General features: G+C 34.9%; 7 protein-coding genes across 7 annotated transcripts; 5 read left to right on the top strand and 2 right to left on the bottom strand.

Annotated features, from left to right (window-relative positions):
* Positions 1–50,256: 50,256 nt before the first annotated feature.
* On the bottom strand, positions 50,257–65,619 carry LOC136806688 (calcyphosin-2-like). The gene is made up of 15 exons (XM_067063277.1): positions 65,377–65,619; positions 65,103–65,183; positions 64,720–64,772; positions 64,477–64,525; positions 63,910–63,974; positions 63,473–63,533; positions 62,823–62,942; positions 57,868–57,945; positions 57,496–57,665; positions 55,499–55,660; positions 54,558–54,883; positions 52,805–52,959; positions 51,536–51,752; positions 50,916–50,998; positions 50,257–50,553 (listed from the first exon to the last, which is right to left on the bottom strand). The coding sequence occupies exons 1-15, from the start codon at positions 65,554–65,556 to the stop codon at positions 50,464–50,466; spliced, it is 1,890 nt and encodes a 629-aa protein (XP_066919378.1). The 5' UTR covers positions 65,557–65,619; the 3' UTR covers positions 50,257–50,463.
* A 9,250-nt stretch (positions 65,620–74,869) lies between these two features.
* LOC136806687 (flavin reductase (NADPH)-like) lies at positions 74,870–76,054 on the top strand. Its single transcript, XM_067063275.1, has one exon. It carries the CDS (start codon positions 74,882–74,884, stop codon positions 75,485–75,487), a length of 606 nt encoding a protein of 201 aa, XP_066919376.1. The 5' UTR covers positions 74,870–74,881; the 3' UTR covers positions 75,488–76,054.
* An 8,212-nt stretch (positions 76,055–84,266) lies between these two features.
* On the top strand, positions 84,267–90,779 carry LOC136806686 (tetraspanin-33-like). Its single transcript, XM_067063274.1, has 9 exons — positions 84,267–84,427; positions 84,605–84,796; positions 85,364–85,438; positions 86,147–86,242; positions 87,486–87,605; positions 87,891–87,944; positions 88,843–88,968; positions 90,161–90,248; positions 90,604–90,779. The coding sequence occupies exons 1-9, from the start codon at positions 84,317–84,319 to the stop codon at positions 90,621–90,623; spliced, it is 882 nt and encodes a 293-aa protein (XP_066919375.1). The 5' UTR covers positions 84,267–84,316; the 3' UTR covers positions 90,624–90,779.
* A 13,720-nt stretch (positions 90,780–104,499) lies between these two features.
* On the top strand, positions 104,500–133,823 carry LOC136806685 (neuronal PAS domain-containing protein 2-like). Its single transcript, XM_067063273.1, has 15 exons — positions 104,500–104,679; positions 104,961–105,118; positions 105,389–105,480; positions 106,297–106,386; positions 106,611–106,740; positions 107,396–107,521; positions 107,931–108,075; positions 108,448–108,554; positions 112,036–112,186; positions 115,064–115,160; positions 115,895–115,973; positions 129,099–129,151; positions 129,987–131,591; positions 132,473–132,689; positions 133,605–133,823. Exons 1-15 carry the CDS (start codon positions 104,594–104,596, stop codon positions 133,727–133,729), a joined length of 3,261 nt encoding a protein of 1,086 aa, XP_066919374.1. The 5' UTR covers positions 104,500–104,593; the 3' UTR covers positions 133,730–133,823.
* On the top strand, positions 121,416–124,408 carry LOC136806705 (uncharacterized). The gene is made up of 2 exons (XM_067063297.1): positions 121,416–122,933; positions 123,241–124,408. The coding sequence occupies exons 1-2, from the start codon at positions 121,423–121,425 to the stop codon at positions 124,406–124,408; spliced, it is 2,679 nt and encodes an 892-aa protein (XP_066919398.1). The 5' UTR covers positions 121,416–121,422.
* Positions 133,824–137,270: 3,447 nt separating the features above from the next.
* On the top strand, positions 137,271–138,341 carry LOC136806709 (uncharacterized). The gene has a single exon (XM_067063301.1). It carries the CDS (start codon positions 137,271–137,273, stop codon positions 138,339–138,341), a length of 1,071 nt encoding a protein of 356 aa, XP_066919402.1.
* A 565-nt stretch (positions 138,342–138,906) lies between these two features.
* Positions 138,907–140,390, bottom strand: LOC136806717 (ribonuclease Y-like). The gene is made up of 2 exons (XM_067063308.1): positions 140,266–140,390; positions 138,907–139,920 (listed from the first exon to the last, which is right to left on the bottom strand). The coding sequence occupies exons 1-2, from the start codon at positions 140,283–140,285 to the stop codon at positions 139,203–139,205; spliced, it is 738 nt and encodes a 245-aa protein (XP_066919409.1). The 5' UTR covers positions 140,286–140,390; the 3' UTR covers positions 138,907–139,202.
* Between the last annotated feature and the right edge of the window lie 826 nt (positions 140,391–141,216).

The following is a 141,216-nucleotide window of genomic DNA, read 5'->3' as shown; positions in this document are numbered from 1 at the left end:
ATGGTCGTTTTCAGATCGAGTGCCCCCCCCCCCGGCCTCGATTCCAGTCGCAAACTTATTTACTTATTTTACTTGCATAAAAAACTGTTTTTGACCTAAGTCTACTGTTTACGACCAATCTACTAAGTAGAGCCACCTGTTCTTTCCTTACGAATCAAGGGTCATTGAAATCAACTTAAAGTCACCAAGATGACGCATCATATGTCATCAGTCTGACACTCAGCTTACAAGAAATGACAAACTTCAAACCACTATATGTCGTCTTATCGTTACAATGTACTTCAATGGATAATGTTTATGTTGTGGTCAAAAGCTCTTAACTTGACTTTGAATTTGGATCATGCCCAAAATAAATCATTATGGTTAACCATATAGTCAAGTGGAGTTTTAGAATTAAGTCATAAATTTGAAATAAGCTCCATATGTTGAGAGCACTGGAAATTACCGTATGTCTCAGCAAACGATTCGGAAACCAAAATCTTAAGTTTTAAATGTGCTGCAGGCAAAACTTACTACTGATCATTTTAGTTTTCTTTTTCCCATTTCAAACTTTTCAATTTTTTATTAAAGCATTGGAAAAACCTGTGTGAAGGGCAACGTGACTGTCAATAATTCACTACTTAGGAAAACTTCTAATAAATGTCTCTTTTCCTTATAGTCGATGTATATAATAGTAGAAAGTACTTAGTTCAAACCTAATCAATATCAACTAAATTATGCATGCTTATGCATTAACTAACTTGTAAGAAATACTGTTATTTCAAGACCAAATTACCACGTCACTTGTTGTCTCTTTTTGTACCCAAAACTTAAAAGTAAGGTGTTTATCGTGGTTAAGGTATACGTCTTGCGTGTCATCTTCGTATGTCCCAAAGATTGCGTCATATCTCCCTTATAGTTTACACGTCTGGTTGTCAGAAGGTCGAGAGGAGAATCTTGTTAAAGGTCCAGAAATAGGCTGAAGAGGTGTACCCTGATAGAGAGGGGGCTGTTGAAGACGCTGTATTGAATGGCTGAATTTCCAGTGTTCTACTACTCAGCGAAACATTTTTGACCGGTATTTGAGAATTATTTGGCCGGTACGCCAGAGCTTCATGAAAAAACTACCTGTATTCCGGTATCTTGTATCTACTACTTCTAAAGTTTTTCTTCCAGGCTTATCTCTTCATGTTTCCATTTGCTTCGAAAAGCCATCACTAGGGTCCCATTACATACGTATTAAAGTACGACTACTTTGAGGAATTTTCCTAGTTAATCAATATTGTTATTACTGTTTGGCACGAAGTAATCGTTAGATATGTATAAATAGCCAACGATGATTAAGTTAACTGTTTGATGGTGCCTGTTGCTCAATATGCCGCTTTGAAGTCAGAGGTCTGGTCACCAAAACAAATCTCCTTGGTATTCCAGTAGAAATTTTGTTTGTTTCTATTGGTACGATGGACCTGAAAGGTCATGTTTTCAACTAGACACAATGTTTTCACCAAGAAAATAAATTGGTTGAAAACTCTCTAAATTAAAAAAAAAGTCAGTTGAAAACTCTCAAAAACTATGGTGAAAACTCTGTAATTAAAGAAAAGTCGCAGTTGAAAACTCTCAAAAATTATGGTGAATACTCTGTAATTAAAGAAAAGTCGCAGTTGAAAACTCTCAAAAATTATGGTGAAAACTCTCTATACTAAAAATAATTCAGTTGAAAACTCTCAAAACAACATGGTGAAAACTCTCTATACTAAAAATTGTCGAACGTGCTAACCACACTGGCTCAACTTCAGTATCTTTGAAATCATTCGTAGGCCCAAGCGAAAAACTCGTCCCCAGGCCCCAAAAATCAAAATTTTGAAAAAATGAAAAAAACACCCCCAGGGATTTGCCCAAGGATCAAGTGTGCAAAATTTCAGCCAAATCGGACCATTTTTGAAGTCTCCAGCCTGCCCCAAAGTTTTAGCCTCGTTTTGGCGAAAAACTCGTCCCCAGGCCCCAAAAATTAGAATTTTGAAAAAATGAAAAAAACACCCCCAGGGATTTGCCCAAGGATCAAGTGTGCAAAATTTCAGCCCAATCGGACCATTTTTGAAGTCTCCAGCCTGCCCCAAAGTTTTGGTGACAGACAGACACACACACTGACAGACAGACAGACATTCTCAGATTCTAGCTCAACTGAAGTTGAGAATAATTCAGTTGAAAACTCTCAAAACAACATGGTGAAAACTCAACAAAAAGTCAGTTGAAAACTCTCAAAAATCAACCGAAGCGTACAGGGATGTTGTGATTGCGGGGAGGCTAGCGATACACCTACCTCCCATTGCAATTGCTGGTAATTGATTGTAATGAGTATTTCGAAAGACGCACGACAAGAGCGAAATTTGAGACAATACCATCCAGGATGGCCAGCAATTGCAACCATAACTTTTAAGAGTTTTCACCATAACTTTTGATAGTTTTCACCATAACTTTTGAGAGTTTTCAACTGACTTTTTTTTTGATTGAAGAGTTTTCAACCAAGCTTTTTTCTAGGTGAAAACATTTCGTTTAGTTGAAAACATGGCGCTTCAGGTCCATCGTATATTGGTTACATCTTTGTGGTTGTATTCATGAAATTTGCATGCATTTCTTAGCCATTATGATACTGGCCCTCTTCAAGACGGTTATGTTACGTCATAGCCTTTGTAGGCTGGATGTTACTAGCAGGTGCTTAGATACCCATAGAGGTGAATCAAATCTGCCTATCGATCTGCCCCTTCATGGGCTGGATGATACTAGCAGGACCTCGGATTATTAATGGGACTCACTCATTTATCGAGTCAAATCTGGTTATCATTTTTCTAGAATGACCAGGCCTTTCTTACGAATATTTGATTTGATTCACTTTCCAGGAAATATTGAATTGATGAAATACATTGTCTAAGGATGAGGAAACTTCAAAGTAAATCTGATCAGAGATTTGGGAAAAGAGGATAAGAAATGCGCTATTCATCTATTTGAAGCGAGGCTGTAGAATCTTTTGTTTCTATTGAAATGTCTGCGGTCGATCGATTGTTTTCATTCTGAACCAATCAGAGCGCTTGATTCGTTATGCGTACAAGACTAGAAGTACAAACAAAAAATGGCAGCCGTGATTGATATCGAAAGTGAGATAATTTTTTTTTCAAATCAGGGATTTTGATATTTTTTATAAGCACTTTTCACTTTGAACGTAGTGTTTCTCAAGCCTTCGTCGTTGTGCTTGAAGGGGAGAATTTCGCAGCTTCGACCAAAATATTTTCCTTGTAGAATGATCGAATCAATTTACACATACTGTAGCTAAAAGAATTGAAATTTACATTATAAAACCAAAGATGATAAGCTTGTAAAACTAAGATAATTTTTCGTTATTTCTTGGACTAGAGTTTCTAAGAAACAATATCATGGAGGCCTCTTCAGCCGGGTAGCGATGTTGGGTAATAGAACAAATTGGAGGAAAGGAAAAAATAGAGCTCAAAAGAAAAAAGAAGCGATGATAATTCATGATATCAATGCTAGATCACAAATATCATGAAGTCTTTCTTTGAAGAGCTTTATGAACTCGAAAGAATAAAGCATAAAATAATCCAAAAACATTATTGAAAAAAATACAATAGTTATATAAAACAGCTCCATCTAGGGATTTCCCCTGATATAATGATATATCTATCTACTGTATCTAGCAAATAAAACAGTATAATAAAAGTGTATAATTTGAAATTTTTCTAAAAAAGATTAAACCCAAAAGGGTTTTTTTATGATTCACCTTCATTTATAACACCTGGGAAAATAAAGACGTATTGCATGAAAAAAATCTATCAGTATCATTCATGACTTAACTTGAAATAAAATCGAGAAGACTATAAAAAAAGACCAAAACCTTACAACTGATTTTTAATTAGTACTGATTCAGATTGTATAACTTGAAAGCTGGACTAGAAAATTATATTAATGCTCCATAGAGGACTAAATCCAATACATGTGTAACTCATTGCTAAAAAATTAAATACATTTACATATGGAAAAGATATTGGCAAAATAATCATTGTGCTCAGAAAAACTTGTTATATAACAAGTGAAAATATGTGTCCAAGTGCCAAGTAGAATTGTAGAATTTAAATAGAAGCACTTTTGGGGTCTTCTAGTCTGCTAGTTTGTTTACATTTGGTAATTTTGGCCCACGTGTTTCCTGGCTCTGATGACTTGTTTGGACCATATTTCCAGGGACAACATGGATACAAAACAAACATCCAAATAAATGCAGATTCGAAAAATATTCTCCAGACTGATCAAATTTACATAATACGTGTATGGAAATCCACTTTTTCCAGAGAACATTTTCCAAGTATATATCCAATTTCAAAGGATATGTAGGCGGTGCTCAACCAGGTTTAACTGTTCATATCCACGGTTGTCCAGAAAACATTTACAAAATATCAACATCCACTGCATATATTTATTACTCCATTCTATTCTATTTTGGTCAATCTAAATAATGCACGTAATATAGTTTCTGCAGGTTTAATTTCCTCTTTTAGCATACTTTCCCTTATGCCTTAACGTGAAGGTCAAAATGCAAAAATGTTGAGTCATCCTGAGTCAATCTTTGCTTCATTGCACCAGTGCTTGGATCCAATTACTTAACTTTCCGTGGATTGGTTTTTCTGGGAAGTGTTGTTATAAACAGTATTTCATAGAGAAAATGACGATAACTAGCCTGAAAATATATAAAATGAAAATCTACTGTAAAACTAGGGCTTTTTTGTAAGCAATCTGTATGAATTACCCTAACACAGACTGTAAAGTCCACCGATGAAATTATGTTTTGGCTGAAAAATTGTCAAAGCCTTGTGAGTCAATCACTGACCGGTCAAAATCATGGCCCATCAATAGTCAGACTTTATAAATATCACACGTTGAAGTTATTTGAACTTTGCAATGTTTTTGTTGTCGAAACTTGCAAAATTTCCAACCGAAAAGTCAATGCTTTCCCTAGATAAAGCTAAAAGTACCACAGAGGAAATCAAGTATACTTACTGAATCTCAATTCCATTACCATAGAGGAAGTTTTTCTGAGATTACACTATTTTTTTCATCTAAAAGTTGAAAAAAACAACAACATTATCAACCGATATTGCCCATCTTAAATCAAAATGCCGAGAAGTTCTAGAGAGTGTCATGGAAAGCTAAGGCATAGGTGGTCACAATCAACCTTCCTACTACCCATAAAAATTATGTCTGCAACACAAAAAATTCATTCAGAGCAATAAAAGCCAGAAAGAAATTGGTCCCAATTTTTCAAAATTTCAAGCATGCCTCATGTCCGCCATCTTTACTCCCAGAATATAGAATGATTTTCTTCGATTTTCTCAGGGGAAACCCCCAGAAGATCAAAGTTTCACTCCCCAGTCTCTTTTTCACAAAGAACTCACTGGAAAGCTTTATTCAAGGACTTCTTTCTTGAACATTGGTTAACCTGTACGTAACGCCATTTTGTTTCGACCTTCCTTCTTGCTCAACTATTCTACAGCCTTGCTTCTTCAAAGGGTGCCGAATTCAAAGGGAAAGAATAGGAAAACAGCGAGCGGCAGCGGCGTTTCTTATCCTCTTTTCCCAAATCTCTGATCTGATCATGGTTGATTGCCACCAGAAGATTGAATTTTTACCTTATATCAATCTGCTCTAGAGAGAATTTCAATCAGCTCCCTGGATCAATCCACTATAGAGTTGCCAAGAAAAATTGTTTGTTTGAAAAAATTCTATTTCCTTTTTCAAAGTCAACACGTGTATGAAACGGAAACTTTGAGGTCTAATGGAGAATGACAACCCGTCGCCATTATGTTGTCTCTTTTTTGTGATTTCTTCCTTTGCCGATGATTTTGGATAAGTTCCAAGAAAAGTACGAGTCGTCTACAAAAACCACCAACAGAGTCCTGTCATCTCTCTGTACCATATTGAAGTCGGTCAAATTGTCAGCGCCATCCAGTCCATCAAAAAGCTATAAGTGGTCCCCGGGCTGAAGATCTTGTTGCATGCTTCTGCCACCCGTTGGTTGACGGTGACTGTGATAATTGGCTAAAATAATTTTTCGGTTTCCCTGGTGTTTTTTTTCTTCATCAAAACCATTGACTTAAACTTTTTCATTTCGTTTGATTTAAAGGTTCTGAATTTATATTCATCCTAAGTAACTTTCAAGACCTGGACCACCAATCTTTGAGCATGTAATTCAGATAGACCTTTAGAACCTTCATTTTTATTTATTTTTTTTCCATTCATGAAAAGCAATTTTTTTTTCTACGGCTGGATATAAAGCAATTAATATCTTTAACCAGTAGCTCTGATGAGATTCTCACAAATCTAATTTACGATAGAATCTTAGGCTTCCTACTGCAAAATCATGTGGTTTTCAGAACAGACCTACCAGAGTTTCAGATTACTCAATGCTATTGTTTTATTGTAACATTTGGTTTGTCATGCTAGCTTTTACCCTCCCTTCTTCTTTGCAATGACGTCAATCATATAACATTATTTTCATAATGGTATCATCTTGTTTCCTGGACGTTTTACCTTCCTTTGCCAAATAGTGCAAACTCACATATTAATGGCAAATTTGTTGATGTAATGGCAATTCTTGAATGTGCCAATTTATTGTTTGCCCTTTCCCTGATATTCACGAGGTAATGTTATCTACGGTGCAAAACCCCGCAAGTTTTGGCAAATGTTCTTTAACTGAAATACACCTTTTTTTTACGGTTAGCTGCTTCGTATAAATGTTCACCAAAGTTTTGAGTAAACAAACCATCTCAAAAAAATGTCCAGAGTAAGAGCACAGAAAGCACATTTTTCTCATGCTCTGCACATATTTTTGTTTATGTTTTTGCTTTTAGCCAATGGGATGGTTTTTTACTCGAAATTTTGGTGACTTTTTATACGAAACTGCTAACCGGAAAAAGGTGTATTGACACTGGCAAAAACCGGGGTGTTGCCGTAAAAGCATTACGTAATGAATAGAGGCGCTGATAAGTGCTGTCAAAATCTACTTTTGGTTATGCCTCCACCAATTTTTGTTTGAGATACTTAAACCCAGTCTTTATTTTTAAGTCGGCTGTATTACGTCTATTCGTTCATTCATATGGTATAAGCTTTAGACTTGTTCTTGTAAAAATACATGTAGTTGCTACTAGCAACATAACATCAACACTACACTAGGTACAATTCTTTCGAAATTCAGCATTCACATGTCTGGCGACCATTATTTTGAATTTTCAATTGAGATTTAAATCTTACCGGTGACAACGTGGGTGTCTGTCATTTGCCTGAGAAAAGTTAAAGTTGAAAGACTGAGTTTTTAGTGTTCAATTTGCCTGGAGAGCCCAGTGCAGGTCAAAATTTTAGTCGATCACACGCTTTTGAAACATTACGGTATTGGAACCAGAGCAGGGTTTTTAGCATCTAATTCTGTATCGAAATATCCAAATTTGCATCATTACTTAACTTTACAGTTGGGTCTCCATAACTCGAACACGCACGGGGAACACAAATTTGTTCGAGTTAGGGACATTTCGAGTTATGTTTTGGAGTAAGGTTTATAATGTATTATTAACTGAATAGACCATAAAACCCGGTCGAGTTAAGGAGATATTCGAGTTATAGAAGTGAGAGTTAAAGGGACTCTACTGTATATATTGGGTTCAGAGCAGTGATTTTACTTCTAATTCTGTAGCAAAGTGATCACTTGACTTTATACTTTACTACGTTTTGTTTATGACACGTGTCGCCTGTTAATCCTGTGGTCGGACAGTGTGGTTTTCAACACAAGATTACTCATTTGTTATTGGTGGCAATCAAATCTAAATAGCTCAACTTTCCTTTAAATGTATGCATATTGTTATCAATGTATACTGTTGACGCAATCCAGGTGCTAGTCTCCCCACTGCAGCAAATCATCAGCTACTTCGAACCCCAAATATTCAAAACCACCTTTTCTACTACTACAGTTTTTAAGAGGAAAATTATTTTTCTGAATTGTTTGGTTATTCTTTTGAAATAAAATCTCGAGGGAACTCTTTGATTTGGTTGGGGAACCATATAGTTAGCGCAGTCTCTTTAACTCGAACCTCTAAACTCGAATTTCTCCTTAACCCGATTCTAGCCCCTTCAGTCTACCTTATAAACCTTTACTCCATATCTCGAAATTTCCTTAACAGGAACGAATATGTGTTCCTCGTGCGTGTTCGAGTTACAGAGACTCAAATGTAATGTATTATATTAGCGTAAAGGTGATTATCTCAGCTGCATCGCTAATGGTTAGAGTTTTTACGTGGGTAACCCAGTAATCTAGGACTTACAGACAGCCTTTCCATTGTTTTCACGCGGTCAACGGCCACCCGGCTCGGCTATCTATAAACTGAACGTAACATTAAACGGGTCCTTGACCACTCGGCCACTGCTCATTGGGTATCCATCGAAATTACTCTTTTTTTTTGCGCTAAATAAACAACAAGCAGTTTTTTTATTAAGGAAACCAACCAGCTTAACCCTTAATTTATTATTGATGATTAATCTGTGGTTGTTTACTACTGCACCCATAAGCACTCATTCGCTGGTCTGCTTATCCATAAAGTGTAATTGTCCAAAAACAACATTGGCGCGTGTCACCGTTAAGATAGTCTTTGTAAAGTTACTATCAAAATAGCACAGTCATTCTTCAGAGAAACAACCCTTGTAGCTATAATTGTTTGTATAAGAATCATACTATATAAGAATGTTATGGCACGAACAGATTGCTTGCTATGAACTTAATAATCAGCCAAAGAACTCGTTTTAATGCCTAAGGTATGTAGCTGTATGTATGCCAGAGTTTAATTGCTGACTTTATCAGGCAAACAAATTCCTGATATGAATTCAACTTCTTTCTTGTGAATAATATATTTGTTTCAATCGTTGAAATAACCAGTGAAGATTGCCTTTTTAATTCGCTCTAACAAAACAGCATCTTTTTCACATGTTTTTGTTTGTTGATAATATGAAGTAACAATTGTTTGAAGTTGGTTGATTAATGCTCTTGCGAAAGCTATTCAACCTGTCAGCTTTATTTACCGCAAAAGCTTGGTCTAAGAGATATTGCTGACTGCTACATAATTTATTTTCTTTCTCTTCAACATTTGCGTCAGCACTTATGTTGCATATTTTTACGGATACCCATGTATACGTAAAACTATACTCATTAAGATAGGACATAGGACATTTGGCCTTTTTACGTTGTGCTCTGTAAGATTTTTGGTGCCCTTGAAAATCGAATTAGAGAGAACTAACTGTATATAGAAAGGTTCAAACTCGTGGAAACTTGTTTTTCACGAAGTCAATTTTTGTGGCAATACATTTTTCCAATTTTGAGGGTCAAAAGCAAAAGTTTGTGCCGCGAAATGACTTTTTATTAAGAATGTGGATTACACCTAGAATTATGAATGCATTTTATATTGTGTATCTACCACGAAAAGAAGTTCCTTAAAGAAAATTACCAATATAAGCTCCTTAACTTCCATCTGTAAAAACGAGTTTTTTTATGTAAAAGCCTTTCACCTTTGTGTCACGCTATCCTTGTCATTATTTTCCAGTTCATTTAATTTTGAAAAATATTTCGGATACATTGTTGTTGGATTTCAATGTAACTTAATGTTTCCCCTATATTCATGTCTTTCTCTCTATTTTTCACATGATACGATACCAGCTGAATATAATTAAGATATTTCCTGATGCTAAATTTGTTGATCATTTTAATCATCAAAACTGTTTGAGTGTGGTCCTTGCATGTTTTTACAACTTTGCAGCTCGATTCTTACCGGCCTGTTCTGGCTATACCTATATGTAGCTCAGATATTTTTCTTACTTCCAAATGTCATAATCTTAATTGGTATTCACTATTCACCAGTGATGATATTCATCCTTGTGTTCCAGCTCGTTTTTTTGAACGCTTATCTCATCTAAGAATGTTGGAAAGACGTTGAATCAACGTAGCTTTGGAAGTTCCAGCTTGGGAAGTCTTACGCAAGCTTGGTGTATTGAGACTTGCATGTGATAGTGCTATGCTATTAAAAATGAGTTTAAAACCGTGTGATCACTTTGACAAGCGCCTGTTAATTTTGACTACCCAGGAACAGGTTGTCATGAGATGTTTTCCATTGTTAAAAGGAGATTTACATTTGAATGCTATATTCGTCAAGTTCCTCCAAATTACCGAATGCTTAGGTGACAGATTATTTTCAATACGCATTTAAAATTTCATAATCAGTCTTAATACATTTTTAATGTTGTTTTTCATTTCTATCGCCGGAAAATTTGTCTAAATTAAGTAAAAATCAAAATTTAATGAACAAAAGGCCATACTTTGGACCTCATTAAGATTTTCTCATTTCATTAAAAATCAATTTGAGATACATGTATCTATTAAAAATCGATTTTGGATGAATTTTCCACATTCTTGTATAGAATTCCTGACATTTCTTCGCACAATCGCCTCATCCCCACCCCAATGTTCATTTCATGTCTATAACACGGTCGAGAATGAAAACTATTTTCTTCTCTAATCCGTCCTTTCCTTAATTCTGTCATTTGTATGTATGCCGCGGCTTAAAGATTTTCTTTCAATTCTTCTTCTCTTAAACCTTTATTTTGATATAAACAACAACATTTTATGGCTGACCTAAGCCGAAAAAATTCTTGTATAACTCGTTTGTTACTTTAATTTCAACTCAAATCAATTTCAATCAGGTTATATTGCTCAGCACACAATGTCAACCCCTAGCTCGTAAAATAGTGCTGGGCTAACATTGAAAAACATTGTCAGCCTGTTTGGTTTTTACTTTGTATTCATTATATATGCACCACTGGAGAGTCTTCCACGGACCCAACACCTGATTGGTTAAAAGTGACGTCTTGACTGATTTTGAGTCACTTACAACCAATCAGCTATTGGGTCCGTGATGTAATGTCAGACATAGACATTGAGTTGGAGTTTAGTAGGACCCTAAAGGTAGCACTACTCGATGTGGTTCAATCTACAATTCAACGAAATTTTCCGCTCAAAAATATTTTCACCCACATAGAGTAGTTTTGAAAATACTTTGATCAAAGATTTTGTTCGGTCCAATGTAGGTATACTACATTAAGCAAATACTCAAAGCTTTGATTCAAAATATAGCTTGTGCTCGCTTTCAATGAAAAACCCGCTAAATCTGATTAACATTTTTAGAAGAATCTAAAGTAGTCAACAAGGAACTACATTCGCTGGATGAGTCAGCTTACCTCTGTTTTTCTGTTACTTTAATTCCCATGGGATAAGCCAGTCGGTTTTTTCAAACAAATTTTGCAAATTAAATTTGATTCGTTACTTTAGAGAAATTACCATTGAAGTAAGTTATCCATAGCTTCAATACTTTTGTCGCTCTTAGCCATGCTTGGTGATCCAATTTTGTTCCCGTGGATCATAATAAAAAGGGATATTGGCATTTTCTTTATTTGAATACAATTTATTTAGGAAGATCAAACAAGAGGATATCCCCTGTCAAATTCCCAATTTCCCTGTCTGAGCAGTTAAGAATAGTAAAAATATTAAGTGGCTTTTATCGTTCCATTATATTTAAAATCGCTACTTATCAATCTTGCCTTTATTGATATATAGAGATTTGCTGCATCCTCTTGGGAGGAGGGTGAATCTTGTACAGTAAAAGCTCCTCGAAGCTTTTCGACAAGTAGGCCAGATTCTCCACCGTGGTGTAAAAAAGGTTGATTGCTACATTTTTTTAGTCATCCACTTTTGATGATATCAGAGATTTCGTTATAGAGATTCGGCTTTTTTCTTACGTGTTGAGGCAGATGCTCTTGATCTGGGTATGAACCTGATCTCCGGGGAGGGGGGCACTCAAGGAAAACGACCTACCCTACGTGTGGTTCCTTAAAGTCCTATTTCCAAGCTTCCCAAAGTGCATTGTAACGATCGAATTGAGCAAAGATGAGAAAAACTACACTCTAAGGGTGTAGAATTTGAAAATCTGACCCTATTTGCCTGAAAATGGTCAAAAAGTTTCAAGAAAAAGCACCGTAAGGATCGATTATTCCCCCAAATTTACTCAAGTTTGGTTAAATTTTCTCTGCACTGTAAGGATCCTATTCCAAAGGCCTAATTTTGGATCTCACGTACGGTCATTTTTAAATCGAGTGACCCACTTTCCCGCCCCACGGGGCCTGATCTTCATAATTACAGTAAGAGAAGAAAAACTTTGCGTCAGTTAGATTAACTTTCCAAGGCTAAAAAAACTAGTTTTCAAATTCGACCTGCTGTCGTATCTTTTCTGTTCTCTGAATGTAAGTGGTTCTCTGAATTTTCATTACAGTGTTACATATTCTGGCGACACTGTCTCCATAAAAAGATTATTCTTTTTGTTTACCACTTGTTTTTTTTCACGGCGGAAATCTTTCTCGGAAATGCCAAAGTTGCTTGTTCACGTTTAAGGTGGTTCCATGTAAACACATTGTACGATTTGGATACTCCATACCTTCATTGATAGTTGCTTTTTCAAAGCTCAACTCAAGTCACTTTCCATTGTACTCAAACAGCTCGAAACTCGAACATATTAGACTTCCATCCAGCAATTTTCAAGTAATGTTTACTTTCGTTTCGTTCATTGTAACGTTTATCATCTTTCGACCGTACCTCTGACAACTGGTTTGTTCGCACTTTCTATTGTCAAAGTTTGCGCTTATTGATTTCGTGTCTGAGAAACTGTGTCCAGGAATGTGTTGCATTATGTTCAGATTCTTAAAAATGTTTAGAGGTCTTTAAGGTTAATTTCCTGATAACCGTCAACGATCAAATGTTTGAATATATTTTGCTGTTCGAATAAATTTCTGAATTTTCATATCGAATACTCTAAATTCGAACTCTTAATAGTTGATTTTTGTCAAATTTTAGAATGTCTTTTCTATCAAGCGATTATCAATGCACGTTTTTTTCATATCCGAAGAAGACAAAAATCATTTTCTTCTTTTTCTTTTTGTTTAATTTAGCCACCACCTACGTAAAGGGCATTTTGAATGACACAAAAGCTAATATACCGACCAGAAGATTTTCTATTAGTCTTTTCAATAGGAAAAATTGTATTCTTTTTTTAAAAAGACGCAGTTTCCTTTACTGCAAAAACCGGTATTGAACAATTAAAAGAAGGAGACATTCCTCTGACCATTCTTATTTTTTTTTCTTTCATTATTTTTTCATTCGCGGAGATATATATTCTATACCTGCCCACGTACGTCAGTTAACAGTCAACCTAAAAACCTTTCTTCTTTATTATTTGGTGTGTCTTTTTCAGCTATTTGTCTTAAAGGAATTATACGGTGTTATATACACCCGACTCGTCTGAAACTGATGTCAGCAAAATTTTAATAAAAGAGTCCTTTCAAATTTGTAAAAAAAAGGAAGAAAAAAATCTTGCTCCACATTTTTCTTTATTCATTACAAAAAATTCTATTTATTTCAATCTGCTGAATCAACATACATTATAACTATGTAAAAGGTCAATGGCTTTAAGTAACTTTTGTACGAACTCTGAACTTTTGATTTTGAAGTTAATTAACACATTGGCTTGATTGCCAAGTAATGTCACTGATTTCCAGTTTTCTTTTCCAAAAGGTTTCTTATCTCTTTCATTGTAACATGTTGAAATTAACCCATATCTTGTGAAATGAACAATTCCTTTATCCTTCAAAATTACTCTATTATATAAAATCAACTTTTGTGCATCTTTTTCTTCTCGAATTTTTTTTTTATAAAACATTCAATTGAAGGAAGATAAATCTTTGTTCATTCATCAAGACCGTCAAGTAGTAAATCAATGTTTTGATGATAATTTTTCCTCTCAGTTGAATGAATTACGAAAAAGGGATATAAAACAGCGACATTTTTGAGTGCTAAAAATAGCATTTTTATTGCAAGGGAAGATAGTGAGGTATGCGCGGGAACTATTTCGTTTGACGCGGTTTAAATCAGGGAAAAGATTGACAAAAGTTAGACTTTAGCAATTAAGGATTTTTTATTTCGAGAAAAAATTCAGCGAAACCTAATTATGATTAACGTGTGGGTCTAATGATGCAATGTGAAACTAATTTCAAAGCTGTGCATATTAATTCCATGCGCTCAAAAGGTCATGAAATGAATTAAAGTACCAGGGCTGAGAGTTTCAGTATATTGATGAATTTATTCATTTATTTCTTTATCGTTTACTTTAAAATATGCATTTTATAAAATCCTTTTTTCTTTTATAATATAATTCTCTTTCGTCTGTCTCTAATATAATTTTTATAACTATCAAAAAATAATAATATTAAGCTTGAGGGATTGGACTAAAAATATTTACAAATTTGCTACCTCTGTTGAATAAGAATTTACAAATGGAAAATTGATGCTAAACCAGAAAACCTTATTTTCTTTTGTCATAAAAACCTTAATTTTCCGGCTACGTAGTTGAATGATGCGTGGTATAAAATGAAATTTAAAGAATTTAATCTTAGATTTTAAATTTTAAATAAAAAAAACTTTAGAAATTATTTTTCGTACAATGATGCGATGCGATGCGATGGATAAATAAAAGTAGTCCAGTTAAGTTGAATGTTTGGTTTCTCTGAGAGACACGGATCAATGAGTGCCAACTCGAGAGATGACGCCAAATTGAATGTTTGACTTGGCTGACATTGTATCTTTTTATCGCGTATGTTTGAAACGGGAACATGTTCTTTTCAATATAATAATCTCACAACTTTCAAAACTCTATACCAAGGTTTTTTTAAAGCAAGACCAGCTCGCTAAAGGGTTAAATTCGCACCCACGATGAAGAGTTTTTTTTCTTTTGTGTCAAAAGTTTCACCGAGGATTGGTACTCCATGATTCATAACTTGCACTCCATCGTTCAGGAGTATGTATGTATCCTTCCTTCCCAGATCCTCTCAGATTTATATAGATAATAAAAGAGTATATCTTTTGGTAATAAACTCGGTTACACAATCCAGAAATCCCATCAAAAAGAAAACTCGATCCGCCTACTTTCTGTTCTATGACCGGTTTCCATTGATTATGATTTCTTCTTCTTTTTCCGAACTGGATATAAAGAACACTATGACATCTATTTCCTTCTTGGTTTTCGCTTCTCGACCACCAAAAATAAGAAAACACTCGTTCACGATTTTGTGTTCCAAATTTGATCTAATTCAACACTCAACGGTGCTATGTAAATATCGTGGGAAATATCCGGGTGTCGGCAGCGGCGCTTGCAACCGGACCTCACTTTAAGACATATAAAATGTTCGTAAACATTACGTATAACGTTTGCGCATACCATATAGTTCCCGTCGCATACGCTGGAGCATGTAAATCCAGAATTACTGCGTACCGATCGTGATTTTCGGACAGGTGCTGGTTGTGCGTCCGAAATAACGCAGGTCACCAAAATCAAAACAATAATTGATTTCATCAAAAATGTATTATGTGCCATTATGGATTCTTCCGTTTCACTGTTTTATTATTTTATTTAATTTTCATTTATTTTCTATAAAGATGAAGAGATGATGTTAATTAATATTCAATTAAACCAATCAAGCTTTTCATATTTAATTACAAGAACTAATTAGGATAATAATATTCTAGATGTGCACTTTGCTAACGATAACCTGCACAAATGTTTGCAGACTGAAGTCTAAAGTAAGACTGAGACTCTTAAGAAGCACCTCAAGTATAGAATCATTCCAAAAATCTAGTCACCACGCCACTTTAAAAAGAAAACCATTGTGTACTTTTTATGACAATGTAAACAATAGATTGGTCACGTGATATTTTTGTTATTAATGGATGACTATATTGTCTTACTAATCTTAACTGTAAACAAACATTGGTCAATCGATAGAGTCTTTTTGAAGAAAAAATTGTTATTTTTTGATATATTATATTATCATCAAATTTGAAGAGCGTTTTACACCGCACTTTTTCGAGACGCACGAGCAAATCAAAATCTATTTTTGTAACTTGGCTTCTATAATTGTTGTGCTGACAATCTAAAAGACAACTAAGCAAGCTAAAAATATATCGTGTTGTGAACTAGTTCAAAAGAGGTTCAAACGACATCCAAATGATGCATATCAAAAGAAACCGACACTCTTTAATTTCTGTTTTTCAAATCGGACCAAATCAACCTACTGGAGTGAAAAGTAGGGGATTTTTAAGATTGAATTGAGTCGTTTAACAAATAGATTTTAATTGACACTACTATGGCTGTTAAAAAAAGTAGAACCTATATTTAGAAACCTTAGAGTAATCAATCTCATCAATATGACAATTCAAAATCTATTTAAAAGTTGCCAAAAAAGATTCTCATTTTATTATTATCATCTGCAGTTTCCAAGGATACTGTAGTGGTAATTCCGAAAACATTACCCTGCTGGTACCACAACGTTGTTTCGACGTTCATCTAACGTTATATGGACGTTATGAACATTAGATATACGTTGAAACAACGTTGTGCGCCAGCTGGGTAAACCAAAATGTTTTGATTCTGTTTCTCTGCAAAACTGGAACGCGTAGGAAAATTTGCGAACTTCGGCAATTCAAATGCATCTATAACCTTAACTAACTATTGGTGATTTGGCGTCAAAACTATTTTTCTAAACGTTCTTATCTTTGGTAACCACCATCATAAGCAAAGTAATGGACAACGATAAAACATCTCATCAAATCATGAGAAAAACCCTTCAAAAATCAATATAAAATCATCTTAAACTGAGATCAACCTTTACATCTTTATAAAATAGTTTTTCAACTTCACAAAAAGAAGATTATAATCAACATCACCTTTTAGATGTTGCCACTACTAGCACTTGACAGTGAATAACGAATCAACAAGAAAATGAAGCTGCTTTTAAATGTTCTCCATATATTTCCGCTCACCAATTGTCATCCATTGCCAATCACTTTTAATTGCTCTACTTTCTTTTTTGTTCGAACGACCATTCTATGTGACGTCACAAATCATCAAACGACCGAGAAACGACGAAATATTTTATATTAGATTGGTCGGTATATTTTTATTTTTTTTGCGCAAAGTACCTTCATTTTGTGGTGCAGTGAATTGCAACTATTTTAAGAAATGTTGATGTGTAAGCGGTATTATAAGATTTACAACTGATTCCAGAATAAATAGTTTTTCTATCTAACAATAGCCTTTGTTCAAAACGAAGAGCAAGTAGATTTCAGTAATTACAAACAAACACAGGAAAAAAATTAAAATTATTCACAACCTCGTCCCCGTGTATACCAGGCTTTATTTACGTTACTAATGAATGCCAAATATTATCTGACGCTATCAATATGCTTAAAATCAAAAAGCTGGTATTATGCAGGGAACGAGGTTGAAAATCACCAAAGAAATCAATTTGACTTTTGGTGAAATTATTGGAAAATTGCAGCTTTTCTCAACTTCTAAATTTTTTAATTCCTAGTAAAAACTTACAATAGACAAGTTCTTCGTCTTCCATTGAATCTCTGCCTGCAACAAAAATACAAGTATCGAAGTATGATACATATGCAGCTCCATTACAATAAAATGAAAAGTGATATCTAAGAAAAACTCAGAGAGATTTACCAAAATCCCTCTTCAACCATTGCTTGGTATGGTATGTGTCAAAAACTTGAAAAATTTTCCTCTAGAATAAACAAAGACTTACCATAATTCCTTTGTACACATTGTGATGCCGATATATTTGCATGTCCAAAGCCGATTACAGCAGTCAAGACAGTAAATACAAAGATCAAATACTTGCAATTGCTATATTCAGAAACTGGATTCTAAAGCAGGCTTTTAAGTTGATTTTACTTTTACTATATTAACAAATAGAATTAAATTATTACCAAACTTCTTTTCTTAAAGGGACATAACAGTACTGGCGAAATTTGTAAACAAACTGTATGCAGCGGATACAAAATCAAAACAAATGTCACATGTCAAAATAAAAAATCAAACCAAATATGGCTAATTTTCATTGTTCAATTGTTTTACAAGTTTGTTTTGAACACGTGATTTTAATTGTTCTCTTTAATGACACGTGGTTCGTGCAATGTTTACATTTTACTACTGTAATGTCCCTTTAAGTCCTATTTAAGTCTTATTTACAATAAATTGTGAAATCTCCGTTCAACTTTTTAAATATCAGGCCCAGAAAGTAATGCTATTTCTCCTTTTAGCAAGATTTAAAGTAAACAAAATCTGAGAACAATTTATTGAACATATACAACAGCTCCGGCATTTTGCAATCTTTATTTCAATAATTGAATGCAATATACATTCTTCTTCAATTTCTTTTACAAAGTTATTTAGTAAGACTCTGTCAAATAGGATGTTTTGATACTTTGAAGATGTCTAGACAATGGTATTCCTAAATGTAATGACATGTATATAAAAAACCAACAAAAACTTAAACTAGAGCCTACATTTAAGATATATCAAGTATCTTTTAAAGTACCTGTCACATTTAATTGAGTTTTAAACCATTTTTCTTAAAATATATTTCCTGCCAGCCAGCCAAAGAGGTTCACATGTCTAAGGCGGAGAAAACTTTGTAGCTCTGATTTGCTAAATCCATTACGACTATATTTTCGTTGTTTTTAGATTTGGCTATTTTTGCAGTACATATATGTTAGTACTAGATTTGTACGTGTCAGCCTTTCAGGTACCTTATCCGGGAAAACTTCGTCGGGGAAAAGTGACGAAATTTTAGCCAAGTGACGAATATTTTTCCCCGGCAAAAATCCCCCCCGGCCTTAATGCGTTTACAAACTACCAGCAAGTGACGAATATTTTCCCCGACGAAAATTTTCCCCGATAAGGTAGTTAATTATAGTAAGTAAATTACAAGGTTACCACGCTTACCTTTTGCTCAAAACAAAAGAAATTCTAAACAGAATATTTATTCCTAAACTTTCATTTTTGTTCTAATAAATATAGATAGTCAGTTCTTTAAATCTGCCTAATGTGAACGTGCATTGTTTCAAAGAGGATTTTGAAATATGAACTGACTCTGTGGAGGCAGAGATTTGGCAAAAAAATGCCCCTTTGTTTTCCGTTCTGTCTCCATTGTCAAACAAAGTGATGTCTCGTTCTTTAATTTTGCTCTTCATTCTTCTTGTTTGCTTCTCAATATTTCTTCCTTTACCTTCCCCCATTGTTTCTTGTACACCTTTGTTTTATAAGAATATTCAAAAATTTTGAAGCCTGTGAAACTTTATATTCGCAAATTTGTTAGTATTTTTCTGCAATTTTCGAAGAATTTAGATGCTTCACGGTCTGCAAAGCCATGAAATGATCTTAACTTATTCTTAAAATATTGGCAGTCGAATAAGCCTGATATTCTTATATAGTTTATTCTTAATAAACGTGTATTGTGCACATGCCAGAATAAGTGGGATGACTTAGAGGTTGTATAGAAATTTTCTGGATTAACAATATTTTTGAAGTGTATTTTTTTCATCGTTTGATGCTTCGATATTTCTGGAAAAAGCGATAGTACAATTTTTACAAACAAACAACATTTTTGTCCCTTGAATTTGTTTTCTTTGTATATTTTTACGTTTGAAATTGTTACAGAATTTAGTTGGTTTGATTAATGTTATGTCGTTACCCGCCCCCTTATATTCTCATTTTACACCGACCGTAATTAGATTCTTTAGCTATCAATCAAGTTATCTCAATTATCGTTTCTGATAGCTACGGTAAATGATTTAACAGATCCGCGAAAATAAGCGCTATAACTTGTAAGCTGGGGAATTAAGAATTTCAATTTAAATATATTACTAGGCTTGGAAAGTCCATGAACATATCATTTCATATACATGAAACACCCCCATTTTCCTCAAATAAGTTTTGTCTGTAATTAATTTGCGCGTCTAGGATTCTCTGACCGCGTCATAAGCTATTATCTATTTTAAGATTGGTTTATTTTTAAATGCAATGGAAGGAAAAATTTGCATAGTATTTGTTCCGCTACAACTTAAGTTAAGTTACATATACTATCTTCTGTTCTGTAATATTTCTCCTGTTTGAATCAGGGTAATATCTAAAATGCATTTTATTTGCTTAGCACAATCAATTGTTTAGTTTAGAATTTTCAAAATCATTGATAAGGCTGTGGCCAAATTTAGCAAATGTGAAAACGGCCTAGTAGATATATCTTTGATGAATGGAAAAGGGATAACTAGAAAATTTTTGAAAATCGACTGCCAAGATACCCTAAATCACTAAATAAAAATAGACAAATTTGACACTTGCTAGAGTGAAAAGAAACAATGTGTAATACGAACGAAGCGAGCGAAAAAATTGATGTTTTATAATTTCAATATTGCTGTCAGCAAATTGGTCTTGGGGCGCAGTTAGATTTTCATTTAATAATGCTTTATTGTACGGAAAAAAACTTGTAAATTAGCTAGATTGGAAAGAAGTTACCAATTAACTTTATTGCAAGCGAAGCGAGCGAAAAAAATGCAAGCATTTTAAAATTATCTCAGTACAATTGGTCCTGGGGCGCAGTTTAAGGCGCATAAAGTATGATTTTTAAGATTGGGGCGTTTAAAAAAATCTGTTTTGGCGCCCCTTGCTCTTCGGCGCCCCTTCAAAAAAGCTATGCTGGGGGGGCATGGCCCCCCCGGCCCCTCCCCTGCCACAACGCCACTGATGTAACCCCATATAACTACTGTATTACGTGGATTAAACGACTCCAGTCTACTCAAAAATAGATTATTACTTTGGTTGAATGACGAAATTTCGCTGCTTTTATTTGTATAACCGAGAATGTTGCATTGATTTCAATTGCTCTGCTCATCAAATCTATTTATGTCTGCTATATAATGAGCTTAAAATATCGAAATTGTGCATCTTTGACAAATCGATCAAGAGTTTCTCGTTAAGAAGGTTGCGATTTGTTCATACACTTTAAAGCAGATGAAAATGCCGCAATTTCTAATCCGGTTTATTTACCTTGTAGGTTATTCCAATAAAAGAAAATTATAGAAACATATAGAAATCATTAGAAATTGTCGACGAAGTAAATTGTCGAGTAAACATTTGAAAAAAAAGATTTTTCAAAATTTTCTGAAAAATTTATACTGATTTTTCATTCTATTTTTCCATTTAAGATTTCATGACATGTTGTTTTCGTTTTTCGGCCACATTGAACTTAAATTCTCAACCCCCTCCTCATGCGAAACAATAGCTGGCCCTCACCCTGTCACTAAACCTACCCCCCCTCTGTATCAAAATAATTTATTCGTCACTGTAGATACTGCACCAGTAACTCAAATTAGATGAAGTTGTTTGAAATTAACATCCTTTTTTTACCCTAGATTCTGCCTCAAACAAAGATGAATAAGACTTTTGTTTATTTGTTTCTTTCCTTGTTTAGCTCTCATCTATTGATCATCATTAGCTCGTTATAACCCTCTAATCATTCATATGTTTGGTCTGGACCTTTGTAAACATGTCAGATAATCCGATGATGATGAAAATTGAATATTAGAAAATGAATTTTACTTTCTATTTAGATTTCCCGTGTAGATTAAAAACTAAATCCCATAAAAACTTTGTTTGTCAGATATTTCCTCAATTTCCTATAACTTGAATTTTGATTTAAAGACCGATGATTTGTTGACAATCTGATAATTCACCATTAAAGTCAACAAATTTAATCTGACACATCCAAATCACTTCCCTTATCGCTTTCGAAACGAAAAAACAAACTTAAGTTCGAAAGGTTCTGATGAACTACGCATTTAAACATGAGATGATTTTAAAGATGGGTAATCTTAAGGCTCTTGTTTTTTAACAATATGTAGTTCCATTGCTCTCAAGCCTAAAATCCTACCGACCCTACCCAAACATATAACAAAATAACACGTAACATATAACAAAAACATATGTTTACATGCTACGTACAGACTGTTGCTTCCCTTCCAGAGAAAGGCGGAAAGTTTGTTTTGGCTAATATAAATCATTTCTTCATTTTGAATAACTTATTGGTTGATAAATCTCTCATTGAACTTTGCATGGCCAGTCCACCAGTTTTAATTGATGACTCTTACATTAGCCATAATGTAAATATTTTGATGATTGGGGCTTAGCGGGTTGACGATTTTTCTTCTTTCTTCGGGCACATTATTGAGCAGATTAGTCTCAGATTATAAGAGAAACAATCTACATTTGTGCGTCATATTACTATTTAGTTCAGACTCATCATCAACAAAAAGTTATTCAAAATTAAGAAACAACACACTTCACTGCAAGAAATTATGATCTCTTTCCCATCCCCAATGAATTTCCTGACTTGAAAACAAAATGATTTAAATCACCGGCCATAAAAAAATATGTGACTATCAATCCCCATCGAGTTTCAGACCGTTATTATTACCCCCACTGGCTGAAATAATTCTACCAGGTCTTTGAGAAGGGGTTGTCAATATAAAAAACAAGCTTTCAATATTCCCCTGAAAGGGTCTATCCTTACACAAACCTTGCAATGGGCTTTGAATATAGGGGGTGGAGGATATAACAATTTTCAGTGATTTACAAATGACTTTTGGCCCCCCGGACAACAGGTTTTACCCCCCGGACAAGCATTGGTTGACCCCCCGGACAACCCAAAGTACCCCTGGATAAGGCAAATGATTTTTCGCTACCCCCCGGACAATATCCTCCACCCCTTCCCCATGTACGGACATTTTCTGAAAGAGCCCAATTGCATCCCTATAAAAGCTTTAAAAGGAAGAGTTAAACAAGCTCAACAAAACAAAACATCCTCAAATTCAAGCACAATTCTTCATTTTGCGGACTAATGCAGAGAGAAAAGGTATGGCATTTGTTTTGTAGGCTTAGCAATAGAGAATAGATGCCCTTGCAATAATTACCTGTTATGCAAGTATAATGTTTCGGTGTTAACCACCTTCAATTTCCAACATTGAGAAATCAACAAACCAACCAAAAACCCAAAGAGCTCATTAAGGAAGGGCCCTAAACGGAACCTAATCAAATTGAACAATTACCATGTCAGTCCCACCTTTAAAACAAAAAAAATAATAAAAAATTCCAAAATCACTAAATATTCTCCTTAACATTCCTCTAGAAAAATAATTTCATATAAATCTTTCAAATTCGAAGAAGAATCTAAGAGAAAAAATTGTATTTCTATAATATTGCGAAAAATGCTTGGGACAAAACATTCAATGCTGGCAATCTTCAAAATCAAAATATTGAGAATACCATATTTTCCAATCAATTTTGACCTGCAAACAACCAAACTGTTTTATAAAAAAGCAGATCTAGTAAAAGCGATTACTCTGCAAGTTTATCAAATGATCAAATCATTATCAAAGGTTTATGTAACACCCCATTCAGCCAAAATTACTTTCACCACCAAAACGTTAAGGAAACTCCCTAGCCCATCCTACTACAAAAAACTTTTTCAGATTTCCTTGTTTCGGAGTTTTGACTTAGGGCTTGTTAGTAATGTTTCGAGATTGTCTTGTGAGGAGGTTTTGACTTAGAAAACTTTTAATTTTCCATCTTTCCATCAGATAATCCAGCCGCTGGGAATCTTTTAAAGTTAGTTTCAGCATCATCATCATTATGCAGCTCATTAGAATATTCGTCAATATTTACGAATTTTAATTGGGTTATATCATGCTTTTTTTAAATATATTGGTCTTTCAAAGGTTAGAGTAGAGTCTATACTTCTGAATGAACTTTTCCATCTGATGATTTTGACAGCTCCAGCGAAGAAGACTAGAGGATGCCGCAATCTTGGAATTTTTTACTTTTATTTTTAGAAATTATATAAAAACACCAAAACTATAAAATATTTTATCCAAATCCCATTGAAATTTATAAAACTACATTCAAAACACAAAAATACCTTCCAACTTTGAAAAATAATGCCAACTTCTTCTTAAATTTCTATTTGTTTTTTCTCCAAAAAAGGCCTGGCTACAGTGGTACGGATTTGTTATGTGCTCTAAAGTAAAGCCAACCAAAAAATAGAGCCTGCCATATTACCCCGGGACACTTTTCAGCGCCACCCAATCCATCAAAAAGCTATGAGCTCCCCGGGCTAGTTCAAAGGCAGATTCACCGTACCATCTGTATCGAGTGATCTCAGATTCTAATATCCCTCCACCTTTTTATACTCACAGGGAAGGAGTGACCTGACCCAGCTCATACACTAAACATATTCAATGATGTTTACTATAGCTCTATAGCCATTTTAGATCGATAAAAATTTTAATTCAAACAAGATGGATAATTTATAAGATAAAATAATGTTTAAATTCCTAGTCTTCAAGTGATATCTTTTCATAGCGTAGGTAGTACGTGTGCTCCAAAGTAGTAAACATTCAAAAGAGAGCCCAAAACGACCTAAAACCGTACAACTCCTTCAAATTGGAGAAACCCGATGTTTTTCAAATATTTAATGTATGTCCAAAGTAAAAGTGCGCGTTCAGTATTCTTTCGAAGAAAACTTCATCTTACTCACCCCAATTTTTGCCCCGATTTTTATTTCGATTGGCCCCTACCAACCCACACGTCTAGACTGAATCAGCTGGAGACTTGTTTTTAATAAAATATCGCGCACAGTGGAAAATTGTACTCAAATTTTTGTCCCCGCTGAAAACAATCAAGTAAACAGCCCTCATTGCATAATATTGTGCTATTTCTTCCATCCACACTGAATTTTCTGATTTGAAAACAGTGGAATTAATATTCCCCGTCTTAAAAAAAACATAGGATTATCAAACCCAATCGACCTTAAAATACAAACCCTTTTAGTTTTCAGAGCAAAGCAGGTTGGAACAATTAGTAACAGTTTTGATATCTCGACAAAAAAGAATAGATTATTTTAAAGTTACTTAATAAAACTCATAGTGCAGGATAAATAAACAGACCTGATCTTCAAGCAGGTTAGGTTGCGGAAGTCATTTATCCTGCAAAACAACACTCACTTAATTTGATATGATGCTTTTTGAATGGTCCTTTTCCAGTAATTACGCCTCATTAAAAGCAGCGGGTGTACACATGAGCTCTGCCAAAAAGTTTTTAATGCGATTTGTACGTGTTTGTAGGTAGGTATTTGTGGGAGATTTCGTGACTGTTGTTCTGTTGCTAGTTGGTTTTTACTTTCACGAGCATAAAAACGGTGTCCGGACAATTCCCCCCTGGTGAATTCCCCCCGGAAAACTCCCACCCGGCGAACCCCCCCCCCTCCCCTGGTGAATTCCCACCCATATATTTTCATATGTGTTTTTAAGTTTCGAAATCATGGACTGTAACCCCGGGGGGGGGTACTAGAGGGTTGGCGGATGAGAGGTATGTGCGGACGGGACCTCCGAAAACCGACCCTTAGAGACTTTTTGAATTTTTTTTCGATTTTTGAAAAAAGTTAAGAATCACAACGCCCATTTTTTTTGATTCTGAGAAAAGAACTGAAAGATTTTTACATGATAGTCGTCTAGTAAAATAGTAAAATCGCTTATTTCAAATCACATGATTTTTTAGTTCACCAGGGGGGAATTCACCGGGTGGGAATTTTCCGGGGGGGGGGATTCACCAGGGGGAATTGTCCGGGAATCATAAAAACGCCTTTTAACTTTTCTGATTAATTGATTGATTGATTGATTGATTGATTGATTGATTGATTGATTGATTGATTGATTGATTGATTGATTGATTGATTGATTGATTGATTGATTGATTGATTGATTGATTGATTGATTGATTGATTGATTGATTGATTGATTGATTGATTGATTGATTGATTGATTGATTGATTGATTGATTGATTGATTGATTGATTGATTGATTGATTGATTGATTGATTGATTGATTGATTGATTGATTGATTGATTGATTGATTGATTGATTGATTGATTGATTGGAAAACCATACATTGCATGTTTACGTTACAATTCATACAACTAACTCAGGCATTTTAAGGCATGTCCAAATTTTCTGTAATTTTTTAAACACCAATAGCACTCGCCAAGAGGTGTTCATTCATGCCTTTTTGAAAGCATATTAGGGTGTAGAATAGGAAAAGTGCTGTTCAATAATTGTTTTGCTTGCCTAAATAAAGATATATGAATAAATATTGCAAAAAATGTAAAAATGCTGACGTCAGCAAAACTTATTTTTTGAATAACTTTTGATTGGCTTAACTTTAGATGCTGATATTTTGCAGAATGCAAAATCCTTAGAATGCCCGAGAAAGTACTCATGCGCGGGGGTAATCTCAGGAGCAGAATTCTGACTAACTCCGCGCCGGCACGTATTCACTCTAAAGGTTCCGTAGTGAGAAAATCTGCCTAGGTTGGCGCACCGCTTTTGATCTTTTTCATCCAGTTTTGGGATGGATATTAAATGAGCTTTTTAACCCCTTTTAAGCGCGCTGATTGGTTAAAGCAAAATAATTGCCACGAAATCAAACGCCAATAATAAACATTGGAAACTAGCCACTTTTGCTTTCGTTTTCAAAAAAAAGCAACCCGGTTTTGAATGTTTTAACTTGACAATCAGTTCAGATCATCCCTTCAGAGCAGAGCGTGGTATGCACAAGATGAGAGATCTGTTATGAGATTAGTGCGGGGGTTTTCTAATACAATTCAATTTTCTTGGCTGGAATAGCTAATTAAGTGCCCCACACACTCACCACACAAACGGATACGAGCATTTTCCTGGCGCCTTGAAAATTTCTACTTGACTAACAAAATTTTGTTGATGACTGGTTACAAGTAGAGTTGTACAAGAAATAATTATTATCTGTTTAGCTCAATTTTTGCTGTTATAGTCTATCATTTTATAAAAGTCTACTTCGAAATGTTTTTTATAAGAATAAGCTATATAAGAACATAAGGTTTTGATATCCAAAATTATGGCTTTATTGGCTTTACAACACCCGATTTCTGAAAGAAATTAAACAGAAATACTCACAAAATGGGTGATATGAGAACATGTTAGGAACATTTTTAGGCTTGAAAGTCAAAAAGCAACGAACAAAATTTTGAATGCTCTTATACAAAAAAACGTTTACTGTATTCGCAATTAAATCCAGAAAAAATTGTGCAAGACTTGAGCGATCCACTTAAAAAAAACGAAAAAAGATTATTTTTGCTTTCTCCTACGACATAATGCGTTGGTTGCAGAGATTTTTCTCCCGTCTCCCGTGAAAGTTTTATGAGCTAGTGGGTGGATAACTGCTTGATGACTTTATTAAATGATTGTCAAGCTTTAAAAAATTCTTTTCATTCATTAGTACAAGCAAATGGGGTACTTGCCCTGACTCTTTTTTCGTGCTCTGAATATAATATGACAGCACTAGTTTTCGGAAATATATGCATGTTATGCACCATTGCAATCACTGACCCATAACCCCGTGGATAAAGCTAATATTTGCCACTATACGATCGTAGTTATTACTGAGTTTATGTATGTGTGTTTTTCTGCGACGGAAACGGTAAGGTTCTGATTTGTCTAAATCCTGACTGACTGAGGACGACGGTAAATCAGCACTGCGGGCTATTCCAAATCTGTCACTTTACCGTCCTCAAAAGTGCAAATTCATAAACTCGCTATTTTGAAAGTGGTACCCGCAAAGAAGCCGATGCAGTGTCAAAAACTAACGTCAAACGAGACTACATCAACACAGTATTCAGGGAGGAGTAGATCTAGCGCTGTCGATGCATTTAAACTGGTATTGAGTAGTGCTACATTAGGGTACCGCTTTCAAAAAACTCCGATCAAAGGTTTATCTTGGCCTTGATTGAGAAACAAGGTATATATAAAGGACTCGACAGCTGTTTGGTTGTAAGTGACATAAAATCAGTCAATACGTCACTTTCAACCAAATAGACGTCAAAATTCGCTGTCTTTAAGAATGTTAATGTGACGACTTCAAACATTTTGACGTCATTCTTTCCTTATAAACTCGAACCCAGTCTCCTCATGTAATGATACCGAGTTTATGTATGTGTTTTTCAGCGACGGAGACGGTAAGGTTCTAATTTGACTAGATCATGACCAGCTGAGGACGACGGTAAATCAGCACTTTTACCGTCCTCGATTTTGCGGGGCAGAATTTACCGTCCTCAAAAGCGCAAATATATAAACTCGCTGATATGTGTATTGAAAACAACCGCTTGATTTCAAAAGAGTGGCTTGACTTTTAGTAATATTTTTCCCTTGTAAATTTCCTTTTAAAGAATGAGGCTCCGATTTCTTAGTCATTTGAAAAGCACTGGGAAGTGAAACTATACAAACAAACAAACGCCTCTGTAGTAAAGAAAGGTGTTAAAACATTACCCAAACAGCACTCTCAAAAGTCTAACTACCTCCACATATCTTATCATTATCATATCTATCAACTTTCCCATATATCATCATTTACCTAATTTGGATCAGTTTGGATAGATAATAAAACCTTTTCTACATTATGACATTTTTCTACTGAAATTGTTTGAATTGCTTCCGCCAGTAGCATATCATAAAAAACCATAAGTGTCTTACCTGGCGTGATCACCCCACCAAAAACACCATCTATGGGTTTGTTTAAAGCCTATCTCTACTATCTTAAAGGCTAGGAGTGTTCAGTTTGCTGGTCATTGCCTTCGTGCATCCACAGAAGTCATCTCCTCTCTCTTACTCTGGAAGCCCAAGCAACTGGTTCAAAGATCGAGAAAGTTAACTTTCACTGACGCAGTCGGCTTCATTATAGTGGCCTGGAGACTGCCATGTGCGACAGCGATTCTTGGCACCAGAGGGTGGAACCCATCATCTCAAAAGATGATGACGACGAGCATATCAAAGCCGAATAAATAAGTTTCGAAAGACTTCACCTTTCTAAAATTTGATGAGATTTGAAAACCCTCCTTTTAAATTTGTTCTCAGTTTCTTGGATATTCTTCTAAGATTAAGACTGCTACTTAATATTTCTATTATGTCAGGAGAATCTTATCTCCGTCACAGGGGTTTTTGATTTTTTTGTCGATAACTGAATAGCGGCTCCTTTCCCTGGATTTCTTCACCTACCATTGATCCGTATCTTTTGTGTCTAAGCATCTAGCAGACTAGAGACACCAAGTACCATTTTGGGGATCTTCGATATAACTAGGCTGTTGTTTGAATTCACAACCCAGCGCATCGTAGCCGGATACTCCACCTTTGTGCTACGGTCGCAATGAAATTCTAGAAAGAGTAGGTATTTAATCCAAGGTGGTCTGTGAAACACATTATTTTAAACACGCAGTTCATTCAAGGGTAATGCTTTAAAATCAAAATCTTGCTGGTTAATCAAATTTTATACTTCCTAAAACGATAGGAAACCAGAGAGTACGTCAAAGTGACGTACCAGGAAAATTCAGTCACTCCTCTTCATATTTCCTCATTACCTTTTTCCTTCCACTCTTCTCTAAATATCAAACCTCAGCTCTCATTTCCACTTTGATACAAAATCCTAAGATAAACATTGAGTAATGAAAAGACTCGAACTTCCATTTTATTTCGTCAATCGTTTCTAGTCAGTCATCTCGGTGAGACTATTCGAGGAAATATACAATTTGGAACTGACTCATCGTGGTCTTATTCAATTGCCCTTCTTGCTCACCTTACTCCGTCATTTTCATTTTAAAGTCTAGTAAAATCCATCATTCAACATTTAAGACAAACATGTTGTAAAGTGTCTAATTATCTAATACAATGGAGTCTCCTTAACTTGAACCTCTATAACTCGAATGCCTCCGTAACTCGAACAAATTTCCTGGTCCCTTTATTTAAGAATGCCTTATATAAACTAAAATCAAATCCATAACTCAAAATTCCCATAACTAAAACAAATTTGTGTTCCCCGTGCGTGTTATAAAGACTCAACTGGGCATGCTAAAGAAAGCATAAAGGGAGTGGTCTAATTTATCACTGGAGAACGGTGGTAGACGTCCTTTGATATGTCGACAACAGCCCGATTGAAATTATCCTAATAATGAGCTAAGTTGAGCTCGAATCGTTTAAGGTCGACACCGGTCGTAATGCGAAAAAAACAAATGCTAGTTCTGTAGTTTTAGTATCCTTAAATAAATGAGATAAGTACTTGATTCGAAGAATTTCCATACTACATTTCATTTTAATTTCTCCAGATTCTCAACGCGCAGACAGACTAAATTCTGTAATGCAAACGGACCTTCCAGATATGTTTTTTAGCGAACTACTAAAATTTAGGTGATTAAATCGTCAATAAACCAATCCGGTGATTTTCTTCGCATTCAGTCAAGTTTATAAAACAATGTAGATAATTTTACCGAACCACCAGAGGACCTCAACATTACTTTTGATTCTCTATCAAAATTGTTTACTCTTTATTCGCTAATTTTTCAAAAATAGAAAAAATTGACGCAGATATTTGATTTGGCCCAAAAATGAGCTTTAAACAGCCAAAACTAATTATTTAGATTTTCAGGTATGGGGTCTTTTAAAACAATATTTTCATTTTAAGATTGCTTAGATTGTTTTTGGCAATGATTTATTTCAATGAGGACCTTCGATAGATTTTGTTTGATTTTTGAAATGTCAGTTTGATTTACGACTGAAAAATGTTTCATTCATACGAGTGCTCAAAACATTGTTTTGCTATTTAACAAATCCATAAATTAGAGGTAGGGCGTACGGCTAAGAGATGTCATTTGTTCAATCCCTGTCCAGATTCCTCTGTCTCTCTACCAGGCCCGGTAGAACAACCATAAAAGTGGGGAGGCTGAAGTCTCCCCAGTCTCCCTGCTTCCGCCAGGCCTGTCTACCTAGGTCATAATAGGTAAATTAAGAATTTGGCAGGTAATGCCCCCTTACTTCTTTGCCTAGATAACTCTAGAAGAAGGACAGCCTTTAGTACTCGCCCGGGTAAAATCGCTGTTGTATAGCGCTAAAGTTATCGGATAGTTATTATAATGACGAATTGGTGGATGCCAATCCAAAGCATAAAAGTAGCGAATTAATTTCCCATCTGAGAGGAATGATAGTCAGCCTTAGATGTACCGCCTCTTCAGACGCGCTCGACTGCCATTGTAGTCCAAAACCTTCTAGATGTTTGAAAATATCAAGATCTTCAGAGCTTTAGCGTCTTTGAAGAAAAAATCAACATCTATTAGCAGAAAAGTGATATACAGTTGACGCTCTCTAATTCGATCTTCAAGGGGAATTGGATTTTCATCGAATAAGGGAGCTTATCGAATAAGGGAGCGTCGTTTATGAGAGTTTCTTGTTGACGGGGAGTCTAAATTTCATCGAATAAGGGAGCCTATTGAATAGTAGAACGTCGAATTAGAGAGCGTCGACTGTTGTAGTATCACAGGGCCAAAGGTTCATATGTGAAAGTAAAGGGAGCGAATCATTACTGATCCAAATTAGATTCAAAATGGATGAAAACCTTCAAAAGTAAAAAAAAACACCTGCTTCTTGTACCATTTTGACTGTCTAGTTTTGATTGTCGAAAAAAATTAATTACTCTCATCCTGCAGACATGGTAAAATATAATGCCGACCTAAAGCACCTTATTATCTTTTGAAAGGCATAAAAATAAGATTAATTATTTCCTCTGTACATGCCTTGTTTTGGCTTTGTTTGTTATATTTTTCAAAATAATTGGAAAAAATCACAGACGAAAAAATAGGTATCATTAGCAAGTCATTATAAAAAAGCCTCTAACTATGTGTTAATTGAAGTTCTAATTAAATTTTGACCACTAAGTACCCCTGAAATGCTGAGATTACCTTGTATTGTGTTTTTCTGTTTTACCATAGACACGTTTGCTGTTTTTGTCTCGTTTTAGATACTTGCTTGTGTGAAAATTTAAGTAAATATGGGATACTGCGGTCAAATATCATTTTTCCTTTTTACCTTCCTACAGTCACGCCTTTTAAATGGATGGTAATTGAAAAATAGTGGTCAACAGATTTATTTTAACTTTTGAGCTGTTCGAAAAAAAGGGACCGGGCAAGTTGGAAATTCTTTCAGGAGCCCTTCTGACAATACATCTTTCCCGTGATTCAAACTTCTTAAAAATGGTCCAGCAAAAAGTGCGCTCCGTACCGTTGTGTATAAAATTGTTTGGGAGGTAAACGAACGCGTTTTTGATTGTCTGCGAGGGGTTAGAGTTAAAATGAGTTTTCAGCTTCTAATTTTTTATAGTGATCTATTTTTGGCAAAATATTTTTAGGGAGTTATAATATAATGAAAAGAAAGAACATACTAAAATTTGAGGGGATTTTGATTGACAGAACTTAAGAATAGCTTAAAAAACCAACTTTCCCTAAGGAAACGCAGGCAAAGCGGTTTGTTTACCTCCAGAGACCAAAAATTGGAGAGCATCAAAATAATATGCGCGCATCTGTTTTGCGAATTACGGGAAAGATGTACTTAATTTTCATAACGCCGGACTCCTTATTTAAAAGGTTTTTTTACGATTTTTTCTAAGATTTCCCCCAATGTTGGTATTCTCTGTTTTTGCTAAATAGCATGTGGTTGCAACCTATGACCAGCTGATTGAGGAACAAAGGGAGTGACTCTTTCAAAAGCCCTTCCGCACTTGATAATATAAAGTAACCATAGCAGGCAAATCTTGATCATCTTTAATAAATTTTCATTTTAGATTTAAAGATTGTTTCCGGAGCATTTTATGAAAAAAAAATTTTGACCGCTAATTTCAAATTTGCGTTTCAAATTGTCACAAACAAAGTGCTTAAGCGATGCCCTCAAATATGTAATCAATAACATTACATTTTTTGAGACAATTTTCTTTATTTTTGAACAAATCGCAAATTAATTGGGGGTATGAATAAAAACAAGCGGCGTTATGTTTAAAAAACGTCACATCAATGTCATTTTCGGGACGTATTTTTGGTGCATTGGCGTCATTTTATTTGATTTTTTTTGGGTTAGATCTGTCTCCCATGGATAAGAAATCAATATAAATTGCGGAAAATTATTCTTTTTATAGCAAAGATATACGTAAAAGAAGCAATTTATCCTGTGTCTTCCTGTCATATTTTGACCAATTGATTTTTTTAAGATGAATGACCCCCAACAATAAAATATCGTTCATAAAACTTCACAATGTTCTCGACCCTTTCTAAACAATCAACTCCTGCCCCGATCCAAACAATGCCCTAGTATTCGCGACTAGTGCGATTCAACCCATTGGTCACTGGAATAGGGTCGGTAAAATTGATAACAGTGCCGACTTGCTTACACACTATTCAAAACATAGAATTATAGACTTCTTATAACAGGAAGGTCAGTCAACAAAAATCTTATTGATGAATCCAGCTCCAGCGAAATTCAATCAACTTTGGCAATCCCACTCAAGTTTCACACCCAAGTTAATTTCGAATTTTGCGAATCTTGAACTATCCCGCTTGAATCTCAATACTGGGGATCAGAGTCAGGGGTATAGGAATAGCACACACCACAGACGCGGTGGGACTTCCTACCTCCTGAAAAGAATGGCCATAATTGAATATATTGTCTAATTTCAAATGTTAATAGATACAGACAGACAGACGTTTAGAAATTGGTTGAGTCGAATTTCGGGCCAAAGTCCCAAAAATTAGTTCCCTTTAGGTAAGCTTTCCAGTCAGTTGTATTTGGGGAACTTTGTTATTTATATATGGGTTTCGACTACGATCATACCCAGGCCTCCACAACTGTTCTAGCCCAAGAAACTATAGTATCTAACAAGAGGAGTTAGGGCTAGTTCTATTTTTTTGTATTAACTTGTAACTATAGCGCTAAAGCTTCTTCCAAACAAAAAGGTACTACTCCGCTGTACTCTTTTTCAAAGTAAAGGTCAGACAAGGCGGTTCAGCTTAAGTAATTGGGTTTCATGGTTACATCAGTTAATGCCTGAGGTTGATAAATCAAAGAATTGTTGTGATGCGAAACTACTGTAAAAACATATTAAAATACCATAATCAAGGACTTGTTTAAAAGAATGTTTTAGGCTTTCAGACAATTTGACAGTAATGGTACTTGTTTTGTTTGTCTTTAATCGATGGTCCATTCCAAAGTATCAAAAATACCTTATCTTCTGCTATTTTAGTCGTAAGCATGGGAAATATTTGTAAACCAATGTGGTTTTTTGATGATGGAAGTTGTAAATCCATGATGAAATCAACACATTTTAATTCCTTTTGTAAGTTTTTTTTTTCAATTCGCTTACTTTAAATTTATAGCGTAGGATTTGTAGCAAAGGTTTTTAGGTTTGCGGGAATATAAATATCACCCTCGCAAACCAGAGATTCTGCGACGTAAAGAGGCCAGTGTCGTAAAATGGGAGGAATCGTTTACATCCCCAGTCAACGCGTCCATCAGAATTATCAATAGCGTAAAGGAGTCAGATAAGGTCTGGAGTCGAGGGTGAATAAATATTTCAAAAATGACCAAAATATATCCTCTGGAAATAGATCATCGAGGTCCTTTTGGTTGACCTTTTGTGGCAAATATCTCATTTTCCCAATAACTATCCGACTCAAAAAAAAAATCAAGCTATGTATATCTACATTCATTAGGAAACAGGGGTGGGTTCGATCAGCGGCACTTTCAGTCGAATGCTGGCATTCCTGTTCATTGAATCAAGAATGTACTCGTTTTTTATAAAAACTTAACTTATTTTTTTAAAGCTTAATGGACTCTTAAAACACACGATTTTTAGGAAATGACACAAAAATACTTACAAAATGGTGAAAATTGAAAATATTTTAATAACATTCTTAGGCTTCAAACTGAAAATGGTAAGAACATCCCAAGGCTTCCAAAATTTTTGATGATCTTTTAAAAAAACGTCTATCGGTTTAAAAGAGAAAATCTTCATTCCTGCTTTAGCGGCAGAATTTCAACCCAGCTGGCACACAACGTTGTTTCAACGTTCATCTAACATTATATGGACGTTGTGAACATTAGATAAACGTCAAAAGAACGTTGTGTGCTAGCTGGGAAATAACGGCAGACTACCAGACACCCACCTGGCAGATGCTTCTGATCACCGACGCCTGTAATAAAAGTGAAATTGATTCCTTTGTTTCATATGCGAATTCCGATCTACCAACATATAATTTTAATTGGAATGCTATTTATAGTAATTTGTTCTTCTTCATCTTCACCAATTATTTTCATTTGATTGAAGTTGTTGTCTTTTTAATTACTTCCAATGATTTTTTTTCAGCAAGTCTTCCTATTTGGAATTGTGTTATAAAGGAGGTAATCCAGTCCGGAAAATTTGAAACAGATCGGTACGGAACAGAATGGTTTCTATTGTTTTCTTGATTACCCCCCTACCAAATATTGACATTTCTCTATCACGTGAACGGTTCGCTCATCGACAATTTTCAACCTTTCTTTTCGACCCGTGGTGGATCGAAACGACGGTTCAAAACAGCTCCATAAATTTTAAACCAATAAAAACCTTTGAAAAAAGTCACATATATATGTGCAAGAAGAGCAAACAATTTTTAAAGGGTAATTAACAGCTTGAAGTGGATATTAGTGGATATTAAGACACAGAACGGATCAGTAAAGAGAGTTAGTACGAATCGTACCGATCCGTTTCAAATTTTCCGGACTGGATTACCCCCTTAACACACAATCCTTTCTCACAGACCTTGAAGGATTTTTCAGCCAGTGGGGGTAGAAATAACGGATGGAGATTTGATATGGTTGGGGATTTGAATAGGCCTTTATAAATTATTTTGAGTGCAACAATTGCTTCGTTTTGAAACCATTACAAGGTGCTAATGTCCCTTGAGTTTTCAAGTGATATTTTTATAAATAGAGCCAACTTCTTATGAACTCATGGAATCAATTACTATAGCAATATTTAAAAAAAAGAGGTAAGCGTTGCTCGTGACGTAATTTATGAAAAGATCTATGAAAAAATAGCACAATATTTAGCAGTGAGGATTTGTTTATTTGATTGTTTTCAGTGGGAACAAAAATTGGAGTTTAATTTTCCACTGGAGATGATATTTCTTTCATTGGGAGGGTCCAATCGTGTCTGTGAGAAGGGAGTGTGACTAACACTGACCATTATTGGTAAACAAACCCCTTTAAAGAAGCCCCTTTGAAACTCAAAATTTGATTATTCTGAAACGCCATAAACTTTGTCCTCTGTAGGTTTTTTTGTACACACCTTTTCCACCGTAGTCTCACGGTCAGGCGCATAGCACTTTATTATCTAATAATCCCCCTAAATTCGATCCAATCCTTTTTTACACCTTTTTCTATTGTCTATAGGTGCGAAAAAACGGTTTTAAGGTGGTAAAACGGACAAAAAAGCCCGTAAGGCAATTGGCGGCTACGGTCGAAAAGGTGTAGTACTTAATATACCCTAATCAGTTAAAAAGATAATGTTGGAGTCTTAATATCGTATACTACATATACTCTTATCATAGGGACCACCAGTATGCATTTATAGCACTTCAGTCCTCAAATAGCATACTTGATACATAATGTTAACTGTTTCACGATGAAGCGATATTCTTTATGACGTCATCAATGACCTCCCGTTAACTTCCGGTAAGAGGTATGCCACAAGGTCTTAAAGAACTAAGCATCTCTTAAGATGTATGGTTTATATAAAAGGGAATCACCGTTGGTGACCACATAACAAACAGATAGAAAGTATAATACGGTTGCTATACAAAAGCGATTATGATTCTAATACCGGGGGGGAGGGGACACTCAAGGTAAATGACCTACCATACGTGCAGCCCTTAAGGGTATATTTTCCAAGCTTCCCAAAGTGCAATGAAAGGGTCGAAATAAGCAAAGATAAGAAAACATGCACTCTAAGGATGTAAAATTTCGAAAACCTGACCACATTTTGCCTGAAAATGGTCAAAAATATTTAAGAAAATGCACCATAAGGGTCGATTTTTCGCTCAAATTTGCTCAAATTTTGCAAATTTCCTCTACACTGTAAGGGTCCCCCGGGTTCTGATAGCACTCAAAATTATATATCGCATCCATCAGTAAAATCAAAAAGGGTACAAGATTGTGTTGTTATACCTCCTTTTTTATTCAATTGGAAAAATACATCGAAACATCATCCCGACAAGAAGAACTACCTCTAAGCTACTATCCCTACGAAAGATTCGACTTGACTAACATGTCATCTCCTTAGCATGTATATATTTATCCTTGGCATTACCTTTTACATAGCTACCAACGTCACAAGGAGTGGTAGATCATCGCGTATGACTTCGAAGGAATTCGATTGTTTCAGTACGATTTAGATGACACTGGCATGGTAGATCATATCGAGAATAATTTGTTTTTGAGTTGGAATAGAAGGGAATTAGTACAAGTGTTCAGTATTAATGAGAAAGCCAGTACAACACTGTGGAATTTCCAGATTACTGACTTGAATCTTGAAATTGATATGCTTTTATATAATGTGATATGGCGGTTAGGAAGTGGAAGTGCGTTTTTTGAAAGAAAGTACCCGGGCAATTGTTTAGATCTTCAATATCATAACTTAAGCTCTAGATATCGATATTTTCCAATCTTTGCCTAGTTTGAGAAGCATGTATCAGAGAAATGCACCAAATTTCTACACCCTTGTCTATACGGGAAGTTTGGTTGTAAGCAAAAGGTAAAATAAATCTGTTTCGTTATCTCGTCCTATTGTGTTTCGTTTTCTAAAACTCCACAAAGTTGGACTTTCTATCCAAACGAACTATATACGATACAGTTGAAACTATCTAATTCGATTTTCAAGGGGAATTGGATTTTCATCAAATAAAGGAGTGTATTGAATAGAATTGAGTAGAACATCGTTTATCGTTTGTTTATGAGATTATCTTATTGACGGTGACTTTGAATTTTATCAAAGAATAAACTCAGCGAATAGTAGAAGGTTGAACCAGCTAAATCATCAACTCACAAATAAATATTCTCCTCAAACAAAATTCTCATGACTCCACCAAACAAACACAACAATCTACTAAACCTAAAGAAACATCTACTACTAAGTCTAAGACTGCCGAACAAGCACCTTCAAAAGCTTTGGGATGTGGAGAATTCTTGTGGAAGTTGGAGATTGCAAAGGTTGGCTACCCTCCTCGAATGTTGTCAAAAGCAATGTTTTATTCTTCGTCTACTGGTTATCATTTCATGATTGTTTATATCAAAGAAATAGAATCTCATGTTTCCATTTTATTTCGAATCATTGAAGGATGGAACGATGCTTCTTTACAATGGCCTTTGAAAGCGAAGATTAAAATTTCACTCGTCAAAGGAGAAACTGATAAAAACAAAGTGACTTTCCTTACAATGGATAGTAAACTTGATGCAGGTATCTTCAAAAGACCGAATGTGAATCCACAACCAATGTCGTCGTCGGTAGCTGTTGAAATTCCATATTTTCTTCAACACAATGCTTTGAGCAGTTTCATATCGAACAATAAACTGACCATCAAAGTTAACCTCACTCAAATCAAGGATTCAAATTTGAGAACTTATCAAATTAAACCTTGCACTGGTGCGAGATTCGAAAGATTAGTGTTTCTACAAGGCAAAAAATGATTTTATTTTATAATTGGTAGGTCATGGCTATCAATGCGATTCTGTTTTCCATAGTATAAGAAAGCCGCGGCTGGAATGATAACATCTGAACTTCTCTTGTTCTATCTCTGTCGTATTTGATGACTATTTGTTGATCAAGAAATCAGTAATGTAGCATCTTTAATGGTAGATTTTATTGGTTTGTCGTTAATACTTACTTCTTAGCGCGTTTTAGACATTAATGATATGCCCTTGATAATACACTTGCATTATAAAATCATTGTAATGAGAGTTATAAACTGTTATGCCCCGACAGAAGAGAGTGCTATAACTACCAAAAACCTGTTCTATAGCACTCTCAAAAAGCTAATCATTACCACAAATGCAAATCAAAAAGTGATATGTCTTGGGGATTTCAATGCTACCACCTCGGCATCACTCTGCAATTCATCCTTGAGAGAGAACATTGTAATCGAAAATTTGGTCAACAACGATAACGGCGAACGTTTCCATGATCTCTTCCAATCGTACAAACTTTCAGTCTGGAATACGTGGTTCAATCATAAACTTTGTCGTAGATATACTTGGCACTCGCCAGATGGGAACACCAGAAAGGTATATGATTTTATTCTCTGTTGTAGCTGGTTGAGACAGTATTGTATGAATTGTCGAGTATACAACTCATATGACTTTGATAGTGACCATCGTTTGGTGATCGCAAACTTATCTACTCCATGCACCAAAATGTCACGCTATAAAAAACATCGAATGAAATCACCAAAGAAACGTTTTGACTTCAAATCCCTGAATCGTGCTGAGACAGAACAAAACTTTAAAAGGAATCTCTCCATCAAGCTTGAGTATATTCAGCCAGAAATGCAATCGAATACTCAACTCAACGAACACTTTATTACTTCTATTCAAGAAGCTGCAGACGAAACGATTCCGAAATAGTTGCCCGAAAACTACACCAGCCGTGACATGAGGATGTAAAACTTAAGGAACTATATCAACAGAAAGAACTATTGGTAATGAGAAATGCCTGTCTGAAAAAGTGAATGCCGTTCGTAAGAAAATCAGAACTAGAGCTCGACAATTACGATATCAATTTTATAGAGATGAAGCCGAGAAAATAAACCAATTGTCCATTAACAGAGAACTTGATAAATTATTTGCCCGTGCCAAAAAGCAAGAAACCATCTAAAACCAGTCATTGGATCATGTCCTCCGGACAAACTTTTGAACCATTTTAATACACATTTTAACCCAGAAGACCCTTCTACAACCCAAACACCTGAGGAATTTCTGGATCTTCCAATTTTCGTCAATGCTCTACAGAATATCTCATTGAATTCTGAATTAAATGATGCACCCCCAACCGTTGAAGAAATACAGAAACACTTACAAAAACTTAAAAATAACAAGGCATCTAACGACATTGAACCGGAGCTCTTGAAAAGATGTACCGAACCAATCATGCTTCAGGTGATACAGAGAATGATGTTCAACCTGTGGGATAATCTCGACATCCCTGGTGTGTGGGGAAACTCTAGACTTAAGACATTGTGGAAAGGGAAAGGTTCAAAGAAAGACCCAACAAAATACCGCGGAATTAGTATAGGATCAACCGTCTGCAAATTAGCCATTAATATGATTCTTGAACAACTCAGACCCTGGTACGAGAATCAGTTATCGGATGAGCAAAATGGCTTTAGAAAGGATCGTGGAACAACAGATGGTATCTACACAGTCAAACGAGTTCACCAAATTTCAAACAAAAAGTCTGAACCTACATTTCTTCTATTTGTTGATCTAAATGCAGCTTTCGACCACATACCACGAAGCTGGCTCTTTGAAAGTATAAAACTGCGCTTCCCTGATAGATCCATCCCTCGAACTTTCGAAATTCTTCAAACCTTGTACGAAAATACCACCCTCACCTACGACGATGCTATGATATCCTTCAAAACGACTTCCGGTGTGCGTCAAGGGGGACCCGAAAGTCCCTTTTTGTTCAATTTATATCTAGACTTTGTTATGAGAGTATTTATCGAAAAATGTAAAGATGATAACCGAATCAAGTTCTTCAAACACAAATATCGAGTCAACCCACAAGCACACTCTCGTGCAGAAAGATCCGAGATGAGAGCAAGTGGTATAAGAACTTGGGGAGAAGCGACTCTCTCTTGGTGTGGATATGCTGATGACATCGTCCTCTTTCTACTTTCACTCGAGGGTATCAGTGCTGCAACAGAGCTTTTGGATTTAACTTTCACTGCCTTTGGTTTGACAATCAATGTCTCGAAAAGCGAAACAATGACCATCAATCAAGAACAATATCACGATTCTATCGTATCTCTTCGTGAAGGGCAACTCAAAAATGTCAAAGAATTCAAATATCTTGGTGCTGTCCTTAATCACCTTCAACCAAACACAGGGGAAGCAGAACTCAATCAACGAATTCAACTTGCAATTGTAAAATTCGCCCAAATGTCTAACCTGCTACAAAACTTCCAAATCAACCTACGTGTTCGTATCTTCTTCGTCAACAGTTTCGTCAGGAGCCGGTTAACGTATTCATGTCAGAACTGGAACTTAACGTCTCTCCAGTACGACCGCCTCGATGTCACCTATAGAATGTTTTTGAGGAGAATGGTCAGAGGTGGATTTCGTTATGTAGATGAGGTCAATAATGATTTTCGATACGTCATTAGCAACAACCAGCAAATTGTTAATGTTTAATGATGATAAAAATTGCAAACGTGGTAGAATTTCTTTGACTTTACTCGATCAAGTAATTAAAAATGAGAATTGTTCGATTGAAAAGTTTTGTGGACTGGCTATTGCAAAGAAAAATGCAAGATAGACAGAGAGTCTTCTTAAAGGGCTCTCTATCCTTATTTTTTAGGAATAGGAAATAGTAAAATTTTATTTCATTGTGGATGATTGGATTTCAACCGAAGAGAAGAAAAATGTTTTGGTGACAGGCTGTGATTCTGGTTTTGGTTTTCAAACAGCTTTAGAATTAAGTGAATCTAATTGTAAAGTTTTTGCTGGTTGTTTAACTCAAGATGGTGTCAAACGACTTGAGAGCAATGCCAGGTTTCGAGGCATGGCTTTTATCATGGACGTGACCAAAGACGAGGATGTTCAGAAAGCAAAGGAGATCATTGAAGAGGATGGAGGTATAAGACTTTTTTTTATTTAAGTCTTTCGTCAATGGCAGTAGCGTGGTGGCAGGGGGCAGTCCCACCCCTAGTGGCCGATTTTTTGGGGGGGTGCCAAATTACCATTGGCGCAAAAAGGAACCTCTGATTACTAATATCGGCGCCCATTTGCTTTTTTACACCTTAGAATAGGCAGTTTTCGGTCAAAAAGAGAGAAAAATGAAAATACTTTTATTAGAACAATAAGGCTCCAAAATATCTAAAAATTGAATAAAAGAACAAAGCCTGGGATGAACGAGTTTTAAGCAAATTACGTAAGGTATACTTTAGGCGTACAAACTTTCGCGAGCAGAAACTTTCGTGGTTTTTGTGAATTTTACCCTTTATAGCGAAAGTAAATGACTTTGAAAATTCTTGAAAGGGCTATCTGCGAAAGTTTATGTCCGCGAAAATTTCTTTACATCAATACAGAAAATCTGTAAACTTTTAACTTAAAATGAAATGTAAGATTTATGTCACTCTTTATCTTTAGCCTGCTAAAGCTTCATAAATCAAAAAGACATAAGTTTCAATCCAATTCAAGAAGTATTTGTCCAAGAATGACGCGGCTGGAATGATAACACAGTGCCATAGGAAGCATTTTCATATTGAGGGGGCTGAAGTTTAGTGACACCGCGAGGGCCAACCGGCTTGGCCCGAGGGGGGAAGTTTTGAAAATTTGAGCTCTAGATTGCTTGAAAATGCACTCAATTGTGACAATTATGACAAATTGAAAAAGAAAAACTTTGCATTTAGCAAAATAACCATTTTTGAAAAATTTATTGGGGGGGGGCATAGCCCCCCCTTGCCCCCCCCCCCCCCAGTTGCTACGGCACTGTAACATCTGAATGTCTGTTGTTCTATCACTGTTGTATTTAATGACTATTTGTTGATCAAGAAATAAGTAATGTAGCATCTTTAATGGTAAATTTTATTGGTTGGTCGTTAATACTTATTTGTCAGTGCGTTTTAGACATCAAGGATATGCCCTTGATAATACACTTGCATTACAAAATCATTGTGCAGGAAAGATTAACAATAAGAAATTTAAACAAGCACAAAATGGCTGGGCTGAAAGAACTCAAAAATTAATAAAGTGCCTCGAAATGCCTTCACAATATTTCAGTGAAATCTTTTTAGAAATCGATGAAATAGTATTCAAATTTATCATTCAAACTGACAGGAAAGTTGTCATCTTAAATACAGTTATATATACTTATAATTTTAATTTTGGCGAAAAACTATCAAAAATACCCCTAAAAGATATCCAAAATCAGTTCAAGTGTTTTATTGGGTATTGTTAACCGGTTACTTTTTCAAAGCGGGCTACACGGCTTTTTGCGCAATGCAATTGGTTCTTTTTCCATGAGGACGGGCCTACACTGTCCAGAGTTGCCCGTCGTTAGGAAATTTCATTGTGACGTCACTTTTTCAATGGAAAATTAACAATGCGCTAACATCGAGGTCCTGGAGTCACCGGAGACACTCACCTTTCGTTAACACCACTGCTGACGCAGAAGTCACAAATTTCATTTGTAATATTTAATTAAAGTTTTCAATAAGTTTTCAGTTTTTTTGTTTTTTTTAAATATTTCCTTTCCAGAAGGAAATATTTGTTAAAACGGTAATTTTTCTTCTCCTTCTTCTTCTCCTCCAAGTCTAACGCTCGGTTTTGGTCAATTTCGTGAGTTTGTACATGAGTCTCTTTTTAAATCAAGCTCCGGCAGTAAAAACAGTGGGATGTTCTTTTTTCGAGGCGGAAGACGTCATTTTTCCAAGACACGTCGTAGGAAATATGCGTACGGTGTTCTATTTTCCTTGCCGATCGGAAAACGTCACCCGGTTCGAAAGCGTATTGTTGATCGGACCATACTGCTTTTTAACAGTCATAACAAAGATGGAGGCAAAAAATAAACAACAAATGTTGCTCTTTCGCTATTTTTCTTTGTTTTTTTTTGCTTTCATGAGTTGAATTGGATCATGTTTTTTTATACGATTGTCTGGATTTGATGTTAAGTTTACATACTCTTGGTGTGAGAGATACAATCTCTTATCTTGATGGTCTTGGAAAAACAGGACATTTTGTCAACTTTCACAACAAGCTAACTTCAATTTTGCCTGTATATTTACCTAAAGTGATTGTGGATAAATCTGACCATGTTATACCTGAAAAAAAAGTTTGAACTCACTTTTATGGTATGCACCACCCAATGCGCAATGGTCAGATGGCGATGGTTGGTGATGAACTATGATTTAGCTAGCTTTGAGCTAAAAATTTAAACATGGAGCAAAATTGACTGGTTAATGATTGAATTTCCCTTGGTGTTTTTATCTAAAACAATGAATTAACTGGTTAGTGACAGTTAGTGAAAACTCTCTTTGTGGGGAAAATTCTGTTGCGGTTCACAGAACTGTAATTTCAAACTTTTTAAGCTGTAATAACCGACGTTATAACCGGAACACCTTGGCCAATATGAAGAATGTTAACTCTTAAAATTTTGATTGTATTGAATATGGAATTAAACAATTGGAATCATTATCTTGAACTTGGTACTTGGAGATTTTCTTCCCCATGCATTTATAATGTGGAAAACTTTTTGTTCGTGGAGATTTTTTCCACTTGCGTTTTAAACGTGGAAACTTTTGTTGTGAATTTGGAGATTTTCTTCCCCGTGCATTTAAAACGTGGAAAACTTTGGTTGTGAATTTGTAGATTGTTTTCCATGTGCGAATAAAGGCAAAAGGTTGAAACTTTTGTTATAAATTTGGAGATTTCTTACATGTGCAATTAAACGATGGAAAACTTTTGTTATGAATTTATTTTCTTCGATGCGCGTTTGAAAACGTGGAAAACTTTATAAATTTGGCGATTTCTTACACGTGCATTTAAAAGATGGAAAACATTTGTTATGAATATATATTTTCTTCAATGTGCCCTAAAACTTGACATTTTCTTCCACATATGCATACTTAAAAATGAAGAAAACTTTAGTGTCAATTGACAATTTTTTCAAGTGATTTCCTGGTCTGGCGACAACTTTTTTCCTTTTTGTCATTCTTTCATTTCAGATATTTCCCCTTTTTGGCTAATATTTCTGACAATAAGCGCTTAAAATAAAATTATATAATTATGCACTATCCCAAGGCTTTTTGATGTGTTCAATATAACACAACACTCTACTCAGTGGGTGCGACGCCGGGTGACGGCTAGTATAATACTAAAATCCAACTAAAGTCCACCTACTCTACTCTCGGGTACCTAATACCCGGGGGGATTGGAATAAGTGGGGGGGGGAGGGTTGGAAAAAATCTCAAAACTTAATAAGCGGGGATGGGGGGAGTTGGAATAAAAATGTCCTGGGTGGCAAATTTTTTAAAAGGCTGAAAGGAGGCTAATACAGCAGAATTGGGACAAAAAAGGGAACTTTCAAAAACATTTTCCCAAAAATTAATAAGCGGGGGGGGGGGTTGGAATAAGAATGTCCTGGGTGGAAAACCCGGGGGGGGGGTACTAGGGTTGGTGAATGAGGGGTATGTGCGGACGGGACCTCCGAAAACCGACCCTTAGAGAGACCAAATTTTAGTGAAAAAGTGACCCTTAGAGAGACTTTTTCAAAAAATTTTCTCTGACTTTCAAAAATTCCCTACCCTTAGTGAGACTTCTTTGTAATTTTTTCTCTCAAAATTAAAATTTTTTTCTAAAAATCGTGATTTTCCCCACCCTTAAAGAGACTACTTTGAAATTTCCTGATTTTTGCAACCCTTAGAGAGACTTTGAAAGGTGAAAAACCCGACCCTTACCGTCCGCACATACCCAGCACCTATTTTTGCCTAAGTACCCCCCCCCCCCCCGGGGATGGGAAATCTTTGAAAAATTAATTAGCGGGGGGGGCGGCTATTAGGTACCCGAGAGTAACGAAAATTAAAGGTTGTCTAGCCAATTTGGTTTCTGCATTGTTATTCTCAGTCGAGTTCAGCTTGGATATACTCCGTAATCCGTTGGTTTGAACCTTCGTCATCTTAGGAATAATCCTGCAAATACTAGCAATTACATAAACGAATTTTGAAATTCTTGGGGACTTGTGTTGCTTGATCTTATCTGAGATAAAGCACTTTGAAATCTTTTGAGGACATCAATAATTATTTTATCATTTGTAAAGGAAATATTTATCCGCATCTTTGCGGCTCTTGTTTATTACTATATTTTATTAGACACGTATTTTTCAATACGTATTTTTGGACATTTTTTGAGTTTTTCACACTGGTCTTTGCAGGGTTTCAGTTTTCATGTTTGCCTTTTCTTTTTCCTCTTGGTCATTGCTCACTGTTTTTCAGATTTTTCATCTTAAAATATATTTGATTTCTATTATATGTATATCAAAATAAATTTGTGCTTTATCTTAAATGCGTTGACATCATTTCTCTCATTTTTTATTTCTGACGTCAGAAATTATAACAATTTTTTATCTCTTTTCGCTTGTTTTTTTTCGCTTTATTTCGCTATTTTTCCTTGATAAATAAATCAATCGAAGCTGAAGGAAACGGTTAACAAATACAATAATGACCGGGTTTTTCGGGCTGTACTGAAAATATTGACCTCGGGCAATATTTCTCAGTATAGCCCTCACTAACCGGTCATTATTGTATTACAGATTCAAAGATATCTAGCAATAAAAAAGCTTTTTGTGAAGGAAAATAAAAGAAAAATTTCAAAACTATCTACAAATAATAAACTGACAATCTTGATGTTCTTATAAAGCTCGGAGACAGAGATAGAACAGCAATTAACTGAAAAGACAATGCGGTAGATATTCCAGCCGCGGCTTTCTTATACTATGCTCTAAGCAATTTTTTCATGTGAAAGTTTTCATTTTTGTCTTGATTCGCGAAAGTCTATGCTCGCGAAATATATTTTCGTTGAATTCGCGAAAGTAAATGTTGGAAATTTCGGAATTTTCCGACCTCGCAAAGGTTTCTGCTCGGGAAAGTTTGCACGCCTAAAGTACCATGGATTGTAAAATCCACCCTACTGTAGCTAAATAAGAACAAGGTAAAGAACATTTTAAAGCTTCGAGTAGTGCTGAAAAATGAGAACGGCCGAGCTTTAAACGATTATAATTGTAGAACTTCAATTAGAATCCTGCCAAGATTGAGAGTTATACTGTGAATCTTCCTTGATTTTCGTACAGCTTTGGACGGTATAGTAAACAATGCTGGTATCGCTATACCAGGATTGATCGAATGGCAATCTATCGAACTGATGAAAAAGACGCTCGAAGTGAATTATTGGGGAACTGTTCGTGTTACCAAAGTCATGCTACCATTATTGAAAAAGTCACGTGGTCGTATCGTCAATGTGACAAGCATGGGAGGTACAAATCAGTTAACTTTGTAAAATGAAAAATACTATAGATGTATCCGAAAAAAAGTTATGTCCAGTGTTTCTTTGAACTTAATAAATTTCAAATCAATTCACTCAAAATTCCCTTTCCAACAGGTTATTACAGTCATTACTTTGAATCGCTTCTTCTCTCTTAAAAGACTGTGTATATCAATTTTTGTATAAAGTGGAATCTCTCTAATTCGAACTTCTATTATTCGAACTATTTCAGTTCTTATCAGGAAAAATTCCTCGTAAACTACTTGTTATAATTCGAATGTTTCTATAATTCGAAAAAATTAGACTCCCCAGTTCGACTTCGAATTAGGAAGAGCTAATTGTTTCATTAGTAATGTTTCTTATCTTTTTTTCAGGAAGATTATCTGTGCCTTATGGAGCTCCTTACTTTAGTTCAAAGTACGCAGCTGAAGCGTTTTCTGATAGCTTACGTCTTGAAGTCAAACCATGGGGTGTTTCAGTGCATTTGATCGAACCCACCTACTACAAAACTAATTTGGCTGGTACAAAAGAGCTAAAGAAAGTTTGGTTTAATATTTGGGATCAACTACCACAAGAAACACATGATGAATTTCGAAAAGAACGTTTCGAGATTTGTGAGTATATTAGTGATATATATTTCATCTTTCTTAAACCATGTTCACACGTTACGGTTTCGTATCGCTTCGGTATGGTTTCCGTTACGGATCGAGAGTGTTCACATTGGTGTCGGAACGTTTCGGAGCAAGATAGCGGAGCAGTTCTGCTCCAATTAAAATAGTGGAGCGAAACCAAAAGGTTTACGGTATATGGCTATGTATTTTGAATCTTTTTACATTAGACATTAATTTTTTTTCCGTCAGTTGTGGATGGTGTTTTGAAAAGCATAAAATATGGTGGTGACATATCAGAGGTTTCTGGTAAAATCAGACATGCAATGTTGGCACGCTTTCCAAGAAGACGTTACATTGTAGGGAAAGATTCGATTGTTTTTGTCATTATAACGCATCTTCCGACAGTGGTTGGCGATTGGGTTTTCTCGAATATGGCTCCTTTGCTTCGACCAACGAAAACTGTGGAGTAGTTGAATTTGGGTACATCCCTGGAAATTTATACGAAGCAAATAACGGGTGTGTACTAATTCCCCGAGGGAATACTAGAATACTAGTATTAGAATTTTATCACGCATGTCTCAATCATGTAAGATTATAACATCCCTGTCTCAGTGCCCGGTAGAACTTTTTTCCTTAGTGGGGATGAAACTTTCTATCAAAATGCGAATGGGGATAGAAAATCTATTGTTTCCAGCTCGAAAATTCCAGTGGGATGGTTTTGGAGTGCAATTTTTTACATTCAGTTTTCAATGGGGATAAAATCATAGAGCGATTTCGCATTGGGGTTGAAATTGTAGGAAAATCTTTTTCACCGGGGACGATCTTTTGGTCTATTTTTCCACCGGGGTGGGGGTCCACCGGGTCCGTGACACAGGGGTGTATTTAGTCTGGAGATCCATACTCTCTATTCAAACTTACACCACATAAGTAAAAGTCCCATCAGAAGCTACTCATTGAGAGTATGGTATTTTCGACCCAGTTTGAATTTGTTTACATTTGCTTTGAATTTCGTGCCAAAAAAGCCGTTGATAAGGCTGGCCAATCAGGTTCGCGCACTTCCAATCAAAACAATAATATCACGTGATTTCAACAATTGTTTAACAGCCAATAGAATTCTGCGACCAGATTTGGCATCTACAAAAATACCCGGCTACTCTGTTATTTCTATATTGTTATTCGTTTTAACTAAATGCTATACTCCGAAATCACACAAACAGAGTAGACGGGTCTCCCAGCTAGGGTGTATTATACACCTTGTCACTGAAACAATTTCTTTGCGTTTGAGTTATTATAGAAAATTTCAAATGAATCTTATGAAAATTAGTTAATTGCATTTTGTATCTCATATATTGATCTAGTTCTAAAATATAAGAAAAAAAAACATTAAAATCAATTTTGCAAACATTGGCGCCGCATCGAAGAGTGTGATTAACGATTAATTGCTCTCTTTGAAGGAGCGGCAAATAAGAAAAAATAACTCATCGTGCGATTAACGATGTAATAATGATAAGTAATTGGCTAGAATGAGTTTGACGCACTAAATAAAGCCTCATGCCCTAGGCCAATTAGTTCTTCTTGAGGCTTTAGGTCCAAAAAATCTTTTTTTAGCAAATATTTTGACGATTTGATACGAAAACTTGTACATCTGCCCCAGCTTTGACAGCCAATAAATTTGGAGGAGAAACAGCTTTTCACAATATCGATTATCATTTGATCATATATTCAAAGTATATAATGTATGTAATATTTTACATTTTGTGTAAATGAATTAAAATGTGCAAAAAATTATAAAATATCTAAAATATATTACAATATTTTTAAAATAACATTAAATTACACCATCAAAATCTTTTAACCAATATTAATGATTTTTGAGTCCTCGTAATAATTAGTAGTGTAAACAAAAAAACTGTTGTAATGTAACTTGATGGAATTCCGTAAAGATGGAAATTTTGAGCTCGTAAAAAAAGATATCAAGGAGTGGAATATCAATATTTATATCTATGTTAACTGTGAAATGTTCTACCAAATTAGCGAGCTGACTTAGATCAAGGACGATGGGAGAGGTGTGTAAAATGGGAGAGCTAAAGAGAGTTATATTTTGCTCGGAAGTAGTTTGTAAGGCGAGACCAATTTAATTTGTTGTTCTACGGACAGATCGTTACAAAAATATGGGTCGGTCGGTCGGCAAAATAAGAATAAATTTTTCATTTATCAGGGTTGGTAAGGTACCGAGAAAATTTTCCAAAATGTATCTGGATCAAAAATTCACTTTGTTTTTTATCTTCGATGAAGATCATAATAAAATTTTAGTGTATGGAATGCTTTTTATGATTATTCAATTTCTTGAATTAATTTTCAGCTTTATTCAAGTTTAATTCTTACAAATAACTAGTGTATAAAATATATTATAGTGGAAATTCGATATTATTATTTTTTTGATTTTAGCAAAAATAGGGTCGGTCGGGCACGTAGAACAACAAATTAAATTGGTCTCGCCCAAGTTTCATCACATAAATACTATGCTATGCTAGAAAACGAGTTTACTTTCAATTTTTCCACATTTTCACCCCTTCAACAATAAGTTGCTGAGGTGTTCACATGGACCACGTGCTTCGAATCAGTGACGTAAATCCCTCGTCAGACGTAACGCTTAAGCTGACCCCTTCATAAAATGCTTCGAATATCTAAAAATAAAGAGAAAGAATGTTTTTCACTATCAAATTATATACCATAATTATAATATAAATTTCATAGAACCCTTTGGAAATCGTAAACAACCCTAAAAAATACATATTCTATAAATTTCATCCTCGTCGGATAAATTCGTAAAATTTTGAAGCTAAAGGCAAAAATTTTAAAGCTGAATATTCAAATTGAAGTAAAATCTAACACATATCCATCGCCAATCTTATGGTAAAATTCTATATTTGTCAGACCCAAAACAGGCCCAACATACGAATCGTGAACTATGTGAAGGCTTATTTTCTACCGATCTAAGCTAAGTTATTTCTTGTGGTTTGAAATTTTATTGAAATAGTTAATTTACCGAGTAGTGTATATCCCGTTTACGCCTGGTGATTTGAAATATTTCTTCCATATTGTTCATTAAGTTTTCTTCACTCAATTCACCTAAAGAAATACATGGAGATGAGTTGAAGAACACCACATCTATTGGGGATAGGTTAAAGTTACCTGAAATCAGATCATTATTGTTTTCTGCACACCACGCAGAAGCTCTAAAGCGATGTGTGAAAATAAACAATCTGACGAACATGGTATCTCGAATTTGTAAGGACCGTTTCAAAGGAATGGGAATATCAACAAAGTTGCGTGATTGTGTTTAAAAAAAGGGCGCTGTATCAGAAAAAAGTTCAATTTTTACCATCGCAGCACGTAACAAGATTCCTGTTATGAGTATTTTCCTTATGGATGATTTTCAAGCGCCTTCAGAGGTTTATCGTGCGCGACGATCTGTTATCAGGTTAGGATAAAGCAACTCGGTATGATTATGTTAAATAAAAGTGTATGAAAAAGTGAAGATTAGTGCAATATAAAAACAAAGAGTCAAAATAAGTATGCTATTTCTTCATTTTGGAAGTCCCAGTGAAAAAACAGTCCGAATTCCCCATATCTTGGAATTAAATAAATTCTTTGTATGTAAGATACCTTTGATGACAGACGGGTGTTTGGATGGACAGAAGAATTTGTAAAAATTGGTAGCCTCTCCTACACCACTTGAAGATGTATCCAGCCTAGTGAATGCTTTGCGAACCCATTTTTTGCGATGCTCGGTCATCTCACCGAAGAAGCCACGTGTGAATTCACCGTAATCTAAAAATTCATCATTATTCTCATCGATAAGCTTCCATATCAAGTTGAATTCCTAAAAAAAGAAATTGAAAACATCAACGTTAAAGTTCATTGCCTCTTTTTTGACGGAAGAATTGGAATAACTTATTTTGATCTTTTTTTTTTCTCATTTCAACGGGTCATTCTGTAGTTTCGTAGAAATTTAGGGTTAATATTAATAGCTACATTCCACTGCTCCCAAAATCTGAACAAATTTTTTACAAAATTTCTGAAATTTCATTAAAAAACTTGGCTCGGGGTGAATCATAAGCATAATTCTTAAGCATATAATAAGCATAAACTATGCCTGGATGCTTTGAGAACTTAAGCATACACGAGCCTGACCAAGGGGCATACACTTGCTTATAAAAAAAAAACATGTATAAGCAGTTAAAAATAATGAAAAGTTTATTTTATCCTTCTCTATGCAGTGGTATAGTCAAAGGGACGATCTTAGTAATATTGTGATGGCGGATTGGCGATTCATCATCCTTTAATGTGCCGCACCCCCAATCGAGGGATTTGCGGGTCCAACTGAAATCTTTTCAACTTTACGCGCAAGGGTACCTTATCGGCCAAAACTTAGTCGGCCTTAATTATTAGTCGGCCCTAATTTTAGTCACCTCGTTAAAATTTAGTCACTAAGAGCCGCCTAAGCGGTTCTATTTACAGTTAATTTGGCCCAAATTTTTTTAGTCTACCCAAATTTTTAGTCGGCCCTAATTTTAGTCACCAAGCCAAAATTTATTCACTTAGGGCCGACTAAGTTTTGACCGATAAGGTACCCTTGCGCGTAAAGTTAAAAAGATTTCAGTTGGACCCGCAAATCCCCGGATACAAACCGGTGACGAGGTCTGGCGAAGTACCGCATTCCAGATTCCGACTATTAGAGCAGTACGAACGTAGAGAAAATCCTACATCGAGTGCCAGATAAGTCAAACAACCACATTTCTGTACTTGTGGCTCAATTGGAAGAGGTCGAGGAGGAAAAATTCATTATACCAACAGACAGATTATCATTCTTATGTGTTTGACATAAGAAATTTAAAGAAGCCATATTTAATACGTCGAGTAAAGATGTCTTACGTGCTCTTGTACTTGGACGCGAAATTTCTGAAATGTCGTTTTGATTTCTTCTTTACTCAACAAACCATCTCCTGATTTGTCTACCATCTTGAAATGGTAAAATAATGACGTCATCATCTTCGTTCCACGTGTTTTAAGAGAATGGCGCATTTTGGCTAGAAACGAGTTGAAATTCGAAATCAAGAATATTGTTAAAGTAAAATTAATCTTCATGTGGAGTTCGAAGAAAAGTGGTATTGTACAGTTTTTAATAAACATTCTACCAGTCCCAGAGTTACAAAACATCAAAATACAAACCAGTCTCTTAAAGCTCTTAATTAATGAGGCTCCCAGTGATGGCGTGATTGGCGTTTTCGTGATTTCGTGATTTTCGTGATATAAGATTTTGAAGTGCGTGATTGCATGATCGGAGGAACCATCGTGATCAATGTGATCGTGATAGAACAGAATTTTAACTCGTGATAACGTGATTTGGAAATTTTTTTTTGCGTGATTTGAAAGGTGACTGGGGGCCTCATAAATTGGAATTTTGGAAAATTAGTCCCATCAGAGTAAGCACTATAGTAAATAGCAAGCAAATATGAACCCTAGAGCGGAGTCGGCCAGGCAAACCTTGTCGATATTCGTCAATAATTTTCACGATAAAAGCATCATCCGATGAATAAACTTGGTATCTGCAGGGAAACTGCAATAAATAACGCGATCTCTGAATATTTGTTCCTTAACATGATATCACTGAGACTACTGAGACTTTTCAATAAGGTGCATTTCCCTTTTAGTTAATTACGTGAAGAAATTATTACACGTTTTCTTTATAAGAACAAACTACATAAGAACATAAGGTTTCAATGGCCAAAATTTTAAGAACAAGTGAAGAACATATTTCATTAGCTCCAAAACACCAAATTTCTTAGGAAAATGCACAAAATACTCACAAAATAGTGAAATTAAGAACATCTTAAGAACATTTTTAGGTTTAAAACTCAAAAATTTATGAACATCCGAAGGCTTCAAAAAGTTTGGATGTTCTTATAAAAAGAGACGTGTAGACCTTTTCATAAGTTATTTTGAATTCAGCGAATGCCTCATTTTGAAAGATTTACTAACATGTGATTTGAAAAGCTAACCCTTAGGATCTATCCTTGGCATCTTTCGTTACAACTGCAGGTGGTTACTTAGTTCTTTGTTGAGATGAAACCCACGAACACGAATCAATCCTTACAGAGCTACTTCACTGTATTTCTTTGTGTGTTTCAGTAAGGAAAATGTCGTAGTGTACTTTTTTGCTCAAAATTTCATCCTATGAATATATGGTATCAATTATTTTTGGATTAGGCTTTGAAAAATATCATTTTTTTGCCTTCTTTGAGGTTAGTGTTTTGCCTGGAACGTCAGTCGTTTGGCCATGAAAACTTTTGCCATGCCTTATTCGCAGGGTCCCTCTGAACAAAATTTTAGAGAAAAAGATGTCACCGTTTCTAAGGGTTACCCCCATCTATAACACAATGAATCGCAACGTGTAATACCCTGTTCCTTGCAATAGCTACTGCTGTGATATTCCACGGCTGTGAATAAACATCGGGAAAAATGGTCACAGGTAAAAGAAATAAGAACGGCATATTGAATCGCAACGTGTAATAATACCATGTTCGGTACAATAGCTGTTGGTGTGATATTCCACGGCAGTGAACAAACATCGGGAACATTTGTAAATGAAAAATGGTTACAGGTAGAAGAAAATAAGAATGGATACCTTGTAATTGCTTCAACGCAACGATCGAATCATTTGTCTCCGCTCTCATGTAATCATCGACAAATCGTTTCACCATTTCTTTCTCTTTTGATGTTTTACAACCGTGATAAAGTAATTTTTTACGTGTCTCCTCGTCGTCTGTGTCTGTGATACGTATCGTGATCGTACTTTTCGCTTTCAATCCGTCAGATAGTGATGGCTGGTTCTTCGTGTCAAATGTCAAGTTTTTACCCGTACCAATGTCCATTAAATGATATTGACGATTTTTACGGAATCCGGAGATATGAGAATATTGTCCACGTTGAATAAATGGGGTCGCATTAGCCCTTTAAACATGAGATGTACCGCCGTTTAGCATAAGATATCGCTTCCCGGATAAAGATTCCGAAAATTTCCGCTATTTTTCCCGGGTCGGGAAATGACCATGAGATGGAAAAGGGTTCGGAAAATCTTGTGTTTACTTAAAAAAAACTCGTTTTTCAACTACCCTGCTTGAAAATTAATAGTGGAATCTAAGTCCGATAAATGGAATCTTATGCCAAACGACGGTATACATGGACTAGTTAAAAAAATCTTTTCGACCTTTATTGCTGAATTATATGAATCCTTCCCGCTCTAAAACTTGTGAACCCTAATAGTAGAAAATGCTATCTTGGCAAGGACGTTTAAAATAAATTTTTGAATTGTTGTAACTGACTTTGGTGTTTCTTGACGGAAAGTCTTAAACATGACACCATATACATTTTATTGAAAGTTCTTCTTTCCAGGTATAGGAACGGGAATTATTGTTGTTAGAAATTCAACTACACGGTTTTAGGTCTAAAGGCAGAAAAATTGGAGCTTTTTAATTATGTAAGGTAAGGGAAAAGCCTGAAACTTCCCTATACCTTCTAATCAAAATACCACTATATTAAATATCACTGACGAATTAAAATAAATACCTTGAACCAAACTGTCGGAATTCGTATAAAGTCAAAGTATTGTCAACAATAAAGAAAAACCCGTTCAATTCTCGTAACGCGTCACGACCGTTTAACGACAAAATACGAGCCGAGAAACGAAAACGATTCGATAAATCCTCATGAGTTCCTGTGACCATCGATCTAAAAGAACAAAAAAAACAAATCCTTTGTTTTGTCCAATATATTTTTTTGGTTTCTATTAATATCTATTCGCAGACATGTGTTTCCCAGGGCTCATCAGTGCGGCCCGGGTAAGCGAGCATAGACTGCTCAAAACACTAAGTGTTGAGCTTCGCACAATTAGAATTTAGTACATTTTCCCACCAATAGCAGTCTTATGCAGCTTCGTTACTTTACCAATGCCTTTCATTTAATTTTCTTTGTTCTTCACATCTTCCTATGTACATCTGTCAACCCTTACATTAAGAGCGACAGAAAGGAGATTGGATCCGGATTTACAGAGCCGAACGACATCAAATTTCTAAAGTCTGTTCATCGACATGTAATCTCAAACCCAACCATTTGTTAGGATGTCGGTTTAAAGTCTTTAAAGGTGCATTGGCGAATATTATGCATATGTTGCATCAAGTTAGTTGATTTTTTTTTTTATTAACAAATCTGTTGGACTTCGATAAGGCGATAACTCAAATTGAATTCAAAACGAACTGAGGGATTTACCTGCATTTAATTTTCATTTATGATGAAACAATGAATGAAAGTCTTATTTAAAGTCTATTCACGATAAGTGTGCACTCTTTTTTCTTTTACCTATAACTTTTGAAGGAATTCTTCAATCTTTATAAATTTGGTATCATTGGAAAGATATTAGTTAGTGGAACAATTTAAAATAAAAAAATCTTCAAAAAAATTCTAAAAATGAAGATGAAAATGAAGAAGAAAAAAATGAAGATCTTGTAGAATACTGCTATAACTTTCATTTTCACTGGAGAGATTCTTTGATCTTAGAAGATCATCACTGTGAAGAAATTTCATTAAGATATCTATTCAATATAAAGTTATGATACAAAGTTAATAAGTGATTGAACCCAAAAAACAGCAAAAAACTGCAGAAAACAGCGTTTTTAGACGTCAATCAGCTTATAACTTTGTTTGATATCTTTTGACTGAATGATTATTTTTGAGAAATTTTTTCACAGTAATAACGTTCGATGATCAAGGATTCACTTCACGGAAAATGGTAGTTATAGCACTTTTCTACAAGATCTTCATTTTTTTCTTCTTCATTTTCATCTTCATTTTTAGAATTTTTTTGAAGATTTTTTTATTTTAAATTGTTCCACTAACTAATATCTTTCCAATGATACCAAATTTATAAAGATTGAAGAATTCCTTCAAAAGTTATCGGTAAATGAAAAAAGAGTGCACACTTATCGTGAATAGACTTTAGTCCTACTGCTTTTCACTCATACAGTATCACGCCTTATTTAAATATCTGCGGTAGGATACAAGAGGTTTTGAAACATTCTTGGCAATTGTAAAGGCTCTCGATCAAAAACAAAGTTAAACTAATTAAAATAGAGCACGGTTATCAGGCAACTTATCAGATAAGTAGAAAGAGTGGCATCTGATCATTTTCTTTCAAACAATTTTGAAACATATGAATACCTTATTGGAACTAATTTTCGCGGGAACTAATTTTCGCGGTCGAAAAAAAATATCCGAAAAATTGCATTTCGCAGGTTTTAATTTTCGCGGTTTTTTCCATTCTGGAATTTTCGCGGGTTTTAATTTTCGTGGTTTTGCCCTTTTTTGGACAAATTTCTTTCATTTTCCTAGGGATTTTTCAAATTTTTCGATAAAATTGGAAAAAATTGTATTTCGCGGGAATTAATTTTCGCGGTTTTCAACTCTCAAAATTTTTCGCGGGATCAAATTTTCGCGATTTTGACGAAAAACCGCGAAAAACGCTAAAATTAAAACCGCGGAAATTAGTTCCAATAAGGTACTGAGCTTACTTAGTGTTGAATAATTGATCGACACGTTTCATTCGTGAATCGAAAGGTTGTGTTGGACCACCACCGTACGCTCTTTGGTTAGCTTCTTTTTCTTCTGACAGTTTCATCCTTGATACTTGATCCTGCAGGATGGCATCTTCAATGAATTCTTGCTTCTTACTTCGACCTTTCTATTGGGAAGGATAATTTTAAGGAAAACACACTGATAAGTTGTAAGTCACCAATACCTAGCCAATCACACCTCAACGACATGGAGAAAAAAAAACAAGTAAAGAGTTTAATGTGAGATTCTAATGTACAATAATATAATATAAGTAAATCGACCAAGCCGACAACTCCTTGAATTTTTAGATAAAACATATTTTTGAGTACCTTCGATTTTTCGTTGTCAGCGATGTGAGATGCGCCCATGTATTCAATGTTCAAGTCTTCTCTCACTTCTTGTGCTACCTATGTATTCATAAGGGATTTGGTGGTAAGTAATTATATACATAGTGAAACAAATGAACCAGACTGTATCCAAACAAGAGCAAAGGTAATTTTGTTTCTTAATAGTCCGATTCATACATTCATAGATTCTAGCTCTACGCTGAATTTGGAAACTTTAGAAAAGTGTCTAGACAGCTCAAGATATTTGGTGGGAATAACACCATTTAATATGCTGACAATGAAGTTTTTACAAGTTTAACCAAAGAAACTGAAAGAGTATATAATAGGAAAAATGTATACTCAAAATATTTTCTATTTCTACGTGCAGAAGAAAATAAAGGAAGGCAGCGTCAAAAATTTGACAATAGGATACGACTTTTCAGAATATAGCCTGGAAGTCTGCCAACCCATCCCAAATTGAAATATTCGATTAAATTAAAGAGATAGCCCAAAATCGACTTTCTCGCCGGAACTTTAAATCTTTAAAAGCGTTAAAATTACCGGAATTATCAATATATTTCGACCTTGGTTGTACATAAGGTTCTAGAAAAATTTAAAATACGATAAAATCTTTATCTGTAAGTTAATATTTAAAATTAAGTATAAGCTAGAAAGTTTCTTTTGATTCAAATATTACTTTGGAAAAAGTTTACAAAAATATCGTGTGTAGAGAGGTCGCAGCTAATCTTAATTGTCCGATAATCATCAATAATTGTCGCTTCAAAGCATGCAACTCCAGATCGTGTGTGATTTGATTCTCGCAATCCAATTCGTCACCAAGAATCTCCGTATGAGTTATTCCGTCCAACGAGGATTTCGATTTTTCATAAAAAGTTTTGATGATTTTAGGAATCTTGTCAAATGCTGGTTTGACATAATTAACGTCTGGTGGTAAAGTGTTATCTCCATTGCCAGCAGTTTGAATGACTAGATCTAACGTTTCGAATCCATTCTGTGATTGGTGCAGATACTCGAAGAAATCAAGCAAAAGTATTGATACATATTTGACTTGATCGATCTCTGGCAAACCAATTGGCACCTCCATTGATGGAAAATGTTTGAATAAATCAATGTTATGGTGATTTTCTCCGTCTTTGAGCAAGTGCTTGGAACTTTTAATTTCTCTCATTATTACTGATTCGAACGTTTCACTTTTCCATTTTAGATCAGTTACATATTTGAAAGTTAGTGCTCGTTCTAAGTCACAACATTTCGATTCTGTAATTGGTGACTCTGGAACTGGACATCTATAATCCATGGTTGCAGACATTCGTTGTTGATCAGATTCTAGATTCATTTCCTCTCTACCAAAGAAACCAATGTTGTTTTTTGAACTCAAAAAGACTGAGGTCCAGAAATTGTATCAGCTGTCTATTGCTTGATGATTTGAAATCAGGAAGTTTTATAAATCAAGAGTTGTGTGTTTTCACAATGAGTAAAGATGATTCGAAACAACACAAAAAAAAAAAACGTTCATTAATTAAAGTTGAAGTTCTCCTTGTTGGCAAGCTCTTACTCAAATAATGCACTTGATCATAAAGGATGCCGCTTTTAGAGCTCAAACATAAAGAATTTCCAAGAAAACAAATAACAAAATGCGAGGAGCACCAAAACGACATTAAAATCAAATTAAAAAGACATCTCATTCCATCCTGGTATAATTTAATGTACTAAAGTTGTTGAAAAAAATGTTTCGTTTCTAAAATTAAATTTGTTGAATGTTATGTGGTTAACAGAAAATAGAGTTAGTCCATCAAGAATCTGATGATCTGGAATTCTCATTTAATATACAGTTAAATAATGACATTAGCAGAATGACATTTCAAGATCATTTTTGAACTATGCTTAATCAGTAAAAATTTATTAGTAATTTCCCCGGCCTTGAAAAAGGAAATCAAAGGAAATATCAAACGATATTTCATACTCTCCCGTCCTAGAGTAAACCCTTGAAGTTTTTTTTTTCAACAACAAAGGTTTTAATTTAAACAAGGAAGATATTTTTCAAACAATTTTTAGATGTCGATTAACCAAGTTTTAACCTATAAACCCCAAATGACGTCTTGAAAGTAAACATGGTGCTTTTAATGGCAAAATAAAAGCTTTTGCACAAGTACCAAAAAAGCTCATAAATTCTCAGGCTAAGCTTTTATGGTACTTTGAAAAATATATATATTTAAAAAAAATCATATTTTTCAAAAAAAAAACGCCGCGCAAGAAAGGTCAAGGAAAGAGTGCTATTATTAAGGAAACCAAATGAAAATGTCCTCCCACATTTAAGCCGGTTTAAGACTGAAGGAAAATATCGTCATAATTTCGATGTTACCGTCTTATATACAACTACTCAAAAGTGAAGTGAAGTTCAAGATTCCAGAGGTGACAAGTGTGTGAATTTAAAACAAAACTCATAATTAAAACTTTTAAAGGTCATCCTGAAAAGATTACTTTCCAGTAGAAAACAAAAGCAATAACTTGCATACTAAAATAGTGTCTCCACAAAACTTGAACCTTTGAAACTTCAATTCGAGAGTTTCAGTTGAAACATTGCTGGAGCCTCTATAACAAATATTGTACGTTTTTTTTGGTCCCTTGAAGGAATATCAGGCTATTTTGAGTTTTTTCAACTCTTTAACAACTATTATTTCAATTTGCATCTATGACAAATTTGATGTAAAACAATCAAATTTTAGGAAACCTCTATAATGTATTATTTTTGGTGTGATAAAACATAAAACCCCGTGTTTTTACCTGGTTCAAGTAAGGCGAAGTGAGGAGATTTTCCTGTAACTTGAAAACCTCTACAACTTGAATGTTTTTAATAACTCGAAACATTTTTTCTCCTCCACCTGGTATCTACTTATCTGCGACGGAGACGCATTCTAAATCCTGATTGACTGAGGACACACTTTCACCGACCTCGATTTTGCAGGTCAGAACTGTGGGCTGTTCCAAATCGTTTCAGTCCTCAAATGTGCAAATACATAAACTCACTGTTTATTATACCCATCCCATTCCCTCAACAAGAAAAGTAACAACGAAAATATCATCTAAACTATAGATGGATGATTATATCGCTTTTCCTTTTGGTACAGCATAAGAACATGGAGGTATAAAGAAAAACAGGAGTTTAATTTGTCGGTAATTGGTCGTTAAAGTCTTTTGATTTCTTTTATAAAAATTTATATACTTAAAAAAATCATCTTTTTCAAAAAAAAAACGCCGCGCAAGAAAGGTCAAGGAAAGAGTGCTATTATTAAAGAAACCAAATGAAAATGTCCTCCCGCATTTAAGCCGGTTTAAGACTGAAGGAAAATATCGTCATAATTTCGATGTTACCGTCTTATATACAACTACTCAAAAGTGAAGTGAAGTTCAAGATTCCAGAGGTGACAAGTGTGTGAATTTAAAGCAAAACTCGTAATTAAAACTTTTAAAGGTCATCCTGAAAAAAATTACTTTCCAGTAGAAAACAAAAGCAATAACTTGCATATTAAAATTGTATCTCCATAAAACTCAAACCTTTGAAATTTCAATTCGAGAGTTTCAGTTGAAACCTTGCTGGAGCCTCTATAACCCAAATATTGTACGTTTTTTTGGTCGCTTGAAGGAATATCAGGCTATTTTGAGTTTTTTCAACTCTTTACTACACGTATTATTTCAATTTGCATCTATGACAAAGTTGATGTAAAACAATCGAATTTTGGGAAACCTCTATAATGTATTGTTTTTGATGTGATAAAACATAAAACCCCGTGTTTTTACCTGGTTCAAGTAAGGCGAAGTGAGGAGATTTTCCTGTAACTTGAAAACCTCTACAACTTGAATGTTTTTAATAACTCGAAACATTTTTTCTCCTCCACCTGGTATCTACTTATCTGCGACGGAGACGCATTCTAAATCCTGATTGACTGAGGACACACTTTCACCGACCTCGATTTTGCAGGTCAGAACTGTGGGCTGTTCCAAATCGTTTCAGTCCTCAAATGTGCAAATACATAAACTCACTGTTTATTATACCCATCCCATTCCCTCAACAAGAAAAGTAACAACGAAAATATCATCTAAACTATAGATGGATGATTATATCGCTTTTCCTTTTGGTACAGCATAAGAACATGGAGGTATAAAGAAAAACAGGAGTTTAATTTGTCGGTAATTGGTCGTTAAAGTCTTTTGATTTCTTTTATAAAAATTTATATACTTAAAAAAATCATCTTTTTCAAAAAAAAAACGCCGCGCAAGAAAGGTCAAGGAAAGAGTGCTATTATTAAAGAAACCAAATGAAAATGTCCTCCCGCATTTAAGCCGGTTTAAGACTGAAGGAAAATATCGTCATAATTTCGATGTTACCGTCTTATATACAACTACTCAAAAGTGAAGTGAAGTTCAAGATTCCAGAGGTGACAAGTGTGTGAATTTAAAGCAAAACTCGTAATTAAAACTTTTAAAGGTCATCCTGAAAAAAATTACTTTCCAGTAGAAAACAAAAGCAATAACTTGCATATTAAAATTGTATCTCCATAAAACTCAAACCTTTGAAATTTCAATTCGAGAGTTTCAGTTGAAACCTTGCTGGAGCCTCTATAAAAAGTATCAAAAGAAATTCTAAGCTCGCCCGATGATGATTTTTTTAGTCCAAATATTTTCTTACACTGATTTCAGAAACAATGAATCTCGTCTTAACTAATTTTTAAAGCTTCAATGAGCCAATAAGATTTCACCTATGGATAAAAGAGCTCATTAACAATGCACGATATATGAGTTTATGAGCATGCATACATCGTAACTTTTTTAATCGTAGGGCGAGCTTGGTTACAATAGCATACATCTCCTGTTTCTTTATACCTCCATGATAAGAAAAATTGTCGCATCGAAAATATAACACACGCATTTTATCCTACCTTTCGTAATTGACCCAGCCCTTCGTTCGTTTGTGATAATTTCAAATCCAAGTCGGGTACATCATCACGTTTACGTTGAGAAGAGGTGGCAGAACGAACTGGTCTCCTTGACTGGTTAACCTGCGAACAAGACATTGATGAAGACGATGTTAAGACATTTTAGTACGATCAATGATACACTAATCTATGATATTGGTTGCTCGATACAATTTAGTAACCTGTTCGAATCTCATTTTACAAAACTTAGCAATTGATTGATTAATATTCAGTAATAAGCTGTTATAATAAAATAAGGAATCCTGAGACACTTGAATTCGAAGATCTAACAAAACTTATGATTAAACTAAATCTTTGCGAGAACTAATTAAGCAAGAATAAAAAATCCCAAAAATTAGTAATAATAATTTTAGCGAGAACTTATTTTGATAACGAAGGTAAACTGGTTCTTCTGCAAAACAATTAGCGTTTAAATGACATTAAAAAAGGCAAAAAAATGTCACAGAAATCCACAAAAAAAATAAACATGTCCTATCCTATGACACAATGCGATTTTGGCAAGTTGGTAATTTATGTTTGAATGACAGCATATTTTGGAAAAATCTTCATACTATCCACAAGATAACCATATGTTAGAAAAAGTCATAAGTTACCTGCCACCCGCCACCTTTGATTGGCTTCCGTTGCGGCGGGTACCCAATTGGTGTGCCCCAACTACAAAAATAAACAAAAATCAAAACATTTACTTTCGCGAATCTGATGAAAAAATCTTTTTCAATGAAAATCGTCACACAAAAAATGGCTTAGGGACAAATACTTCTTGAAATAGTTTGGAAATTGTGTCTTTTGACTTATGAAGCTTTAACAGGCTGAGAGGTACAATAAATTTTACAATCTAATTTAATTTAGAAGTTTTATAGACTTTCTATTTGTCAAGAATTTTTTGGAAGCATAAACTTTCGCGAATGACCCTTTCAAGAATTTTCAAAGACATTTACTTTCGCGAAAAAGGGTAAAATTCGCCAAAATTGCTAAATTTCTGCTTGCGGAAGTTTTTGTACGATGATTCTTGTATTGATGGATAACTAACCTACAACTATCCAGAGAAGTTGGTGAATGGACTTTAGGATTTCCAGGTGGTAACTTTGAATATGACTATAACACAAGAAACGGAAAGTTATAAATAGTGTTTAAAAGTTGAAGAATCTACAGATTAAAAAATCTAGAAAATGATTTTTTGTGAATTCCCTACGGAGAATTTTTTGAAATCGACATTTTTGTGATGATAGTGGAAATGGGGAAAAGAAAAATGAGAAACTTAGTTTAAAAAATGCAACATAGTTTAAATTCAGTTTAGAAACATACATACAAATAAAGAACACCCTATCAAGCTTCTACGAGGCCTTCCTAGTGAGCCTAGGTAACCAGATTGATTTGCTGAAATTTTCCCGCCAACACCAGACTTAGCTTATTGACTTATTAGGATATCTGGAAAACTGAAACCATGACCGAGATAAGAATATCCAACTTAAAAATCATTCCCTGACTTGGCAGCGACCATAGAAAGATCAAATTGGCAACCCTAGCGACTGAGCCATCCAGCACTTATCCTTTCAATAAACTATTAGACAAATAAATGATTCAGAAAAATTCATACATTGTCTTCATCAGCTCCGACCACATCATCCAAAGACAATTTCGGAACACTAAAAAAAAACAAAAAAGAACAGAGCACTGTGAGATTTCAGCCTAAATGTAAGCATGAACCTCTTTCCCCTTCATAAATTTTCAACAAGAAAAAAGAAAAACTTTGAAACTCTGTCCACACATACAAGTATATTTTGAGAAATGACAATTAGAATTAAGCAATTTCTGCAATTATTGGGGTAATGAAATGTACCCTTTTGGTGGTGGTTTACTTGGGGATCTGTTTGCTTCTACAGCTCTCTGGTCCTATAAAAACAAACAAACATTACCAAAAACATGGGCAAAAGTCTGCAATCAAAATATTTTTCGCCTTGTCTCAAAGTTTTTTGTTATGTCAAAAAGGTGAATAAGAATAGCACAGTGCATTCAGACTTTCCACATGAAGTTTGGTATTGTCTGAAAATGTTCACAGCTTATAAAGGTTAGAGAGTGAGCTAGCTTCGCTGATAGAGAGTATGAAAATAATTGTTTCTCTTTGACAGACACAAACACTTCAGCACAACCTTAACATAATGCTTCAGAATAGCTTATGAGCCATGAGTCTTAGTACTGAAGTGACTAAGCAACAGTTGTTACCTCTCTGGTTGGCCTATTTGCACGGGAAGTCAGATTTTTGATAGCTTCTAATTCTGATTTGGTAACCACTCCAGATGAGCGCTAAAAATCAAATTGTAAAAAGTTTGTAATAGAAAAAATTTGTACAAATCGCAAATTCAGAACGAACCTAAAAGTAAATTTTATGGTTCTATGGGTACTATTAATTTTGAAAAAAGTAGAACAAAACAGCCTTTAAAAAAAACATTATTAAAAAATCATCTGGATCAGATCAAACTGAAAGACCAACACTTACATGTTTAGCTTTTGCCTTTTCTTCTTGATCAAGATTTTCGCTTCCCAAACAAAAAATATTTGATTTTTGATTGCGTGATCGATTTGCTGTCATTGGTGTTCTGCTATGGCCAGCGCTGGCTGGATGATTTGTCCTAGGTGATGGTTTACCAGTTACAGAGAGACTGATTGGATACGACATCTTTTTCAATCAATAAACTTATAAGTTGGAAATCTGTTTTAAAGCCAAGTTGATTAATATTGTATCTAAAAAAATAGGAACTTCTTTTACAAATCAATTAGTCATAGTAGCTTCTTGCATGAAGAGAAACCTTCAAAAATTTCCTAAATTTCGAGGCATTACAAACCAATTCGAAAGAACAACTTCATATGATAAAGATCTATAGATGTGATGAAATAAACAATCAAGGCGCTCGACTTGGTGAAGTCTTTTTCAGTACCTTGCAGAATGGGCGTCCATGTAAATGTAGCCCTATTAGCACCATCTTTATTTTTTCAATCAGTGATTCTAAGTTAGACCTTTTCTTATCTTTAGTTTTTAGACGATAAGTACGAATTTGATGCGATAGTTATTGTCTAACTCTAAAGCTCTTAGAGCATCTAGTTATATGAAAACCAGATACATTATTAAAATGTCGATAGCTTGATAGGTTTTATCAATAATTTGTATATTCTTAGGCTGTTTTGTTTCAATAAAGAGTTCTATCAATAATTTTATTACTATTAAGTACATCAATAAAATTTAGAAAGTTTTATTGTTAAAAAACATAAAAGGCTGATCGATTATATTAGTCAAAATTTTGGATAAACTTAACTTTGTGTTTCTATTCGATTTGATTAGTTAACGCAAATTGATCTCCTTTCAAAATCTTTCTGAGCCTTAATGATCTTGTCAAAGTTTCAAAATGAACAATTAAAAAACCGAGAAGTAGATACACTCGTTTAAGTTGAGGTAAAAACGAGTCAATAAAGCTAAGTATTACAGAGAAAGTGAGCTGATAAAACAAAGCAATTGTTAAAAGTCAAGATGAAAAGAAAGTTCATAATACAATAGGCCTGTGATTCAGAGACACTTGTTAAAAGTGGAGTTGACACGTACGAGACAAAAAATTGGACTGCTGCGACAAAGGTGCATAGGCCTTCACTAACTGAAAATATGAGATAAAATTTTGTACTTCTGAATTAATTCTAAATAGCAGGCTAACAGAAAAATGCATGTATGAAAGGTATGTAAATTTGTCAGGAAATGCGCATTAAATGTTTAAAATTTACATTGATTGGAAAACCGTGCCATTTTTCATTTTAGAACAATTTTGCGCAAATCACCCTTTTGCAGCGGCAGGCAGACGCTAGTACGTGTGACTAACTGACATTCAAACCAACGCACACTGGGGTTAATTGCGAAGCAAATTTATGAGCGAAGCAGTTTTGCTACATTGTGTGCACGTACCTTTAAACTTCTATCCCAAGCAAAAATTTGCTATATAAATTACATCTTTAAACCAATGATTTTGTCAAAATGACCTTGAAGGGTTTGGCTTAAAGCCACGAAAATTTTCTCAGTTTGGTAGCTACCGTCAACTGCTCTAACTTGGGACGATTGGTCGAAACATGGGACTGGTTGATATCTGGTCTGTATTTTCACTTACTGTTAATTAAATCTCTTTGACAACAAATTTGTTTGATGTCATGTATTTTTTAATACGCCGTTCATTAAGTCAATTCAAATGACTTTGGAGGTTCGGTGAAATGGTGTTCGAATTACCGTCCCATGTTGTGTCAGATAGTCCCAAGTTAGTTGATGGCAGATGAGCAGTTGATAGTAGGACTGCGAAAAATGCTGTTTTAAAATGGTGTACCCTAGCAGTGAACAGCAAAAATAGTTGTCTACGTCTCTAAAGCTCTTAAAGAGCATCTACGATCTAGTCATATGAAAACTAGATACATTAAAAAATCGATAGCTTGATAGGTTTTATCAATAATTTGTATATTCTTCATCGATAGGCTGCTTATGTTTCAATAAAGAGTTCTATCAATAATTTTATTACTATTAATGTAGTGGTCTAAAAAAAAGGCTATTCTTTTTTAGAATCAACCTTACAATCTAGTTTTTATATTTATAAAAACTAGATTGCTGACGTGTGGAAAGGAATGCCGGCGTGACTGATCCTTTTGTTTCGATAATAACATCAAAGCGGGAACTAATTTTCTTCTCGTTTCTTTCTTTCCTTTTTCTTTCTCGTAAGCTCGCGCTTTCCCTCAAAGTCTCCAAGCGTGGTTAGCTCAAGCAGTTAGAGCGTCTATCTCACAAGCATGGGTTCCCGAGTTCGATCCCGCCGGGTGACAAATTTTCCAACGTCTAACCGCTTGAGCTAACCACGCTTTGAGAGTGGTGAGGGAAAGTACGACCCACAGCATGGCCGTGGAAAGTGTGAACTTACAAGAAAGGTCGGGCCTTACGCGTGCGGCAGTAACAAAACATAGATTTTCAAAAAAAAATATTCAAGCTTACATTTCTCAAGGAAGGAAACCTCTTTTAACATAAGTATTTTTCCAAAGTGTAGAGAATTTATCCAGCTTTCTTTTGCAGAAAAAATCAGCACATAATGTCTTCATGTTCCTTCAAAATTTGAAAATGAGTACTCGCTGGTGAGTTTTTTCAAACTTCTTGTTTGCGGCACGGCAAAATTTTTTATCCGGAGGTTCTAAAATCCAAAGCGCTAGCCACCCGAAACAGCTATCGACCTGGAATTTTTTGCATTGTTCCCGGCAATAGTTTAGCTTTTGAGAATTATTACCACGTTCGTTGGTTGGAGCAACGTATATTTTTCAGGAAGTCAAATTATTTTCTCAAATGTGAAATTTTTAGAAAGAACAATGTTTTTTCTTTCCAAATGTGAAAAAAGTAGGTAAGGATCAAACTGTTTCCTGTGTTTGCGTAATATCGATAAAGTGAAATGAGGTCCTGACTGCATCTACGGAAAATAAAACTTGCACCAAACCTCCCGCGCGGAATTTTTCATAAAACACTTTCGCTTTTGGTGCCGTAATGATGGTACAAAATGGCTGGCGATGCGTGCACAAAAATGCTTGAAAAATTGAACTTCAAAATGGAATATCTTTGGAACTTTAAAGAATTGGAAGGTAAATGACCCCTCATTTTTCTTCTGATGGTTATGGCTTTCCATTAAACTTGGTTTGGTATTCTGCAAATAAGTTTGAAATTTCCTCTGACCACCACCCTCTATCTAATGTCAGTTTCTAATCCTTATATAGGAGTTTAAGTTTAGACTGACACACTCTGGTTGGAAAATCAGAAGGCTGAGACAATTCTTGTTTGAATGGTTGTATGTTGTTGTTGAGTCACTTATTAGTGGAAAAACACTGACTGGGCTAACACTGGAAAAAAGTGCCAGGACGCTGCTGCCTTCTTGCCTTTCTAAAATATGGTCTACCTACCTAAACAACATAGATTAGTAGCTTAATGTGCATAACTATATTCAGTCTAGTGAAGAAAACTTACCTGGTAAAAATTAATATCCAAAAAATACAGATATTCAGAAAATTAACTTTGTTTTGCTTTGCTGCTTTCAGTTCAGATTACACCGAAATTGCTACCACTACTATGGCCACCATCTTTTGTAAACACCAAAATTTTCCTTCCCGGTTTCGACCATGATTTATTTTTTCCGTATAGAAAAACAGCGGAATAGACAAAGGTCCCCCGTGGTTGTATCATCCGGGGGCGCGGTGCGCGGGCCGGGACAAAGGTATAAGCCTGCGCGGCGGCTATCCGGTTTGCTTTAGTTAATTCTTATCTTCATTTTTCAACATTTCTTTACTTTCCAATTTTTCTTTTTGAATAAGCTCAACTCTACGAGTCCTAATATGCATGTCTTTGTGATTCTCGCTCACGGGGGTGTAGTCGTCGTTGTTTTTAATTTCCATTCCATCGTCAGCGGATAAAAGGCCCAGTCTTGTTTGTACTGTAATCTCCTTTCTAAAGACTCTAGTGCGACTTTTTAAAGAGATCATATGAAGACTCAAAAGCAATTCTTTCTCATGTTTACTTAGGTTAGGGCTGGGGATTTGAATCTATTGCTTTCGACTTCGAGTCAGAAATTTCCGCAGCGATAGAAAAACTAGCTAAAAAAACTAACTTTTTTGACAGAACTGGAATGGATATAAACAGGCCTATAATTTTCAGTAAAGATGTGCTTTTTCTCACCAGACGGAACTGCAGCTTGGCTGTGATACGGGGTGTAACACAATCTACCAAAAGGTCCTGCGTGCACAGCATTTTCAGAACTCTAGTCGTACTAGGGGAGGGGGCTTTTTCTGTTCGACGGAGAAACTAATGTTAATAGTTCCTGAAGTAACAAAACTTTGGACATGAAATTTTCTGTAAATTGCAATCTTTTATTTAGCTCTAAGATAAAATATAATTTCTGACACCCACATTTGTCCACATCTTTAGCACCATAGTCATCATAACATCTCTGACAGCAAAGTGTTATTGAAATTGACATTTTTTCAGTACGATATTATTTTTTATGTCATATATATCGCTTATCAAGCAAACAAAATATCAGTGATTATCAGTGATTTTACTGAGAGAAAGAAACTCGAAAAAGTGCAAGCATTTTGAAAATAGCACAATATAAAAAAAGTTTCATATCATTTCGGCAAATTGCACAGATCCGCAACGCTGCAATATTCCGCAACGTTGCGGTTTTTCGCAGCGTTTCCCCCAGGGTTGCGCTGCTATTTTAAGCAACGCTTCCAATTGAAGCTTGTGATTTTAAAAATTATGAGCGCCTACCAATTTTCTTCTAAACACATGCAAAGTCAGGCAAAAACTTCTTGAACAAAGTAGCGCTTTTTTTAACGAAGTAGCATTTCTTCCAAGAAGGATTGTGAATAATCGCTAGGTAGGAAATTAAAATGCTAGGGTGAAAAGTTTCCTTTTGGGTTGTTCTTCAAAATACACATCATATCGGGACCCTGGTCCAGGCCCTGCAATGCCGATTTTGGTCCAAAGGCCAGAGCTGCGAAATTATGCAGCAGTAAAGCTGCGGAATTTCGCAACGTTGCAGAATATCACAACGCTAAAGATGCAGAATTTCGCAGCGTTGCAGATCTGTGCAATTTGCCGAACTGATATTGACAAATAAAGTGATAGAATTGTGGGAGCTTGAATTCATTAATTGGTAAAGTAAGCTGATAGCAGTCGCTGGCATCCTACCAGGGAGAGCAAAAAGAAATTTGAAAAAATCAGGACGGATCTAGAAGGGCTACCAGAGCTAATTGAATGTACAATAACTGACCTGGTGTATTTTTCCCATGCTCAAAAAGTCCACAAATATTGAACATTGATGAAATTGATCGCTGTCCTTTAAAGCAGGAATGGCAAAGATGACCAATTCCAAATTCAGTATACGATACAGCAGAATTTTATGGCAAGCAAATGAAGTTTTTATCTTCTGTGAGGTGGAGTTGTCTGTTTAAAGTCATTGAAACCTCCTCAAAATCATCTATAAATTCTGTCCAGTCAATCTCGCAGTCAATTTTCTGACTGGACAATGAGCTGAATGTGTAGGGTATATTTCCAAACGGGGACGGAGTTTTTGACAACTTTTTCGGTGGGTAGGGGGACACACACCAGTTTTGTGACACAGGGATGTATAAAATGCCATGTACTTATTCGTTGAAATAAAACTTTTTTTCTGTCCAATTTTTCCAAGTCTAAAACTTTATAAACCAGATAGCTCCAAAAGCAATACTGCAAACCGTAAAAAAACTATCTGGTCCATGAATGGAAGATCAAAGCCATATCAAATCACAAAAACTATCAAATCTTCTGTTGAAGATACTGGAAAGTACTACATTGGATTAACGGGCAACGCAACTTTGACATTTTATACATTTTCTGCTAGGCCAACTATTCTTAAATCTGAAGATTAAAAAATCACAATGAAAAACTTTAATGAAGAAGAAAATGAAGAATTTTGCGAAGAACAGTATTTCAACTTTGAAGACCTTATTTTCGGCAAAAAAAACATTCTGGAAAGATTTTTGCGTTAGAAGGTGTATATTTAACCAAACTAAAAAAAAAAATTTCGGAAAATTTTTGTAAAAGCTTCTTCGTCTCAAAATCTTGAAAATAGCAGTTTTTTGACCAATTCTTCATTGATACATCAATCAATTAAGAAGATTGTTCTGAAAAATTTAAATAGTTTATTTCTTTGCGGACAATTCGAAGAAAATTCGAAAGAAAAACGTTAATTGCCCATTGAAACTAAGCACTTTTTGTAAAAGATGAGGGTAATATAACATTTTATCTACGTCTTTTAAGTTCATAACGTCATTTTTGTAATTAAATTCTTGATTACTCTTGATAGAATAAATTTCCAAACAACTTGTTTATAAAAGCAACTTTTTGTTAAAAGTGCCAAGAAACCCAAAACAAAAGTTTTATCTTCAAATCCCCTAAAAAATTTTTTTGACTATGGTCAGAGCCCTTAATTTTAAATTTCCCTAGGCCCAACTTTTACACGCATCGTTTTTACTCCTTTTACTGATTTTTGATACTGTTTTATTACTTGTTACGATTACATGTTTTACATAACAGAATTAGTTCAAATATCATTTTCAGATTTCTATAACATATTCATATATGTCTAAAATCACATCAATATGAAAACCTCAAAATTTTCAATGTATCGAATTGAATATAAAAATTTTTCATAAAAAATGTGCTAGAGAAGATCTTAAGTGGAAGGGGAATACATATATGGTTGATTCTGTGATTGAAAATAAAACTATGAGGGCTATTATGTTGAAATTCTGACCAGTGATAGGTATTGAATGTACCCCCTTTTGGAGAGAATATAGCACTGGTTCGGTAAAATACACAGGATAAGAAACCTTTTAGCCGAAGTTATAAAAACTCCAGATCATCCGATACGTTTAGCCCTATTTTAAACTATTTTAAGGGGGTATTTTACACCAACGTTTAGCAAATATTGGACAAATATTGGAGGATAATTTTCCACCAGGGACGATATTTTGGACAATTTTCCTAGTGGGAAAGGGTTCCCAGTGGGTCTGTGAGAAGGGGGTGTAGCATCAAACTGTAAGTAAAAAGTTCGGTAAAAGAAGGGTTAATGATATCTTTTATTAAGTAGTCAGGGCCGGCGAATCAATTTTGAAAGTGGAGGGGCCAAATAGTAAGTGTCTAAGGAGGCGCCACCATGGTTGGTTGGTTTTTTTTTTCTTAGCAAAAAAGTGGGGGGGGCCATGGCCCCCCGGCCCCCCCAGTTTCGCCGGCCCCGGTAGTGGATATTGGATTATTCTCTTAAAGCGGGATTTAGATATCTTAACCAATAATTGTTCTTTGTATCCTTTGCATTACAAGTCACATATTATCTATGATTATGCTCTCCTATCTTTTTGTAAGAAACAAAAATTAATTCCAACGTAAAAAATGATGAAAGATTTAAGCAAATAGTAGAGGATGGACAATTTTTGAATCTAAATGGGGGATATGACTTAGAACTTAGTTGGTGGTGTACTTTGAGAAGAATTATTGATGCTTGAATATGTTTTAGATCTGATAACCTTACGTCGCTTGATATTAATTTTACTCTGGTGGTATAGGTACCCTTTTCTTATAATTAATAATAATTACTTAGATATTAAAGCCAGAAACAAAATACGTTTAATAGATTAACTGCATTCTATTCATTTTAAAATGCACGTAGATAATATAACTGACATTTGCATGACATTGAATTACTGCAAAGCTTAGTTTAGTAGTATTTCAATGAACTATATGATGAGGCAATATATATCAAAGCTCGTGCTCATATTAGCCTTGCTTTAGGATTTAAAGAATATAAAAAGGCTTGGTTGGTTTGCGTCATGGCGAGATTCGCCAAATCATTTTAGTGTGGATTTGATCAAGATTTTGACATGTATGTCTGTTAGGGAAAAAAGCTTGGTATTAATTATACGTGATTTGGGCTATTTTTCAACATTTTTGAATGATATGAAATAATTTTAGTGATTTTAGCGATATCATGATGAGAGCAAAATGTTCAGTGCACGATTTAGTGTTATGGTGAGGAGTACAGGGGGGGTCAAGCAGTTATTATATAAACACTATGACAATTACTACCGTGGTGGTATATAAACCAAAATTTGGGAAAACAGTTACTCCACCAGTGGACTAACTGCAACATGGGTGGTGCCTAAGCCCAAAATTGTCGATTTTGGTAGGATATGGTGTACTAAGTGAGCACATTTTTCAATTTTTCACTTAAAATTTTAGGTTTTTGAAAATTCCGGAAGCAAAAAAATTCAAAACATTTTTTTCAAAAGTAAAAAAAAAAATCACAAAATTTTTTCTTCAATCTGTCAATCAAGGCATGAAAGATATTTTAACAAACTTGGAAAATGATTGAGATATTTAACTCTTGAACGGTCGTTAATAAGACGTACCCAGTAAAATGGTATCAAAAATGAGGAATTCAGTGAAAAAATTGCCAGATTTGGCATTTTTGGGGGTGGTATACACCAATTTTGAGGGTAAAATCGGTTAGTACACTATGGAATAGCTGCAAGGGTGGTGGTGTCTGAAGAAAATGTCCAAAATTGCAGTTACTCCACATAGTGTCAAGGAGTAACTGCAAGACCCCCCCCCCCCCCCTGAGGAGTACAGTTATACCCTGAGTATCAGAGGTTAAGTTTTCAAAGAACCTGTGCTTTTCACGGTAGTACAGTTAAGGGTCTCTCCGAAGGGCTTTAAACTACCATATTCCTTTTGTAAAGGAAGTTTTCTGAAATATGAAGGAAAGTATGCGAGACCACAGAAATCATTTACAAATGGAGCTACAGGCAAAATTAACAACTTCGTACTCTTTATTTCTTAAGTAAGCAATAAAGTTAGTATTTTCATCTGGTGGCTCTCGGCAGGGCTAGGAGTAAGGCAGTCTATCCCCTTTTCTCTTTGCACTAGATCTGGGAGATAGCATGCTGAGGTACACTTTTTTTTTTTATAAGAACAATTTTATAAGAACAATGAGGCTCAAAATCGCCAAAAAATAAGAACAATTTAAGAACAACCCTGAGCCTGGAATTGCTGAGTTATAAGTAAAATAAGGGCCAGATTAATGAAATTAGGGTGCGAACCCAAAAATACCCCATAATGCCCCAAATTTGCCTTAGAAATAAGAACAGGATAAGAACAATTTGAGGCTCAAAGTGCCAAAAAAATAAGAACAGCCGAGCCTCAACAAAAATTTACTGGTTCTTATAAAAAAAAAAGTGTAGAGCGTGACACCTTCTCCCAGCTTCCAGTAACTTACCGCCTAGATCCCACAAACTTCGAATGATTGTAAGGTAAATGCCTCACCGACTGAGCTACCCGACCACCTTATATTCTAATTGTGGTACATAGTACAATTTAATTCACTACTATCTTTTTCAGTACAAGAACTATAAAAATGGTTTTAGTGGGTGTCATCGGTGGTACAGGCGGATGTGGAGTGCCACTTATTAATTACCTCCTCGATAAAGGATACAGTGTACGAATGCTTGCGCGGACACCAGAGAAAGTGGAACAAAAAGACAACCCAGAAGTGACTGTCATCAAAGGCGATGCTTTGAATGAAGAGGACATTGCTCAAGTTTGTCAAGATGTTGATATCCTCATCTCATGTGCTGGTGGAGGTCCTGGTGTGCGTATCATGGAAAAACTGGCATCTAATGTCGTCAAAGCAAAGCCGAAACGTTGTTATTTTATCACCTCATTAGGAATGGGTGGTAGCTCCACTGCTGTTAATTTATTGCTTAGTTTGGTGGTTGGTCGAAAGAACATCGTTGACTGTGACAAAGCAGATTCTCTTATCTTCGAGAAAGGTTATACAGTTGTTCGTCCTTGTGAATTGAAAGGCGATCCTTTGGGTGATTATTACGCTACTTCCAAGACTGGAATGTCTATCAAAGCCATTTCCAAAACTGATGTCGCCTTGTTTCTTGCAAACTGTGTGGAAAATACAGAATGGGATGGAAAACCTGTGCAGCTGTACAATGCAGCCTGTAAAAAGTAATTGGATTGTTTGTATAATAATGTATTAAAGTCGGCCTAAAATGGTCAAAAATGACCAGGATCAGTAAAAATTGTCCAACTTCACAATGCTGCAACTTTTTATCTAGGACAATAATACGTAAAATGTGAACACAGATTTGAAATCAGCAAGATTTAAATTTTCTAAAAAGCTTGATATCATGGTTTTAGAACAGTAGAAAAAATATTTACTTCGTTTTTCTTCTTTATTTTTCAATTTTTCAAAAATCTTTATCCTTTAGATTATTCTCCTTTGAAATATCTTTCCAACAGAGCATAGCTTTCCAATATAGCATAAATAAATGAATAATAAATAAATAAATAAATAAATAAATGCTCAAAAACTAAAGCGTCCACATACTTTTGAGACAGACCATAGACAGACTTTAATTTATTCAGTAACTTATTCCTAAATATTTATGAAAAATCTATGATCAAGAAAATTACTTCATTTTCTTTTTCGTCCACACTTGCTTATAAGACTTTGCATATTACATTACATTAAAAATATATCGCGATTTAGATAAATAAATGGCTGAAAATGCAAAAAATACTCTCCTGACTCTGTCGATTTATTTCTGAGAAAACTAAACTGTGAGGTGCTCATGGTAGGTCTATAGAGTAATTGAACATCAAGCACTGATATCTTTTTTCCTTTCCGCCCTTGAAAATCATCGAGATAAAATGCAGATTTGAAGAGTTTATCAGGTCACTTAATTAGACAGAGGGTATATACCAGTAAAAATAGCACACCTGTCTCAGAGTCCCGGTGGAACCTCTTCACACAACGGGAATGAAAATTTTATCAAAATTCCAATGGGGATAGAAGTTCCTCGAGAAAATCTATTGTTCCCAGATCAAAAAAATCAGTGGATGGTTTTGGGGTGCAATTTTTCATATTTCTTTTATTACCCAATCACCGATTTCTCTCTGTACTGTAAGGGTGCGATTCCAAAAGCCACATTTTTTCGTCGCACATATACCGTCCAGTTGGTAAACCCCCACTTGATGAAATTTTAACATTTAGACGAAAAATCGAATTACAGGGTACAGAAGGACTTTATTCAAAAACTGCTTTCACTCATTTCATAGAGACACTCTTTAAGGAATCACATGCACAATTTCACCTTGAAAAACTTTTTCTTTTCTGAATCTTTGCCGGGGTGAACCGCCTAAATGTAAATCTCAGAAACCGCTGTCTCTTGTGCCCTCTTGTGGGCCACCATAAAGAGAAATTTTCAAAAAAAGTGTTCAAATTTCTAAGTTAGGCTAAGGGCTTCGAAACTACATAAAAATTGTTTTTGAAACATTTGCACTATTCTTAAATAGTTTTCTCGGGGGTTTAGGCCTTAATACCTTTTTTGGATTTCCCGCCAAACGTTAAGGGTCGGAAGAATTTCAACTTTTTACCCCCTGAAAGATCGAAATTTGGTCAAAATTGGTCAAATTTGTCCTGCTAAGAGTCGTAAAATTCTCAAAATGTTCCTTTGTTTTCTCCTTTTTAGTCCCGGGTATAAAAAAGGGTCCAAAGTTCGAAAGTCGGGTGGTACCCCCCCCCCCCCCCAAGTCAGCTCGTAACCTTAGTATACCCCCCGGGTCTTGGCCAAAGTTTTCAGAGAAATTGACGAATTGACGAATTGACGAAGGTTTAATCTAGTCCACACCATTGAGTTTAAAGCCCCCGAAGGGCTAGAGTTCAATCTCTAACCCCTCTCTAACTTTCTATCTCAGGCAAGAAAAAGTGAAGCCTTAAAAAAATGCGCGGCATTTTTGATGACAGATTGAATCTAGCAACTCCTTTGTTTACGATTGATATTTTTTTCGAAATTTAGGGGTAAATTTTAGTTTCAATCTGTCATTTGTGTAAGTGCAACTTTGGTATAGGATGTGTATTTTGTGTCGTGGTCGTGCAGCTCGTGCAGTCGATGGCATATTAATATTATCAAATGATTAAAAGTAAAAACAATGAGTAATAAGTTTCTATCAAAAAATGCTGAGCAAAATTAAACCATTCATTATTTGAATGATTGATCTAATGATAAGGAACTGCTGAAAATAAAAAACCACCCGCGCGGTGGAGACATAATGACGTAATGTTCTCCATAAAATCGAAATAAATTCCCGAAAACAAATATGGCGGCTGCTTGCGACGAGAAAATTCTTGCTTTTTTGCCTAGGTATGCTTTCGATTTGATTTGATTTCTTTTCGACATTCAATTTCAACTCTGCAACGACAGTAGAAATTTATACAACAATGAAGTATGAAATCAAATTTATCCAAGAAGGTTTGTATTATATGTTTTCTTTTCTGAAGATGAATCAAAAAAAGTGTCAGTTTTACAGATTTTCAAAGCTATAGACCTTTTTTCAAAGAGGGCGTCCTGTTGAATAATTATGTAGTCCAGCCATAGAAACAATGATAGTGTACTTCATCATGCATATTTTAATAATTACGCATGGTTTTATCATTGTTTTTTCTGCTGGACTACATAATTATTCAACAGGGTGGCCTCTTTGAAAAAAGGTCTATTCAATCAAAGTATCTTTCAAAGTCGCCATTGAATATCTTCTGTATGTTGGTCTTACCTTGGACACCCCTCTTCTAAATAGACCTTTTTTCAAAGAGGACGTCCTGTTGAATAATTATGTAGTCCAGCCATAAAAACAATGATAGAGCCATGCATAATTACTGTATCATGCATATTGTAATAATTATGCATGGTTTTATCATTGTTTTTCTGCTGGACTACATAATTATTCAACAGGGTGGCCTCTTTGAAAAAAGGTCTATTTGACCCTGGTGTTATCAGAGAGGAATAATAAGGAGCTACTACCGAGCGCCCTTTTTTAACTTTTTTGTTTTCATTCAAAATGACTGGACGTTGATTGGAGGATTAGAGAACGCCCGCCACCTAACCGCCTATCCCCCGAAGGGATTTTAACAAATAACGTGTGTAACTTGTCGCGGGAGTGACGTCAAACGCTCCATCGTTTTGCCACTAATATGGTCTTCTTCCAATTAGTCACACTAGGAAATCTAGCTTTCAGAAAAAACAACATCAGTCATCTACATGATGTATTTGCACAACAAGGATGAGAGTTACCTGAATCAAGTTCGCAAGACAATTAATTAAAACTTGAAAGTCTGAAACAAAATAAAACGTGCAGCGGCCAAAATCAACCAACCAAAGTTTGTCATTTAATTCTCGAGACAGCGCTTCGATTTTTAAGGCCTTGTTTATACGCTAAAGTAAAAATGATTTTGCACATGTAAATGGGTCATTGTTTCAGGTCCGGCAAAATTTCTGGGAAACAGCCTATCCGGTGGTGCGCGGATCTAGGTGGGTTCCGCTTCCCCCTTAGATCTTTTTCTTGGGAAGTTGATCTTCAAATAGACCTTTTCGCCTTTGCGTCCGCCATCTTGAATTGTATGCAAAAATACAGGAACGAAAATGCCGTGGTTGGATTTAGTTGGAATGTATGCAAAACATATGCAAGTTTACACAAAGATTAAAAAGACAACAAAGCATCTTATAAATAAATATTATAATCATTAGAACAATAAAAGATGGAATTTCTTAATCCAAAAGGAAATATTTGAAGAACAACAAAAGCCTTTTAGGAATTTGTTCTTAAAGACATTGCATATTCTGTTTTCATGCCATTAAGAAATTCCACGAAGACGGAGTACACACATCAAACTTTCAAAACACGCAAACTGAAAGCAGTAATTATGACGTCACACTTAATCAATGTTTTGATTTGATCATTTGGCGGCTCTATTCCCAGGAGAATAATTTGCTGTCAGCCGAATAAGGATTGTTTTTTACCTTCGCGGGTGATTTTTCAGTTTGAGATTCTGTCTAATGTTATGGTCTTTTGAAGTGCTTGTTCTAAGAGAAGAGTGAATATAATTGTTTTTAGTTTTGAAGAGAAGCAAATTTAATATGATCGCTTGATAGATATTCCCAACCACTTGGTAAAATATTCACCACACTCTCTAGTCTCACTATTTTACAACCAAATGTAGTTGGGTAATAGGGCCAGTTTAAAATGGGAGAGCAAGCAAAAGTCATATTCAATTACTGTACACGCCGCCAAACTTTTAATAACATAAGTTGTTGTGGGGTAATTTCTGCATTATATGTGAAATTCCATGTTTTCCCACTCGATTGTAGAGCTGAAAGGTGCTTGTAAAGTTTGAAAGGATCGTCAATGCTTGCTATGATACAATATGAATAAGCATCAGCAGATATTAGGGGATATCAGATTGGACATAAGAAGGCATATTATTGAAATATTTAAGAACAACAATGGTACACCAGACAAAATAATAAGCCTTAATGTGAATGTTTACCACTTAATACAATCTGCTGATTTTTATTTCTCAGGAAAGCCTCCAAATGCCATCTTTATTTCCACCCTTGTAAACATTAATGAAACAACAATGAAAACATGTAGCCAGTCCTTGGGGAGACAAAGTGGTCTTGGCAAAATGATGTTTTGTTTATTGATGTTAGGGTTGGTTCTTTCAGAAACCTTGCTGATAATGTTACAGCCCTTTTGCTCTCTGACAGTTAAGTCTAGATAATAGTGAGTGAAAGGACACCCCACTTTCTTTAATTTCAATATCTGACATTGTATGCTAAACAATTGGTGATTTGATGGGTGGTATGTCTTTGTTTTGCTTGTAGAAAACACTGCAGTACTAACTCAAACCCGAAAGAAAAAGTAACTCAAACCCGAAAGAAAAAAATCAAAGAGGAGCTGCTGCAAATCGAAAAAAAATTGCAAAAATCCTTCCAAGATTCAAAAAAGTTTGCGGAAAATAAAGCTATTGAATCAATCAAAAAGAATTCTAAATATTTCTTTGCATACGCCAAGAAGAAATCAAAAGTGAGAACTAAAATTGGACCACTAATAGACAAAAATGGGAACCTTACAATGAAGAATAAAGAAATGGCTGACATCCTTTCAAATCAATATGCTAAAGTCTTCAGTGAACCCATGTCACCTGACGATCAAGCTTTCAACACACAAACCACTGAAATATCAGAAATGGTAGTCACTGAAAATGACATAATGAAAGCCATTGACGAATTATCACCATCCTCAGCTGCTGGTCCAGATGGTTTCCCAGCAATAGTCCTGAAACAATGTAAAGAAGAATTAGCCATCCCATTGTGCCATCTATGGAAAAACAGTCTGGAAAAAGGAATTGTTCCAAACAAATTAAAAATATCAACTATAACCCCAATCTACAAAGGAGGAAACAAATCACTGGCTGCAAACTACCGACCAGTCGCCTTAACATCACACGTTATAAAGATCTTTGAGAAAGTCATCAGAAAACACATTGTCAAACACATGGACGAAAATAACTTTTTCAACCCAAATCAGCATGGCTTTAGAAGTGGAAGATCTTGTCTGAGTCAGCTCCTTGAACAACATGATCTTATATTAAACTTACTTGGACAAAGAGACCAATGTAGATGTTGTTTACTTAGACTTTTCTAAAGCTTTCGATAAAGTGGATCATTCAATTGTTCTGTCGAAATTCAAAAGGCTAGGAATAACTGGTAAAATCTATAATTGGATAGAGTCCTTTTTGAGAGACAGGCAACAAACTGTAGTGGTTAATGGTGTGAAATCAAACAACCAAGAAGTTATCTCAGGTGTACCACAAGGAAGTGTACTTGGACCCCTGATTTTCCTGATACTCATTGGAGACATAGATGAGAATGTTATCCAATCTATCGTCAAGTCCTTTGCAGATGACACTCGCACAACCAAGTCAATAAAGAATGCTGAAGATGTAAAAATATTGCAACAAGACCTTCAGATTTTATATCAATGGACAATCGCAAACAATATGAAATTGAATGATGCAAAATTTGAATTGCTACGTTATGGCTCAAATATAGAAATCAAAAATGAATCTCACTATACCTCACCATCAGGAGATAAAATTGAAGGAAAGGAATATGTTAAAGACCTGGGAGTTCTTATGTCCAATGATTGTCTATTTAAACATCAAATTGAATCAATAATTGAAAAAGCCAAAAACATCATTTCTTGGATATTACGTACCTTCACTTCCCGCTCTACACATACCATGATCAATCTCTATAAATCACTTGTGATCCCTATACTGGAATATTGCTCAGCGTTATAGAGCCCCAGTACTATTAGTCTTATTCAAAGACTTGAAGAGATCCAGAAATCATTCTTGAAACAAATAAAAGGAACACACCAAAATTATTGGGAAAGTCTAAAGAAGCTTAGAATATACTCACTTCAAAGAAGGAGAGAACGCTACAGGATCATATACACCTGGAAAATATTGGAAAATCTTGTGCCAAATATCAATGATTGCTTCAAATCTAAAGACCATCCAAGATTAGGACGAATGTGTTTTAGCAAATACGCCGGTCCAAACAATTCAAAATTACGCGACAGTACCCTGACTATACAAGGAGCAAAACTTTTCAATGCAATGCCAAAGAGCATTAGAAACTTGAAAAATTTAACTGTTGACAAATTCAAAAATGCACTTGACAAACACTTGCAAAAAATTCCCGATGAACCCCAAATCCGTGGTTATACAGGGTGCAGGAGAGTTGACTCAAACTCAATTTTAGACATGAAATCTCTCTGCTGATCCATTTCTTCCTTCAGGAATTATGGATTGAATGAAGATTGTGGTGTGGATCAAAAGATTCTTGCCAGAGCGGTACGCTCAAACAAATCCAAAAGTATCCAAAAGTAAGTAAGTACTGTTCAAAATTGTCAAAAGATGTCAATAATTTTTGATCTAGGGAAGTTGGAAATTTGTTCTAGTACTTTTTTTTGCTCAGTTTAAAGACCTTTCATGGTATGGAGGTCTCATTTGATTTTGAAGACCCACCTAAAATCATGATTTTTTGGCCTTAGAATTTTGTCTGGAAACACAAGAACTCAAATTACACAAAACTGTGGGTTTTCAAGCTTGGCAACATTTAAATTCAGAATCAGCACCCTCATTAATTAAGAAACTTAGCAAAAAGTAGTGGGCACAGCCATTTTGAAAAAAAGTGAAATGTTTCATGGGGGCTGTTGGCCATAGACAGTTAAGTTAGAAGAGAGCATTTATATCATGGTGAAGAGTTGTCTTGGGGGCGCTATAGGATACGGAAGCCCATTAGTGCCATTTAGATTTCCCTTTAATTTTTTAACTACAAAACTAAAAAACTAACAACAAAAATAAAAAATTGACGACGAAAATAAAAAACTGATGACGAAAATAAAAATTTGACGGTGGAACTATTTGGTTGAAGTATTTTCAGGCGTATGCCCAATGTGAACCATTTTTTTTGGACAACATACTGACATATATAGCATAAGGAATCCATACATATCGATATATACAACCATGGTGTCCATACTATATCTCATACTTACGTAAAGTAGGGTACACTACACGCGTCAACAGGTCAACAGTAGTCAAGCACAAGGTAGCCTACTACTGAGTCTACAGGCTATCATCTCTTAATAATTGGGTTTTATCTACACACACTATTCCAAGACCCTAATCAATAATTTATGACGTCAATTTTTATTTCGAGATTTGTCGTCGATTTTTTTGACAACAAAAAATGAGCAATTCCTTTTTTTAACTTTTTTTTCATTATAATGATAATGGAGAATTTGGAAGTTACGTATCGTTATTTCGATGACGAAACGAATTAAGATTTTTTTTCATTATCGTCGTCAATTTTTCATTTTCGTCGTTAGTTTTTTAGTCTTGTCGTTAGAAAGTTAAAGGGAAATCTAAATGGCACTAATTGGCTTCCGTAATAAGACGAAATAAATTTTTTTTGTATTTGAAGATATTTTGCAGTGCTTTGTTGACAATCCAAACGTTTCAAAAGTTTGCCAACATTAGATTTCTTTCATTTTTAGAGTGCACTTTTGCTTTTTGTGTGTATTTTCTAGAAATTTAGATTAAAAAATGGTCTCTTGAAGGTAAAAGATCAGACCATATAAAAAACGATTTTGTCCCTTGACTGATGGACTTCTCTACGTTTTGAGGTGCTCCACAGTTTTTTTCCATTTTTGTACAAAAATTGCCACTTCAGAGAAGTCAAGTTTGACATAATGATATGGCATTTTACAAAGAAAAGGGGAAGCACACAGGCTTTTTTTAATCCTCAGCATCTTTTGAGACTTGGATAATCACTGACAAGATTTTTTTTATTGCTTTTAGGACTCAGCAAAGGAAAGCTACTTTTTAGTATACTGTCATGTTAGCTTAACCCCATTTATAAAAACAAGGTTTTTTTGAAATTGATAGAACCAAGGGCTAGGGGAGGAAATTTATGTTATATCACTCTGAATCACTATTTATCTGATTAGCCACCATATCTACTCAAAAATTGATGTCAAACAAGTTCGGAACTTATAAAATAAAAGTTTGGATACTCCAATATAAGATGTCTTTATGTTTTTTTATGCTCTTATGCCAAAGAATACCATAGGTTCTAGGTTCCACAGATTGTATGAGCCTTCCAGGTCATACACATTTTTGTTTTTCATAGTATATCAATAAGGCAGGTAGTGCATTCTACCCAGCTTCCACGCAGCATAGCAGATGCTTGAACCTTTAATTTTAATATGGAGTTCCAAGCAAGGTTGAAATGTTTTTTTTTTGCTGTAGTGCAAATCACAGTACCCCTGGGTTTGGCTAATCTTGGAATTCTGACCTTCAATCAAAATGAATTTTTTGTAATTTTAGAATTAGTAGTGATAAAGATATTTTTAGTGGTAAAGATTTATGACAAATCAAGTCATGCCCCGAAATGTGGAGCGAACCAGATCGACGGGGCCATCAGAGGTCAGCTTGGTTATCAAGTATTTACTGTTTGCACTAAATGTTCTCTTTTGGGTAAGAACTTTTTTTAAATATATATATTTTTACTAAAGTAAAATCCCATGGTGCCAACGTCCTTACAACTTCGAAAATCTAGTCAATTCCACAACTTATTCTTATGAGTTTGCTGAAAAGAAAATGTTACACCTAAACAAAATAATTTAATAACTAATTGTTTTTTTTTATATCTAGATCGTTGGGCTTGTTATGATTTTGATTGGTGTTTACGCCAAAACACAGAAATCACTTGGGGAAATCGGTAATACATTACCATGGTACATGGATCCTGCTAACCTGTTCATTATCATTGGATCTATAGTGTTCTTCTTAGCTTTCGTGGGTTGTATTGGTTCACTGAGAGAAAACGTTTGTTTATTGAGAACGGTAAGCTTTCTTATGTTATGGCTAGTAAATGTTTTGCCACTAGCTTTAGTTCAGACACAAGAATATTTTTCTAGATCGATTCAAAACTAAGTATTGACCATGAATAATTTTGCTTAAATTCTTACTTTCATATTTCAAAAAGTTTATAACAGACAATGTGCAAGGGCCAAGGCAAAGTAGTTCTTTCTGAATTCTCTCAAATATCTATATCTTGGAAGGGAATAGTTTTTCAAAATCGGTTTTGTGTTCCTATTAAAAGTTATTGTTGCTTGACGTACTGCATGGGAGCAGTTATTTCATTTTGTTTGTAGGATAATTCTAAGATTTATCCGTTTTCTGTTTTGGTGACTACAAAAAACGTACTTTTCAAACACTGAAACTGAATTGATGATTTTTCTTTATTTTTCATGATACATTGTGGTAAGGAATTAAATTATTTAGTAAGTCCTTCTCAAAATATTGGTTTCAAAATGGGGGGTAACATTGCTATCATGTTTCAGTTTCGTTTCGTTTTTATAAATTAAAGTAAATGAAATCAAAATGGGTTTCTTTTTTTCTCTTTTTTAGTTTGAATACACTATTGATGTGTTATTGTTATTGGAGGTTGCCATAGCAGTATATGTTTATGTTGATCGAGAGAAGGTAAAATCTTTTGGGCAATCAGGAAACATCAACTCGGCCATGAAATAGAAAATCTCAATTCTATTAAAGGTCAATGCCATAAAACCTGTATTTCTACTTCAGACTATCATTTCTATTTTCATATTTTGACTCCATAATGTTTAAAAGTAGAACTAAGCTTGCTTAGAGCGTGCCAGGAAGCTGCCTTTGATGATGCGAGAAAAAGCATTGCTCAAACAAGTTTGTTTTAACTGAAAAAATAAGATTATTGTAATAAATAAGACATTTTTAAAAAGCAGGAGACGAAAAAAAACAATACCTAATGACGCTGAGAAAGATAGAAGATAAAAATACCCCTGAAGCTCATTGGTAGTACCTCCTTGAATCCTAATATACTCTCGGGTACCTAGTAGCCATCCCCCGCTAATTAATTTTTCATCCAGGGCATTCTTATTCCAACCCCCTGCTTATTATATTAATTTTTGGGGAAATGTTTTTGAAAGTTCCTCTCTTTTTTTCTAATTCTGCTATTAGCCTCCTTTTCAAAATGTTTCCACCCGGGACATTTTCATTCCAACCCCCCCCCCCCGCTTATTAAGTTTTGAGAGTTTTCACCCCCCGTCGATTTTTGAAGCTCAATCGACTCAAATTTATAACAGTTTGTAGAAATACCTTCATCATCTTGCGAGCTATCAACGTCTCCTTTTTTATTCGATTGAATTTTAACAGGTCAAGAAAAATGTAGAAGACGTTTTGAAGGACACTATTTCGAACTACAGAGATGATCCCGATTTGCAATCCATTATGGATTGGGTTCAAATGGAGGTATGTTTCTGTTTTGCATTTATCATTTCTAACATGGAATGATTAGTTTTTCGCACCTGGTTTTCATTCATTTTTAAATTCAATGATTTTTTATTGTTGATAATTCTTAACAATCAATTCTACAATTCAAATGGGCTCTTCCGGAAATTTTTTGTACATGGGGAGGGGGTGGAGGGTACATTGGATATTTTGTCTGTGAAAAATTTGTAGTGAAAAATCTTCAAAATTTGCCTTGTTTTTTTAGGCAAATTTGCTCTGCTTAGGAGTAATTTTGAATGTCTGGGAGTCAACTGATGCTTGTCTGGGGGTGAGATCTGTTCTGGGGGGTGGGGTCAAAATTCACAATGTCCGGGGGTAGATTTTCAAAAAATTATTATATCCTCCACAACCCTTCCCCCATGTACAAAAATTTTCTGGAAAGCCCAATGCTTTAAAATGGTTTTTTTCTTCCGTTAGTAAATTATACTGAAGTCTTTTGCAGTCCATATAAAATACAAAAATAGAACATGTCATATGATAATGCCGCGGGATTATTATGGGATAACTATTACTTCGTTCGTTCTAAAAACTAATTGATGCCTGTTTTAAATGGGATTAGGTCAATTTTGATGAGGTGTAGAGGCTTCGTTTTATTCGTGAAACTGTGCAAACTTTGCCTTAATTTTGTGTTTTTTTTATGTATTTCTTCGTTACAAAGACTATCACATAAATCTGTATCAATCAATAAGCTTCGTCAGCATACACGTTTTTTTTTTTAAGAAACTAGTTTTACCAAGCAGCCTCAATGTTTCTTAAGAAATCGGCCTTTTGAGCCTTAAATGTTTCTTACATGTTTCTAAACTTTTTGACATAATTAGCCTTGATTGGAAGGTTCTTATAAAAAACCGAATTGAAAAATGTTATTTTCTCATTCTCAGCCTCAGCATGTTTCTTAGATGTTTCTTGGTTTTTAGGCATTCTGAGCCTCATGTTTCTTAAAAGTGTGTTTCTTAAAAAAAAAAGACGTGTATATTAATTTAAAAAACACATTTATTTACTGAGTAAAATACGAAGCTTTTCGTAAAATAAACTTACACTCATTATCGAATACAGAATTTTAAACTAAAAATCAAAAACATCATCATATGTACACTATTTACAAATTTTGGATGAATACATGAATAAACAACAATGTCGTAAAATTTTAATGACCCTTTCAGGGAAAATAATTAACTTGTAAATAATCACATTCTCACACCTTTAGATGCAATGTTGTGGAGTAGCTGGACCTGAAGATTGGGAAGGGAATATCTACTTCAATTGTACCAATGACTTAAACAAGTCTGGTGAAAAGTGTAGTGTACCACACTCCTGCTGCAAAGATGTATGATAATCTTATTATTATTATTTCCATTAAAGGATAAACTACGATGAAGTTTTAATCACATTCTATTGAGTCCCTTTTTTTAAAAGAAAATCTTAGTTTGCCAAAACGGAGAAAATGGAAAGTGGGAGCTGAGAGCAGGTGTTGCGCTCTAATTCAGCCTTCAATCTTTCATCTCTAGCGCCAATAGAAAAGGGAATAGACTCAATCAATAGCTTGAGCGCCAATCGTCAGGTTTTTTCGAACAGATCTTTTTACAAACTGCAATCTTCTTTCTCTCTATAGTACAAGACAGAATTGAATGCGCAATGTGCTTACGGTATTCGAAAGCCAGAAGTGGTAAGATTCACTATTAAATGTTTCAATGAAGAAATTTCGATCGCTAGATATTGAAAAATAGCAATGCCCTAAAAAAACCATTTAGTGATATGTTCGTGTGGTAAAAAATAGATAATAAGGCGAAAATTTGCGCATTTTTACAATCTTTGGTCACAATATACCACAAATGAGACCAATGGCATGGTATGGCGTCTATTTTTGTACTTTCAAAGTGTTTTAAAACCCATTTTGCCCTAATGCGGCATTTGGTATTTTAAATTCCCCAGTCCTTAGAAGGGTCGGCTACTAAAATCTAATTCCGTGTATCGGATAATTTGTTGTTTTTTTCGGCTAGAATTTAAAGATTATTTTCTCCGGTCTTATATGAAAAAAAAGGGATTTCAAAATAGTTGCTGAGATAAGGACTTATGCTAATAGACCTTTCCCGAAACCTATCACGTGATCAATTTTATGACGTCATTTCAAAATTCAACCAAATTAAAAGCATTTCTCATTGCTTCACAATAAAGGTTTACATGAAAACGAGGCGGGGTATGGAAAATGATCGTAAGTTTACAAAATAAGAGGAATTTTGTAGAAAACGAAAGTGAAACTTTTGATCTGGTAGACCAAATGAAACAAAATTTTCAGGGATTTCTTATTAGATCAAAACAAACTGAACTGTGATTGTCAAAATCTTCATTTTACAGAAGTTAATTTTTAAGTGGGTTTCGTCAAAGGTCTATTTTGGTTGTTTTAAGGTTGTGATATGGAAGCGATGGTGGAGGGGGTTGTTTACTAAATGTGCGACATGGATATTTAGGCGTCACTGTACCAATTTGATAATTTTTCCGAACTGATGAAATAAACTTTTCTCTTTTTTGTCTTCTGATTTTGAAGTTGTGTTATCATTTCTTAGAGCGATGTCGAGCGAAGCCAAGTAATCTATACTGATGGTTGTTTGCAAAAGACCTTTGACAAGTTTTTGAACCAAGATAACTTGATCCTCTTGGTATGCGTTGGAGGAGCTATGGTCTTACTTCAGGTTAGTATGACTTCCATCATTGTCTATTGAATATTATTTTTCGGCCAGGCTCTTAAACAAGTCTTATTCTTTACTCCAAGGCTTGTATTAAAAATAAATAACATTAAATGAAACTAAGTCAAAAGTCGACTAAACTTGTCACCTTTAAGATTTATTGCTCCAATTTTACGTCATAATTTCCCACCGTTAAGAGATCTTCTGGTCCAGAGATATGTTTACTTTTTAACTGCGTGCAAAAATAATTTTAAAGGCCTTGGATGTTGAAAGGTTGTGAACTTTCGAATTCAACGGCTCATCTCAAGTTACGCATCGAGTCGAGTCTTTTCGAGTATTTTCTCACATCTTTAAAAAAAGTCTGTCTAACCTATTAAAAACGAGTACATCTTTTTTTATAAGAATCAGTACATTTTGACTATTTTATTCATCAATACTTCCTTCGAAAGTAGCTCCTAATGGCTCGAAATCTCAAAAGGGTCTAACATTAATACTAATGGCTAGGAAAACAAATTAAAGACAGGTATTTTTCTAACCACATTCTAACCACATTGAATTTGAGAGTCTTTGGGGGGTGCTTTAGGCCCTCAAGGGGGTCCAGAGCAACGCCCAAGTAATACGTGAGGCCCCCCCCCAGCGGACCTTCAATTCACGCAATCACGCAATTTTTTTTCGAAATTCACGCATTCACGCAAATTTTCCTCGAGTTTCACGCAATAACCCGACTTTTCAGGAAATCGGAAAATTTTCGGGAAAAATCGGGGAAACATTGGAAAATCGGGAAAATGATCGGTGGAAAATAGGGAAAATTCACGTATTCACGCACAAAATAGCCCAGATTCACGTATTCACGCAATCAAAAAGTGAATTTTCACGTTCACGCAAGTTTTTTCAATTCACGCATTCACGCATTTTTTTTCCAATTTTCACACATTCATGCAACCGAAAATGCCCATTCATGCATTCACGCAAACCGCTGGGGGGGGGGCCATACGTAGATAATATTAGTTTTTTTTTTAACAACGTAAAAGGTAGATTTTGATAGGAAATATGGATTGTGAGTTATGATTTTCAAAATTTTTAAACTCTTTTTTTGGCTGATATATGGACATAAAAAAGTGCCTAGAAAAAATGCCTGAAAGAACCATTTATTTCTATCAAACCAATTTTTGAAATATTGATTTGTTTTCTTTTTCAGTTGGTCACTACAGGTTTAGCACATCACTTGGTTGATGGTATCAGACGACAAAAATCGAAATGGAACCAACCTAATTTCCGTGGGAACCGTGAGTCACTAATGTTTTAAAACACACACGTTCACGTTATTCACGTATTATATCACGCACTCGCTTCCTTTATACAGATTTCACGTAGAGGTCGGAAGCAAAAAAGGAAAATAGGGAACAGTTTTTTTATTTATTGGTGACTTGTTTTTTTGTTTTCAAATTTTATCCATTGATCACTGAATGTTGACTGAGGACATTCAATTCGGAGTTTTTCGAAACCATAGATTTGTACAAGTTTTTTTTTTCTACGCACATAAAGCATGCAATTTTTTACATAACTTTTGTAGACTTTTTTTTTTATCTGAAAATAAATTTATAAGTCAATAATTAATTTTTTGTCTTTTTATTTTTTTAGAAAACCCAGGGTACAGATAGATTTAAAACCCATGGCCATCAATTCTATGATCACTGATGGTTTGTGAATGAGACTGGATTGCTGAAAATATTTTGAATGTGATCTTGTCATGTGTAAAGTCTTCAATTATGAAACTAAAATCAAATTTACATAATCCGATCCGATCCGAAACTAAATTAAGCCATTCTTTTGGTTTGAAAAAAGTCCCAAAAATTAACCAGATGAATGGCCTCGTCTTTTCTGGATCGGGATAAAAAAGTCTTTTCCAAAAAGTATATGTGATCAGATTCTAAAGAGGTAAATCATCATATAAAAATTATACTCGCCAAAGCTAAGAAAAAACGAGCTGAATCAACAAAATATTAGATTCAGGTGATCTTAAAAACTATAAAAACTAGTCTTGATTCGGGCTTAGTGTTACAATCTGTGTTCGTACTTTTGGGAGAGACTTTTCACAGTACGAGAGAAATACGAAAACGCGATATAGCGTTTGAGTTCCTTCCAAAAGCGTACCATGTATATATTGTACTGTTATGTACCTTGCTTTTTTAATAATATGTAGAGGTTTGTGTGTATGAGAGAGTGTAATCCGAATATTTAGGGCGGTGTTAATGCCCTTTCATAGAGTTTTTGATAATTATCTTTTAACCAATCTAGGCTAACGAAAGTATTAGATTTTCCTGCTTTATTTCGAAATCCTGACTTACACTGTAGGGTATTTGCATCTGAGTGATAATTCTTATCTTCCGCATTGAGTTGGTTGTAGGTTCTATCTCTGTAAGAAAAGATTCTTTGAGGCCAGAAACTTTAGAACAATTGTAAGAACATTCTAGGGCTTTGCCTGATTTAGGCTACGATTTAATTAAACCAAAAAATAAATCGGAGAAATTACACCAAAATTCTCACAAAGTGCTAAAAATAAGAACAAATTTAGAACACTTTTAGGCTTAAAACCCAAGAAGACCCAAAAAAATAACATTCTTATAAAAAACGCGATTTACGAAATTTGAAATCAGAATGCACTTTAGATACTAAAATTCTCTCCCTCTATTTCCTTTTTTTCTTTAGTAAGCTCTATTTGAAGATTACCCTCTATATTACATTTCGACGGAACGAAAAAACGTATTATATGTTGTGGATTGGATTTCAGTTAGTGCTTGGTTTTCATCTTATTTGAGAGGCAATTTTATACATTATTGACTCTAATCAAGCAGCTCAAGTTCCAGTTCTTTCTCTTTCTTAAAATAAAAAAACACTTTTTGATAAGGTCATATAAATATTAAAAACTGTAGAGTAAAAGAGGATATGTAAAAATTGAACTGGGTCATAGACTTGAAATTGTTAAAAAATGTATTTTTATTTGATGGAGTAAATCGCCTTATTGCCGCAATTATGTTATTCACTGGAAAAAAAAAACTTTTTAAGAGATGTGTGACCTGACTCAGATGCCCCTCATATGTCAGAGATTTTTTTGATATACTATAACGTTTATATGATCGTATTAAAAAAATCTCTCCTTGTTCTTTTATTTTCTGTTATTAAAATCATATGATTTACTTTCGATAGGTTTTTTTGACAATGTTGTAAGCAACTTCTCTGCTTCCAAAGCTCTCGTTGTGAAACTGGAGATTTTCCTGGTTTAAAAAAAAACAAAGAAGGAATATTTAAAACTTTGGTGAGAGAAGAGAAAGTTACATGCTTTGGTTCCAGTTGCTTATTTTTTGAGGAGAAGAACCCAAATTATGATTCTTTTGTTGTTGTAAGGGTTTGGATTATGGAATTTGCAATGTTGTTTCGACATTTCTGTTAGTGTGTTTGGGAAAAAAGGGAACTCGTTTAATATAGAGTAAAATCCTCAACACTTATTATTTTGCTGGAGTTTAACAATATTAAAATGAGACAATTTCTAAGCTCAATCAATAGATAATTTAATTAATTCCAAAGGTAATTTAAGTGGGATTTCGAAGGGAAAGTTATAGATAATACTGGTTATTTTCAGTCTAGTCATTTTCAGCCTGAAATATCTCAATTTAGAACAATCGGGACTGAGCTAGAAATTGCCGACTCTCATAAAAATGTGCACGTATTCATAGTCCGTTCATTTTCATTTGCATAATTGTCAAGGACTTTCAATTGCAAAACAAAAAATTCTTTCAAATATCAAAAACAATGAGAATTGAGTATCTATAAAAAACTGTTATCTAAGTGATAGTGAACAGGCTATATTGTCTACATAAGTTTATGTATCTTTCATATAACCATCTGCGTAGTTATCTTGCATAATGTGTGTGCGAAATATTGCCTTGGATAAAGTGTATTTTTTTATTACCGTCGTTTTGTATAAGATTTCCATCTCCGCACTAAGATTCCTTTGCTTCTTTTCTATTGGAAAAAGAAGCAAAGGACTTCGGGTAGTATGAAATATGCTTCAGAAAGTTAGGCAGTTTCGTGAGTAAATTTTTTCCGTACCTTTAGAAACGAACCCTTTCCAATCTCTTGCCGGTTATCCCAGAAAAAATAGCGGAAAGATTCCGGAAAAGTGACAAGAATCTTAGTGCAGAAATGGGAATCTTATTCAAAACGACGGTACTCATTTTCCCCTTAATCCTCATTTAAAAAAAAGGTTAGATTGCCGTATGAATGACCAGTATGTTGACCTTAAACTTGTTATTCGAAAGGAAGGTTAAGTATAGGTCATGACTTGAAAACAGATATTATCTACTATTATTTTTCACCTTTGTTTTATATTTTGGCATGTTTTTAGAGTGTTGCTCTTGCCGTTGGGTGGTTGGCTTATGCGGTTAAATTTTCATTTGTTTTTAATTTTAATTATCTTGCAAAGTTTAATTTAAGAAATGTCTGTTCTTACATTAGAAGCTGAACAGTTTTCTTTTGCATGAGAATAACCCAGTTTTCTTTATTTCAATTTTTCGATCTTCTTCATTCATATTCATGTAAATAAAATTAGATTTTTTGGCACTATGATTAATTTAATTATCACAGTGTGTTTTTTTTGTTTATTAATGAAGAATTTTACCACAAAATTTGTAATTCATAATTAACCAAATTTGTTTCCATAGTTCACTTTTTGTTCTATGCACGCGAGCTTTTGGGATTTTCTTCCCTTCAAATCATATTACCGTGGCGATTTCAAAATTCGCTGCTCCTTTAACGTTTTTGTTTCTCGTATTTATTCGTTTTATAGTTCATGATTATTAAAATCATACAAATAATGTAAAGGGAAAATTTTTATATGTTATATTTGACTTGGAATAATTATTCGTATGATATAGTAATTTTTTGATTCAAATAAAAAAGATATGTATGTTCGTGTAAAAAACTGTAGTTCTTGAAGTTTGATCATTTTCCTTCTAGGCTAAAAGGCTAAGAGGGCTACAAGGCTTCTAGGCTACAAGGCTAAAAAATTTGTTTTCAAGAAATTTCAAGAAATTTCAGGGGCGCCCCACTAATCGGTACCGCCCTCATGCATTTCGAATTCCGATAATTTTCCCGATCTGTCAAGAAAAAAAATTTTCCACAGTCGACAAAGTCCGAGCATAGTGTTCGAATGTGATGTCAAAAATCTAGCTTGGACCGCTATTTTGAGCCGCAGAATACTTTTCGGAGGGCTACGACCGCTAAAGTAGGGCTTGGGCCGCTGGCGCAATCAGAGAATTCTAAAAAGAGGGCTTGGACCGCTAAATGAGGGCTTGGGTCGCTTACGGAAAAAAATTTTGCGGCGGCACGTAATCTCCCCCGGGACCGAGATAAACAAATAATCCTGTTGAGACCGACTGGAAATTTAAATACAAATCAGCGATTAAAATTTTAAGTTTTGCACAAGCGCGAGATAAAGATGGCATGTGTTTGCTGGAAATGCAAGATTGGATGATTCGTCTCCACTTTTAGATGGCTTCATAGCTTCTGCTCTTGTGTTTTTTCTTAGATTTTTTATTTCAATTGTTGTTGTGTAAGGTGGAGTCAGCAGCACACCACAGATGAGGAACAAGCTTTGCTTTTGGTATGTCTTAAAATTGCCATTTCTTTCGTCATCGACACTGGGATCTAAGAATTATGTTAATACTTACTTTTTTTGAGACATGGGATAAGTTACCTGAGAGGTACCATCAATTGGTGTAACTTTCATATCATGCCCTGCAGACCAACGACCATTGCCATCACAACACACAAGACAAGAACACAACTTTTCTAATCCTCATTTAAATTTACAAATTAAAAAGACGTATTGGAAGTGAAGAAACATGCCTCCGCCCCCCCCCCCACTTATTTGGGGGGTTGTAAATCTCAAATTGGCTTAAAAGCTGTCTCATTTTTTAAACTCAGTGGGGGCCTAAAAAAGTGGGGGGAGCTGAAGGGTTACACTAAAGTTCTGGGGGGCTAATTAGGAAATTGTAAAATACCCCCTCACTATTGTTTTAGTTAATAAGTTAAGGATTTTTCTATTGAATTTATTATCTCTTACATTCTATCAAAATGTAGGCTAAAATGGCAGATTTCTACCCTTAAAATTCCAAAATTTTCTCGTTGCCCAACCATGGTGGGCAACATTTATTTAAATTTTCAGTTTGGACCCCCAATTTTTTTTATGTACATGAATTCTTTCTTCTCTTCCTCAGTTGGTTGACGTCCCATGTTGATACGTAAAAAAACTACCGTAGAGTCGTTTAATCTCGACATACGTCTTGCAATCTCGACATAGCTGTAGGCTGGTCTTCGAAATAAAAAATCAAACATAAACAAATACATACCAAAGTTATCAATCAATCACTAAAATGTACTCTCTCTCTATCACGTCACAGATTGTACAGGAGAAAAAAAATCGAAATTCAAAATGGCGGCCAAGCCCACGATGATAACTATCAAAAATCTTCGTTTTTCATTCAGCTATTGCAGCTCAATAAATCAATGAAATAATTTGAAATAAAAAGTAAACAAACCTTGAACCTTTCATGAATCCAAATAAATAAAAGTATTCATCTAAAGTGAAGATTACATTTCAAAATAAAACGATTTCCAAACCAACCTAAAGTCAGTGTCTGCCATTTAAAAACTTCTCTGCGGGGTCACTGACAAGGAGTTACGACTTCAGACTTTAGATTCCAATTCTTGTATAGGCTGCAACTACACTGCCAAATGATCTGTATTAAAAAGACTTCCAATTGGGTCCATAAGTTAAGAAAATGAGATTATCTTATAGCACGGGGGTTCTGTTTTTAAAAAGAAACTTCAAAATAAAATTGTTAATGAGCTTGTTACTTAAAATATCACTTACTTACATAATTCATTTATGATATAACACCCCTTTCTTAAATAAATGGCCTCTTAAAGTCTTTTATGTTTGCCGCAAGAAGGAAGAAAAATTTAATTTGACACCCGGTTTTTTCTCTCGTTTTCTAGCCATTTCCCGCGTGTTAGTGTAGACACAACTTTAATCCGGGGAAATGAAGCGTTTTCATTGGTCTAAAATCACGGATGGTCACGTGACCAGAATTTTTATCTAGGGAAATGCCGTGGCCACAATGTTTTGCTTTAGTGAGATTGACCATTTTGTTGTTTAGATTTGAGCGGGCGAAATTTCTGTACAAACCAAAATATGGCTTCGTTGGAATACCAGTTGAAACACTTGTGCCAGGCGCCTATCTCCCGATGAGATTAACAAATAACAAGTGTGTAACATGCCACGTCAAACGCTCCATCGTTTTGCAACTAATATGGTCTTCTTCGTCTAGCAGTATAGACCTAACACTTCAAAAATTATGGGAAACGCATATTTGGACTTTGTACCCTATGCTGCACGCAAGCACTTAAGGTATAAAGTCCTGCAAAAGCGAGACGAAAATCAGTTTTTTGAATACAACTTTTCTATTTTTCCTTTTCTAGGCAGTTAGTAACACTAGGAAATCTAGCTTTCAGAAAAAACAACATCAGTCATCTACAGGCAGTTAGTCACACTAGGAAATCTAGCTTTCAGAAAAAACAACATCAGTCATCTACAGGATGTTTTTGCACAACAAGGATGAGAGTTACCTGAATCAAGTTCGCAAGACAATTAATTAAAACTTGAAAGTTTGAAACAAAATAAAACGTGCAGCAGCCAAATATCAACCAACCAAATTTTGTCATTCAATTCCCGAGACAGCGCTTCGATTTTTAAGGCCTTGTTTATACGCTAAAGTAAAAATAATTCCGAACATGTAAATGGGTCATTGTTTCAGGTCCGGCAAAATTTCCGGGAAATAGCCTATCCGGCGGTGCGCGGATCTAGGTGGGTTCCGCCTCCCCCGTAGATCTTTTTCTTGTGAAGTTGATCTTCAAATTAGTTTTCAAGGTGGTTGGCTTGGCTCAAATTACTTCATCTATGGCTCAAATTTTAGGCAATTTCTCAAAGTTTTTGAAAATGTTAATCTCATTAAAAAGCGCCGGGTTATTTTTTCATGAATATCTTTAGTACCTTTAGAAGTTTTGCGGTGCATTTTTTTGCTCGAGAGTCAAGTAAACGATATAGCGCCTTCGCAGCATTAATCTTTGATATGAATTTTGGCGGGACGCTAGTGTGACTAACTGACAGGATACATTTCAACAACAAGGATGAGAGTTACCTGAATCAAGTTCGCAAGACAATTAATTAAAACTTGAAAGTTTGAAACAAAATAAAACGTGCAGCAGCCAAATATCAACCAACCAAATTTTGTCATTCAATTCCCGAGACAGCGCTTCGATTTTTAAGGCCTTGTTTATACGCTAAAGTAAAAATAATTCCGAACATGTAAATGGGTCATTGTTTCAGGTCCGGCAAAATTTCCGGGAAATAGCCTATCCGGCGGTGCGCGGATCTAGGTGGGTTCCGCCTCCCCCGTAGATCTTTTTCTTGTGAAGTTGATCTTCAAATTAGTTTTCAAGGTGGTTGGCTTGGCTCAAATTACTTCATCTATGGCTCAAATTTTAGGCAATTTCTCAAAGTTTTTGAAAATGTTAATCTCATTAAAAAGCGCCGGGTTATTTTTTCATGAATATCTTTAGAAGTTTTGCGGTGCATTTTTTTGCTCGAGAGTCAAGTAAACGATATAGCGCCTTCGCAGCATTAATCTTTGATATGAATTTTGGCGGGACGCTAGTGTGACTAACTGACAGGATACATTTCAACAACAAGGATGAGAGTTACCTGAATCAAGTTCGCAAGACAATATTAATTAAAACTTGAAAGTTGGAAACAAAATAAAACGTGCAGCAGCCAAAATCAACTAACCAAAATTTGTCATTCAATTCCCGAGACAGCGCTTCAATTTTTAAGGCCTTGTTTATACGCTAAAGTAAAAACAATTACGCACATGTAAATGGGTCATTGTTTGAGGTCCGGCAAAATTTCCGGGAGATAGCCTATCCGGCAGTGCGCGGATCTAGGTGGGTTCCGCCTCCCCCGTAGATCTAGGACCCTGCCGACGCACTGGACTGGTCATGTCCGGTGTTTTGATTGTCCGGTGGGAAAAAAATCCTTCTCCGACACTGGACATCCGACATCCTTAAGCTCGGTGTAGAAATTGTCCGGTGGTAAAAAAAATTCTCATTTTACACCATACTTTCGCTTGTCCTGTGTTTGTTAAGTCCGGTACGTCGGCAGGGTCCTGTAGATCTTTTTCTTGGTAAGTTGATCTTCAAATTAGTTTTCAAGGTTGGCTTGGCTCAAATTTTTTCATCTATTGCTCAAATTTTAGGCAATTTCTCAAAGTTTTTGAAAATGTTAATTTCATTAAAAAGCGCCGGGTTATTTTTTCATGAATCCCTTTAGAAGTTTTGCGGTGCATTCTTTTACTTGAGAGTCAAGTAAACGATATAGCGCTTTCGCAGCATTAATCTTTTACGCATTTTGGCGGGACGCTAGTGTGGCTAACTGCTAGGAATGAAAATAAAGGGATAATGTATTAATGATCATTGAATACTATCCACTGATGATCTGCGGCACTATCGTAAAGCTATAATCCCTTTGCATCCTCTTCGCTTGAGAAAATGATTGACAGATTAAAGTTTTTCACCCACTCACCCACTCTACTCCAGTCAGGACCAGTCAGGCAGTCAGGGCATCCTTGATCTTTTATAATATTAGTTCAGATAGAATAAAAACATACCTGATCAACACAACCAAACCTTCTGTCTTGCGTTGGAAAGGAAACAGTATTACTGTTTCCTTTCCAACAACTTTCGTTTTTGCTTATCTAGGTTTTAAAATCCACAAGTAATGAACCTCTTATAGCTCTATCTGAATAAATCTGGTTAAACATCTTCTCTCAGGTTTCATTCCGTATGTTTTTTATCCACGTGGTGAACCGGTTTCCCCGATTTCCCGATAATAAAAAATTGGAACTTTCCTGTGGGGGCGATTGGACGTACCGCCATCGGTATTTTTCGTGAAAATTTACCGTATTCTAACGCTAATATAATCTACCCTAGATAGGAAACAAATATCAAATTTGATTCTTTTTTTGTTCGTATTTCTAAATTTCAAGATAAAAAAAAACTATCTACGAATTATTTTCTTAAACGGTCGTTGAATTGACATTGACATATTTAATGATGTCATAATCAATGCTGTGCATATTTTGTCAGCGCCGTGCATATTTTGTCAACATCCTTTTCATTGGATAAATACCAAGATAAGTAAACATCAATCAAATAAGGTGAAATCATATTCAAAGAGTGCTCGATAAAACCAACCAGGAGTAGAGCTTTAATCAAAAATATATTTCAAAACCAAAAAATTTCAAAATCCATAACTCGGAGTTTCATGCTCTAAGCAATCATCAGATAAGTAAACATAAATTTATCGCCCGCGAGCACGGCTTAGCTAAGCACACCTCTCTTATTCATTATCTAAGAATTGAAGCGGGCAAAGATTACCGCGCGTGCTGATAGCGGACAAAGGTTTTTGAAGATTTCAGTTACAAGGTAGAACAAAATAAACATAGAAAGGGGCTATTCTTTAGTACTCTATACGATGATCGGAATTTTTTTTGAATTCTATGTTTAGATTTTTTTACCCAGACCCGTTGCTATGTACGCCCTGTTGCTAAGACCTTTGCTTGAAATCGAAAGCGAAACCAAAATAATTTAGAGCGCACTTCCGTTTGCGTAATATCGATAAAGTAAAAGGAGGCCCTGACTGTCAGGGCCTCTTTGGTCTTTTATAATATTAGTTCGGATAGAATAAAAACATACCTGATCAACACAACCAAACCTTCTGTCTTGCGTTTACTCTTTCCTTCCCAACAACTTTCGTTTTTGCTTATGTAGGTTTTAAAATCCACAAGTAATGAACCTCTTATAGCTTTATCTGAATAAATCTGGTTGAAAACATTCTGTCAGGTTTCATTCCATACGTTTTTTATCCACGTGGTGAACCGGATGAACAGGTATGTTTTTATTCTATCCGAACTAATGTTAAAAAAGACCAAAGAGGTCCTGACTGCTCTACTCTACCATTTTTATTTTGATTTGACTTTGTATTTTAATGACCAGCCAGGGCTATGTATGTTTGCCTCCTTAGGCGTAAGTTACCTGATCTCATGGTACTGTTTGCTTGAGAAAATGATTAACAGATTAAAGTTTTTCATCAGCGGGAGCTCGCAGGCGTTCTGCAGGAAAGATCTAGTTTCAATCACCAATTCCGCCCTTTTCCTCTTTTTCTCTATTTCCTATCTCTAACTCTGTTTTTTCTGATTAGTTTTTCTGAATTTGACTATTTGAAGCTATTTTGCTAATTCTGAAACTATACTCCCACACCTCGGTTCGAACCACCAAATGCAAGCAACCTTGGTTTCCAAACCCGGCGCCTTACCAATTGCACTATCGTCGCACAGCAAAATCATGCAATTCATAACATATTATACCGAACTGGCAAAATAATATGGGTAAAAGTACCCCTTTTTTAAACCTGACTGAAATTCGAGCCGTTACTAGCAACCCTGCGGGGCCCAAGGCGCCGAGTATGCAACCGGCACAGTGACAATCCGTTACTAGCAACCCTGACCCTAAACTAACTGACAATAATCAAATCCTGACCCCCGGAAAATTACCACGGACTAGAAAGAACGAAAAAAATTGAAGGGCCGAATTGCTGATTGAAACTAGTTTTCACCTGTTCTGCAAGCGTTCTCAGCTCAATCTTCAGACTGCGCTAAAAATGGTAGACTTGCTGTGACAGATCATTTTGATGGAAGTTGTTGCAGGTTGTTGGAATGTTTACAAGACTCTTGACAGAAAATCCTTAGTTAGGTCTATACTGTCTTAGCATTTGATCTTTATCCAGGCTGGGCCCAAGTTGTTATGGAGAACGCAGCGGCCTATTGAATAACAAATTACTCAACATACATTACTTTCCCTCAGCCAATAAAATGTGATGAATTATCTTGTCTCTAGTTAACTGTAATGGAGTAATTAGTTATTCAATAGGCCATCTTGTTCTCCAAAACAACTCTTGATTGTTTGGTTCATGTCCTAGAAGCTTTAAAAAAGGGGTCGGTTGGTAGCTAAAATTGCAAACTTTTTTTACTTTTCTCACCAAAGATCTCAATTTTAAAAGCCTCCATTCTTTTAGCAATCACCCAATCAAACTGCGAATGTGAAGAAATAGCCTGAAGGCCGGATCCACAAAGGCACGCATGGCATCACAAAATCACTTCTACACTTGTAGATTGAGGTGTTTGTTGCGTGTTCTTATAAGGAATACAGCCACGACTCTCTGCTTTTAGGTGCTTGATATTTTGTTTTTAAGTATAAGGTTACACAGGAACATGTTTGGCACTCACTCACAATGGTGTTAGCTGTGCCTTTTTTTTCTGTGCGGGAAGTGGTATTGTTTATAAAGAAAAAACAGCAGAGATTGTCAATCACATGAAAAGGAAGAAAGAAGAATTTTTCTGACTCAAAATAAAACATTTCTTCTCAAATACTTAGAGTTGGTCAGAGGACACAAACCAAACTATCAATTGGGTCTGGCCCTATTTTGTTTTGTTATAAAATGTGTCCATGTGCCAGGCTAGAAAGTACATACACTATACATTCAAAGTACATACATTGCATCAAAATGTTGAGCATTTTCATGCAACAAAAAGCTGAGTATGGTGCAATATACTATCCTATACAACACAGTTATTTGGTACCTCCCTATTTAGTACATTTTACTAATTTTATCTGGGATTTTTTTTTCAGGGAACCACCCCTTTTACTACCATGTACTAAAAGAAAAAAACACCAGTCCACTGGCTATAGGTCACTACACTGAACATGTACCGACTCTTCAATCCAATGAATGAGCAAATAACTAATGCGGGTCACTAGTAGTGCCCATAAAACCAAGAGTAAAACCTAAAAGCCCTGAAAAGCCTGGAGCTGTCTATGTGCAAACTATGTTTATTATGATCATAACAACAATAGTCTGCACATTACACACACCCCTGCTTCTAAGGAAGTCCTAGAATTTTTGGATTTAGCATGGTCAGGCCAGGTCAGACACAGTAATAGCATGAGTAACAGCAGTAATAATATGACAATAATAGAACAAGATTATGCCATCTTGCGAGTTTATTATTATTCTAAAAAAGACCACAGACAAAAAGCGGCTTTCACATTTTTCCCTGTCCTGACAAATTTGGTAGGAAATCCAAAGTACTCTATATCTCCCATCCTATTTTAGATGTAATTGTTTTATTTTTTCAGTCTGCATTCATTACTTTATCTTTGCAATTTCTTATTATTTTCTTATTACATCAATCTTCACCTATAACGTTAGAATTTTTGGACCTACCCCGGTGGGCTGTAGGTCCTATAAATTAACCTCTGTTCGTTCGTCCGTTCGTCCGTTCGTTACTAGCTTTTCTCGGGATTGGCTCATTAGTTTTTCCTAATTTTTGGCACAAAGATGCAAAATGGTAATGCCCAAAATGTGACGGAGCCCGATTTTCGAAAAAAATTCATTTCCGGCCGAAAATGCCGGAAATATGCCGGAAAAACCGTTTTTTTGGCATTTTCTCGAGATTTCATCATTAGTTTTTTCTGATTTTTTGCACAAAGATGCGTATTAACAATGTCTAAAACATGGCCTAGTCCGATTTTTGAGAAAAATTCTATTCCGGCTGAAAATGCCGGAAATCGCCGTCTTTGCAGATTTTCATTATATGTTTTCCTTGTATTTCTATGTTCTTCACACAAAAACATTATTGATAACAATGCTCACCATCAAGCATGATTCAATTGTCAATAAAACTGATTTTTGCGACCAGAACTTTCTATTAATTTTTCCTTACAACCCTTCCCTCTCCCCCCATAAACAATCAATGATGAATTTATTGCGTTATGCATTTTCGCTAAACGATATATTTTCTGACTGATTTTTTTCTTCTCGCATTGCTATCTAACTTTCATCATCAGGTAGGTCCATTCAGCATCTAGCTTGTTGTACTTGAAAAAAAAGTTTGGCCTTGTTTAATACATAAATTTTTCCTGAATGATTATTTTACTACATTTCAAAAATGGTTTTTCAGTGAAGCTCAAAATCAAATGGAGCTCAAAGAAATGCTAGTAAAGCTCCTTGTATTTACAGCTGGTACCATCAAGTCACAATATAATTTGTATAGATTATCATAATTTTATTCAAGGTAAAGTTAAAAATATGGTGTTTTTCACCACATAGCTGTATAAAAGGATTTTCTCGTGTTAAAAATACTCAGTTTTTGTTTCTATTTATGAGCAAGATGATCAGTTTCAAGGCTAAAGTAGATTCTATCTTCTTTTTTTTTTAAATGATTATGGTTGTTAAGCGTTATAATGGAGCTGACTAACGAGGTGAGGACCATTTAAAAGTAGCAAGCAATTAAGTCTGAAACTAAGATGTTTTATTATAAGCAATTGGTAAACTCCATTTATTTATTGCTTTCTGCTAACTTATCCAAAATGTCACTCAGAAATGTTTTGTTGATTTTGAAAATCTTTGGACAAAATGTTTTAGAGAAGTAGTAATGATCAAGATAGTTTGACTTCTAAATGTTTAATAAACATCAACACATCTAAGTGCTTTTAAAAACATCTCTTATAGTGTAATGACAAGTAATGCAGTGAAGTATTTTTTTTAATTATAGCACACTACTCTTTGAAGTGTGTGACTCTGTGTGCAGCATCGCGTGAGAGGGACCTTATTTAGTTTGAGAAATTTGCACACTTTCTATACAGCTTGCATAATATGTTTTTATGTTTTTGTATGATTGTTTCAATCAGACATGTTTATGGAATGATATGTATTGTGTTTGTTAATGTGTGATCGATATGCTATATTACTAGAAATTTTCCAAAATCATATTTTACATATGAAGGTACTATTTGAAAAAAAAAATTTAAAGAAGGGTTTTCCTCTCTAGAATATAACGTTTTGTTCTAAATTAGAATTAGAAAATACTTTTAAGACTTCAAAGCACTTCAATTATCTATTGTGCTCCTCCCATTATATTTTAAGAATAAATTTTGAAGATGTTTCATTCTGTTTTCATTTGGTGATTAGTTCTCTATTTTTTCAGTCTTTCGTGTTAAGATAAATTATAGTGTTTATGCAACTGTTTAAGTTGGTAAAACATCAATTTTTTAAATACAATCAGACTTTCTGCTTACGAGGCTTCTAACGAATGAGAATGTTTTGGAAATTGTTTTAAATATATGATATATAATATATTAGTTTTTCTTTTTCCTCTTTAAACTAAGATTAAAATTCCTCTTTTTGGTTTCAAGCCCAAAATAAGTTAAAAAGTCTCTCCTTTCACTCTATAATAAAATCTCTGAAAAAAAATATTTCCTTTTGGGAAAATCTAAATATGAACAATAATTTTTTTCTCTTGTAGTTTTTAAATAAAAGTCTATACTTGTGAAAAGTTGCGATGATGATGAAAAATGGCAGAATATTCTAATAAATCGATTTGAACTTTTATAAAATATGACATCAATTATGGGAAGTCAGTCAAATGCATCCTCTATTACCTCAAGCGAGGATAATTCAAGTGCTGAATCATCCAAAGAAAGGTATGTTAGGGAGGGTGGTACTGACTCAATGTACTGACTCAATGTACTGACCCATAGCTGGGGATGGTGTATTTTTAAAGCTAAATTTGAGTTAGTACAATGTACTTAAAAGGGTGGAGTCTAATCATTGGGAGGCTTGAACATAATGGAAAAAAATGGAAACTACTGATAAACACACTTTGTTATAAAATCTTTACCATAAAATGAAGTTCTAAAGGTATATTGAATATTATATTGAACTTAATTTTGTTGTGATTCTCTCTTGCATCTCATCATTGTAGGCTCTTGAAATCAAGATGCAAAAGCGAAAAGAAAAGACGAGACAAGTTGAACTCGTTCATCCAAAGCCTGCAAGCTATGTTAGCACCGGACGCCACTAAAAGACTGGACAAATTGACCGTTCTAAAGATGACTTTGAATTATTTAAGTTTACACAACGGTACATACAAATATATTTTTCCATGAAAATCTGGCTAATTGCAATTTTCTTGAATTTTTCAATTTTTTTGGGACATTAAAAAGAGCAGGACTATTTGGAATAACCAGGGTTTACCTCGAAAAAAGGGTCAAATCATCAAAAAAGTTATATGAACGAGGCTTATCCCAAGTTACTATAAAATCAATGTAATTCTTGTAAAAAAAATAAACAGTGTAAGTGATATCAAAAAAATATCTCCTTCTTATTACCTACTTATTCTTTTATTTATAGATTTTTCAATCAACGTTTCTGGACAAGGTGCTGGCAAAAATAAGAAGACCTTTTTCATTCCATGTGATGAGTTAGGCCAGCTGATGTTCGAGGTATCATTTTCATTTTTGACTATTCCTTCTCAAAAATGTTAATCATTTGCCATGTATTAGTTTGGTTTTGATAAATCTTATAGACTTCCTTTTCTAATAGAGAGGCATAACTATATCAAAAATTACAAAAAGGCAAGGGTAAGAAAAAAATTCTTGAAAATCGTTTCTTGAGAAAAATTTCTTTTAGATTAATATAATTCATTCATATTTATAGGTTTGGATTATAATTACAAAATGCTAAAACTTTATCTTTGTCTTGCAAAAAGGAAGGGGTAGAATCCCTTGTCTCTCTGTACACTATTGATTTTTGTGTTGATCTATTTTCCAATAATCACCTTAAGTTACTTGTCAAGGGTTATATAGATTAAATCATAGATTCTTTTTTACTATGATAGTAACCAAAACACTCCAAGAAGCTTATTTTACTATTTTTTTGCACTAAATGTATAAGATTTCGTTCGTTTTTCTTTCTTTATACACCCGGGAATAATTTCTACATAACATTTCGATCACAACAAACTTGGAATGTTTTCAATGTTCATTTTTTGCTGAGGAGTTTTTTTCCCGACTAGGTCAAACCTCACGCTGAGATTTTTACTCTATTTTATATACAGTTTCAATATGTCAAATTGTTTCTCTCTCAGTTAAAAAGAATTCCATTTTTTGAAAACACTCATTTTTTGACGTAAATCTCAGTGAAATTTAAAACAACTTTATTTATTAGAATTTCCCTATTAAATGTAAAATGCCATCAATAGATTCATTACTGTTTTCTTATGTATGATTCAAATATCATATAACATTTCTGTTCATTAGGCTACCAATGGATTTATCCTTGTCATCAACGACGATGCTAAACTTCTATACATTGCCGATGTTGCTGAGAAGATACTTGGAATTAAAGCTGTGAGTATTAATCTTGTGAGTGCGTCGGTCCCAATCCCTTTTATTAGATCAAGCAATTAGATATAAATTCTGGAAAATTGTGTTCACCTTGTGGACACATCAGGAAAATGTCAATCAGATTAAAACCATTCAATATTTTCTGTCTCGTGCTGATTTCTGTATGTAAAAATTTTTTTTTCACATTCTCGATTCTTAAAAAGCGTTCTTCCTTTTTCCAAACATAGTCTAACATTACTGGGAAGCCAATCCATGCTTTCATTCATGAAGATGATCGAACCAAAGTGGCTGAAGAGATCATGTCCAGTACTTATTTTGATCATTCAACAGAATCAACGTATATGGACTTTCTAGGAGGTAAGAATATCACTTGGTTTTATTTGGTTGTCGTTTCCCAGTGTTTTCATTTCATTAACAGTGCAAGTATAAATCTATTCATGAATAGAAGAGTGACTGTTTATGGTATTTGACTCTCTAGTAGTTATAGGCTTTTGGTTTATTAATCTACGATCAAAGCATTTTAATTAATTTTAGTAATGGCATAATTGAAACTTTTTATAAAATGACATTTTGCAGGTCAGGCGGACATCTTCTTGTGACCATTTTGGGAGTCAACTTAATGTCTAGTAATGCTCTAAACTAGAAAGATAAGATTGTCTTATCTAGTCGCATAACTAACGATACAATCGTTGCGTTATCATCTTTTCAAAGCGATTCTAACTATTCGATAACAAATCGATTGTTATGATACATATTGTTGATGATAATCGATATAACGAATTTAGGTTATTGTTAAAATGTATCGCGACTGCATCGATTGCGACTAGATAAGAGACTTGCTGCGGTTGCTTTTCTTCGATTTTCACTAATTGACCTTATATTGAGTACTAAAAAAACGCTAATACTATGTATTTTAAACTGACACCCTTAGGGGATTGTAAGAACTCTCAAACTGCTGGATTTAATTTCGGTTAAGCTGGACTTTTGTTCTTTTTTTCATTTTTTTTCATAGAAAATATCGATGTCGAAAAGAGGTGCATTACTTTAGATTTCCGCGTCAAAGTCAGTGATTCAGATAGAGAGAGCAGTTACCGACATCTATCGTGTGTTGGCCGATGGCAATCTTTCAAAAAGTTAGGTATGTGTGGTGATAAATAAGGAACCAGGTTGCCAATCCTTTTTTCCTCATTGAATCAAACAAATCCTTACTTAATTTGTTATAAACTTTCGAGTTTGTTACGTACTGTTAAGACATTGCCTTCTTTTCAAACGGCGGTATTTTCAACACTTTCAAGATTGTATCCATCCGTGCTTAAACCACTTTAAAGTTTAAACTTCATGCTTTTCGTTTCGTTTGCCGGGACATGAATCAATCTCAATTCTGTTAGTAAATTAAGTCGTTACTAGAAGGCTTTGAAGCCAATGGAAAGACCGAGCTAATACGATTTCATCGCTAATTTATTCAAAATAATGTATCCAGAGGTATCCATACAATAGTATGTATGAGAATTTTGCTATTCATTACTTTTACGGCTTTTCTTTTTTAGAGGAGAGTGGTTTTCTATCGAAAGTCTTGATCCTATTTGCCACTGTGAAAACTGAAATGCGAGAGATAGCGCCACCGGAAGATGCGATACCCTCTTTCATGACCAAACAAGGACTAGATCTTAGCTTCATTTTCGTTGACCAAAAGTAAGTTTTTGGTTATGGTTCGTAAAATATATATCGTTTTCATGGACTATGTCTTTAAATAAGATAAAGTTTTGCGGACTTTGCGTATTTTAGTTTAATTCGTGTGAATTTGAAATTTGAAAAGTCCCTACCTTTTTACCCTGTTTTTTTATTGAGTTCTAAAAAATATAAAGGATTGAAGAAGTAATTTACAATTGCTATACGGTGATTCATTGTCGCAATATTCACGCAATGTAGTGTATTGTAGATTTTATTCCAATCTAATTTCCAATATATTTCTAAAAAATATCGCAAGACAAAATTTTCGATGATAATATCATAGAAACACCATCAACTGTACTTATAACTACTTTCTTTCTTTTTCTTTTCAAGTTGTCCACCAGTGACGGGGTACACCTCATACGAACTTCTCGGTAAATCCCTCTACATGTTCGTTCACGTCGATGATCTACCTGAAATACATTCGGCACACGATAACTGTAAGTCTTCTTTACCACGTGCTTTGGGATTTTTGTCCATATTTTTGCGTATTTGAAAATTTGGCTAACCCAGATTTAACACGAATGATTCACACATAGCTAATCTAGATTTCTCACGCGTACTTTGGGATTTTTATCGATATTTTTCGCGTGTGAGCCAATTTTGGCGATTGTTGTGAACGTTATGAGAGCAAAAAAGAGCATGATGTGAAGAGGGGTGCCTTTGGGGTGGGATTTTATAAGTAATTACTAAGGTAGGTCAATCATAGAGCTTAAAGCCCGAAGGGCGAGAGTAAAATCTCTAACCTTTCCCAGGTAAGAAAAAGTGAAGCCACCTATTTCCCATCCAGAACGCGCCTAGAACGTGGGGGCAATAATGACGACGGATTGTATCTAGCGGTTTCTTTGTTTTTAATGACTGCATTCTTCTTTGAAATCTAGCGATAGATTTTACTATCAATCCACTAGTGGGCGTTCTGGATGGAAATAAGTGGCTTCATTTCCCATCCAGGAGTCTCGAGTTTAGCCCTTTGGGGTTGGAAGTCAATGTGACCAACTCCGTGTGCGTTCCAGTATAATATTTCGAAAAAGTCTCCTGTTTGGTCTTTTCCTGGACTTTAGAGAACATCTAACACTATCATACAAAAGATTTATTTCGAAAATCTTTCCTTTTTCCACTTCTATTTTTAAGAAGAAAAGAGCAATAAATTTCTGTTGTTTTTTGTTATTGTGGCTTCATTGTATCGTCTATCATTTTAACAGGGTGCCTTATGCTAAAACGGTCAATAAGACCTATTTCAAAGTTCGTCTTACCTTCAGACAGTAGAGTAGATCTTGAAAATTATTATGTGAAAATGAATTTAAAAGTTGCATAAATAAATTAAAACATAGTCTACACAATAGACAGCTCCTACTCTTGGTCTATCGGCACTGCTATAGGCGGCCACTAGTAGCCCCCCCCCACCCCCCACCGGGAATTGCTTATTAATAGGTTTAAACATAATAGACAACTTTCACAAAAGATGTTTATCAATAGAGATTTCCAATAAAAGAATGTTTAAAACACAGCTGATTGGCTAAGGCTTCGAAACTCTCTATTGTTTCATTAAAACCTCAGTGCGCATGCAATTTATCCGAAGGATTTCAATATTCAAAACAAGAGCAGTGCTCATATCCCGAAGAGTAGGCTAATAAAAACAATGATGTGTTTTCCTCTATTAGGTCAAACTGAAAAAAGAAATTAGAATATGAAAAAAACAAAATAACAAATTGGATTACTATGAAAGTATTGTCAAGTAGTTTTTGGACCTACCTTGGAGGTCCATTAATTTTTAACCCGTGTCCGTTCGTTCGTGCGTTTGTCTGTTACCAGCTTTTTTCGGGATTAACTCATTGGTTTTGTTCTGCTTTTTTACACAATGATGCAAAATGGCAATACCCAAAATGTGATGGAGCCCGATTTTCTAAAAAAAAAAATTGGGGGCAATTTTTGGGCCAAAAAGTGCCTAAAAATAGGGGTTTTTAGACTTTGTGTGAGATTAGTTTTTCCTGATTTTTTGCATCAAGATAGAGGGTAAGGGTCTCTAAAAAGTGGCCGAAGCCGTTTTTTCTGGAAATTTTTTTTTGGCCGTGAAAATCTGATTTTCTTATTTAGGGAAATTCCCTTTTAGTTTTATCATTTTAATGAGCATTTCTCTCAACTGTCTTGGTATTTTTTTAAACATCTGAAAGCCAATGTGAAACAAGTTGCATCATGTTTTCAAGTTTACGCATCTCTATGCTATGCTGTTATCTTTTCTTTTTCGTTCGAACATTTTCATTTTCATGCAGCGTGTTTCCGACTACCTATCTCAGGTAGGTCCATTTAGCATGTTGCTTGTTATTACTGTTTTGAGGATAAATTGGTTACTTTAATGAAGAAAAGGTTTGCAGGAGAATAAGAATTAGAAAGTAGATAGAATGATAGTACATTCTTTTATTGAGCTGAAGCAGGTTTCAATCCAATTCAGATAAATTGTGTCTATTTGTAGGCAACTTAATTTTTAGATTACTTATATATGAAGAGCTTGTATTTTGGGGTCCTTTTTTATCATTTTTTTATTCAGAAATTGCACCTCAAGAACACTGTTGTTCTCAAAAATCATTAGGTCTCTGTATTTCTTTAAATTTTCGATTTTATGACTCTGAAATTTTCATTATCATTATTTATTAGGCCATAGCAAACCGCCAAACATTTGGCTTGACCAAAACAACTGATAGGGGGAGAAAATCAATTATTTTGCGGTCAGCTAAAGAGACATTTTCCCTTTGCCTCCCTCTTTTTCTTCTAACCAGATACTCTCTGTTTCAAGATCGAAGATGTTATTGATTTCGATTCTAGTACATAAAGAAAATCTTTTAGCAAGAATTATTTTATTTAAGTATTGTTGAAGGCTCTAAGTAACTAACTTTTACATTTAACACCGTTTCTACATAAAAAATTAAAAAGAATTGGCAGGTCTCGTTTGTTCTTACTTTTCTACATTTTTGTCTCTTACGATGTTCTCAGTATACTAATATCTTGTATTATAATATAGTTTATCCAAATGACCTTTAAATCGGTTAAAATATATGTCAGTTTACAGGGGTTTAGTGATTTTTGAGGCCCAAGTCTTTTCTTTGATTTGTTTTTATTTTTGTTAGAGTTTTGAACAAATTTAAATCTCGTGTTCTTATGAAAAAGGTTGCGCTTTTATCACCTTTCTTCGAAACTAGATACATGTTAAAATGATTTTTCTCTAAAGATAGGTATTTTTTCGATTATATAATAGTTTCGATTCACGATTTCGAAATCACGTGTATACTAGTCCTGTACCAGATGATTCTTTGCTGAAAAGATCACACAAGGGTATTAGAATTTTTCCTATGGTCTACTGGGGTGGTACAGGCTACAAACATATTGCGTTGCATTATTGTTTTTTTTTTGAGTTTTTCAGACGAGAGAAAAAACACTTTTTGAAATAATATCTCAAATGGTTAGAAAGACGTTTTTTACATGCCGCTTCCTTCTGAACAAACTGTTTTCAATATTCAGACATTACAGTTTTGCATCGTGTCAGTATGGCTTTCGCTACGGATAGGATTATACACATTGTTTTCTGAGCATTTTAGAGCAAGGAAGGATCAGTTTCTGGGGGGGGGGGATTTTTTTCTTTCTGGTACAGGCATTTTCGTTTATGTTGTTCCGAATTTTGGTATTCACACGGTGTTCGGGACAATGTGGAACCGTAATGTTTGAATTTTAATTTTAGTCTTAATCAGGGCTATCATCAGAACATACTTCTAGTCAAAATTTCGTATTGAAAAGATGCCTATATAACTTTTGGTTTTCATCATTTATTTACATAGTGGGCCATCATCGAATCATCTGAACATATCTAGTCAAAATTTCTTTTGTTTTCTTTTCAAAATAACTTTTGTTTTTCACCGTTTATTTGCACAGTAACGAAGAACCGATGCAAGGAAGTACAAACCTTCTTTCGATTCTGTTCAAAAGGAGAGGAATGGCTTCTCTTGAAGGTGGTTATGCAGATGAAAAGCAGTGAGGGGACCATGCAACCAGACTTCATCAGTATGTGCTTCTATATGGCTAAGTAAGTAGCTTCTGGTGTTCTCTTGATCAGACCTAGAGGTCAACAAAAGATCGTTGATATAAAAGATGTTGTTTGTAGTCAGAAAATTTTCAACTTAAGCTATCACTTGAATTAAAAGAGGTTAACACGCTTTTACTGTATTTGTACACCATAACACCTAACAAGGTCAGACTTTAGACTTGAAAGGCAATATAGTTACTGTTAAAGAAAATTCAAATTTTAAAGCGTGTAAATTAAAAATTACTCAGAAAACGTATCCTACATGAATAAAAACACGAGAAAAACTTTCTGGAATCAAATATTCCTCTTCATGGGAACTAAGTTCTGCTGCGACTATTCAAAAAGTAGGGTACCACGCACTCACTCTCTCTTTCATGATTTACATCACACTTTACGTTCCTCCTTTTTTGGCTACGAACTTTTCCGATATTGTTTTCATTAAGATAAGGAGTAGGAAGTGCGAAAAGATGCCTCCATTTTCACATGTTTCGATCGTGTAGGTCAACCCAGTATTCAACGCACTTTTAATGAACATTTGGCAATGAAATACGAATATCTGTTTTTATATTCTCTGTGTTATGCGAGACCAATTTAATTTGTTGTTCTACGGGCAGATCATTAGAAAAATATGGGTTGGTCGGTCGGTAAAATATGAATAAATTTTTCATTTATCAGGGTTGGTAAGGTACCGAAAATATTTTCCAAAAAATATCTGGATCAAAAATTCACTTTTTTTATCTTCGATCCAGATCAAAATAAAATTTTAGTGTATGAAATGCTTGATTTTCTAAATTTTTAAATTTCTTGAATTAATTTTTAGCTCTATTTAAATTTGATTCTTACAAATAACTAGTGTGCAAAATATATTGTAGTGGAAATACAATATTATTATTTTTTGATGTTAGCAAAAATAGGGTCGGTCGGGCCCGTAGAACAACAAATTAAATTGGTCTATGAGTTATACAGTGGTTGGGTATTTCGATCAACAAACTTTTTACATACACCCAATTGCTCCATACTTAACTTCATAACATGTCTTATTGTTGTTTGTAATATTAAGGGCAGAAAGTTTCGCGGGCAGAAACTTTCGCGAAGTTAAAAAGTCGCGAAATTTAGCGAATTTAAGTTTCGCAAATTATGGTTTTAGCCGAAATTTCACAGATATAACTTTTGCGAATTCATATAAAATTTACCTTTTTTGGTAACAAAAACTCATAAAACACGCAAAAAAATTAGCAAACAGTGCAAAACTGAGTAGGAAAGTTTATCTTTCACGAAAAAAAAACTTTCGCGTTTTTCAGGTTTAATTTCTTACCTGGCAGAAACTTTCGCGAAAAAGGATCAAAATTGCAAAAAACGCGAATGTTTCTGCCCTTAAAGTACATATATTTTATAAATTGGGATTGCGCGATACTGTGTTAAACATGATACTAAGGCTGGAAAACTCTACCGCCTGTAAACTCTTTTCGACAAAAAACCGTTTGCGAATTTTGTTCGGCTTCGGGCTTTTTTCTTAGAAAGTAGTTTGTCTTAGACTAAAGCATGACACATAAGCAGGATATTTAGAATGTGGGATGTATGAATGTGGATTGTTCTGAACAGGCGTCTGATTGAGAGTAAAATAGTGGGTAGCAATAGCCGGGCTTCCCCCGCGCTCCATTTTTTAAGGGACCTGTTAAATCTTTCGTGATAAATTTTCTTTGTAAATACACAGTATTTAAGACATGAATGATAGCAGTTTGCGACTTATTTCTTATGCTGACGTAATACATCATTCACGTTTTTCTTTTTGAACAATCACAGTAATATAGTCGCGACCAGAACGCTGTTTATTTTTTGTAAGAATTTTGTATTGATAGTCCCATTTCGTTTTCTGTAACCATTTTATCTATAGCGCTTCCTTCCAATTCGGAAGAATCTTCCCTTTCGGGGTAAATAGCGGGACTGACTAACCAAAAGATCTGAATGCACGGGTTGCAAGATTTAAGTCTGAAGTCAAATCATGATGTGCTTATTTGGAGGCGGGCTGACCCGGCTAGGTATGAGGTAGGATGGACTTTTGAACGCTACATCACAGTTTTAGAGCAATCAATTGGCTAAAAATAGATCACGTGACGTTCGAAAATTTAGCCCACCTCACCTAGCCGGGCCAGCCCGCCTCCATATTAACAGCCCCTAATATAAGTTATTACACTTTTTTTATAAGAACCAGTAATTTTTTTAAGAACCTGGGATTTTCTTATATTTTTGGCACTTTGATCCTCAAATTGTTCTTATCCTGTTCTTATTAGGATAAAATTGAGGTGTTTTAATACTTAAACCCGATTTTTACTAATTTGACGCCTAAACTGCTTGAAATGGAGTATTTCCAGGTTCAGCATTGTTTTTAAATTGTTCTTATTTTTTGACGATTTTGAGGCTCAATGTTCTTATAAAATTGAAAAAACCTTAAAAAACCCAACAGCGTAACTGTAAATCATAAAGCAAGTAACCAGAAATAGTCCCTGACCCCCCCCCTGTTGAGGATATCGGAAATCCAGGGGGTTAAGGATTTTTGTTTAAAAGTGGATAATCAGGGGTTAAATATCTACAAGAGAGTGGATATCCAGGGGGTAAAGTGTCTTTTCAAGTAAAAGATACGATATCTAGGGGTAAGCATCTTTATAAGAGAGGATATCCAGGGGGTTGAACATATTTTAAGAGTGAATATCCAGGGGATCGATACTTCGATACTTTGAAAAATCAACATCCTCAACAGTGAGGGTAAATTTTTTTTTGGAAAAGCCCAATCCTTTTGGCAATCTGAGCATTTATTTTTCAAAATAAAGCCACTTTTTGGAACAACATTATTCATCTTCCATCTTCTTTTTTATGAAGTCAAGAGGAAATACTGGCTTTCCGTGAAAACGCAATGGTAAAATCGAACGAAACTTTACGGATTCTTAAAAAGACGAATGATGGGCTCTCAGATAAGGTATGTTGGTGTTTTTCATTTGTGATAAATTCGTGACTATAAAAGTGTTTCGGAAATGTTTTATTTAAAACGAAAAGAACAGAAAGAGGATCAATTTTTTCCACAGTTTATCGTCAAATCTATTTCAAAGACTATTTGAACGTTTAATGACTTTTTCATGGATCTCTCAATAATACTTTTCACTTCGTATTACTAAACCATTTTTATTGTGACATCAAAGATAGGAAAATCTCCCTTTTCCATTCCAAAATTCGTGGGAGATCACCCTCTAAAGCACACTCATTGAGATTTTTGCGTGTTTATTTACAAACTTTGATGATTTTTGGAGAGAGATTTTCCTCTCTTTGCAATGGTAAATGATCCCTTTTCGTGTAAAAAAACTTGCCATTAAAATCAAAACAACTTGACCTGACAGTATAAAACACGCCTGTGTCAAAATAAAAACACGCACGTTAGGACTATTGGGAGTAAATTTTTCTAACAAAATGGTGGTTGTATATAGTTCACGAATTTTTCGTGTTAACCCCAAAGTGAAAAGAATACAACAAGTTTCAGCTTTAAACGACGAAATGTTTGCATTTCCAATGAAAAAGTTTGTCGGATTATTATCTTAGTCAGGAATTAACTCGAGCCACGCCTAAAATTTTTAGCTACTTTACGGATTTATATTAATTAATTTTTTGAAAAAAATGTTTTTCTGTTCTTCAAGTCAAAAACAATTTCTTTTATTTTAGAAGCCGGTCTCGTTAGTGCACCAACAAGCAGCTCCTGGAGCTAATGAAGAGGTGCAAAAGATGGACAGTGATACTAAAGGTGAGAAACATTTTCTTCAGTTGTCCTGCTTAATTAAATCTTAAATCATATGTAGTATATTGCATATAGTTAATCATTTTGTTATTATCGGATGTAAATAACTAATAAACGTCTCATGCCAAATAGGAACACCAAATAGCACACTGTAGCGAATCTTAAAAAAATAACCTTTTTTTGTTTGTTTGTGTGTGTTTGTCAACCCCAACCTCTTTGCATTAATTGCTCTTGAACATTCAGTATTTACTATTTCCATCCATTACTCACAATATCAAAAGAAAAGTAATAAAATTCACAGTTTTACAATCGAACCGAGATGAACTGAGGATTTTTCATATGCGAGTTGCGAGTTACGAGTTACGAGTTACGAGTTGCATTCAAAACCACGAGTTGCGAGTTACTTTTTACGAGTTACGAGTTACGAGTTGCATTTTAACAAAATAAAATCGCGAGTTGCGAGTTACGAGTTGCATTTTAACGCACAAAATTCGCGAGTTGCAAATTAAAAGTGCGAGTTGCAAATTAAAAGTGCGAGTTGCAAATTAAAAGTGCGAGTTGCAAATTAAAAGTGCGAGTTGCAAATTAAAAGTGCGAGTTGCAAATTAAAAGTGCGAGTTGCAAATTAAAAATGCGAGTTGCAAACTAAAAGTGCGAGTTGCAAACTAAAAGTGCGAGTTGCAAATTAAAAACAAGTCTGAGGCTGTTATCTTAAATAATAACAGCAAAAAAAGCTTAAAACTTAAAAAAAAGAATACATACAAGAACAAAATATAAACAAGTCCAAATCAAAGCTACACACCTTAGCTCTACTTTATTCATATCACCATGGTTACTTAATAGTATAGTTTCCGGAATTGAAACAAAGAGAGAACGAACTTGTACGAGAACAATGGAAAATTAAGCAAGAAAGCGTAATGTACACGCTTTTTTTATAAGAATACACTTTATAAGAATGTCCATGATGAAAATGGCCAAAAAATTTAGAATATGGTAAGAATATCACAATCATGGAATTTTGAGACGTATGTACTAAATGTTATATCTAGTCTGAATTAGAATCCTAACCTAAGAATGCTGTAAGAATATTTTAGGATGATTTTCCCCAAAAAGTTAAGGATATCCATGATGAAATGGATTTACACCATTCTTATAAAAAAAGCGTGTACTTGGACGTTAAAACAATGTTGAAATAACATTGTGTGCCAGCTGCTGGGTTGCTACACAAACTAGCTACAGTAAACTACACACAGTATTTAACACATATTCGTCACATTTTGAAAAGAAATAAAAGAGCATTGAAAGAATAGAAAATTGTTCTGCTATTGTATTTATAATTATTTTTGTTTGCTTAAAACAGTGGAGACTTGCATTTCTCAAACTTTTTTTGGGCACATTTTTAGCACATTGATGTTTTTGCAAAGAAATTTTTTGTATTTCTCATCTTAACAAAAATCAAAGTTTGCAGCTGAAGAGAGACGCACATGAGCTTACAAGAAGGTTAGTGAACATTTTCCTTTTTACTTTTCGTTGATCTATGTATATAAAATCGTTTCACTACGCGAGAAAGTTGCTAAATACTTTATTCGAAGAAATTTTAGCGAGACAAATTTTAGCAAATAATAGCGAGTCCGAAAAATCTTGATTCTTTAGGCAAAAATCAATTAAAAATCATTAAAAAAATTGTAAAAGTTTTAGCGAAAAAAACTTAAATCAGCGTCGCTAAAATCTCTCAGATTAAAGTATAATTTTCATCGATCGTACGCTACCGAAAGCATCCAAACGAGGACCTTTTTTTAAATATCTGTTTCCCAGACATAGCCTTCCTGGAAAATTTGATCTGTTGGCCGAATATTTCAAAAAATGTTATTCCTAGAAATGAAGATCTGTTTCTCCGCAAAACCTAAATTTTTTATCTCAAAGTATCTTTCCTAGAAAATTTGATCTGTTTCCACAATTTTCAGAATTAAAATTTTGATCTGTTTTCCCAAATAGGATATCTGTTCCCCTCTCCTGGAAATTTTCATCTGTTTCCCTTTCTTTTTGTTATTGATATCTGTTTTCCCCCATAAAGTTCAATCTGTTTCCAATGCAATATCATCTTTTTTGGAAACAGATATCTGTTTCCCAATTTATTATGTCATCTCCTAGAAATATTGACCTGTTTCTCTCTGATGACGTCATCAGCTGGAGCGGGGAAACAGATAGTTTTAAGGAAAAGGTCTCTCCTAGAAAATCGGATCTGTTTCCCCATTTTTCAAAAAAAAACTCTCTCCTGGAAAAGGGAAACAGATATTTCGGGGAAATGGGCTCGTTGGCTGCTTCTGCGCTACCCCTAGTACACGCTCAGGTTTAGGTCCAGGTTACAGGTTTCAGGTCAAAATTTGGAAAAAATATTATATTTTCGTTTTTTTTATAAAGTCCAATTTTGGGCTCAGGGTTAGAGTATTTCCGGATGTTCATGCCTAAAATTTTGGCCATTTTCCTTAGCAACTAATGAAAAAACAAGAAAAGGAAATAAATGTTTTTCTAGTTTTTCGTAAACCGTCCTACGCTTGTGTGTAGTGGCAGTATCAATTAGAAAAAAATTCAATTTTGCAAAATAACTTCCAAATTTCAAGTCATAAGTTTTACTATAGCAGCTGAATTTCTCTCTGGGGTGCGGTATGGGTTTTCGATATACACGCTTTTTTTTTATAAGAATACACTTTATAAGAATGTCCATGATGAAAATGGCCTAAAAATTAAGAATATGCTAAGAATATCACCATCATGCAATTTTGCTATTCAAGCAAAGAATGTCATTTTTAGAGCATTTTAAATCATAAATTGCCAATTACCCCCAAGTAATAAGAATGCTGTAAGAATATTTTAGGATGGTTTTCCCAAAAAAGTTAAGAATATCCATGATGAAATGGATTTACACCATTCTTATAAAAAAAAAAAGCGTGTAATATTCTCTGGCTCAGCATTTTGAATTTCCATTTTCTTTTTCTACTTTTTATGTTTTTGTGTCACTTTATCATAACCAAATGTTTTAATAGAAAAAAATTAATTAAAATATTAAATAGAGAATATAAAACTCATAAGCATATTGCCTTTAGCGGCTCGCCTGATTGCGCATCTCTTTCGATTTTTGTACCTACCCCGGTGGAGGTCCTATAAATTAACCTCTGTCCGTTCGTCCATCCGTTCGTTACCAACTTTTCTCGAGATTGGCTCATTAGTTTTTTCTGGCTCATTGATTTTTTGCACAAAGAGATGTTACTATAAACCCTCGAATGTGACGGACGGAGCCCGATTTTCGAACAAAAAATCTTTTGGGCAAATTTGGGCCAAAAAACGGGTTTTTTGGACTTTGAAAAATTGGATCATTAATTTATTCAGATTTTTTGCATGAAAGTCCATCATAGTAAAAGATGGCTCAACCAGATTTTTGCAAAAAAAAAAATTCTTGGCTCAAAAAATGCATGTTTGTCTATAAGAATCACTATTAATAAGCATACATCAATGTTCTTAGTCAAATTACTCAATTTTTTTATGAGATAGATGTTTTTTTTCCTCATGAGGGCTTAGTTTTGAAAGAATATTTCAAGAGCATGAAATTTTGGTTTCCAACAGTTTTTTTTATAAGAAACAAATGACTAATTTTAATAGATCATCGTCACTATTTGTGTTCTGAATGATTGTTTAATGGTCACGCTCACGAAGATATGAGTTATATATGTGTTAAATGCATAACCAGGTTTTGTACGGGTACGAAATACCGTTTTCCCGTCAAAATTTTTGCCGAATCCCGGAATTCCGAGAATTGAAAAAAATAATAACCACCGTCACACCGGTCTGTACAGGTTCAAATACAGGCATACTAGTAATGACAAAAAATATGGCCAAATACCGTCACCGTCTGATTTTAAAATCCCGTTTTCCCGTCTTTTTTTTCGTCAAATCCCGTAATACTGTACTAAAAAAGGGCCAATCCCGTCACACCGTAAAAGTACAACCCCCCCCTAACCAGGTAGGTCCATAAAAGTATCTTGTTTTATACTTGGATTGGAAAAATTTTCCCCCATTTCGGAAAATCATTATTTCATAGATTTCGAAAAATATTTCGTGAATGAGTGATTTGAGGGGTAACTGGGGGGTGGCTCATATAACATAAAATGAAACTACATTTACCATAGCTTAACCCACTAGAGATCATTTTGGCGCCATATTGGTCCATTTTCTTTTCAAAATTTGTAAAGATACAGAAGGGTAAATCGTTAATTATAAAAAAACATGTGTTGCTAGAAAACCTCTAATTGTTTCTTATTCTCTTTACTTTCTGTTGTCATTTTTCAGGTGAACAAAATGGATACGATTGTATTATCAAGTGACACCGATGCCAACGGTGACAGTGATATAGAGTTCATAGAAAGCGAGGCGTTGTAAGTAAACTTTTCAAATTCTACGAGTAATGTTTTCGTGTAAAGATTTAGAAAAATTAAGATTCGGAATGGCCTTAATTTTAATTAGCAATATTGAGCTACTCGTAACTCGCAACTCCCATCTTATCATATCACACTTAAGATAATGGTAAGGTATTTCTCCAAATTATATATACTAGACATCAAGTGCCCTGCTTCTATAAGGTATAATGTAAGGGTCTTCAAAAATGTCACACACTCAGTACTAAATTTTTGAATCTGATCAGTTTTACTGCTTTCGAAAAAAATCAGTATTAAGTGTTAAGGACCGAATGTCCTTTATTTCACTTACCTTGAATACCCCTCGGGTACTGAAGGCTATCACCATGTCTCTCTACCCCTAGGGGTTTGTAAATCAGTAAATCACTTCGAGAAAGGATAAATGTGGTTTCACGGTTTATGGGATATGTTATTAGGGATAAGATTTCTAATTTCTGTCCGAATATTTTTTAGGTGTTCTCAACAGAACGTCAATGATCAGCAGCAAGAAGATACTCTATCTGAAAACACAGAGAGCCTTGCACGTAAGTTTCTGTTTCTTATGCTTCTGTCGTTAGCATTTTCCAAGCATAAGGCGATCGATCATAGTTTATTTCAATCTTCTCTTGCGACACCCCTGTCTCACTTACCCGGTGGAAATTTCATAGAAAGTGGAGATAAAAAATCCCTTTCATTTTATAACTGGGATATCTATTTCCATTTTTTCCAATCAACAAAATCCAGTGGGGACGGAAAATTCAGATCAAAAATGCTTGCACACTCTTTATTGTGTTTATGATTTAGTTTTTTAGTTCCAGTGATTAGGCTGTATTCGTAAGAAAATCAAATATATAGAGAGGGGGCCCCAAAAACAAAAAATCTCAAAAAAGGACGCCAAACTCTACTTGGCCACCCCAGAAAAATTTTCCCACCACGCCACTGGATTTAAACCTTCGGCACGTGTTCTCGCTAATATAGATCATTCAACTTTTAGGCACAGTGAAGAGATGAAACCTTTTTGTATCAAATGCGGAATAGCTGAAAGCATTCAAAACAATGAAGACCTTCGGAAACGTTATAAGTTGCTCGACGATCATTATGAAAGCCTAGGAAAAAGAAGAATTGTCGTGAAACCCGATGGTCATTGCTTGCCAAGGGCAGTGTTTAGCTCCTTGAAACGCGTAAATCTTCTACCTGACATAAACAGCTACAAAGAACTTTTGCATCAAGCCATCAAGGAAGTAAAAAAGGAAGAATATGCGATATGGGTCAATGGTTCTAAAGAAAATGCAGACGCAGAATTGAAAGCGTTCGAAGAGAAGAAAGAATACACAACAAATATTGTTGATGTTGTCATTCTAGCCTTGGTAAAGATGACTTCGACGAAACTCAAAATATATTACGTTGAAGGTGAATCGGTTAACTACCACGAATTCAAACCGGATGACGGAACAATCTTATCTAATATAGAATTATCTTTCACTAATGGACACTATGATTATGTGATAGCATCTGAAGAAAGCTGTTACTCGAAAGTCAAAGATGTGAAGCCTATTAAGAAAGAACTGAAAAGTGAGATGTATGACTTTAAATACAATGAAGACCAATCGTTTAGCTCACCCGCGTCATTCTACGATTCAGATGAAGAAATCCCTGCGGTCCAATACATTGGAAAGCGTAAATACATAAAAGAGACAGTATTCGATAACATACAAAAGGAAAGGAGAAGCTGTGTACCTGCCGATGTTGATGGCACTGTTCAATATGTAGTACCGCTGAGAAAGGGTTCCCTAAGCAATTGTAAAGGCAAGCGTCCGTGGGGTCATTGTCAAACAAGCAAAACCAAATCGTTTACAGAAGGTCCGAGGCTTCTTTTTAACTGTCGTGGGAGTTACTGTTGTAAAAATACCACCTGCTCTAACGTGAATGACTTTGGTGTTAACCGCAAAGACTTTGAGCAGAACACAAGTGATATCGTTGTGTGTACTATTTGTGATAATGAAGCTGCCTTCATACCTTGCGAAGCGAGATTAATTCTGGAGCAAGATTTGGGAAAGAAGGAAGTTACTTGTAAGCACCATGGAGAGCATACCTGTCCTAAGGAGATTCTTGGAAGGAAGGAAGATATCAATCAATTGGCGGAACAGTTTCCTCGAGTTACACGAGAGGCATTAATTAGACAGCAGGTACAGAACTATATCGAAAAAGGAAGCTATAGTGATGCAGTTGCAGAAGCAAGAAATTTCACCGATGTTCGGTACGTCGACAACTTACGTAGGAAATCTAAAGCGAGCAGAAGACCAGAAGGACATAGTTTCAAAGCTGTTGAAGTATTAAAAAGAAACTTCGAAAAAGATGATAAATTTCTTATCTTTGCCTTTAACGATGGGTCAGATGGCAATCTTCCCTTCGTCCTCAAATCAAGCAAAAGAAAAGTCGAGATACTCAACCATTTGAACATGGACGGCACACATCGCTTATCATCTGAGACGGTTCATCTTGATGTTCTTCATAGCAGGTAAGCTTTTGTATTTAATTGATTTAGTAGAACATTTCGCTTTATAGAAAAATCAAAAACTTTGTGTATTAATTAGCTTCTTTAAGTTTTTTTTCAGCGCTTTTCGCAACAAGAACAATTTTCGCAAATAAAAATGTTTTGAAAGTATAGAAAACTTTGGCTTTAAAAACTACACGAACAGCAGGTCATAATTTTTTTTTGTTAAAGTCAAAAAAAGCCCCCCCCATTCAGGGGGGCTACTGGCACTGGGCTGGACTGTTTATTTTGTCTATTGTTTCATTTCTGATCGCTTCTTTTTATACTTCAGATGTAAAGGCTGGAAGACTTACACTTTATCGTATTACGATTCATTGTTGCGCCAAATGGTCAGGTTAGTTACAATGGAAGCTACTACCGAAAACCATGAATATGCTGAACTATTTTTCCGAAACATCAATAATATGCTAAATTCTTCATCCTTTGATATCTTTAACCCTACCACTATCCAATGTGATGAGCATGCAAGCGCCAAGATCGGCCTCAAGGATGTGTACGGAGAAGATTTCGTAGAAAACAGAACGGCTGGTTGCGAATTTCATCTGCAGAAAAGCGTCGACAAACACAAGAAATACTTTAACACTGAGGATGGGACTGCATTTAACCTATTGGTGTTGGCTATGAAAAATTCTGTCACCGAAGAAGGCTACAATCGCGAAAAAGCAAAAATTGACAACTTGATTCGAAAGCAACCTGAAACATGCAGAAAACCTCTTGATGACATGATGAGATTTTGGAATAATGTCAAGTACCGCTGGTCTTCTGCGTTCAAAAGTAACCTACACAATGCCCCCAGATCGAGCTTAGCAGAGGCTGCACAAGCCAGCATGAAAGCCGGTGGTGAAAAAAATCTATCATTGGTCGATGCAGTAATGAGTGACATCAGTGACTCAGCTAGATTAGATGCTACGTGGTTGAACCGACAGGAAGGCGAAAGATGTGTTGGCGGTGGGCCATCTCGAATGGACCTGGAACGCAGGAGTGAACGTCGTCAGATTGGGAGAGCCAATCAATATGTCACGGAATTAGCAGAAAATGAGGAATATCAAGAGCACCAAGTAGACGTATCGGATGATAACCACCTGCAAAGTTCACAACCACCAAAAGCGAAGAAAAGAAGATTGAAATCATTGGAAAGCAAGCATTGCCAATCAGTTTTGAAAAAAGCTAAAGAGCTTCACGGAAAAATTTCTTTAGTCGAAATGACTAAAAATCCATCTCAATTGAAATTCACAGTTAAACAATCACACACCATCAGGAATGTTGAAATAAGCCTTGAAGAAGTGATGTGTGATTGCTCACAATCCCAGCAAGCGTCAAGAAAATTATGTCATCATATTGTTTGGCTATATTTAAACCTGTTTGGCATCAGTGAAAACGACCAGTTGATTGCCCAAACAGAAATAGGGGCTTCGTCGTTTCAGCGTCTTGTCTTGTAAATTCCATGCCTGCCGAAATTCCAACTTTGCTGACAACTCAAAGGGATACTGACCGAAAATTCTCACAGAAATTGAAAGATCACGCAAAATTCAACTCATCCCAAATGTGGTACCTTTCAAGAAAATCAGTAAAACAATCAGCGCGTTGTTCGGGATGTTTAAAACCAAGAACAATCGTAACTGGGAATCTTCATTTATTCGTTGAAGGACTCCTTCATCTAGAAGATCGTGACCGAGTAGTTGAGACAAAACTTCGATTTTGTATAAGCAGCAGATGTGTCAGAGATATAAAGAGCTCTCTTCACAACATAAGATCAATAGGAGCTGATACCGTGATACGCATTGATCCAGCATTAAACGGCATTACCCAAGCCGAACTGAACACGATTAAAGCTAACGCAATTAAAGTTGAAAACATTGAAAGTGTTCAAATTTTACCAAATATGTAATAGTTTATAATATTTCTATGCACCTTATAAGTGTGATTGACATATTTTGGTATATCTTCAGTTTATTTTTTAAGTGTGAGTGACATTTTGGTATATCTTTAGTTTATTTTTTAAGTGTGAGTGACATTTTGGTATATCTTTAGTTTATTTTTTAAGTGTGAGTGACATTTTGGTATATCTTTAGTTTATTTTTTTAAGTGTGAGTGGCATATTTTGGTATATCTTTAGTTTATTTTTTAAGTGTGAGTGACCTTTTGGTATATCTTTAGGTGTGAGTGATATTTTGGTATATCTTTAGTTTATTTTTTAAGTGTGAGTGACATTTTGGTATATCTTTAGTTTATTTTTTAAGTGTGAGTGGCATATTTTGGTATATCTTTAGTTTATTTTTTAAGTGTGAGTGACATTTTGGTATATCTTTAGTTTATTTTTTAAGTGTGAGTGACATATTTTGGTATATCTTTAGTTTATTTTTTAAGTGTGAGTGGCATAAGTTTTTTTTGAAATTCTTCTTCTCCTGTTGATAGATTTATGGCCCTTTCGCTGACTTCTGGTTGATTTGTTTCACGCTTTATTTCTTTTGATCTTTTTAACTATTGTTCTGTAACCAAGAGTAAGCGAAGGGATTAAACTTTACTTGCGAGGACTAGCAATAATCTTTCAGCTGATCGGTTTTATTGTTCGTTTCATCTATCTTTTATTTGATTTTAAATAAATTAATTAATTAACGTATTCTTATTTTTTTAGAATTTTTACAAACATGAGAAATGATCAATTTGAGAGTTTTGGACTTTTGAGTGAACTTTCGTGTAAAGCTTTAGGAATTTTTCGTTTTTCGACGTCTTTTTTTCAATTCCCTTTTGAGATTTAGTAATAGTAATACTTTTAGTACTTAGTTAATTTCTTATGTTATACGTAGTGCCTTACCTATTTTTTTATAATATACGTTTTTAGGTCATTGATTTGTAACTGAAAATGTTCATCAAAAGACATGTCTTCTGTACAAGAAGATCTTTCTGCAGTTCTTTCATTTGAAATCACGACCATCCTAGCTAGTCCTGTTAGCTACTTTGCAGTGAAGCCTTTTTTCACTTACTCGAATATCTTTCTCGAATTTTTTGTACCTGGGATGACTGGAACTGTTACTTTGTTTTTGAAATTTTATTTACATTAAGAAAATCCTTAGGGTCAAAGGTTTTATGATGGCCAATTCTTACTTCGGATGTTTTTCTACGGGACGCAGGAAAAACCTTAAAGGTACCCAAAAACAATTTAAGATGTTTTGTAAAACTCAAAACTAGCAAAAACCGATTAGATACCATCTGAAATCTCTCAAAAAGTTGATAAAAAACAACTTTAAGTGGATATGCCTATTTAGGTACTTGAATAAATATGGGTTGCGAAAAATCGAAAGTCAAAGGAGTCTAAGGGTCTCAATGTTGAAAAATCTGCAAAAAGAAAGTAAAATAAGTCTCTCTAAGAGTTGCTTTTCTCGCAAATTTTCAGAAAAACTTTCTTAAGGGTAAGGGTTCAAAGGTCCGGTCCGAACATACATGACATATCCTCCATACCTAGTATCCCCTCCCAGGCGCACTTTTCTCTACAGTACTTTACACTCATGCAATGTAAATACATACTTTGTGTACATTTTTTTCTTGATCCACCAAATGTTTGCTCTTTTTTATGTATAATAGTGAGCGCAGCAATAACCATTTAACCATTACGAAATATCTTTTCTTTTATCAATAGAAATGTTATTCATTCACCCTTACTGACTTTTCGATTTGCAACTCGCACTTTTGATTTGCAACTCGCACTTTTAATTTGCAACTCGCACTTTTAATTTGCAACTCGCACTTTTATTTTGCAACTCGCACTTTTAATTTGCAACTCGCACTTTTAATTTGCAACTCGCACTTTTAATTTGCAACTCGTACTTTTAGTTTGCAACTCGCACTTTTAATTTGCAACTCGCACTTTTAATTTGCAACTCGCGAATTTTGTGTGTTAAAATGCAACTCGTAACTCGCAACTCGCGATTTTATTTTGTTAAAATGCAACTCGTAACTCGTAACTCGTAAAAAGTAACTCGCAACTCGTGGTTTTAAATGCAACTCGTAACTCGCAACTCGCATCTTATCATATCACGATGAACTGAGCATTGAAAGTCGTACAAATTTCAGAGAAAATAATTATAACGTATGCGACGCGGCCCGCGGGTTGCTTTGACCTCATCCAAAAGATGGATAAGAAATATTTATATTGCTTTCAAGTTTATTTCTCACCCTCCTCATTTCAGCATTTTCTTTGTCACTATACTGCACTATTAGCCTAGAAATCTAAGCTAGTTTGATTCAGTCACTTGGATAAATCTGATGGTTAAGTTATGACTGAATAACTAGCTTAGGGACAGTAAACTCGGTAGCTTATCAACTGACAACAACGACAATTCAAATTTCGCGGCGAGGGATAACGTAAACTCACATAATTTGCATAATTATTCGTCGTTGACTTAATTCGTTTCATATCGAAAATATGAAATCACACCACACACAGAACATAATATCAAAACATTATTTAGAATTTTTTTATTTTGTCTTTTTCTCTATCTTCTGATTGGCTCTTATTGTAAGATTAGATAAACAAACTCTCCGTCTTACAGTTTATGCGCTCCTTTTGTAAAATATAAAATGAAATTCTATTGTAAAGTGTGCCGATGGAGAGTGAAGGAAAAATTTGTTCATTTTTTTCAAAAAGTTATGTTTTATGGAAAGTCAACAAAAGACAAATTCGTTCCTTGAGTGATAATTTTGTGATTTGACATTAAAGTATTTTGTATGATTTTTACAAAGCTCATCTTAAAAATAACCTTCAACAAAATACTGTAAATAAAAATTACTTTAGACTAGCAGGCTAAAATACCGTATACAAAACAATGTATGTAATCAATCCCCCCCAAAAAAAACATTTTCTTGAGTCTTGAATTCGTATAGCTGTCACTGAAAATAAGCACCGACAGTTTTATGGTCTTCGAAAACGAAAGATGTCATTGTCTGTAAAATCGAGCATAAAGTCTCAAATTCATAAAACAACAAGAAACCACAACCAGTCAAAAACCAAGAACTGTCTATCATCTATCCATTACAGTATGATACAATATCATGTCATGCAATCCAATCAGAATACAGAACTACAGCATAGGATCTGTACAAAGTACTCTCTTATATATTGCCACATACGATAGTCAATGTTCAATCACAAATCTTTACTTTATTATTTGCCATTCTGGAAACAAGCAACTTTTGCTGTCTTTACGACGAATAGCATTCTTTTTTCTTCATCAGTTCAATTCTTCCCAAAAACAAGAGGAGCACTATCAGGTCGGGATCAGGTCTTGAAAACTTTTTCTGATACAGTATTCCAAATATCCATCATAATATAATCGAAGAAAGATCTTGCATTCAATGAGTCCCATCCTTTTCTATAGGCTACCTCTTCTACTCGTTTTCTGATAAAATAATTATAAACTTCTACCGCTCACGAAAACTCCCGATTTTTTACCACGTGACCTACTCTGACCAATCAGAAGCTCACCGAATCCTGCGTTCATATTATGAACGCGCCCTTTCCCTAAGCCAGTATTCCAAGGCAAACTTAAAATCCGTAAATATAAAAAATGTAATAAATATAATAAAAACGCTATATTGCCATAAGCCGTGTGTCCTAGCCTTGTGAATACGGGCTTAGTTAACTAGGCTACTGCACTATATCATTTGCCTGGAAATGAGGCTTGATATTGCTTAAAACCTTTTGAAAAATTCTGCGAATTTTGGTCATTTTTTTGAAATTTAGACGTTGCGAGAAAAAATAAATCATGACTTTTCCCAACAGCAGCAGGGGAGACGAAAGCAGTTAGATTAAAAAGGCGGATTCGCGAAATTCAGTTCAAAAAGTTTTTTTGACTTTTGGTTCGTCCTAAAATTTAACGCGGAAAATTTATATGACAAGAATCTGATGCTGCAGGGTCCTCGTATGTTCGATTGGTAAAATAAGTTTCAGAATTCAGGCAGATAGAGTACGGTGAATGTCCAACACAGCTGAAACCAGTTTAAAAGATGGTCGTCATAAATGATTATTACCTTTCTATTTTTTTTAACTTTTAGTTGCAAAGGTCATTTTAGGGATTTTAGACAGATTAACCAACCATTGTGGTAATTTTATTTTGATTCCTTTCTTTTAAGGTGACTTGTTGCCTCAAGAAAGCACTTCTGAAGGCGATCCACAATCGGAAAAGGTAATTTTCTTTTGTAATACTGGCAAGTATCAAATTGCAAAAACTAGGTCATCACGCGACAGCAACAAAATGAGCTTTCAGTCCCAACTTACATTTGTGATCTCTACTTTTCCGATCTGAAATTATCTTTCAACAGAGTGTCATGTCATGTCTAATTCACCATTTAAAACCTGCACTAAATAACACTTCTTTACTTAATTTAAGATTTGACTGAAATACTTTTGCTCTTTTTCTGTTAATTCTGTTAATAATGGTGGCTCTCCGTGGAAATAATCCTTAAGCTTTTCAAAAGCTGGATTTCTCTGATCCAACCACTTAAAACATTCGTTATTGTAATCAAATCTCTCTCCATAAGAACATCTCCTAAACAGCGTCATAGAAGCAACCCCCCCCAAAGCTTAGGGGGGCTAAACCATTTTTGCTTGATTGGGGGCTGGGGGCTGGGGACTGAGTGCTGAGTGCTGAGTAATAAAACTGGGGGAAAAGCTGATAGGTTACAAAGGATTTAGATTATATTAAGAATCTACGCTCTGGGGAAGGTTTTGACTCCTCTTACGACTTTCTGCCTGCGGCGTAATAAATTTATTGAGAATTTGCATGCAAATTGGTGGTGGCTACGTTTAAGATTAAGCCGGGAGCTATTTTTGTTCGCCACAAACCCCCCACCCCTGAAAAATGCAGTGGGCTGGACCCCTCTGCATTCTATGAGCGTGGAAATAAATGCCCGTCAAGTATTATCGATTGATAAAGTATTTCAGGCTCCTACCACGCTGTAAACTAGCCTAGAAATCTAGTTGTAAACTTATCTTTGTCTTTCCTTCTTAATTTTATCTAGGACGAGGAGAAAGAAATCGAGCAAACATTGGAGATACAGCAACTTCTACACAGTCAGCTAACGGATAAACACAAGTCTTTGGCAGAATCTTTCGTCAAACAAGAAAGACAGTTGGAGCGCATCAATAAAATCATGACAGAGTATAAAGCCAAAATGGAAGATCCGGCATTCAAAGCGCACTTCTCGGAACAATTAGAAATGTTTGATTATTTCAAATATCTATTGAAGAAGCATAAACGACAACAGGACTATCTACAAAAACAAGTGCGCGGCAAAGTCAAAGATTTAGAACTTCGCGCACGCGCAGTAAAATTACGAAACATGGTCTCGCACCAACAAAAAGTATTAAAAGACATTCGAATCCGTCGTAAAAATGAAGATGATCCAACGGAGTACGGGAATGGCGGTAATAAATCCGGTAAAAATCCGGAAGTTGTACAGCCTGAAGTAAATGTTGAACTTGATGATGAGCAGCCTAGAAGTAATGCTTCAGCATTTGCGGAGTCTTGCCAAAGACTATCAATATCAACGGGCTTATCTGTTACCACTGAATCTCCTTTAACTTCGCCTAGCTTTGCTCCTGTTTCGAACGCTAGTAGTAGTATGTCGAACATGAACACCGAGTTACGATTTTCGCAAGAACTTTCTCCATCAACGCACTATCAAAGGGTGGCATCGGAAACTCAGTGCTCAAATCAAAATGAAAACGCCCAACAGTTGGCGTATCTGTTACAAAGGTCACAAAGTAAACCGGAAACTCCGAACCCTCTTCAACGGCAGCAATCACAAATCGATCCGAACAACCAATCAGAGACACGACAACCGCAACACACTCAATTCCTCGAATCGCAGCAACTCTTAACACAACAATTAGCCCAACTACAACAACAAGACCAAATGAACTCAGCCCAACAACAACAGTCCGTATCTCAAGTCCTAAATTCAGCATCTCTCGAAAAAAGTCTTCAATTTTTCCAACAGAGTTTTCAAGATCAACAGAACACTATTCAAGGGGATACGTCGGATTTACAAAAGTTCATTTCGAAACAAATTTTAGTACATTTACAAGTGTTACAGAAACACGTTCTAACGCAATTGGTCAACGTCATGCAAGATAAGTCGCAAAATTTGACGAACTTTAGTCAAGTGTTACCAGTATTACAACAATTGCAACAGTTACAACAATCTATACTTGATCAACAATCTGAAAACCGCGAAAAAACGCCAGAAAACATGAACGCACCAGAAATGGGAGAACAATTACTTAACGCCCAACAAGGGGCGGTTGGCGGTGAAACGAAAACACCCGAAGAGGCGAATGATCCAAGTCGAGTCTTCGATGGTTCCTGTTTTAAGGAACTGAACGATATAAAACGTACATTAGCTTATAATGAAAACTCTGAACAAAATAATGATTGTTTTCCTGAAGTATCCTCGCCCGATCTTCAGGCACTGTTGTCGGGTACTGATAAATGTCTAAACGACGGTATGGAAAAGCTTTCGGATGATCCGAAAAAGGATCCCAAGAAAGTCGACGAAACAGAAGAATTATCCTACGCTCAACCTTTCCTTGAAAACCAACAACAATTATTACAACTTCAACAGGTATTATTAATTCATTAAGTCATGGTTGATTCAAGCAATAAGATCCCGAGGGAGGGGGATACTGAAATCGTACAATTACAGTAATCTCTATAAACCTTGTCTGTTTTCTTCAAATTGTGACAAATGGTATGAAATAATAAATTTACAAAAATGAGACCTAAATGCTTTTTCCTAAAAGCTAAAATTAACGTTTAAGTTTTTGAAAATGTAGCTTTAAAAATAAGCTAATGTTTAGTATATGTAATCACATGATAACGAGTGCAATTCGAATATAATTGCACGAGTGATTTTTTTGTTATTAATTTTCCGAGTCCGAAAGGACGAAGAAAATTCGAAACAAAAAAATCACGAGTGCAATTTTCGAAGTGTACGAGTTATTATATGATTACGCGCTAATCGCACAATGGCTTTCACTACTTTTTCGCACTTAGGAAAGTAAATTACAGAAATTACACTGAGAGTTTTATATTTTTCTATTCTCTCTGTCTTTCTTTTATTGTTGTTTATTGATTTTCTTTCTCACAAAATATATTTCGAATGCAATTAAAACGTTCGATGCAAAAAAAAACCATTAAAATCAATTTTGTAAACATTGGCGCCGCATTGAAGAGTGTGATTAACGATTAATTGCTCTCTACAGGATGCAATTAACGATTGCTCTCTTTGAGGGAGTGCCAAATAAGAAAAAATAACCCATCGTGCGATTAAAATCTGAAATTAGATGGACTCCCCTGAAATTTACGCTGCTTGAAATGTTGAAATACGGTAAAAGTAGCATTTTCAAGATTTTCTTTCGATTTTTCAGCTGATGTCAAAATGTGCGTTTGCTAGGCCTGTATTGAACCTGTATAATTAACCTTCCACTTATGTTATCATCATAGTATCAACGAATGCAGATTTATATGCAACAGCGCCAACAGCTGGAGCAGCTTGTTCAATCGCAAAATGGTTCTCGCGACACTGTTGCACCAACACAGCAACAACAACAGCAACAACCCCAACAACAACAAGCCCAACAATTACAAACCCAACAATTACAAAACCAACAACAAAACAATCCATTACTAAGACCAATGGCAAACATGCCTAACCTTAATGGTATGTTTAGTTCTTGTGTACTTATACTTCTTTTTTTCAGTTTTGGTACAAACCACACACAAAACTTCTCATCATAGAATCAAATATAATGATGTAGGGGAGCATCGTTTCTTGTGTCTAAATTCAGAAAGTACGACCAAGTAAAAACTAGTACATGCATTATATACGTTTTTGACGCCTTTAAATTTATGTGGAGTCTTAAAGATTTCTCCAGGTCGTACATGACTTCTTTCCGGCGGTTTTTTGCTCTCGGGAAAACTGTCCCACAATCTAGACTGGAGTCGTTTATAATGCGTGTAATACTAATAATAAAAATACTAATAATAATACGGGATTTAGTTTGTATAAACGATTGGAAGAATCCGGTGTTCCAGCCTTATAGATACAGGGGCTAGCTACGCAGAAACTTGCGTAGCTAGAAAACAATTTATCAAAGCAACAACAAACTCTCAAAACGAAATCAACTCAAATGAAAAACTTTCAATACACAAATCCACACATATTTTTTTTCTCAAGAATTATTTTGAGCAAGAAAAAATTATAATTGCAATATTGACACTTTTCTTTTGTTTGGAGTTAGTGCACAAAGGTTTCTAGACGACTAAAATTGTTCCATTCATTACTTTTTGCTTTATTTCTACTATGTATAAATTAGTCGTCTAGCTTGCTAGACTACCCACAATCCAATCTCGTACCCAGAGCCATTTGCACCACTTTTTGATTTTACTAATGGACGTGGTACAGTCGTGATTGCCTTCAGAATCATTAAAAAAGCGAACAAAGGGAATGGTTTGCCCGGAATCTTGCTCCCAGAATTTTTTTTTTTATCTCCTGGTGGTAAGTTTCTATTTGGCCGAATTCCGGGGGTAAATTTCCTGACATCTTGTTTCACAATTCAAAAACTTTATTTTACAGAATTTGGTGATCAACAGAACCAGAACTTGATCGACTTTGGAACGTTTGATACAAGTTGGCTGTCTGGTGAAAATGAAGAAGTCTTGAATATGCTGCTCAGTGAAAACGACCATCTTTGGAACTGAAGAAATACTTAGGAATTGACAGATCTTACAAATTAAGAAACATATCTTCAATGGGTCCTGTGAGAATTCTCCAGAAATTATCGTAGTGCTTAGTTTCAAGAATCGTGAATTCAGCTGCTGTGAATGATGGACCTGCCGGACCAGCAGTGATGGAAATAACACCATACTTTGGAGTTGTTTTTTACCCAAAAGCTTAATTCAGAATATTACTCCAATAAATACATCTATCATGAAATACTCTGTTTTCGGCGACGAAATATCAGGCAGTCACCATGCTCATTTTTGACGAACAAAAAAGCATTTTTCTCGGGCAACACTGGAGCTTTCTACCGACTGCGACCAACATAGATTATCGTATATTCTGGTTTGTGGCTCATTAACAACAAAAGATGGTATCTTTACCATGTAATCAGTTAATTGGTAACTTGAAATATTTTGAAAACAAAGTCGAGGAAGTGTGTTTGTATTGCATTTAAAATCTGGTATTGTCTTGACATTAGTTATCCAATACTTGTTTGGTGACGAAGTTTTGATGGGGCAATTTGGATGCTATTTGCTACTCATTTGAACACCAAACCTGATGAATTTGACAAAAAAATACACAGGCTAGAGGACAGGTTATATAAATTGAACTTGATTGCACCATAGATATTATTAGTTTAGTTAGTTAGTTTTTTCACGTTGTACAGTGTACATTATACGGTTAACGAAATTCAGAGAAAATTCCAAGCACTTATTTACCAACCCTTGCGAAGTAAGATTGGGTAATCTGATCTAGGCGGTAAGTTACTGGGAGCTGAGAGTAGGTGTGGCGCTCCATCTCAGCATTCGATCTCCCAGGTCTTGCGCAAATAGAAAAGGGGATAGACTCCCTCACTCCCGGCTCCGCCGACAGCCACCAGATGAATATACTTACTTTACTTACTTTCTCTGTAATTCTTTACACAAATTAATTAAATGTTTGTAGAGCTGGTCTATGTTATCTTTTTAACGCAGTTTTTGGTTTTATCAAAAATAAGAGGATAAAACTTAGGAATAGTGTGGTAAAACATTCGTTGGTAAAGGCTGATGAGAATCGCTTGGCGACGAAATATTTAGCCGACGGTTATTATCTGACGACTGAATATAATTTACCAACGGTTTTAAGTTACTTTAGAAATGCAATAATTATTATTATTATTATTATTATTGTTGTTATTATTATTATTATACAGAATACGGTTTCAGGCCCGTTCAGGTCCTCTCTAAACCGATCTTGTTTTACAAAATATTTTTTTTAAATATAGTCCTCCTTGAGGATTTCCTCGCACTCTCCATTTGTAATCGCTCTGCGGCATTGCTTGATTTCTCTCGTTTGCTTTACTTCTCCATTCTTTTACTCGGTCTCTTTCTATTATTGTTAAATCGTCTGTGATGCTCAAGTTGGCGTACTTATCGTACTGCTTCAATTCTCTTAAGTTTCTCATAAATTCGTATTTTACATGCCCGTCATTAAATACAACTTTGATTGGTCGTGTACGATTTGATTCTTTACCAATACGGGAGACGTAAGTTGGCTCTGTGTTTATTTAAACGTCGTTTAAGAGTTCGTTTACGAAATCATTGTCATCTCTATTACCATTCTCTTCCACTCCATGTATGATGATGTTAGCTTCCCTTGATTGCTTTCTCTGTTCTTCCATTTGTTCTTCGACTATTTCGCTGCGAAGTATTTGTTTCATGCTAGATACATTTAACTCGTCACCGGTTTTCATGATTTCGGCAAAACTTTTCTTTGAATGTGTTTTCGTTTTGTTATCTATAGGTTTCGCATTCATTGTCTCTTCGATTTTTTGTGTAGTTTTTTTGTTGTTTTTCGGTATTTCTAGCCTCGAATTCTTTTTAAAAAGTCGACTTTATTGAATTCCCTATCGGTTGGCTGAATTTTTATTTTCATTTTAATTTAACACGAAATTATGAAATAATTTTGTTTATTTTACTTGTTTGTTATCATTTGTCTTTTGCTTTTGATTCGTTACTATTTTGTACTCTTAGGTGCCAAATAAACGGGGGGATTGGAAAATTTTCGAAATTTTAATAAACGGGGGGGACCTAATTGCTGGGGGGGTTGGAAATTGTACTTCTGAAACCCCAAAAATAAGGTAACTATAGGCTAAAATCAGGCTATTAAGAGCAAAATAAGGGGCCTTCTCTTTGACAGCTGAAAATATTTTTAAGAATTAATAAACGGGGGGTTCCTTATAAGGTCCGGGGGGGTTGGAAAATTTTCGAAAAATTAACAAGCGGGGGGCTCGTTTATTTGGCACCTAAGAGTATGTTGTTGTTACCAATTAAAATTGTCTAATTTTCTATTGTTTATTTCTTTCAGTTGTCATTTTACCATGCATATCAGGGAATTCATTAAAAGTTTTCATAACCTTTTTCAGATTACAGTGTGCCTGGAAAAAAGCGAAACGTGACTTTGATGAACAAAAATCCTCTTTATGACCTAATTAAATTGAATAACTATTGATTGGATAAAGGATGAATTATTTGATAATATTACTCGGAGTTAAATTTGTTCTTTTTTTTCCGGACACGCTGTAACGCGAGGTTTTCAGGTTTAGTTGAGTTGGGTAATTTCGGTCATCATGAAGAAAAAGTTTGATTTATATAGTTGGTTTCATTACAACAGCAGTACAGTTGTATGTTCTTTAAAAATGGGATAAGATCTTGTGTTTATAATTCTAACATTTTGCGGAGACACTGTGGTTTATCAACTCAAGTAAAATGAAAGTTCGCAAATTCAAATTTTCAAATATATATATACTGGTTTTAATAATAAATGTGTAAGTAGATTTTTTAGAGTTTTATCTGGATTTTATTTTTTTTCTTATTTAGAGACGAAAGTCTGTTTGCTAAAATTTGTAGATTTAGAAGAATAAAATGAAAAATGAGAATATTATGGTGGTCAGCGACCCTTGAATTCCTTGAAACCCTTGAAACACCCTTGATTTCTTTCCTGCCCTTGAAAATTTCCTTGAAACCCTTGAAAAATCAATATTATTGTGGGGACCCATGAGGTGCAAGATTAGAGAGTTTACGATTCAACAACGGCAGGGCCGACGGCAACTTTATTAGGGGCCGTCGCCTTGGCGTTGCCGTCTCGCCAATTTCTTGTTACGATCTACGTTACAAATTTCCGCGGGAAAATAATAAATGTAAACAAATAATTCGACAAAATGGCGGCAATTACAATTTTTTTCGGAGAGTTCAATTGCACAGTTTTTCAGAAAAAATTGTCTTTATTATTGTTTTACTGTAAAAACGATTTAATTTCTTTTGTGTTTTTTATTGGCTGATTTATGCTGTGATGTGATATCAATTTTCTGTCAATTACATATTTTCATTCGAAGCTTGTCAATTTCACCTTTCATTCAAAACACAAGGAAAAAAATGTCAATTTCTCTTGCTTTTTCCTTTGCATTTCGAGATTGGAGATTAAGTGAAACTAAATTCCGCCAAATGTTAATTTGTTTTAAGGTATTATTATCATAAAAAAATGTTTAGACGAAACCGAATCGCACTTCTTGAAGCATTTGATGGTAACCTGGTTGACGAAGAGGAATTTCTGTTACTCTATGATTTGAATAGATCAAAATCTCTAGACTTCCCTTACTGGCAATACGAACATTTTGATCTTGATAGCAAAACTGATGATGAGTGTCAGGCAGAATTTAGGTTTTTGAAAAATGATATCTACACACTTTACGAGATTTTGACGATTCCTGATAAACTGAAATGTTACAACGGTTTTAAAATCGATGGATTGACAGCACTTTGCGTTCTTTTAAAAAGATTTGCTTATCCATGTCGATATTTGGATATGATACCAAGATTTGGATTGGCTGTTCCTCAGTTGAGTATGATAAGCAACCTTATGATGAATTTTATGTACAACACTTGGGGGCATCTTCTGACAACATTTCATCAACCGTGGCTATCGGCTAGAAATCTAGAGGAATTTTGTCGAGTTATACACGAGAAAGGAGCACCACTACAAAATTGTTTTGGATTTGTTGATGGAACGGTACGAAAGCTTTGCAGGCCTGGAAGAAATCAAAGAATCCTATACAACGGTCATAAAAAAGTACATGCTATCAAGTTTCAATCGGTTGCAACACCAAATGGCTTAGTTGCTAACCTATTTGGACCAGTGGAAGGGAGAAGGCATGACAGTACGATGCTAGCTCGATCAGGACTTTTACCTTTACTGGTACAGAATGCTGTAGATAGAAATGGCGGTGCTCTTTGTATATATGGCGATCCTGCCTATCCATTGAGACCCCAATTGATTACAGGATTCAAAGGCAACAATGTAACACCTCTTCAGCGCGATTGGAATAAAGCTATGAACAAGACAAGAACTTCTGTAGAATGGGTCTTTGGGGACATAGTGAACTACTATAAATTTTTGGATTTTCATAAAAATCTTAAAATACAATTGAGTGCTGTTGGTAAAATGTACATTGTTTGTGTACTCCTTCAAAACGCTCGTTCTTGCTTTTATGGATCAATGACGTCATCCTATTTTGAATGCAATCCTCCAACTATTGTAGAATATTTTCAATAATATTATCTAGTTTTTGTTGTTGTTATAAATATCTGTATAAATTGGGTTTGGAATGTTTTGAAAATTCAGATTTCTATTTAAGAAATGTTTTCTTTTTTCTGTTGCAAACATATAAACGTATAAATATCACTGAGATGTTTAAAAATTAGATACTAAAATTCTACAAACGTATCTACAAGATGTAAAACTAAAAAATATAAATAATATAAATCTATTTATTGATTTTAAAGAAGTGACTCGAAATCACTGAAAATGACAGGGAATTTTATTTATGTTGACAGGAGAAAATTTTGATTCAATATTTATTTTTTGGAATTAAATTATTATTATAAGAGACTATAGAAATTTTGGACAAAAGTTAATAAAATTATCATTTGAGAACAGACATCAGTACAAGTTTTTCATGATAATTTTTAATTTTTAACACTTGATAATAATATCCACCCATAAAGAAAATGATAAATACACCAACATCCCCTCAAAAAACTGCAATCAAACACTTTAGTGGATTAATTTTCACAAAAATGCTTGTTTTTGTCTGAAATTCTTTTATTTTCCTTGAGGATTTGGGCAAAAAGCATGAAAAAAAACATTTTGCGAGGATATAATTTCATGAAAATAGCAAAAAATCCCAAATCTGCAAAAATTGATCCACTGACTGGTACAAAATCCAAAATATTTACAAACAAACACTCTACCAGGTGTCTATAAATACTTTGTCAACCAAAATATACATATAATAAGAATAAACAACTATAGAAATTAATTCTCAATAACAAAACATCTATAACTCATGTAGGATATAAAGAGTCCTGTTCTTTATCAAAACATGTAAAAAGGCCAAGGGGTTGCATTCTATGCTTACTTGGATTCTTCCTTTTGCTTATTCAAGATTTGCAATAAAGCAAGACTCAAATTTTGCTGCTGCTGTAAAATAGCATTTGTTTGGTTCTGTGAGTTCGTTAAAACTTGATTGAAATTGTCCATTTGTTGTTTGCGTAATTCTAATTCTTGCTTCTGTAGTTCTAGCTGTTGTTCCTGCAATTTAATGTTGCTTTCATTTTTTTCACGTAGATAAACTAGTGTCTCAGTTTCAGACCTTCTTGTTTTTTTGGATGAGACTGGTTCTTCACCAGCTTCTGCTTTCCTTTTCTGCGTTTCTCTAAAAGTTTCTAGTGATGCTTTCACGATTTGCTGAGCTTGCTCTTTCTCTTTGTTTTCTTCATCTTCTTTAGCCTGCTTTTCTTTGGCAAGCAAAACATCGTAATCATGGAATTGTTGGATAATATCATTCATGCCATTGTCAAAAACCGTGTCTTCTGGGTATGCTGTACCTGATGCTTTCTCTTGGGCATTGCGTTTCCTTTTGAAATTTCCTTCGAGAACATTGTAATGATCTCGAACAGATCGTTGATTTACAGAAAAAAAAGGATTGTCGATTTGATTAAGATTGTCAGCTATTGCTGACCATGTCGAACCTCTTTCTGGGCTGCCCTTCTTCTGCGTCCATGGCTCAAACAACAAAATTTCCTGTACCAAGATTTCATCGTGTCTTGGTGTCCAGTTCATTGGCCTCTTCCTAAGAAAAATACCAAGGAAAAAAAATATCAAAACACGTATTTATATAAAACAAGCAGAGAAATGTCCTAAAGTAGATAGCTTATTGTTTTAAGCCATGAAAATAGAAACTTTAAACAGTACCACCAGCAAAAAGTGTAAGTTTTATAGCTAGCAAATTGCCTGATTTTATCAAGCAACCAAGAGAAGTTTTTAATATGTATCTCATATAACAGTATAAACATAAACAAACAAAGTGAAAGCCAAAATAATTGCAAAACAAGCTCAATTTACAAACGAAAAAGAGCAGACATAAGGTTTATTGTAAAAAGAAAAAACCTTACTACAAAGTAAAAGATAAACTCACTTTTCTGCGAATTGAGCCATGACGTTTTCCAGGAAACTTCAAATCTTGTGTTATGAAGTCGGTCCCGCCAAACGAAAACTTCAAAAAGGAGATTCCTTGACCTTGCGCATGCGCACTAGAGACAAAATCACTCTCTCCCGTTGATGTTCCCTCTGCCGTCTCAAAATCGTAAACTCTCTAATGGCACAAAATAGAACGCGTGCGAAAAAACAATGCAATGACTTCTTCTCTGAGATGACAAAAATCGCAAATCTTATTTTTCAATTGCATGAAATAAGTTTAATTCATGATATGCACCACTGCAATGTCTTCCGTTCCACCCAATAGCTCATTGGTTGGAAGTGACGTGAAAGCAGTCAATACGTCACTTTCAACCAATCAGCTATTGGGTGGAACGGAAGACATTGCAATGGTGCATATCATGAATAGTAAAAATTGCATTATTTTTGAAAAAAATTTCTCTCTTTGCTAGCTAGGATTTCGTAATAAATCTTTTGAATAGAGCCCAAGTTTCTGTTCTATTGTATTAAATTTAAAGCGTAAACTGTATTATTATAAAAAGATTAATATTTTGACACCTTATGGCTCGTGTCTTGTCCTCTATGTCATTTCCATAAAATTTCTTCTTTTGTTAACTTTTAACTAAAGTAAATTCCTTCAACCTCGTGTTTATCTAAAAATATTTCCTTTACTTTGATAGTTTCTTTATATATACAGTTTAAAATACAAAGTGCACGACATTTTTTTATGAATAAGAATTTTCTTAAAGTCAAACAAGTCGAAAAAAAAATTCACATACCTAAATATTTTGTGTACAAAAGCACGAGAAATCATTTAATCTGTCTTTCTTCTTTTCTTCAAATTCTTTTTTGTTCTTGATCTTGATGTTGAAATTTTACGCGAAAAAAATGCTTAAATGCAATACATAAAATTTTTATTTACCAAAACCCA

Source organism: Clytia hemisphaerica, unplaced genomic scaffold (genome assembly GCF_902728285.1).
Source record: "Clytia hemisphaerica strain Z4C2 unplaced genomic scaffold, Clytia hemisphaerica genome assembly, whole genome shotgun sequence".
NCBI lineage: Eukaryota > Metazoa > Cnidaria > Hydrozoa > Leptothecata > Clytiidae > Clytia > Clytia hemisphaerica.
Note: the sequence above shows the minus strand (reverse complement) of the source record. Positions and strands in the feature narration are given on the sequence as shown.

Excerpts from the sequence above, each read along its gene's own strand:
- LOC136806688 (XM_067063277.1), bottom strand. The coding sequence starts at position 65,556 with ATGTCGTATCCAATCAGTCTCTCTGTAACTGGTAAACCATCACCTAGG. Across the intron at positions 64,526-64,719 it reads AGTAAACCACCACCAAAAGG|TGTTCCGAAATTGTCTTTGG; the intron begins GTACATTTCATT and ends GTTTTTTTTTAG. Across the intron at positions 57,666-57,867 it reads CTGACAACGAAAAATCGAAG|AAAGGTCGAAGTAAGAAGCA; the intron begins GTACTCAAAAAT and ends CCTTCCCAATAG.
- LOC136806687 (XM_067063275.1), top strand. The coding sequence starts at position 74,882 with ATGGTTTTAGTGGGTGTCATCGGTGGTACAGGCGGATGTGGAGTGCCA.
- LOC136806686 (XM_067063274.1), top strand. The coding sequence starts at position 84,317 with ATGACAAATCAAGTCATGCCCCGAAATGTGGAGCGAACCAGATCGACG. Across the intron at positions 87,606-87,890 it reads CACACTCCTGCTGCAAAGAT|TACAAGACAGAATTGAATGC; the intron begins GTATGATAATCT and ends TTCTCTCTATAG. Across the intron at positions 90,249-90,603 it reads ACCTAATTTCCGTGGGAACC|AAAACCCAGGGTACAGATAG; the intron begins GTGAGTCACTAA and ends TTATTTTTTTAG.
- LOC136806685 (XM_067063273.1), top strand. The coding sequence starts at position 104,594 with ATGACATCAATTATGGGAAGTCAGTCAAATGCATCCTCTATTACCTCA. Across the intron at positions 107,522-107,930 it reads GCAATCTTTCAAAAAGTTAG|AGGAGAGTGGTTTTCTATCG; the intron begins GTATGTGTGGTG and ends TTTCTTTTTTAG. Across the intron at positions 131,592-132,472 it reads AATTATTACAACTTCAACAG|TATCAACGAATGCAGATTTA; the intron begins GTATTATTAATT and ends TTATCATCATAG.
- LOC136806705 (XM_067063297.1), top strand. The coding sequence starts at position 121,423 with ATGAAACCTTTTTGTATCAAATGCGGAATAGCTGAAAGCATTCAAAAC. Across the intron at positions 122,934-123,240 it reads CTTGATGTTCTTCATAGCAG|ATGTAAAGGCTGGAAGACTT; the intron begins GTAAGCTTTTGT and ends TTTATACTTCAG.
- LOC136806709 (XM_067063301.1), top strand. The coding sequence starts at position 137,271 with ATGTTTAGACGAAACCGAATCGCACTTCTTGAAGCATTTGATGGTAAC.
- LOC136806717 (XM_067063308.1), bottom strand. The coding sequence starts at position 140,285 with ATGGCTCAATTCGCAGAAAA. Across the intron at positions 139,921-140,265 it reads ATGGCTCAATTCGCAGAAAA|GAAGAGGCCAATGAACTGGA; the intron begins GTGAGTTTATCT and ends TATTTTTCTTAG.